This window comes from Aythya marila (assembly GCF_965140915.1).
Source record: "Aythya marila genome assembly, chromosome: 8".
NCBI classification, from domain to species: Eukaryota; Metazoa; Chordata; class Aves; order Anseriformes; family Anatidae; genus Aythya; species Aythya marila.
Window position 1 is genome coordinate 17,850,272 of NC_139049.1, and position 135,676 is coordinate 17,985,947.

Genomic DNA, 135,676 nt, shown 5'->3' on the forward strand with positions numbered 1-135,676 from the left:
TGGTTTGTCTTTGCAAGCAGATAAACAGCTGTATTACAAACTGTTGGAGCCACTGGGGTGCCTCGTCTGGCCCATTCAAAATAGGGTCTGGGGGTAACAAAGATGTGGGTGGCTGGAGTAGTGTCTGCATACGCAAGAGATCAGTCGCTCGGCGGGCTGGAGATAATGCACGCTGCCATTAGCTGGCAGGTGTGGCCGATAGAATTTCATGAGACTCCTGTTTCAGTCCATTTGGATGTCAGCAAGGCAGACGCTTTCAATAACAAGAGTGCTCAAAGATTTTATTGGGTCATTCAGCTGCGTCCGGTTCCCAGCTGTCATCAGCTCCACTTTACTCGTATGATTTTCGCTTTGTCCCCCTGCCTGTGACAGATCTTGAGAGAAGAAAGATACTGATTTGCTAGGCTTTAATGGAAAGAGGACTCACGCCTGTTTCCAGACACTTTTATTCACATGAATGAATCCCACTGAAGTAAAGTTAAGTGCATCTTTGCACAGTTACATCCTAAGTTAAAGATTAACTTTCAGTTCAGGTACACCTGAGGACAGCTTACATGCTAGGAGAGATGGAATTTTCCAAAATCACACTAGAGCAGTTCAAAACCAGCCACTGAGCCCATGTAGAAATGGAAGCCTGTGTAATTAGGAAAGCACAAACACTTAAAGGTGTTTGCTGAGGCAAAGCTGATCTCTGAAGCTGCCAGGGGTGTTGTAGAAGTTCTCAGTCTTTTATTAGGAGCTATTTATTTGTATTATGTCATCTTTCGGACATATCAGTGCCCAAATATTGCCACCTACGTGTCAGCTTCTTCACCAGGGACATCCTACTCACCAGTGTGGTTTCTTTCCAACTTGAAATCGACCTTTTTGCTTGTGCAATCATTTACAATTCTTATGTCCTCAACTCACAAAAGATTAAGTAATTAATTGGCAAAATCTTGGTCTGGTGATGGAGAAAAAAAAAAAAAAAAAAAAAAAGCTTGTAAAAACATTTCTTATGTACAGGAAAATACTGCTTGCTATTTGTTTAAAGTCATACTGTATTTAACCAGTCCTAAATATTTGTCAGTCTCCTAGTAAGTCTCTTCTATTCCCGTTCTGTTGAAGTCACTTCTGCATTTTGTGGAAGGCCTGGTAACGCAAATCACATTCTGCACTGTGTGCTTTGCAGCTCCTGAACAAAACAGGCTGAGCTGAAAACAAAAGCTCAGCTTTGATTCTTACTCCACTGGCTCAAGTTAGTTCCAGCCAGATCCTTAATGTTATTTTATCTGCAGGTTTTTTTTTTTTTTTTTTTTTTCTTTCTGTGATCAATGCCAACTCTGTTGGGCAAATACAGGATGCATAGGGATTTAAAAAAAAAAAAAATCCATCTGCCAACAAGAAAAAGTGCTTTGTAACCACAGTTTGGAATGGAAACAGTTTTCTAAGATACGGATCAAACTGTGTTTATAGACTCAACTATTGGCAGCTTTTCACCGAGCCATTTCCTGTGTGCCTACTGCAGAGAGGAATCATTTAAATGCTTAAACTAACATTTAAGACCATAGAGAACACGAGGAAAACTCTGTGTGAAGCAGCACAGAAAACACAATATTGAATTTTCTTTTGTTTCCATAGGTAATACTTATGGGAGAATGCAGTGCTGCAAATCAAACATGGGTAGTCCACTTCTTTATGGGATTTGGTCCTTACTCTGGCTAGTAGGTACTTTCTAATATTATTCTAATTGCTAAAGGAAAGTATCCAAGTTACAAAAACTTCCCAAAAATGGCATCTGAAGAGGGACTTTTAGAGGAACTAGCAACGTACAGCTAGTTGCCATGCAGTAAGTTGTTACTCATTAGGGAGCTGATTTAGACAGCCTAACGCACGGGTAGGCAGGCAGGAAGCTGATTTGCTGTGAGAGCAGGTGGGGAATCTGCAGGTATGAAGGTCACAGTGGAGGGAGGTTAGGACTTAGTATGTTTGCTCCACTTGAAGTGGTTGCATTCACTTTTTCTCTCAGAAAAAGCATAGTTAACCTACAAGATATTTTGAATCCTTTCAGCGTTCTCCTCCAGCCATCAAATGCCTGCCCTTTGTGTTAGGCACACATCTGCTGGTGGCACAGCTGACCTGATAGCATCAGCAAGGTCAGTGCTGTGGTGCCTGTGCAGGGTTTTACCCAGGAAATCACTGTTGTTCTGCTTGGCTGGAGCTCCTTGTATCCGAGCCATGCCTTGGCCAGGGAGGGCAGCAGCACAGATGTGAGGGGAAATTTGGGGTCAAGGGAGTGACTGAGGTTGGCTGAGGCCTCTGCAGCTCTTCCACATCATGTGTGTACGGGTCTTACTGGCCTATTGCGATTGGTGTTTTACATATTAAGACTTAAAATTTGAATCTAATGTTGTTCTTCAGAAAGATTCAGCTTTAAAGGTTATTAAATTCCCCTCAGAACTTAGTAAGCAAGAAAATCTGCGAATGCACACTACGCTCACGAGCTGTGGTGGTTTTCTCCAGAAACTAGGGAGCAGTTTCTGCAGCCCAGTATTTGGCCGTTTGTAGGGTACGGCACATGGATACTGTCCTGGAGTTATCTGTAATGCAATGAAGGGCATGAGGTGTAAGCCTGTGTGGATGTTAATTAACAAAAGCCATCTGAGGATTTTATCTTGGTAGCAAATCGGAGGTGTACCTTTTCCCAAGGTTGGTGGGGAAGGGATGCACACTCACTAATGGAACTGGTCTGAGGTGTGTGAGCAACATACACACCAAACCAAAGATGTGCCCAGTGAAGCAGCCTCAGTATGTTATTTTCGCTGTCCAAATGTCATTTGTCTTTTACCTCTATGGCATTTGGCTGGAATACCGAAGGCTCACTGGCATCACTGTGCCGAGGAGCTGCGGCCAGGGCCCAGACAACCACCTGAAGACTTTCTGGGGAGCAAGCACCACCGCGCGCACAGCCTGAGCCCGTGGGCAGCACTCATTTGCAGCCCACGGCTTTGTTTCTTTGGGGTGAGGGAAATGCTTAGCATCGAGGGAGAAGAGGCATTTAAAACGCGCAGCGAGCCCCCAGCCGCGCACGGGAAAGCTCGGGGCCGGAGGCGGCCCGGGCCCCCCTCACCTCAGGGGGCCGCGCGCCGCGGCGGGGAGCGGCCCCGGGGCGGGCGGGCAGGAGGGCGCGGGGCGGGGGCATGCGCAGTGCGGGCGGCCTCTCACCCCGCTCAGCTATGCCAAGTATGTGCGCGGCGGCAGCGCCGCGGCAGCCGGGGGCGCGGAGCCGGAGACACGCCGCCATGGGGCAGCGCGGCCGGGGGCCGTCGGCGCCGCTGCCGCTCCTCCCGGGGGCCGCCGGCAGCCGCACGCCGCCGGGCAGCGGGCGCTGAGGGCGGGCAGGCATGGCCGAGCCGCTCCGCAGGACCCTCTCCAAGCTCCGCGGCAGGAGGTCCCAGCGCGGGGCGGCGGGCGGCGGGCACCGCCACGGCGGGACCTGCGCCCCGCAGGGTAAGCGAGAAGCCGGGGAGGGGGGGGCGGGCTCGGGCTCCCGCAGCCGCTCCGTGCCGCCTGCTGGGGGTACTGCCCGCGGCTCGCAGCTGGCAGCAGCCGCAGCACGGGGAGCTCCGGCCGCCGCCGGCTCGCCCGGCCCCAAAGCTGCCTGATCGGCACCGCGCCGTGTCGGCTCCTGTAACCGCAGGCAAACCAAAACAGCCCTGAAGCCGAGGGGGGTTAAACTGGAGCTGGCAGCACCCGGGGGGATGGAGAAGTGAGTTATTTACTGCAGCTCGGAAGCGTCTGTTGTGCTTGCAGACCTTGGGAAAGCTCCAGCTCTGTCCAGAGCAGAGGTAATCCACTTCGGCACGTCCAAGTTCGGGTCTTGAACCAGTCCTCAGCGATAGCATCTTCACGTCAGGCGTTCTTCATCTCAGGAGTAAAATTTCTTTGTAATAATTGGTTCTTGAGTGCAGCCTGCCGTTCTGTGTGGGTCCCCACACACTTTCTTATCATATGACTGTTTGCTGTTCTCTGGCTTGTGGCTGTTTGTCATTCTTTGGCTTTTGTTGTCTCCATTTTTTTTATATTACACAATGCGTTTGAAAGCTAACAAATAAAACTTTAGTCTCACTGCTGTACCATTTAAATCCATAATAACTTTGTGCTGTGGTTTTACTGAGAGGTTCGGGGAGGAGAGCACGTTCCTGTGGCTGTTGCTCCAAGCCGAGGGGCTGCAGGTTGTCCTGACCTGTGTATGGGGAGGCTGGGACCAGCCGCTCCCAGCGCGTTACAGCCTAAAAAGCAACCCAAAAAGCCCAGCATCGTGCCGAAATGTTTCATGTGTGCACGTAATAGGCAGAGCATTTATCCTGACCTCAGCTGAGCTGAAACGCCGCGGCTCTAGTTCTGAAAGTGTGGTGGAGTTACCATAATGCTTGAGCTTTAACTAGTGACTTATTTAATCTTCTGCAGAAATTGTGGAAGGTGAATTGAACCTCCAACTCCTACTTATTTATGTATTTTCAGTGCCATGTCAAAGCCTTTGGGGAGGAGCTGTTGTCTTGTTCTGTATTTGTACTGGGTTGGCCTGCTCAGCTTTTGGGATGCCCTACAGCCTGGGAGCAGAGCTCTATCACAGGGCAGGTGGTGTCCCTCCAAATGAAGGTTTGCTCTGGAGCAAAAAGTGTATTCCTCGCTTGCATAGCTCCGAAAGCTTCCTATTTATGTGAATTTGTCTCGTTACTACAACAGCTCGTGATGTTTAGAGCTCACTCTGTTCCATGGAACCGCTGGTTGTGCAGATACTTGCATGCGAAACAGTTTGTTACTAAAATAAATAGGCATAAGGGCTTTCAGGATCAGGGCCAAGCTTGAATAAAGGGAAAGCAGTACTTGCAAACACAGCTATTGGTTGCGAGAGCTGCTCTTGGAAGACTTAAATGCAAGTGTATCATTTGGATGGGATTCAGTGAACATTTGCAATCGATGTCTCTTGGCAGCGCGCGGGCTGGTTGGGAGATGCGAGTGGGTAGCTGTGTGCAGGCGCGATACGCAGCGTGCCTCTGCAAGCAGGAGGGTTACGTGAGTGCTCCAAAGCTGCCGGCTTATTAACAAGTCTGCAGTGAGTTGTGCAGGTAGCTTCTTCCCGAAATGCCCAGGTTCGCATTGAGAACAGCTGCGGTGGAGCGCGCTGCCGAGCTCGCTCTGCGTGCCTGCTGCTCCTAGCACAGGGGACAGCACGTGGCTCCAGCTGTGCCGTCGGTGCGTACTTGGGCACGCGTGCTCTTTTTAAGGGTGCCGTAAGAAGCGCAGGCTTTCTGGTTTAGAGAATTGCAGGCTTGCTTAGCCCGTGCAGAAGGGCCTGCATTTCCCTGGAAGAGCAGGAAGTGGCAGATATTTTTGTTTGTGGGAACACAGTTCTTGCACGCTGCGCCTATTTGTATTGCCTGCAGAGTTCCTTGGGCTTTTTGGGGAAGGTGAGGGCCTTGAAGTAGTCATCAGGGGCAGGGAGGAGCCTGCCCAGTGGTGCACTATTAAAAGCTTACCCACTGTTTTAATGCAGCTGTGTCAAGTTGGGAGTTGTGAATGGACTTTGATCGGTTATTAGATGAAAATTTACTTGTAAAATGGCTTATTTAAAAACTTTTCTAGATTTCTCTTTTCACCTTTGATTCTTTTGCGATTGTGTGTTTCATGTTCCCCACAAATCAGAGGATGCTCCTGTCTTCTGTGTAGCCTGCAGCTGGTAAGGACAGTCCTTTCTGGAGGGTTCTGCACAGCAGAGGTCTTCACCTTCGTTTTGTACTTATATGTAGCAGTGAATCTACATGGTTTTGGTAGCTAGTTGAGCAGTACATTATACCAAAAGCATGGGCTGCTCTTCAGTGGCAGAAACAGACTGTAGAACTAGTAGGTAGCAGCTTGTCAAACCCCCTGTACCTGAACTTACCAGAGCAAAAGGCAGCCGTTTCTGTCTAAGTATGCGTGACCTTTCCACAGAGCTGTCTCTCTGCCATTTATCTAAATTACATGGTGTTAAAAATACAGCCCGACTAGTCTGACTTTTTATTAATTATACGAGCATTCTGTTTTGGCAGGCTGAGGTATAATTTTATGATGGTATCAACTTGTCTTTTGCCCTCTTGGATGGGGTCTACGGCAAATGTAGCATGACGGGTTATGTCTTTGTCCTGTTAAAAACAAAATGATATTCTAAGTCTTCCATTCTTTCTGCCTTTCTTTCTGACAGCAGATTTAATTGAAAATGTTTACATAGCTCCACGGAGCAGAAAAGAACCCAAGTCTCCGAAGGCAAGCGAGGTCCCTGAGCACCGGCCACAGATGAACAGCATTACTGTTTCCAAGAAACGCAACTGGCTGCACCAGAGCACCCACAGAGCCCCTTGCCCGGAGGGAGAAAGCACATGTAAGAAAATGCAGGGAGCTGTCACCCAGGTACCCAAGTCTCCCAGCCCGCAGCCTACACCTAAAACTCAGAAGGCTCCTGCCAAGTCCCCGGGAGGGCAGGAGCACCCTGTACCTGGCTGCAGTGCTGTGAGCGCCCTTCCAAGCACCGCGGGCTCCACTGTGCTGAGACGCTGTCCCTTTGACTTCGGTGAGGATAATGATGCAGACGATGAAGGAGAAATATGGTACAATCCCATCCCTGAAGACGACGAGCCAGACATCGTGCGGATCCTCCGTCCTGCTGCGAATCACCCTGTCACCACGGACTGCCCCTCGGGCTGCTGCAAAAGCGTGCCCAGCAGGGACTTAGGGCGGGAGCTGGGGCCCCGCGCTGGCCCCCCAGGCTCCCCAGAGCGTGCAGGAGACGCTCAGCCTGGCGAGCTGGGTCCAGCCGATGCTGTGCACCCTGCGGAGCAGCTGCAGCAGCAGCGGCAGAGGTTTGCCAGCAAGACCCAGGGCGTGCCGGCAGCAGAAGACAATCCTGCGTTCAGGTGCCTTTCAACAGGTAAGAGGGTTCAGGAAGACAAAAGTGTTGTATCTTCTCTTCTCTTCTAAAGGAATAATGAGGCTTTCTTATGTCTCTTTTCTCTTTCTCTCTCTTTTGCATGTATTGAGCAAATTTCCAGTGGAAGTGCATGTTAAGTTCATTTGAAGGAAAAAAAAAGACTCAAGTAGTGATATTGATACCTACTAAATGTAGAGCTGCACAGTGATTTTTCAGTCAGTTTGCTCACCTGGTATGCCTGGATGTGGTTTTCCTCTGCCCTGCTTGCCAGCCCTCTGCAACCAGCTCTGAACTCAAAACAGTCCTTGTTCGTTTTGGCTCCCACCTGGCTGAAAACAAAGGTTTTATAAAGAGAGCTTACTTAAGCCTGTTAATGAGAAGACACACTTGGTTTCCTTTCTGTTAGCTAGTGTCTGATTCAGGTCTTGGGTTCCAGCCTTGAAACTGCTTAATATCTTCAGAAGTTGCTAGGATTTTTAATAAAAACTTTTTGGAAGACTATAAATGCCATTCATCATGTCACTTTCTGTAATTGCTTTCTTGTTGAATCTCTCAGGTTAATCTAATAGACTGGAGAGGAATGGTTTTAACTGGCTTGTTACTTCTGGCTGAGGGTTTGATAGTCTCATTTTAATAATTCCATTGGTATATGAGTTCAGCATCTTATTAAAGACTTTTTCCCAGTCTATTTAAAAAAAAAAAAAAAAGAAAAACAAACAAAACCCAAACAGAAATAACTGAACAAAAGGAAGCAAAAAAAAAAAATCCAAAAAGGTATTTTTTTTTAATTACGGACATTTCTTATATTTTGATCTTAACTCCAGTATCCTGTTGAGAGAGTTACAGTCTTAGCATAAAAATCAGGAGACAGGCAATTCCAGGCTCCACTCCTGGCACCAATTTGGTTTCTTGACAGAGCAGCTCATCTGCCAGCACTCTCTGTATTTCATGTACAAAGCAGATGCATTAGTAATCATCTGCTTCATGTGGATATACAATATTTTTATAATCAAAAGCTGAGAGGGTTCATGTTACACCATGTAGACACCTGGATGCCTGAATTTTGAAGACTGTTCCCCTTGGCTTGCTTTGCAGGCAGTGGAGAGATGTGAGATGATCTGCTTTGTGTATTTTGGGGTTGGTTTAAATGCCTACTTGCACTGAGAGGCAGGTCACTGGCGTCTCTTCCTGGGCCAGCAGAGGACCTGAATCTTGGGTACCAGGCTCCTGTTCTGCATTATCCTCTGGAGGAGCCCTGTCCCTGTGGTGCTCACTCCTGGAAAATTTGCCCCAAATCTGTAAATGCCAGAAGTTATTTTGCCTGGATTTCCAGCGCAGAGATGGCTTCTGGGAATGGGAGATGTTTTCAGAGGCACCAAAGCAACTTCTGTAAACAGCGGAAGAAAAAGCACTCTGTCCTCTCTTTTGGGAGCTCACATTTTGTTCTTTTTGTGGAAATACTGAGATCTGAATGTACTTTAGTCACAAAGTATACTGAGAACATTTATTTAGAAATAGTTCACTTTATAGCCTGCATTGAATACTTAGACCAATTATATTTGCTTGCAAGATAGGGGAAATAGGATATTTTTTCATGGTGAAAGTTTAAGGCACTTTGGAGTGGTCATTATTAAGCATGGTTATTGAGGAAGGGCATGAGCACATCCTACAGGCTGTTTGACCCCCTTTGATTAATTTGGTGATTAATCTCTTGATGTATGACTTTTTAAAAAATAAAACTCTTTATGAAAGAAGGAAAACTTTTTTTTCCATGCAGAAGAAACAATTATTCATAAGAGCACAATTGCCCATTTAAAGAGTCCTTCATTAAACCAGGAAAAAAGTGTTACGAATTTGTCCTGATTGGTTTGGTGTGCACTGAGTTAATTAAGCTATTTTAAATGCAGCTATGCTTTTGCATGCTTTCAATAGTGATCAGGCTGAATAGATTAGTTGGTGATGAAGAGAATCCCTGCTGCTCAGTAATTGGCTTTATCATGGAGAAGTGGTTTCATTCTCCTTTTCAGTCCAGTTAAGGTGTCTACAGTTATTTTCAGTCAAATTTAAAATGACAGCTCATCCATACACAATTACTGCATGAAGGGCAACATGGCCAATTTAACTTTATTTGTGTTGGAACCTTGTTTGAATTGCACTCACAATTGCTACGAAATAGATGTCTATATTCTGAGAGAGCTGCGTACATCATCAAGCAGTAACTCCTGAGAAATACACAGTTACTGCTTTGGGGAAGAGTCTGCTTAACTTTCTTATGAATATAATTTCATATATGTCAGTTTTGGTTAGTGCTAGAACCAAAACCATTAGGTTAGTGCTAGAACCATTTTGAGAAGCAAAGGAAGAAAAAAGTGGTATACTCTTAAAGCCAACAAAATCTTTATTTTGTTTATAATTCGTTGTTTTCTTCTTTGGACAGTTTAACCTTTACAGCTTCAAACAATGCTGCCTTGTTTGGATTTCAAACTTTTGTACAGAGAATGTGGTCATGTATTTTCTTTTTATTATTTTTTGGAAAAGTTTATATTGAAATATAAGGAAAAAATCTAAAAGAATTAATTTATTTGAGGTCTTCCCCAAAAAAGTAGCAAACATATGTCCTGTAAATGTTATTTTTAAATGGGACGTAATTGTAGGGGTGCTAATTTGACCATAGTCATAACTTACATCATGAGTTCCTGGTGTTGTTCAGGTTACTTTCTTCAGTAAATGCCATTTATGTTAATAGGATTTGTCAGGTAATTCCTCATTTAATAATTTTAGCCATGCTGGTTTTTAGAAAGGAAACTGACTAAAAATAAATTGACCCTGTAGCAGAGCTTGAGAAAACACTTAATGTATTTTGTTTATGACAAACACAAAGGGCAGCAGTAAGAAACTAATTTGGTTCTGAGTCAGTAGTGTAGAAACATGGCATCATCTCATGCTTTTAGGTCCCTGGGAGAATTTAGCTGGAAATGTAAGCGGACTGTGGAGCTCGTTTTTAGTTCAGTGTGTACTTGCACAGGCAAAATGGTCGTGGTTGGAAGTAAAGGACATTTTCTTACTCAGTGAACTTCTCATATTGTAGTTAGTTTTTCATATATGCAAAATTTCAAGGTAAATTTTCTTTACAACTGTTTAAGATTGTACTCGGTATGTTTTGCTAGATGTGTGTATCACTTGCAAAATGTTGAACAATAGCACCCCTTTGTAGTGTCTGCTCTTGTGAAAGGTTTACATTGTGGAGCTCCAAATAGGACTTTTTGGAGAATTTGTAATGTTTTAGTTTTTGGGAAGGTTTATTGTTGGGATTAGTGTCCAACTAATTGGGAATCATTTCATGTGTGTCTGTATCTCAGAGGCGTTCTGGTAGGACTTGCTCAGTGTAGCTTGTGAGGACCTTGGCAGGAACCAAAGGTTGGTACTGTGCATTACAGCTCCAGTTGGTGTGTGTTGGGGTTGATTTAAATCAAATTAAAACTACAGTGCTCTTTTTTTCGCTTATGCCATGACCGCTATCCTGCCTTACAAATGCATCTTTTGGGGCCAGTGAGGGCAAATATTTCTCATGCTTGCATGTTGCAAATGAGCTTCCAGCAGTATACATAGATCATTCTGGGCAGCAGATCACGTTTGCTGACTTCCATATGTTGCAAATCCTCTTTGCTTAAATTTTTTCAGATGAAGACATTTTGTGATTTTACTATTTTTCAAGTGCAAGGAGCTGTGGTTACATAAGGCAAAAAAGCATTCACGTGGAATATTTGTGTCACGTCTGTGGTACCAGAAGGATGTGGTATACAGAGGAGAGGTCAGTGACAAAATGTCACCACGTGCAACGAAGCTGCCGTGCGAGGTCATGGGGCAGCGCATCCTGAGCTCCGGCTGGGCTGGTGCTGGAGCCTCGGGCAGGGTGGGTGAGGGCTGCGCTATGCTGACTGCTGCAGGCCGAGGGGGCTCCTGCCTGTGTGGGGCCGCAGCAGTGGGCCAGTAGGGCACCACATGCGCGTCTCGGGCTGAGGCCTCCTCACGGGCATGTCTCTGATCCATCCAGCAACCGTACCTTAAGGACCTGCTGGTGAAAGAGGCAAAGAGGCAAGGGGATGTAGCCACCAAGGACTAAAAGCACTTAATTTAAAGTTGTTATAGCCCTTCTCAGCTCCAGATTTGTACTGAATAACTGATTTTATCCTCTTACTGGGGAAATAGAGCCAAAGCTGCTTTTTGTGCCATGAAAGAAACCTTGAAGGGAGGAGAACTTGGTGCAAGTGGCCCAAATGAGTCGTGCCTGGTACTGAGGCCAGTGGAGTTTGGTCCAATGCCAGCATTCGAATGAAGCCTGCTGTGCTCTGGGTGACATGGAGAATCATTAACATTTAGAATATTTGCAAGGAATTCATTCTTGTTTGCAGATGCTGAACTCTTAAGCCTGGTCAGTGATGCAGAGTGCTGTTAAACGTGTTTGTTCTCCCCTGGGATGGGGTGGCCTCGCAGAGGATGCTCTGAGGCCCGCTGTGGTGCAGAGCAGGCGGCGGTCGGCCTGTTGGCCTCTGCTGCTTTGTAGTCACGTCCTGCTGCCATCAGTGGTCTGTTCAAAGTAGTTCAGCATTTCTGTTCCAGAAAACGTGATCCCAGAGCTGGGTTTGTCACAGCCTAGTTAACATCAGTATACGTTTGACAGGAAGAAAATAAGATACCATTACAGAGTTCTTAGAGATTTTTTTTAATACTTCTAATAATTTCGCCATTGTTTGACCTTGAAGCCTTGAAGCATTATGTGGGTTTGCACACAGGACTGAATTTGTCAAAACAGTAGTTTTCATAGAGTTTAAAAAAAAATTTTTTTTTTGCAGGTTAAAAGAGTGCCTTGGTGTGTACCTCAGCGCATTGCTGGCCTTAGTGGGCCAGTGTGTGGTGTGACCCTGCTGGGAATACTGACCCACACAGCCCTGTATTTCATGTTAACTGTCTGGCGCTGCAGGCAGCAGAAGTTGGACCCAAAGAAGTCACAATGTCAATTGGCTTTTCAGCTATAATGAGATGGAGGGAAGTTCAACTTGCTGGCCTGCTTTTCTAAGCCTGTGCTAGAGATGTGGCAGAAAGGGAAGGTGAATGCCAGCGGGCTGGAGTGTGCCACCAACTGCTACGGGGTGCCTCAGGCCAGCCCACCAGCGCGGCCAGGATGCGAGTCGCAGCACAAGCAGGGCTTTGTCCAGCTTTATCAAACAGCACGTTCCTAACTAGCTGCTTGCCAGAAAAGCACAGCAGACGTGCTGGAAATGGCCCGTGCCCTCCGAGGGCACACCTTTGTGAGATGCAGGGCTAGGTGCGTCTTACTCTGTTGCGCTGGAGAACCCATTCTAAGGTGTTATTCTTCTTAAATGAAACTTTCTGTTACAGAGGTGCTCTTTTAAGCAATTACCTGCAAAAGTTATTAAAGCCAAACTTCTGGTGGGAAACTAGTCTTTGTAGGTGTTTTTTGAGGGGAAAAAGAAAAGGCATCGCATCAGTTTGATCAAAGGCTAGATTGCCTGTTACGCTATTTAAGCTAAGTGAAGTATTAAAAAGTTGTAGTTAAATGGTGAAAACATAATTTGGATGAGCAGGAGAATTGTAAATATCACTAGTAGTATGGTGATTTGGACTTAGTTATTAGGCTTTATACAGTAAGTGTTAGGAAAAACTGTAGAAGCAACTGCTGTAAAGTATCATTTCCTGAGTATCTCAAAGAAGTCTCTTCTTTCTTTCCTTCTACATGCCGTGAATAGATTCTGCCTTCCCCTGGTTAGCAGGGGGGATGGATAGCTGGTAGGTACAGCCATGTGGTCTCCAGCTGCACAAGCAGGGATTAGCCTGCCTGGGGGCTCCCTGGTGCTTCAGCCTTTTGCTCACAGCTACACAAGTCTGGCTGGAGCTACTAGAGTTTGCCAAGGGATGAGTGGATGGGGTGAATATTGCTATCAGGAACCACTATCAGTTTCTTGATGGATAGAAAAGTGGCTCTAGATGAATGCACTTCAGAAATTTTATTTGTATCTATCATTCTGGCCTCAATTCTCCTCTTGCATGCTCCAGCAATTCATGTAAATACCATTGCCTTTCCTGCAGTCATCACTGCCTCATGCTGGTGACAGTGAGAAAGGCTTGAATTGTAACTTAGTTTTTGTATTTCCTTGAAAAAATGAGTGATTTGCCACAAAGATGTCACTTGGGAACTGTATAACTAAGCCCTGTTGTGGGATGGTTGTGCCAGGAAAGGGAAAATTGCTGGCATGCGGCACTGCACGATGCAGCTTTCAGAAGAAAGAAATCCTTGTGTTCCTCTTCCTCCTTCCTGCAGCAGAAAAGGGTAGCTGAAAGCAATGGCAGAAGAGGTGTGAGACACTGCCTGCATCTACAGGGGGAGGGATTTAGTGCACTTTTTTTTAGGGCTGTGCAAAAGAAGTAGTGTTTTTTACCAGGGATGAGCCTGCTTCCTTTAGACTTGAGAGGGCAATGCTAATGTGTTGTCTTCATAACTAACTTCTTTGCAGACAGGAGTGCATGTCATAATCCAGTGTTTTCCCCTTTGATACTGGCCTCGTTGCACCTGTGCCCCAGGAATGCAGTTGTCTGCTTGGATGAAGGGGGATATAACACAAATGGGCCGAGCTGAATGCAGTGGTGAAATAGCTCATTTGTTTATCTGTAGTTTCTGGCCCTTTCATCTCCATAAAGCAGAACAGATCAGGGCTCTGACTATGAACTGCCAAATTTGGCTGAACAAGTCAGCAGAATACAGCTTTCTGTATGCTTGTGAACATTTGATCATCTGACTGATGATTGTCTGAATTGCATTTATAAAGTTAGGACAAATCAACTTATTTTCCCCTAGTTCTATATTTTATTTCCATAGCTGTAAACTGCGATTACCAAATGGTTCAAAACTATATATATGTTCTTTTTTTCCTAAAGGGTCTGGAGTTATACCTGCACACAAGGCTGATATACCATCAACAGAAATTTCTCCTCCAAGTCCCAGTCCCTTGAAAAAAAGTGGATCCATCAACTGGCCCTTCCCTGATAGAATTAAATCTCCCAGAACTGTGAGGAAACTTTCCATGAAAATGAAAAAGCTGCCAGAGCTCAGCAGGAAGCTGAGTGTCAAGGGAACTTCAAGCCATAATAGTTCAGATAATCCTTCTTCCCTGTTGAAAGGGAACTGTCGGGATACAAGCCATACAACCTCTTTGCCATCTTCTGGAAACTCGACTGCAGCTGCCAGCAGGAACGTGATAAGTCGTTACCATCTTGACAGCAGCGTGTCGTCGCAGCACACCTACAAAAAGAAAAGCTCGAGGAGTTCCAAGTCCTCCAGCAAAGGTGGTTACCTCAGCGATGGTGACTCTCCTGAACTCATAACGAAATCAGGTAAACACGGACCTGAAACTAAGTGTGGGAAAGGAAAGGAGAGCCTTCCGAGTAACAGTGGTAAAACTGAGATAGATATTGATGCTTTCAGGCACTACAACTTTTCTGATCAACCCAAGTGTTCTCAGTACATCTCCGGACTCATGAGCATTCACTTTTATGGTGCCGAAGACTTGAAACCACCAAGAATAGACTCTAAAGATGTCTTTTGTGCAATACAGGTTGATTCGGTAAACAAAGCAAGAACAGCCCTGCTTACCTGCAGGACAGCGTTTCTAGATATGGACCACACATTCAACATAGAAATTGAAAATGCTCAGCACTTAAAGCTAGTGGTGTTCAGCTGGGAACCCACCCCGCGGAAAAACCGTGTGTGTTGTCACGGCACTGTGGCTCTTCCCACTCTCTTTCGAGTGACAAAGACACATCAGCTGGCTGTCAGACTGGAGCCAAGGGGACTTATTTACGTCAAGCTGTCGCTTATGGAACAGTGGGAGAACTCCCTCGATGGTCTGGATGCAGATCGGGAGCCAGTGATGTTCGGCGTAGATGCTCGAAAAGTTGTGGAGAAGGAGAACACGGGCTTGATGGTACCACTTCTAATTCAGAAATGCATTATGGAGATTGAAAAGAGAGGCTGTCAGGTACTGTGCATATTTACATCTGTTTTGTGCTGTTAATATTGCTGTGCCAGGATCTCTGCTGTTACAGATCTTTGCATTGTTACTTCAGGAGCATAAGCAGTGAGTGGAAAAGGGGTAATTAAAAAAAAACTTTCCGTGTTTAAATTTTAATTTTTTTTTGCTGCTCCTATTGTTTGTTGAACACTTGTCATTGTATTGTGGGAACAATAACAGGACTGTGATATCAATGCTTCCAACTTGGCCTTTGTAAAGAAATACACTCGCTTGCAGTAGTGTTCTAGGACTGGGCGTAGTTAAATGAACCTGCAGCCTAGCATGTAGGGTCACTGTCAAAATAAGGCACGGCCTTATTAATAAGCCTTTATTAATAAGTCACAGCACTACTAATAAATGAATGTCTTATTAAATAAGAGATTGGGATTTGGCAATGTCTTGTTCTAGAGGCACAGATCATTCAATGAAGACGTAAGTCAAGACAGACAAATCTGTTAGACAGGAAGATGCACAGTCCTAAGGATGGATGATTCCCCTTGGCAACTCACCTGAAATTGGTGAGAGGACTTCAGCACACTGCTCCGTAGCACGTGTGAGCCCTTGGTTTCTTTTACACATGTTCCTGCTCAGGTGAAATTGAGAAGTGATCACACCTACCACTGTTGCTATTCTAAATTGCTGGCAGTTTGGCTGTAAGTCCAGGTGTAGCCAGGTAACGTGGCTACTTAGGTCATGCAATACAGACAGTAATAGTATTTCTATGTAATTACTTATTGAAAGTAATTGCTGATAACAACTGTGATTTTCATTGTGAGTGCTTCTCCTAACATGCAAATCAGTGAAAGAAAGAAGTTGTATTCTTTACAGTATATGTGTCCCATGGTTTCAGCATTTTATTCTGGGCTTATTAGAACCTAGTCATGCAAATGATATTGGGTAATCAAGGCATCACTGGTAATGAGACGACTGGGATCTGAGCTGTCTGCATGCACCTGGTGCTTTTGAGCATGAAATCTGATTTGTGCATTTGCACAGGGAGTACCAAAAATGCAAAATATACTGTTAACTTCTTGTTCTAACCGTGTGCCCGTCTGACGTTTTTCATTTTCTTATAGGCTGCAGACTGCTGTCATGGTATGTCATTTCCACCTGAATTTCAGACATGGCATTAGGAAACTTCAGAGTTAAAAGAAATTCTCTTCGGCAAATACTAGGTCATTCAGTCTTGGGAAAGAGGGAGTACAAATTCCATGAGTAACTTTCCACTTATTTAAACAGGAATTAATATATGGCCAGACAAATACTCTTCTTTGCAAACCTGGATATGTGTGTTCTAAGTCTGTGCGGTCTGCATTAGGTTTTGGGGCTTTTTGTTTGCCAAAGTCCACAGCAGTTCTGGTCTAGCCATTTACAGCTCAGTACACCTGCCTGCAGAGTCCATAAAAATAATGTATTTAAGATTTATTTCCTTTCACTCATGGAAGTGCTTTGTACAAATGATGTTGATGAAAAGTACAGTAATGATAAAATGCAAAATTTGTGTGAAAGCATGTTAAATTAGTAACTCAGTCCAGGTGTGTTGTGGACTTCAGTCCTGTCACCTTGAACATCTGAAGTAACCCCTGCTTTGCATAAAACTTACCATGTAATTTGAAACATGCAAGTCAACATCTTGTCATCTTTCAAAAAGCATCTTGTGGATGTCATAACGGAGCATTCATAGTTCTCTTGAAATTCTTTTTACTGGCATCAAATATAGTTTAGTTTTAGTTATGTCTAGCTTATTCATGCGGAAAAATGTTAAGGATTTTTAAAAGAGGATTTATAGCATTTCTTGGTGTTAGTAGGTAGTCAGTAGTGTGGCTACTTTTTTTCTGCTAATGATGAATAACTATTTTGGTATAGTGTACTTTGGTGTATTTAAAGTTCAAAATGCTCTCTGTCCTCATTTATTTCTGCTGAAGGTCCAGTTTTACGTTGTATAACTAAACAGTTACACCAGGAAAAACAGTGGTGACCTGAATGAATAGGATAAAGGGAGAATCAATGTTTCATCTGTATTTCTATTTACTAAGTTTTGTGTAAAAGTACTAAATGATCTTGAATTACTTGATGGCGTGCTTCTGACTTAAAACTTCGCTTCTGTCAGTGAAGTACTGCTCAGGATGTCTGCTGTTACGGAAAACTAACGTTATTCCCTTACGGATCAACAGTGCCTTGTGTGATGAGTGCTAACTGATGTGGGGCTGTTGTTTTTGCCTCTAGGTTGTAGGTCTGTATCGGTTGTGTGGCTCAGCAGCAGTTAAGAAAGAGCTTCGAGAGGCATTTGAGAGGGACAGCAAGGCAGTTACCCTTTCTGAAAGCCAGTACCCAGACATTAATGTGATAACAGGTAAGACATTTACTTTACTTGTAATATATAATCTGGACATGTGCATAATGTGTTTTCAAAAAGGTGCAATTGGGCTCTGAACTAGTTTTCTGTTGTCATTTAACAAGCTATTAATTACTTCCCTGTATTGCTAAAAGTCAAGTGAAAATGTGTGTTGGAGATGTACAAACCTAGGAGATGTACAAATACCAGGTAGCTGGGCTTGGGAGGGAGGAGGACGTGGAATTCAGCTAACACAGCATTTGGTGCAGGAAGGTAACGGTGCGCAAGGCTGGGGGCTTTCACAGCAAGATCCTGGCAAGCGTAGGAAGGACTGGGAGTGGAGGAACAGAAGGTCTTACAAACCTTATCTTCGTTTGCACCAGTTTTTTAAGTGAGCCTTTTCACAGGAGCTGCACAGTACAATTGAAGTTGTTGAGGTGTTTTTTTGTCATTGTTGAAAGGTGGAACAATTCTAAAACTGTTGATGATATTTGTTATGTAAACAAAAGTTGATCTAATTTAAGGGATCACAGAGTAAACTAACTGCTCCAGGCAGTCAGGCAATAACATTCATTTCCTATGCATCCAGTGATGGAAAAGCATCACGTAACAGTAGTGGATATAAATTTTCTGTGCCAGAGCACTTTGGGACATTCAGACATATTGGAAGGTTCTGTCCTGTTGACTTCTGATTTCATTCCAGCATGTTGGGAATTCATTTTGTGTTCAGTACATTTCATAATTATGCGAAGTAGTGTCAGGAGATATTACTTTGTGACATTTACTTTGTTTAATAGACCTTTTGGTAAAGAACATCCAGCTAGTCAGTTCACCTGACTCACCTTGGCTGGCTTTGCTGTTGGATTTGATGTTGCTCTCGAGCACAAGCATTTGCAGCAGTGGAATCTTGTGTTTATGCTTCACTCTGGTATGAGACATCCTTTTTTAAGAGAAGGTGTATGGTAAAAGTAAATAATACAGACAATCTTATGACTTAATATTTTCTTCTCTTTACATATAAGTTCATGAAAAAGGGCAGCAATGGTTTCTAAAATCATGTTGTTATTATTGAAAACCTCTTTCTTCCCCATTCTAGTAAATCAACTCAGAAGGGGGAGAAACAATCTTTGCCAAACAGAAGAAGCTGTCTGGTGTTGACTTGTAAGCAGATGTCATGTATTTGCCAATGTCAGGCAGATATTTGGTTGATGCAGATTTTTGGCTGATGTGAAATTTGACGCATTTAATTTTGCAATAATAAAAACGTCATTGCACTCCCATGGTCCAAGAAATGATCTGCAATAAAACTGTTTGCAGAATTGATTCAGAATTTTTCTGGGAAAGGTTATAGGAGTTTCCTCCTATCTGTATACAAAAGAACTTGTAATATTTTGTGAACATTTTATATCCCTGACCACATTGTGCACTCAAAAACCACCATAATTGGTTGAAACTGAAGTTTGTACTGCAGGAGTGCTCAGTACAGATACAGAGCCCTGGAAGGGCAGCAGCACTGGTCTGACTGTTGTTTTGTCATGAGCCTAGGATGTGATGGTTAAATTGCAAAGTGCGCTTTAGGGTCACAGTACCATTGCTGAAAGCCTCGTTGATGCTGGTGAGCTTGTGGTGACTGTGCAGGACATCCTGGACAATGAGTCCTCCTTTTGCTACATCCTGCTGTAGTGTAATTTTTTTATATCCAGAGTTAGGGTCATATGAGTGAAAAGCCTTGATGTCTTTCTTACACAAAGCCTACTGGCTATGCTTTTTGTATGCTACATTGCAAGAATGTACCTACCTGATGCTTTACCTATGAGGAAAATTGTTTTAAGAAATGACTTCTTAAAAACGATTCCCCCTGGAAGCCCTGCATCTGTGCCATGTAATGGCCTGTAGTGCCCGTGTTGGTGTTGTATTGAGAAGCCTCGACGCGGTGATGCTGTGCATGTTGCAGGGAGCAGGCAGGGCAGGGCCAAAATATGAGCTGTCCTCTGGTTAGCTGCGAGCACTGGGGGCTGGACATAAAGGTGAGCGTGCGACTTCTGCTGACAGACCTGAGGTACCTGCTGTGCTTAGCACTAGGAATGAAAATGCCCACAGTACAAAATCTCACGTATGCCTGCAGAGTCTGGCTGATGGGGGTGTTTGCCCTGGTGCTTTGCGGCTGCACTTGCAGTGCCGAGGCTGGTGCACGTGATTCATGCTTCTCTAAGCCAAAACATGTGCTCCGTGCAGTGCAGATTCTCAGAGTAACTCCTGGCAGGTTTGAAGAGGCGTGCTTTCTTGTGTCCTGTTTGAAATTTGAGTAGCACTGTTTTTCTATAAGATTATAAAGATATTTTTTTGACAGCTATCCAGAGACCAAAGAATGAACATTTAATGATTAAATCTCGACTGAAAACTGCTTCTGGGATTGGCAGAGGCTTACACACAATTAAGTGTGCTCATGGCCCAAAATGAAGCAGGCTGCCAATTTTAGGAACTGACTGGTAGCAGTGTTTTTGCATCATGTCTGTTCTCATCCGTGTGAACTCATAGCTCTGAGTAAAGCGTGTATTACTGTTAACAGCTCAGTGGGTCAGAAAAATGAGGAATTAATGAAGTGGATGGCAATTTCAGCTTGCCATCTAAATTTGTTCTGTGGGGTGAGGGGTTGTGTCAAGGAGAATGTGCTAGGGGGTTGGCAGCCAGCAGTGGGAAGCGTAGGTTCCTGGAAAATAACAGCAGCCTCCTACAGGGCTAATTTGGCAGAGTGAATAGCAGAAAGATTTCGAAAGGTCAGGGGGCATTTGTGGCTCCCAAATGAGCCTCCTATCCGTGGTTAAACGGGAAAAACTCTTCCAGCAGGTAGAAGTCCTGTGGTTGTGGATGCGTTTGCAGGAATTCCTCCTAGGTTATTGGTAAGAGACGGCTACAAATGTTGCATCAGTGTAAGCTGATGTGATTAAGCCATACCTTTTTACTCATTTCCTGCTGTAAGCTGATTCTGATGTCAGCCTCCTCAGCCTCCCCTGCCAAATCCTGATAAAGTCAGCACCTCTTGCTAGTGTTCTGCCTACGGAAAGGGGAAAAGCACCCCAACCTATGACACGCTGCTCCAGCTCCTGCCACATTTGTCTCAGACATATTTTGACCAGTTAACCCACATGTGGGACATGGGCCTCTAAAATGAGAGGAAGAAATAAAATTTGGTGGAGGAATGTGAGTTACTAAACAGAAACTTAAGAATCTGCCACTTCTGTAACTGCTATCCATTTAAACAAAGCCATCATCAAAAAAAAAAAAAAAAAAAAGCAAACAAAGGCCCAGAAGAATATGTTTTCAGGAAAATACAGATGGTTATTCCGGGTTTTTATGTTCCTGCTGGAATGTTCCTGTTTTAAGCTCAGGGCGGGCTGCTGTGTGCTGGGTGTTGCTCTGCAGAGATGCAAGTTTTGTTTGGCTGCCCCACTCCTCAAACTGCAGGGAAGGATGGTCTGACCGCTCCAGTGCAGCCCAGTTAGCCACTGCTCATGCAGTGCGACATGGATGTCTGCATTGATAGAGGTGCAGCCTTTCTTCATTTTGGGAGTAAAAACATTTATACAGAGAGAAGCCAACTTTTACTTGTATTCTGCATGTAAACGTGGCTGTGAAGGGGAAGGTGTTAACTCCTTCCCTGTATTTCTTTTTTAGAAACAGGCTCATGAGAAAGCCCGCTGCGATACAGTTCAGTTTGCAGCTAAGTTATAAAGACTGAGCTCATCCAAACTTGTGCTTTGTTAAATATCAGAATGTGGTAGTGTTTGCTGCCTCTGATAGCATCATGTTCATGTGTGTTCCAGGGCCTGCTGCTGGTTGGAGTCTTGTGTTGGGTTTTCTTCGTACAGTTGCTGAAACCCCACAGACACTGAAGTACCGCCCAGCCTTTAAAACCAACTTACAGAAGTGCAAATGTTCAGTTCTCAGCATCCCCCTAGCTGTGGCCAGTGCCTGTGCTAGTCCCTCACAGCTGTTCCCCTGTCCCTTTCTCCCAGATTTGTCATGAGCATGGAGGATTTTCTCATGAGATGGGTGAATTTTGTATGCCTTAGTGCTCCCAGCCAATTCTGATCGGTGAACATGCAGCTTGCTAACAGCAGCTATCATTGTGTCTTTTCTGAAGGCGTCCTAAAGGATTACCTGCGAGAGCTACCCTCGCCCCTCATAACTAAGCAGCTCTATGAAGCAGTGGTGGATGGCATGGTAAAAAATCCCCTGAAAATGGCAGCGAATGGTTGTGAAAATGACCCAAGTGACTCTGAGCACACAGTGGCCCTTCTAGATTGCCTGCCAGATGTTGAGAAGGTGAGTGGTATTAACAAGGTCAAGTGATGGTAAATGACTTGCTCCAGAAAATAAAGTAGCATTTTCACTCTGTATTTAGAACATGTCAAAAAGCGTACATCAGTTTTCTGACTTAACAGTCCACATCGACTTTTGATGCTCCAAGTCTTTGAAAATGCTTCCTTTGGTAAAGATACATGAGAGCTTTACAGCTGAAAGTGAAGGTACCTGGACGTAACTTTAATTAAAATGTACCTTTGTGAATTGTCTCTGCAAGCTAAGCAGTTAAAATTACACTGCTTTATGGATTTCACGTAAGGCATTCCCATTTACAGCAGGAGGGGGTTGCCAGACAGTTAGCAACAGGTCATTTTTTATTAAAGCAAGTAGACTTCTGGAAGCTTGTTCTGATGCTGAAGTCTTATTGAGGGTTTCTTTATTTTCTAATGTATCTGGATTGCCTGTAATGCTTCTGCAGTCTCTCCCTGCCGTCACACCCTCTCTCCACTGTGAGAAAACTCATCCACATAAAACTGAGATCAGGTAAAAAGCGAGATGAATTTTACCTGAAATTTGCTCTTAACTAGGAGACTTAATACAATTTTTTAATTCAGCACTTAGGTGTGCCACTGAGGGGTGTTGGTAGCAAATCCTCAGCTTTGAGTCTTGGTCTTATCCCTCTAGAGCAATGATGTTAGGATGTCAGCACTGCCTCATCTAATATTTTGTTCTTTCAGGCTACCCTGAGGATGCTGTTGGATCACCTGAAACTGGTGGCTTCTTACCACGAAGTGAATAAGATGACGTGCCAGAACTTAGCTGTGTGTTTTGGGCCAGTTTTACTGAGCCAGAAGCAGGAGACCACCAACCATAACAACAGAGTCTTCACAGACTCAGAGGAGCTTGCTAGTGCCCTGGACTTCAAAAAACACATAGAAGTTCTTCACTATTTACTCCAGCTATGGCCAGGTACTGTTTCATGAGCCTGATCAGAGGAAAATGTCAAGTCACTGCTGTATGTTTTTACTGTGTGTCAATGTAGATTAAGTCGCGGGATAATTAAGCGGCATCAGGATTCTTAAAATATAAGGTACTGTGGCATCACCTATAAACGTAAAGAAATCATGACAAGTATATAATCTACTCTTTGTGCTCAGTCACTTCGCTTAATGGGAAGTTTGTTGTTTTAATTACTTTCTAACCAAATGGGAGTGTTTGAGTGTAACATAAGAAGCAGTGAAAAGTGCTTTATGTAAGTCAGGGCACCAGAGAAAGCAGACCCAGTAATAATAATGTCTCCGCATCTGAATTACAGTGTTTTTCTTTCTTTCCGTTGCTTTTATGCTTCTACTATTCAGGATTCTGAGTGTATGGGATTCATTAGTTGTTTCAATGGTTTGCTTTATTTCTGCATTTGTAATTTGGCAGAGTTGCTCCTTACAGTAGGAGCTATGCAGGTTCTGGTAGTTTCTCCAGAGCTTTGCATAAGGAAGAATGTTGCGTGTGGTGATTTCTGTTGTTTGTTTTGTTTGCTTTTTTTGTCTTTTTGTTTTATTTATAAAAAGGTAAGTACCTTTTATCTCCCCCTTCAAACTTAAGAGGTCGTATGGTTTTGCCCAATTTGGGGTGTGTTCCCAATAAGAAAGGAAATGAAATTCCAGTCTTAATTAACTACTGAAGTTCCAGTGAAGGCAATTATTTCTGCTAAGATCTTCCTTTCAAATGGGCAATGACTATTCAGTGTTCAAATTTCCCTGACGATTAGGGGAGACATAAGTGGAAATGCAGTGGCATCAGTGAGCCTTGTATTTCAGCCCACAGTGAATTCCTTAGCATTTCTTCTGTTGTTGAATCGCACTAAACACTGCTCCAAGGCAAGAGCAGATGAAGGTATTGGAGCTTCTCAGTTAAGTTTGAGGGTAACGCTGTGAAACAACTCAACATTAGATCCAATGGGCTTAATTTTGTTTTCAGATACTCATTGGCCAAATAGTTGTTGAAAGTTTCCTTTCTATACAGATGATGGATCTGTTGATCTGTGCTGTAGTAGCTTCCTTTTTCACAGTGGTTTCACTGATGGTGTGGAGAACTGGTGGCTTGGTTTTTTTTGTTTGTTTGTTTGTTTTTTGTTTTGTGTGTGTGTGTGGTTTTTTTTTTGGTACTCTGAGTATTTTAACATTTGTTTCTCAAACATGAACAGTGTAAACCCTTAAATGCTTGAGACTAAGAGAAGATGCATCTCGTCTTAGCAGCTTCTTAATTGTTCCCTTTTAGAACGTAGTAACTGCTCTTAGGAAACTGCTGATTTTCTGCACCAATGAAACAATTACAGTTAATCTAAAGGAATAATGTGTCTGATGCTATGTGTTCTTAAACTTATTTTTACATGAGGAGGAGGAGGTCTGCTTGTTAGTACCTTCTGGGTGAGACGATAACTGCAGCTATCATGATCTTTGTTCCTATTACGAACAGTCTGCATGCTGGGTGCATCACAGGGCTCCATCCCCTGCCGAAAACCTCTTGCCAAGAGTGCCAGCAGCAGTTGGCTGGCTGGAAGCACCTGCTTCTGCCTCCATTTCTTAGCAATGGGAGAGATGAGTTTGGCAAAAAAGTCAGTGTGGATAGTAAATGCCCTGAGGGAAGAACAAATACTGTCTCCATTGTGTGTTGTTTTTTTTTTTTCTTCCTCCCCCTGGAAGTCTGATTTCCTAATGGACTGCTTCCATTAGAAAGCAGCTTGGAGACAAAGTAAATGGCAGTGCTTTTGTACTTCTTTCTTCACACTCTGCTGACCTGACAGTGACTGTGTCCTGGAGTTGCCTTGGGTGAAAGCTCACCGGGCAGCTGTGCCAAGCATGCACCAACCATGTTCTGGGTCAAAACCTCTGGGAAGCTGCCTGGTGTCTGGTCTTCTCAGTGCAGCCCCACAGAAACCTGCCTCTGGCTGAAAAAAGAGCCAGAGGAAGCTGGCTCTATGTATGTGCCCTTGTCAGCAGTGGCTGGCAGCCCCAGAGCCACCGGGCACCAGTTTTCAGTCACATCCATGAGGCAGTGCAAGAGAGGTGGGAAATGTGGCTGGAAAAAGGGATAAAGAGCTGCTTAGGCAGCAAATACTGCACAGAAACTCATCGTGACACTTTGGGGATAGTTCATGGCATGGCTGCTGTGGGGAACAAAGGCACATAGATGCAGCTTTGTCTGTAGGAGTACGCACTACTGTCGAGGAGGTGAGAGTAAGGTAAGTAGTAGAGCTCTTCACCTTGAAGAAAAGGCTGAATCCTATGGCTTGAAAGAAAAAGGTGTGCAGGACACTGTGCTAAAATTGAGGTAAATACGACTGCAGAGATGTGAGTGAGCAAACACCTGGTGTGATGTGAACAGAGCACCTGGACCTGAGGGAGAGATTGCAGTCTGGTCTCTTCCATTTAATCTCCAGGAGCTTGGGACAGCTTGATAACCAACATGTTGTGCAATACTTCAATTTCCGTATTTTTCCAACCGAAAACAAGTAAGTCCTTGTTTGGTTAGAACATGCAATACTGGCAAGTTATTGTTAACCCATGCCCCTTCGTCTTAATGGAGCATAGCCTAAACAGAAGGGCTTTTGTTACGGGAGAGGCAGGAAAAAAAAAAAAAAAAAAGCAGTGATAGTTATTGCACGTTACCATGCAAGACGTAAAGCAAGGCTAAAGTCTCCCTAAGAAACCTGTAGTGTGGCCCAGAGAGAAACATTTGGCAGGTCTCGGGGCTGAGGCTGTGCCTGTGAGGAGTCTGAGGGAAAATGGGTCAGATGCTGAACGAGGTGTGTTTGTGCACGCTGTGTGTTCAGCAGTGAGCACACGTAGGGAGTCTCTGCATTTAATGACAGGAGGCAGTGGTCTGTTTAAAACCAAAAAAAAAAAAAAAAAAAAAGAAGTTTTGCAGCTCAGACATTTAATAGGCACAGGCCAGTAAAAATATTTGTGCTGTTTACTGTAGGAGGCCGGTAACAGTGGAGGAGACTGTTAGTAACTTGTGCTGTGTAATTATGAGCTCAGGTAATGCTGCCAGCAAACCTGCCTGAGTGTGCCTCTGATTGTGGCTGCTTAGAAAAATTAATGCAAATGAGCTTCTATTAATAGTGCAAAACATTAGGGCAAGAGAGAAACACCAGAGTTCAGCTCTAGTGCATCTCTAGCTTCTCTAGGTGTTTCTCAGTGTTGGTATTTTTGTTGTGTTTTAACCTCTTCTGCTGTGCCTGCTTTCTGTTACTTCTTTTAGCCTGGATGAAGCGTGTGAGCTGAGCTGTTTGCTTTTCTTTGACCCGTAGCTGAATGGTGTTTGACTAATGCAGTGAATTTAATTAGTGCTCCTCTGGGAGTTTCTCCTAAAGAGGGTTTCTCTGTTGCAGTTTGATTCTGGCATGACCCTTCAAAACAGCTTTTACAGTAGTTTTCCTATAGTATTTTGTATCAAGGGGTGGCAGAAGACGTGACAGTGCTGGCTGTGAGTGAGCACGTGTCCCTGCATGCTGTCAGCCTGCACTGCAAAGGGGAGCCTGGGCACTCTGCGATGCACTCTGTGTTGCAGCGTGAATTCAGCCACATCTGGTTTAACTTATCCTTTTTTCCAGTACATCACTCAGCTGCCCAAGAACCGGCACATCCGAACATGCTTCCAGAGCACCCCTCGTCCCTGAACTACCTGAGGCTCAGGAGGCCCCGGCCTCAAATGCTGAATCTGAGCGGTGCTGACATGGCTGGGGTGCTCAGGCTGAGGCCAGCCGGCCTGGACAGCCCATCGAGCAACCGCTACGCCGGCGACTGGAGCAGTTGTGGGGAGAGCTACTTCTCAGACCCAAAAGACTGTCTGGGTGAAGCAGACTATGATTACGTCCCCTCGGAAGATGCAGAAAGCGGGGATGACAGTGGCAGGGTGGATGACTTGGACGGGCTCACGACGTGCTCGCAGCCTGTCCCTGGGGAGCATGCGTTTCAGAGCTACCTGACAATGCAAGCGATAGATTCGGCAGTGGACCAAAGAGCAAACCTCAAAGACCTACAGGAAAGTATTGATACCCTGATAGGAAACCTGGAAAGGGAACTCAACAAAAACAAACTAAACATGAGTTTCTAAGCCCTGGCCTGCATGATGCCGCCTCACAGTGCCTCTGCCCCTTGCTGGGATCTCCCTGCAGTGCTGAGAGGGGTGCCGGTGCCCTTGGACGAGCTGCCACGAGACTGTGGCCCACCTTGTGTTAATGAGTCTGTTTCAAGGCATTCCGTTATATTTCTGCCTTCTCGGTAGAATGTGTTGGCCTGATCCTGGTGTTTAAGGCTTGGAAACCGTCAAGTGATTCCATGTAGTGGCATTTCTCCCTGAAAATGCTATGCACTTAGGCGGTTTGGGCAATGTCTGACAGAGGAGAAATCAACATTTCTGCTGTCTGTAACAGCAGGAATCTTGTTCCTGAAACTTTAGCTCTGGTACAGAAGTTCCTCTTGGAAGAGGATTTATGCTGCTTCGCCTGAGTTTTGCAGCATGAACTTTAGATAGACTCATTTTACTATATATGCAATGGCTGCTATGAAAAATGCTTTATATATATATATATATATATATATATATAATATTTATATATAAAGTTTTAATTGTACAAATATTAATGTATTCATGTATTAACACTTTTCAATAATTATTTAAACAAGCTATAATTAAATATTTTTCTAACCTTGTATACATCTGTGTATAAACATGCATGTCTCTGTAGCAGCCTTTTGAAAGGAAAGGTCTCCGAATTTTGAAACAGCCCTGTTTCTGAGATGACTTGTTCAGTGAAGCCGAGATGAAGCTACCCCTGGAGTAGCACAGCATGATGAAACTACCCCTGGAGTAGCACAGCATTTGATTTATGCACAGAAACGTGTTCAGAGAGAAGGCACGGTGAATGATTAATATCAATGACTTTGTGTTGCAGGGCATTGATTTGCAGGTGTTGACTGTTAACCTCTCCTCCCCCCAAATCTCCAAATCAAAACCCTACAACCCTTTCAGATTAATTTTAAGGATTTTTTAGGATTTCTGGCAGTGAACTTTTCTACTGTCTTTAAGGGTGACCAGCATGCACAGCAAGGAGATTAAGGCATGATTATTTATTTTTTGTTCTTCAGATTTTTCTGTATTTTTTTTCATGTAAAGAAGGTCTGAAAGGTGCTGACTTTAAAATAGAAAGACTTTTGGTTTGTCCCTCTAACCTCTTCCCATATTCTTGATGCTTTGACACTTCTTTTTGCTCCAGAGTTTCCTGTGTCTTTGTTGAGCTACCACTGTCTGTCTGCTGGTAGCAGTGTTTAAGCCCTTTGGAGATGCGAGCACAGCAGCAGTTATTTTTTCGGAGCCTTTAGTTAATCTCCCCCAGATGGAAACCTGGGCTGTCCTACAGGGCCGAGTGGGCAGAGTGGTGTTACTCCCGGGGAACTGCAGAGGGATCGCAGTTCGCTGCGTTAGATTCAGCTGTCAGCGTGCTGTCAGAGCAACTTTTATCCTTAGTCATTGGTGTGTGGTGAGTAATTAAATATTTGATGGTAACCAAACACAATCTTTGTTTAATTAAGAATAATTACCAAATTACATACAGTTACTGTGATAGCCCCTCTAACAAACAGGAGACAAACAGGTGTCAATCCTTGTCCTTTACAGGTCACCCTTGGTGAGGAGTGGGGGATTTGGGGAAGAGGTGTGAAGTGGTTATTTGTTCTGAGATGTCAAGTCTTTGTCAACTGGCAGGTTAGAATTATTTTCATGTTTTCGGTACAATGTTGGCATTCCGCCATGGCTTTCTAATCTCCGTGTGGGTAAGTGCTTTTCTGCCAACCCATACTTCCTTATATTGCTTAGCTGAAGAGTTATTTATTTACAACAGCAAGGAATTAAGGATTGTTATGACAAACTTTATCCCTCTTTTCTAAGGAGTTATTTTAAAATGGTTTCAAATGGTTTATTCAATCTCATTAATTTATTTTTTGTAAGTGTTAAAAGATGCAAAACAATTATTGCAATATGATGATAATGTATGAAAATGTAAATTTAACCTGAAGCATTTATCAATAAATCAATGTATTTTTTTAAACTTTTATACCTACAGAATGTGCATACATTTTAAACTACAAATTTTAATTCCAAATAAAATTTGAATTAAGAACAAAATTTGACTATGCATGGTTACTGATTATTTGAATCTGCCTAAGGTGATACCATACCTTTGTGCTAGCTGCAGATATGAATTACTTCCATAAAGACATTTAACTTTGTGGAAGTATTTTTTGTCTTCTCTAGGTTGATCAGCATTTCAGTTACACAATTTAAAAAAAAAAAGAAAAAAAAAAAAAGAGAGAGAGAGAGAAAGAAAATGTTCTTAAATCCAGAAGGAATAATATTCCGAAGAAGTCACCAAACTAGTATTTTAGCAGCAGTTCTGTCTTTATATGTTTTATTGCAGGATGCTGCAGCTTTTGATTGTACCCTGTCTTGCACTGGGTATGTAAATTTATTAGCACTAGTTAAAAGGTGTTTGTGTTTTTTAAAGCTATTTGATAAATGGTACATTCATTTTTAATTGTTTTTAGTAATCAAGATGATGCAAATGAGTGCCTTTGAATATATCAGAGCTTTTCCTGCAGGAAGACGTCACTCGGTACAGCACTGTGCTGTTCTGTCAACTTTTAATACGGTAATCTTGCAATGGGAAATAATGACCTGATAAAACTGTATTACCATTAATCTAATGAGATAATTAAAATATAGTCAAGCAAAGACAATTTAGTATTGGTATTATTGAAATGAAACATTTGATTTGTTATTTGTTCTAGTTATAGCAACTTGTACAACACACTTTGTATCCTAGAAACCCCTCTTTTAATGAGATTTCCTGAGTGGTATTTTTGTTTTATGTTGTACTTTATATGAGGTATATGCACTCTTAGATACTATTATATTTATATAGTTGCTTATATAATCTTATATAAGTCAGGTTGCATCCTTTTTAGGATTGTTGCAGATTCTTAAGGAACAAGATTAGTGTGGGAATTACCCTAATCTAGAAACACCAAGTGAGGAAATTAAAATAATTTGCTTCTACCAAGATAGTAACAAGCATTGTGTATAGAAAAGGACAGCCTTGGGCTGTTGGGCTTTGCAGGGCAGAGCTTCTACTGAACCCTGTGGGCATGGGCAGAAATTTTTCACTACTAATGGTTGTTGTTGACTCCTTGGTGTAACTTGGTTTGACATCAAAGAGCAGCTTCTGTTCTGCAGGGGTTCCTACTGCGACTGGAAGAGGTTAAGTGCAGTGGGCAGAGCCTGCAGCTGAGTTCAGAGCTGATGTCCTTGGGGCGCGTGGACTTCCTTCAGGTGCAAGCTCCCAGGTGAAGAGAATGAACGCAGGTGTTCTCACAGAAACAGTTCCAAGATTTGCACCTAAATCACAGAGACAAATTGTTATACACAGGTAGTGTTTTTTCTGGTGTTTTTGGGTCTGGCCAGTGATGTACATGTGCTGGCCTGGGTGGCAGCCAAGAATCTTAGTTTGTAGGATTTGGCTAAGATAGTAAGTTTGTAAGGTTTCCCCAGGGAAAAGAGGAAATGGGTCTGTAGGTCTGTGCAACTCTGTTGCCAAATGTTAAAGATATAATACACTTAACACAGGTTCAGATATACTAGGGTAACTCATAGTATTTTAATCCATTGCTGTTTGTTTAAACAGGATTGTCCAAATGCTGCTTGACAGTTAGGGAAGACTTCACATCTGTGACTGGAGAAGGCTGTGAGGCTGTAACAGGAAAAGGACTTGCTGGACTTAACTGCTCTTCTACTATTTCCCTCCAACCACAGTTACTGGCTGCTCCTGGGGAGTTGTTGGTAAGCTAGATGGATCTTCGTGACTGTCTGTGGTCGTCAGTACTTGTTGTAATGCCCAGAAAATGGTTTATAATTGATTACGTGGTTTAGCCTCCCTGCTAGGTCTCTAACATGCCAATTTCTGCAGTGCTGTGCTGCAGCAGCCCTGGCCCTGTGGTACAGCCGAGTCCCGTGTGCCGGTGCTGTAAAGGGTGTGCAGGGCTGTGTGGCTGCTCCAGCTGGCACCGAATCGCTTCTCCAACCTTTTCCAGCTTCCCAAACTGGCTTCTTACGGGAGTGGGCAAGGGATGGGTACAGGTTGTATGGGATGTCAAGGGGGTGGCAGTGTAGCCTGGGGTTGGCTTCAATCAGGGGTTCAGGTCTTCAATCTGTTTTTCCCAGATGCATAATGCATATGGGTTTTTATTAATGCACAGGCAAGAAACATAGCTGCAGTTATTCAGACATGTTCTAAAAATAAAGGGGAACATCCCTAGCAGAAGTAGGTATTCAGGGATTTTACAGAATAAATCTATAAATCTGATAAGCCAGAGACACATCTGCTATTTCTGTTGCCAGGTCTTAACCCCCTCACCCTCTTCCCAGTTTGAAGGTACAGGGTTTTCTTAACAATGAGACCGTCTTTTGGAATAAGAAGTCTTTATCTAGGTCCATGGAGCTAGAAACAGTTGAAAGGTGGTTATTTGGTGTGTGGGACATCTTACTTTTAATTGTAACTAGAATGTATTGGTTTCACTGCATTGTGCAGAATGACATTTAAACTGTTTTCACTTTTTTGGCTTTTTCAGAGCCATGCAGGAAATCTTGTATATTGTCACAACAACAGCATTGGCTAGGCAGAATTTGTCTGTGTAACAGCCTCCACAAGATAATGCAAAGCATACCCTACAGATATTTTTATCCTTTTATCCTCTCTAATGTAATCCTGGATGTTCAAAGATCACGATGGGATGTTTAATCTCATGTCTCTCGTATTATTTGCTAGCATAGATTAGGAGGAAAATGCCTCTCCGGGAAGCTGCTCGATTTCCGTTGTGGGGTTGATCTGCTACCTCCTTTTTGCTGCCTCCTTTATCTCATTGTTAGGAAAACTCAGCTGAAATGTGGCTGTCTTCCAACTTGCAAAACAAGGCTTTATTTTGCTGTGTTCATTTAACTTTTGCTGGGTTTTGCACTGAAGTCTGGCTGGCCATGGTAGTGCTTCAGGTTGTCCACGGACTGTAGTTAATGCTGGGAGTGAGGGAGCCACCTGGGCTGCCAGCCAGTGCCTGGGTGTAGTCCTGAAGGGAATAAGCCTGAGCCTCGCTTGACGACCTCAGGGTTGCATGCCCAGAACAGGGCCTGAGGGTCTTGGGTTCTTTTAGAATAACTGCAAGACTCTTAACATTCAGGAGTACCTGATAATCAAAACTGTAAAGAGGGCACCTGTGCCAGGTTAATGCTGTGGTGCTGTTTAACAAAGTACCTCTTTCTGCACCTTTTTTTTTTTTTTTTTTAATGTAAAATGTGTGAAGGGCAGTGAGACTTGGTTGTTCCTGCCCAGCTCCCACAGAGGTTAATTAGGATTGCACTCTCAGCTGGTGTGAGCAGGTTTGGGATATCTCTTGTCTGGAAACATGGGAAAATGTTTCCAGACAAGAGATATGCACTTACAGCAGCCTCTTCTGAAATCTGGGAGGGCTGGGTGCAACGTGCTGGCCATGGCCAGCCTGTGCTGATAACAGGGCGGTGGAAGGCAGCTCAGGTGACAAGGAAGACAGGTTTTGCTCTTCTTGCACGGGAGGAATAGGGACGCGCTGAGGCTGCTGTGTGTAAGTGGCAGTTACAGAGCTGTGAAGGAGTGGAGACAACTGGGGCTTTCCAGGCAAGTCAAGGCCATATGGCTGACTTTAATGTATATGCAGTTGGCAGCCCTGTTAATCAAAAACCTGTGAAAGATGATCCGCGGAGGTGTTCTAGAGAAATCCCGATCTTATAACCAAGAGCAGAGCTTTGTGATTAGTCAGCTGTGGGATATTTACATGTCTGTATGAATCAGATTGTTAGTTAAATATTGGTTTAGCAGGGGAACTGTGCTCTCTTCCTGTTTGAACTCCGACTACAAACACTGTTGCAGGTGTTAGGGACAGGCTTGTTGAATTTTCTTTGGTTTTAATTTACAGGTAGTTTAATATGAGGGGCAAGATATATTATTATAATATTTAAACGTCAAATTAACAAAAGACTATTTTTCAAACCAAATCCAATCCATTGGCTCCAAATCTACCTTAAATCTGACTGAAGTTCCAAGTGAGAAAAGTATTGTGGGAGAGAAAGCCTGGCCTTTAGGAAATTCAGGGGGGACGTTTTTAACACTACCTAAAACCAATCTGCAGAGTTGATTTTGGGACACAAGAGGCTCACAGTGCTCCTGTTCTGTGACTGGCCACGTTTTGCTCTGATGAAGCACAGCACTGGATCTGGTGATTGCTTGTCAGCTGCTGTTCCTCTCTGCAAATCCCTTGTGTGTCAGTTTTCTTTTGTGCTTTGGTTTCTGCTTTGACCATATGGATGTTTGTTTGACAGGAGTCTTTGACCCTCAAACAGTTGGGTGAGTCATGGAAAGAGTGAATTTGCCCGTATAGAGTTTAATCTGTCCTCCTCTGATGGATTTAATTTCCACTTGACAGGCTGTACTAAGTTACGTGCTGTCTGACCTGGCTATTGGATACCAAACAGCAACCAGAGCACTGTGTGTGGAAAGAGTCAGCTCTGTGGATGGTGGACGAACATCAATATTAATGAGCAGTTACTCATTTACACTGGTAAGTAACAAAACTGCTCTATAACACAGTTCAGTCTCCCTCAAGAATAATTCTTTTGACGGAAGTACAAGCACACAACAGCTGCAGCGTGCTTAGTAAAAGCTGTTCTAAACTGTACTGATTCCAGTCACATAACAATGTATTTTATAGTTTTGGTTTTCTGTTTTTGAAGTATTACCCAGGCTTAAATAGCATTCATTTTGTAATTCAATGATAGTGAGTAAAAGTGGTTCAGGCCGCAAAATTTGTCATGCTTATGACAGCATGTTCAGATCACAGAATCACAGAATGGCTGACCTGACCTGGCAGGGACCTCTGGAGATCATCCAGTCCAACTCCCCTGCTGAGCAGCATCACCTAGAGCACATTGCGCAGGATGGCATCCAGGTAGGTTTTGAGTATCTGTCACTGTATCTCCAGAGCAGGTGATGTCCTGGACACCTCAGAAAACTACTGCTTGTATGTAATTATCCAAGAGGAGTACTTTGGGGATGAGGGAGATCCTTGGGGGAGGAGAGTAGCAGAATTTGGATGGCCTATGTGTGTGTAACTACTGAAACAGAATCAATTCCCTTCTGACGGGAGCAAGTGGATATTGGATTGCAGGGGTGAATACTGGCATGTTGATTTGATCAGTTAACTTGTTTAAGATTACTATAGTTTATTGAGTCCTGATGGACACAGAACTTAAACAAACAAAAACCCTACTACTTAAACAGATGGAATATTCATAATAACTATTTTAATGAAGATAGTGGAAGAATTATGCCCAGAGCAGTTGCTCTCTAACCACTTTGTGAGTAAAAAATTAATGGAACAATAACCTCCAAGTGTGAGATGCTTTATTTCTGAAGCTAAAAATGTTCTACTGAAACAAAGAGGCCTTGAAATAAAAAGGTTACTATTTTTCAAATTGATAATGAGCATTAAGCATCTTGTGAGTAAGGTATTTCTGGTTCATTTACTCTTCCTAAATCCATTAGTATCTGCTTCTCCAGCTCCAGAAACACCTTATCTGCATTTTCTTGCTCCTCCGTCTATTTTAGTTTTCTGTTTAGTAGCCACACTCTGAAGGAAGAACAGAAACAAGGCAATAATTCACTGTTCAGCTTTGAAATACAAAAGCAAACACTCCATTGCCTTCCAGTGGATAGTATTAAATGCAATCACAAATTACTGGACAGGGCTATGTTAACTGAATTGTCGTTTTCTTGGTTTGTTAGCTGGTACTATAAAACCATCTACCAAAGAATGCATAGGCAAAATCCTTATTGGAAGAAAAAAAAAAAGTGAACCAGGACTGTCTATTCTAATCCTAACCATGACAAATAAGAAATAAGGAGCTGCTAAATCATTCTGAATATATACATCCTGATTTTTGAAAATACTGTGGGAAATAGCCTAGGCAAAAGAGGTGCATTTTAAAGATCTAAGGAAACAAAGGAAGTTTTCTTAATTCCAAATATAACATACTGTTTTCTCCATCTGTGTCTGTTCCTTTTCTGTTCTTTCTTTGGCTTGAAACTCTTGGTATTTTTCGTAATTCTTCAGGTATTTGACTTCTCTCTCAAAATAATCAAGTACGTTGGCCTGCTATTAACACAATGACAAACAAGTCTTGTTACAAACCTAAAGACTTGGAATTACTGCTGATGATCTGCATGGCATTAACAAATTATCTATTTTAGGAATATAGATCTCTATTCATCCAAATGATTTGTTGCAAAATAATGTGAAGATATGGATAGAAACCAGTTAATTTTGGATACAAATAGGCATAGGGTTAAGTGATTTTTATTACACTGAATTAACTTTATTTACACTGAATTTTATTACACAGAATTCATAATTCTGTGGCCTAAGTTGTGTAGATCCAAAACACTCATAATTTGGGCAGAAGCAATGTTTTTCAGTAGTTATAGCATGTAGCCCACTCCTACTTTACTTTGGAAAGGTTCTACTAAAATTTGGCGGCTCACCTGGTTTTACATTGCAACATACTGTAGCTCTGTACACAGCAAACTGTTGTGGGCTGCTTATAAACTACTTCAACATCTATATGGAAGATTTAGAACTGGGATAAGATGAGCTGAAAGTTTTGTGTATAAAAATAACAGACTTGGTAGCAGGTAAGACTGATAGACTAGGTAATACAAAGACCCTAGCTTGCTCTAGGGCTGGGAAGATTAAAGAAAGAGAAACTCAGTATATTTGTATTACTATGCACCACATAACATTACTTTAATGTATGAAAGCAGGTGTCATTTTATGCACAAAGCATTTGTCACCGTGTTTTCATGTAGGCAGGTTGGAGCTGTGGAATTCTGCCAGCTGTCACCTGGGTTTCCTTTAGGTGTCTCTTAAGGGACCTGTGCAGTCAGCTTTGTTATGAATGATCCTTGGAGAATATGGCCTACTTATCTCAAACTAATCATGACACGTTTGAAGGCAAGATTTTTCAGCCAGGCCTGTTTCTGTTTTGGAATTTTCAGGATAAGTTGTCACAGAGATAAATTAAAATCATTACCAACCTCATTGCTGGAAGACTGGCTTAATATCGGACAGATTTCTAAAACATGCAGTACTCCAGAATCATCAGAAACAGCAAGAAATTGCTGCTTTGCTGAAAGATATTTAACAAAAACATAATCTGAATTCCAACAGTAATACATACCTCCACCTAACCATGAAATGTCTAGTTTTTAATATGAGAACTGATGTCTCCTAATATGGATAGTGCAAAGAACTACAAAGAATTATTTTGTGGTCTTCTTGGTTTATTGGTCACTGAGGCAAAAGCACAGCTTTATTGCTCTTAATTTGTTAACAAATTAAATTCCCTTTAAAGCTTATACTTTTTCAAATTATTTTGTTGTTGTTGATTTTTTTTAATTAAAATTTTTAGTTGCTTTATGCCTTCCTAATACACTTAATATGCTTAAAATGTGGTGTATGCACTTCTGTGTACAGTGCAGCATACAACTAGTGGAAGTATGTACTTATCTGCTGTATAGGATGTAGCAAGAGTAATGTGCTTTGGAGTAATGGGCCATTTTACATACATAAAACAAAGCACAATAAAGTGTGATCAACACCAACATACGTGAGGCAATCCAGGGGCTGATGCAGGTGATTGTTGATTCAGAGATGTTCTGGAAATGAGATGGCTCATGAGTTTTCTTCAGTAAGTCCCAGATATCTATATTTCCATCATCTCTGCCAATGAAGAAAACTCCTGGTCTTGTTAAGGACCAGTGTCCTGTAGTGTATCTTTGTGTCATGCAGCTTGACTCGAGAATAGGTCCATCCTTAATTTTTTTCAAAACAAAGATGAGACCCAGCAATCAAACAATACTGTCCATTCACTACCTTAAATTTCCTATAATTTGAGAACATTCATAATTTAAATGATCCTATTACAAAATAATACAGGTGGCAAAATCTGTATCACCTGTGATTAGGAGAAATATGGGGGATTAAAAAAAACACCTGGTATCTCACTTTGTCTATTAAGATAATTTGTCTATCTGCTGTTAAAGTCTGTGGTCTTGAGATTTTGCCAAGTGCAGATAACCTGGATCCCCTACACAACAAAAACAAACAAAAAAGCCCATGTTTTTATGTTTTCAGCTGACGAAAAGACTGCATCCTAAATAAGTGCTCTTCAGACTTGCTTAGCATACCTTGCCTATATTCTTTGATTTTCTAGCAGCAGAAATAATTTGTCGAGAAGCTATGGCTTTTACGAAGTTAGTATTAAAGGTCACTCCATTCTGTCTGTAAATGTCAAGATTACAAAGCTATTTCTAAAACAGCTTTTCTGATGTGAAGAAAAGGGAAAAGCTTTTCTTATACCTAATTTATTTCTAAGCTATCAAGCTTTGTGATATACAAACAGTTCTGAAAGTGGTCTGTGAAGCTATTATTATAGGTATCTTTTGTACCTCTATCAATTACGTTACAGACATTTTAAAGTAACTTACTGTAACACCTTCTTTCCAAATGGCAAAATTCCAGCCTCCAACACTTAGAACAATGTCTTTAAAAAAGGGAGATATCTGGACGGTGTTCACAGCTTCGTCATGGATGAAGTATTTATGAGAGGGCTTCTTACCTAACAGAATGAAAAAGATATTTGCTTATAACTAGTGCTTTCCATGATTGTCAACACAACGAGAGTTAAGTGGGGGGGATATGGAGATGTAGCATTCAGCACAGGCCTCAAAGATACTAGCCTTGTTTCTTTTGCTTACATGGTATAGAAATTGGAATTGCAGCAAATCTAGTTACTGTGAAGTAAGACTTCCCTGATTTGTGCCAGTAGGTACATAGCAACACACCTATGACACTGGAGAGAGTTTTCGCTATTCTGTTGCGACAACTAAACTGCATGCAGTCTTGAGCATGTCCTGCTGAACCCTGGTGTCGTCACTGAGACCACCTCAGTAGAACGGAAGAATGAGCAAGAACCTTAAGAAGACAGCGTATATGGGCAAAGACTTTAAATTTAGCAGTATATTAAGGTTTAAACAGGTGTTGAGAAACATGAACTTACTAACTGGTTTTCCTGAGTTGCTATCGATTTTTATTTTCCAGTCAGAATAGATCATTTCTCCATCCTGTAATGCCAGAAAAATCAAGTAAATACTAACTTTAGAGCTTGATGTCATAGAGCAAAATGGTTTGTTTTTAAGCTGTGACTTAATTATAGCCATTATTAAATATGTTCTTGGTAAGTTAAAACAAAAAGTTGCAGCCAATGAGTGAAAAAACGCTAAACTTTTGGATCACCATTTCTCACTTTTGTGTTACCAAAACAGCTTTACTTATGATGTATGTAGGCAGTCCTTCCTGCAGAACTGGGCACCCAAGTATTTGGGGAAATGGTGGTGGAAACAAGAAGGGTAGGTGAAAGATTAATGTTTGTTTCCACATGAACTTAAAAGTGGGATAAATTTTTGGAATTTTAGATAGATAGGGTAGGTACAGAGCTATGAGTAGCTAGGGCTTCCTAGAATAAAATTTAAGTTCTGGAGGAAATTGTAGTATTGTTTCTATCAGATATTTGAGGAAACACTAGAAAAAGTATTACTAATCTGGGTTTTGGAATAAGGAAGTACTGTTTGGTTCTTGATGTCAGGTAGTTAAATTCAATGCACTCTGGAAATGTCTTCTAACTCTGCCCTTGAAGTAAGGGTTCACAGTCTAGCAAACACGGGCTTTTATTATTGTTTTAATCATGTCCCTAAATGTATTAAAGTGAGAGTTAAATATGGCATGTCCAGAACGATCTTTTTAGTTAACACCTGAAGAAAACATGTAGGTATGTACATTTCTGTAAGCCCTGAAAGACTGAAAAACTAAACAACAGAGATCTTTTATTAACATTTTCTTAGTAACTTACTACTTTCACTTACTTTAGTTCCAACAAAAAAGTTGTTGGAGATACTCTCTAGTGCTTTCAGAGGTTTCTTTGAAGGAACACTCATCTTTGCATATGGTTTCTCTTTGGCAAATGCCTTTTGTTTGTTCGTAGATTGTGCCTTATCTGGGAAACAATATAGATACATTTATTTATTTTACCGGAAAAGTTACCAGATCAAACAATTCCTTTGTCTTATAAAGGTAGTTTATAGATAAGGGGAGTTCCAGGAGCAGAGAGAAAGAACAACTGCCAAGTAAAGCAGCAGTCCTGCAGGCTAGCTGCTTCCCTGGAAAATCTTTCCCTGATACTGGGGCTGCAGCTGATGGGAATGCTAGAATAGCTCAGTTCTCTCTGTCAGAGCAGGACTTGTGGTCTAATCCTGCCATGCCGGTACTTTAAGCGTGACCCTTTCTGCAGTGACAATTTCCAGCAGGAGGTTAGACACCCATTGGGCAGGAGCAGATGGTCTCTCAATTCCTTTGCACAGGGAAACAGGAGGTCTGTGCTTCCAGTAGTGAGACAAGTACTTAGGATAGTACTTCTGTTCTTCATCATCAGTGTTAATCAGCTTCTCTGATACCCCTGCACCTTCCCTTGTCAGCTCCTGTTTGCAGCAGCCATCTCTGACTGGTGCCAGCTGCCTCCAGCACTCCGTGGGTAGCGGCACACACTGAGCACTGAACCTCCAGGAAGGTTTGTTAAAACCTCTGGCATGGTTTGCAGTCTGTGTTTTAGCTGGGCAGCCTCTCATGCTGTGTGTCAGCAAGCCAGCTTTACAGTGGGATCAGGAGTGTGTCCTTACTGCAAAGTAACACAGTGAGAACTGATCTATTACAGAATGTGAAGTGCTAGGATACCTCTATCCAAATGCATACAATATATGCTGTTACTTCAGGAATTTGTTTCCTAAAGGTACTTTTCTGCATGGACTGAAAAGGACGTACTATTTCAAGAGTTAAGAGACTGGAAGACTTGCATGGGCTATTGAGCAAAATGCAGCAGTTACTGTGGATACAGAACTGCTCTTATGTAGTCAATATGTGGATATGTTTTCATAGTCAATATATGTATATTCCACTTTGAATACCAGTATATTTAAGAAACCTTTTTCTCCAGATGCTGTAGAAGATTTTGTTGCTTTGCTTTCATTATATACATACTGAAATACAAGTTTATTAAAATCATTTTTTCCAATAAGGTGTAATAAAAATATTACCTAAGATTTTGTAATGATGATGCTGTTCCAGTAGACAAATTTTGATGGGACTGTATTCCATTCTGGTATCACTCTTGCACAGGTTTATCTGTTCAGAAAAAAAGTATTTGATAATTTGTTTTGTCAGATGGTTTGTACCTACAGGACTAAATTACTTTCTGCCATAATGAAAGAGGTCTTTTCAGTCTGTGGTATGTTTGTAATACTGCACAAACAGCATTTGTTGCCTCACTTGCAAGTGCATACAACTGCAAATTTGCAGTTTCTCTTGTGTTAGCTTTTCCTTATAAGACTTCTGCTATGTTTCTAAGAAACAAACAAAAAATGGTTCTAGTGGTCCTGCTTTTTCAGTGACTGTACTAGCTGCAGCTATTCGGAGCAGAACAGGTCATCAGTTTCTCTTTTTTTCCTTTTTGTTTTTAAATGTTATTATTTTCATCCTTCATTTACTTTCCCACACAAACTGCTATGACCACTTTCATCAGACTTTGATTGTTGGGTTACCAGTAATTAAGATCCTGTTGATCATGACATGTTTCACAGTTTGTGACCCCCGCGATAGTGGTTGAAAGGGCTGACAACAACATGCGATGTTACTACAACTGCTTTTGCATTAACACAGTTTTTAAGACATCATCATGCTAACGTTACAGAACACTTTGTATTGAAGTTTCAGAGGAACTTTGAAGCCTTTCATCATTAGAAGGAAATCCAGAGGAACCTTGCAATGTTGTGGAAAACATAAAGGGTTGGGAAGCAAAATAATACATTCCTATGGAGTACTGGCTATATCTACAGTTTGGTTTGGTCCTACTGTTCTATATTAGTGTACACTACCTTTAGGAGAGGTTTCCAGCTGAGAGCTAGGTGCTTAAAGGTATCTGGAACTCCAGGAGGCATATCAAAAATTTTCTTCTCTTTTGCTTTTTCAAACAAAGGCTTGCCGGGAATTTTGGTGACTCGAATATCCCAAAACAATATTAAGCTGCAAAATGACTGTATAGTATTATATTCTGTTTCTGTTTTAAAGTCAGGGGTAACTTTCAATGCATTTTTAAAATGTTTTTTTTTTACCCTTTCATCTTCAAACTTAGCAATAGAGACCCTGAAATGCTGGCAAATGCTAAATACTTAAGCCATCGTTTAAAAAAAAAGGTAATTATTCATTTATTCAACATTTTATCAGTTGTAACTCTACCAGGGCAGCCAAATGGCATTCATACAGTTTGCTTATGAAAAGTTACTGGGTGAAGTTAATGGCATTACCTAGGTGAAATTCTTATCTGTTGACCAGTGTGATTACTTGGGCTCTCCACAGTTAGTTAAAAGAATGGTTAGGAAGCTGAAATCCATTCCTGGTCGAGATCATGAGGCTGTTACACAACTGTGATGGGCCTAGTTTGCTGTAATAGCAGGCACATGCTAATATAGCCTAAAAATACAGATATCATATTTGCTGATCAAAATCAATATTCTGTCTCTGACTGGGCCAGTACTGGAGGCTCAGAGGAATGGGCAGAACCCTCTATCAGGTAATACAGTAATGCAGATCAAACCTCATCACCAATTATTGTATGTGCCAGTTTATTTGCTGATATTTAAGACAAATGGCCCTACTTGCTTGAATGTACCATACCATTGGAGTTTTCAGCCCTGTAATTGTTCCTTCTGTTCTCCTCTGGGCATTGACTCACTGAATTGGCATAGATGATAATTTGCCTCATCACTGATACCTTTGCTTTGCTTACAGAAGTTGCCCAGGGACCCATGCTCTTCAAGGACCATATTACAGTGACTCCCCTGCTCTTTAGGTGCATACTATTAATGTGGAGACCTGTTACGTGAGTAGTTTACAATTATTTCTTCCACATGCACTACCAGCATTGCATTACAGTGCAAGCTTATGGACAGTTGTATTTGCAATCATTCTTCCAACTTAATTCTTTGAAGCCTTTTCTGATTTTGATTAGGAAAAATAACTCCTATTATTAGCAAATTTTGCTGTCTTTTTACAGATCCTCCTTTTGATATAACTAGCAAATACTTGATTGAGCCTAGCTGTAAGCCTTTCACCATCATGAAAGCTATACACGTATTTCCACTTCTTGCTTTCTGTCCCCCTGCCTTTCACATAAGGTAATATTTGCTCATAACCTTCATGATTATGTCGTTGACAAAAGAGGAGTTTCATTCCAAATAATTTTGCCAGTTGAGTCTCCATCTTTAAATATAGTTTACGCTATTTATGTGGCCTCAAAATCTTTGACAGTTTTTTGTGCAAGATTCCCAATCTTATGTGACTCATACGTACAAAATATATAAATGTGGTGATTTGGCTCTCCGGGCATGTGCAGCCAGCACCTGGTAAGCACAGAATATAGAGGTGTACATGTGAGGTTGTTCAGTTAATGAACCCTTAATACCATCACTGAAAAGGGCTTAAACTTGGTGTGTTTGTGTACCACTATGTTTTAACTATTTAGGACAGGCTGACAGGAATCCAGAATTGTGCTAGTATCATGGAGTATGTTCCATAAAGCTTTCCAAAGGAATTTGGAAGACATCTGGTAAAGAAAGTAGGCATTGCATATACCAATCAGGGGAGCAGGTCACAAGCTGGACGCAAATTTCAGCTCTGTTTTCAAAAGTGATGCCCATTCGGTTGACCTAAAAGCAATAATAATAATTACAGGGGAGAAGAAGGTGAGCTATGAAAGTCATACTCTGCTAAGGATATAGTTCAATACATAAAATGGTCTTCTAGGAATTAAGTCACTGTTTCAGCTTGGTTGAAGTTTGGAAATCAGGGCTCAGTAACCTGTAGTTTTAAAATAATAGTCAAGGTATTTTTACAAATGTACTTCAGGTGAAATGATGTCAGCTTTGCCTCCTAGACGCCTAAATTTCGAAGAAATCAACAGGATAAAAACTTGCTGCAACCATTGAGAGTCAGGCCCTCCTTATATTACCATGTTTGTAACTTTTCATCCAGCTTAACCAAAGAGCAAATTTATCTCAAGTGTTGGGAACCCCGTTCACACCGTGGTCATCTCTCTTAAGTTATCACTACATATGTGGGATACTGCAGGTTTTGTAGTAATTATGTACTGAGTAGTCATTGTTTTATACAGAAGAACGGTTGGAGAGGGAACAACTGATGACAGGCCCTAATCAAACACGATCTTCAGTGTAGGCAAAAAAAACATTTATTTCTGGCTTAAACTCTACTTATCAACTGTGCAGCAAAGTTTCAGCTATGTTTTTTTGGTTGGTTGGTTGGTTTTTAGGCCTATTTCTACTGTTGTTTTCATTCATGAGGGCCAACCTGGAGTTTAAGTGGTAGTCTTATAACCATGCAAAGATGGATTATGTTCTGCATATAATCTTGATTTTTTTTTTTTATATGTACTAACAAACTGCAGATTTTAGGAACTGCAGTGCTGTGGAAAGGCTGACATACATCTCAAATTTGTTTATGTAATAAGAAGTATGGTCCACTGTATACGCCTACATAATGACAAAGAAAGGGATTTCTTTATAACTATTATTTATAAAGCCCAGTTTTCCTGCATCTGTTATCCCAGATGAACTTGAAAACAGCTTTCTGAGTCTAAACTTTGGCAAAACAAACAAACAAAAGTAAAATAAAACTAGCATTCTTATATTCAATCCCTTTCTTCATGTTTTATATCCGGTACCATTTAGAACCCATGGGTACTGCTGTATCATTGTTTAATTGTATCAGCTTTCTTTTTGTGATATATGTGCACTGTTTTCCTCTCTGGACATGTTGTGAAGGACTGTAGTATCTACTAAGTCTTAAATATTTGGTCACAAAAAATGTTGATAGATTAATTTGCATAAACCCTTCAAAGATGTCAGTTTTCTTCCTCTTGACCTGCTTTTCCACTGCCATTTTGCATTTGATTACTTTTGCTTTTCAAGTTAATTTGTACAACAAATTGCAGAACTCTGATAGCAAATGAACATCTGATACTCCTGTAATAGACTTGGACCCTTTAACTACATTGAGCCTGTGTACCATGGAGCTTTAAAAAATCACAGAAAATACAAGAGTTGAGTACACAGCAGCTAGAGAAACTAAGTTAACTACTATAGCAATCTTTTTAGGTGCCTAAGTACTTAGGTAATTGAAATTACTTTTCTGAATTCTTGGTGGCAGACTGGGATTACCCATAGTAGAAATTCAGCACGTTTTAGGTACAGAAAGCTTACAGTTAGCCTTGTAATTCTGAATTGCATTTTTTGTAAAACTACAGGTTTTTTTTCCAGTACTGACAGAATCATATCAGCGTGAAAACACAGCACAGTTGTAAAACACAATGATCAGGACAAGCAGCAACAGATTATTTAGCATTTTAAAATGCACCCAGAAGTAATGAGAGTTGTTACAAATAATTGAACCTTTAATATTTCATCTTGAGCTTACACTATGAAGATCTGAAGTAAGTAGGAAAACAGTAAAAAGTGGAAAAATAAGTATTTAAACTCACCTCAAAATGATCTGGCAGCCAATGTATATCTGTAATCACTGTTTTATGGCTACACTCTATGGAAGAGCATGCGCAGTATCTTACTAAAGGTGGCTCTGTATCATTCTCATCGTCTTCCATATATGATGGCTAGAAATGTTTTAAAAAGAGTTATCTTAGTGTATTTCCAAAATAAAATTGTAAACCTGTCAGAGAAAAAACTTACTTTACATACAGATTAATGGTTCTTCACACATTTCAAAACTGTCTAAAATTTTCTTGGGGTCTAATGTACAACCATCTAAAAATGGAAAGCCTTGAAACAGGCATTTGAATATGAAGCTCTGAAGAGAATTCCAGTGTGGCTCTACAGGCACATATCCAGTAAGGTATTAGATTTTCCTCTGCTTTTAGGTCTTTCCCCTTTATAGTTTTATTCCACTGAAATGTGTTTGTCATCTTCCAAGCTACCTTTTGTTTTCTGTCCATACATTTTCATTTTCAGTGAAATACTGAGTCATTTTCAGTATTATATAAAGCAATAAATGCTATACATATTTGATGGACTTCATATGGTAAGGGTTGAGTATATGTTGATGCGCGATAAAGAGCAGTCTTAGTGAAGCCAAAGGCTGCACAAAACATAGTGAAGCTATTAAGCTGCACTAATCAGGTGGAAATGATATTGTGATATTGGGTTTATTTCGTGAACCCATCAGGTTTCTTATCCTGCTTAGTATCCCATTGCAAAGATTATCTACTCCCTTATTTTGAGCCAGGACACCTTCACCCATTTTTCCTACGAACTTGTATTCTAAGTTTCATTGTCTTCACCTCAGATGTATCGTTGTTCTCCGATGGATTTACAACGGAAGCACTGTCCATATTAACAACTGACTTTTTGACTCCAACAGTAATGCTTTTTGCATTTTGCAGCCTTTCTTCATTTTTAGAAGTATCCCACAGTACAAGCTATAATGAGAAATGAGTGTATTATGATTTTTTTCATTCTTTGTATTAATATGCATTTTCCAAATACATTTTTTTTTTTTGGGGGGGGGCGAGGGGAGTGGAATGAGAAATTTACTGTGTACTAGAATTTAAGTCTTCTGAAGTATTGCCTCTTCAGTGTGATGCAATCAGTTGAAAGGCCACACTTACATCAAAAAAAAAGTCTTCACAGTTTGACCTATACCTGATTTTTATCCTTTTTTACTGATGAACTGCAAAGAACCATTTTGAAGTAATGGCTGAACTTTGGAATAATCAGACAACTTAACAGAATTCAGTACAGGATTAAATAATTTCTTTAATTCATTTCACAGTGAAAATAATAAGATAAATAATGTGATGGAATTTTGGCTTACAGTATTTTAATTCTGTAAGAAAATACAGAGATATCTAACTTTATTCTTATACAGAGAATTAATACCTGTCCATTGAAGCAGCCACCAGCAATGATATTTGGATCACTTGGACTGAACTGAAAGCAGTAAATGTCATGAGGACATTCTAATATTAACTAAAAAGCAGAAGAAAACAGTAGTTGAGAAATACAGCATTTATTGTTCTCTTGTTATTTGAACACTTGGAATTTTTGAAAGTCCTGATTAAATACCTGAGGGCGGGTAGGGTCAGAAAAGCTCCAAAAAATAATGACTGAATCCTGTAACAATAATTTGTCAGAAGGGTTAATTCTTTCTTCATCAGAATACCTCTGTGTTGCTGACTCTGCTATTATCCCTGATTGAGAGAAAACAAATTTTCTCAGAAGAGACAAATCAAAAATCAAATTTCAACATTCTATTAATTATGCTAAGTGACTTATATTTATCCCTTGCCAATACAGTGGTAAATAAAAAAGTGCATATATTTATATTTTTCTTTTTATAGATTGACTTTGAAGAAATTACTTCTGTTAGAATTATCTATCAATGTGTTGTGGAAGCTCAGGATCAGGATAAAACTCAACTTTTCTGCTACTAATCTGTGATCATGTAATGCTGAACCTGAAATGATAAGACAGGCATGTAGACCTGGCTACCCATCATGAAATCAAATCTTTCATAGTTTAATTAATTTCCTATGCAGGCAGCAATGTTTGCTGTTAGTATGCTGTGCAAGTAAGACATTCATATGAAAATTAATAGTGCTTTCAAACATGGCTTTTTAGAGTAGTAATACCAAGTAGGGAGCAGGAGGAGACATTTAATATGGCTCGTGATGCTCCCTGGCACTCGGTAGAGCCACATGCTAGGGTAGCTGTAACATTCCTCAAAAATATTAGGTATGCTACGAGACCCAGCCATGGGGAGAACAGTGAATACAGAGAACTGTGCCACAAGTACCTGGCACAGTTGCAGCCCTGCTTAAATGAGCCTCATAAGGGAGAAATTTCCCCCTCCTATAAAGTCCAGTTCTATGCTAGTGTGATAGGCTTTGCATGACCTATCTGACCTACATAAACAATGTCTGTATTATTTTTCACTTTATCTTAAATGGCAATTTAGACATACAAAATTGTGTTTATTATTATTTTTTTAATTTAAAGGTCAATGGCTACGAAAGATGCACATTTTACATTTTATAGCAGTCATGCAATACATGTCATTCGAGATTCAGATCATTACCATGGATGGTCGGATGCCAACGGACGCAGCTAATACTTCTGTCCTTGAGATAATGTGGATCTGTGAATGATTGGTATGCTTGAAGATAGACATCTGACTTGTCACCAGAACTGCTTTCATCTTCTGCTAGGGCCTTCCAGTCATCAAAAAAGGCATTCATAATTTCATTCTGCTGCAATGCAATTTCCATTCTGTTTTGTAAAAAGAACAGTTAATACTTTGAAGAATCCAGATAGGACTACTCAGTAGTAGAATCACAAATATGTCTGTAAAGAGACAGCTTTTGTTTTACACAAAATTATGACCATATTATTAAGAAGAAAAATTCCTCAGTGATACATCTCAACTGTAAGGAGACTATTCCCCGTTTAAAAAATAATTATACCAAGAATTTGACTCCAGTTGTGTGCGCATCAAGTACTGTGCAGTTGTCCAATTCTTGTGCAAAAAGCGTTAGTAAGTGGGACTTGTCCCATGACTTGGGCCTGTAGAACAGCACCTTGTCTCTTCTGCATAACTCTCTGCTTGAGTGAGCAGTGTTTGAAAGATAAGCTTTGCAGCTTGTTTGAAAAGATGTATTGCTATCAACTGTAACAGGTGTAATTCCAATTTAAGCTATAATTCAAATTAATGTGGTATAGATTTCATGTTCATTTTAATTAGGCACAAATATCAAGTTAGTATTTGTTAATATTAAAATAATAAGCAAGAGAAAGAATAAAAGCAAGATGATAAGAAAGAACAAGCAAGAGAAAAAAAAACACTTCAGTGTTTGACTAGATTGATGGTCCACTCAGCCAAGAGTTCTGACTCCACTCACTTTGATTTTACATGTATATCATTTCATGCAGCCTTTAAAGTATATCACTGCAGTAACTTTACCTTAAATGTACTGATGTGACAAATTCTTTCAGTTTTTCAGATGACAGACTCTCTTCCAGCTCTTCATTTGACAGCTGTCTAGGAGAATACTGCATGGCTGCATTTTTTGGATAGGTCCTAACCAATTGAAATAAATTTGAAAATGAGTATGCATATAAACAACTTCAAAGGCAGAAACCCATGTAATATGTAATATGTAAAACTAAAAGCTAAAAAATAAATATGTAAAACTAAAAGCTTCTTTTTTTTCTAGAATCTCTTTGGAAAGGAGTGCAAGAAGATACAGACAGAGCATCCAATTCTCTTCTCTTAATTTGTAACAGAGCATGTCCAGAAGAGTTGAGTTAACCTGCATAACATTAGGGGAGATCAGAAACGGTTCATAGCTTAGTAAACAAGCTGAAAAATATATCTCACACTTACCATTTTGTCTGAGTACTAGCTTCTTTTACTTTTGGAACCATTTGTACACCCACATCTCTTTCAAGCAGTTTAATGCTGAAAGTTTTGTCTTGGTAGGAAGTGCATTCAACATAACTGTCTTTCACATGTGAAGCATTCCTATCAGTAAATCTAATTGGTGCACCAAACTTCCCGCGTGCTCGAGAAAACATGTACTTAATCTGCAAAAAATATTTCTGAAGTTAGCAAAGGAGAGAGTTCTTGGAAGGTCCATTCTGTAAAATGGCAGTACTCATAATAGTAGAACTAGTTCTGTTGATGGTTGAATTTACTTATATTTCTGCATTGTGAAATTTCCAAGTGTTTATATAAATCAGCTATGTACAAGTGCCTCCGTACCTGGAGGTGTTCAACACCAGGTTAGATGAGACCCTTAAAAGGAAAAGAGTCATAAAAAATAGTTTCTGCAGCACTTTGTTTTTGGTGACAGTTGATGGTTCTCTTTTTTGTGTGTTTTGTGTTTTTTGTTTTTGAAAGACTCCAAGCAAAAACTAGGATTGCAAGCTTCAATTTCCAACTTTTTCTTTTTAAGGAACTTATAAATTTGTTTTTGTGATATTTGATTGTTACATTTGTTATTTCTGACCTTTGTAACACAGCCTTTAACAGATTCTTCTTCAACTTCCTTTTCGCTGCCAAGGGAAACCCATGGTTTGTGGACAGAACGCTTATAGGCATGGACTTCCAGAGTCCTTTCTTTTTCTTCTTCACTTTTTTCTTCTTTTTCTTCTGCAGTGTCTGGAGGCTGTGACATCAAGCAGTGAAAAATAACGTTTTTTTGAAAGTGTGTTTCTGAAAGATAAGTATGATCTAGATACCTGAAATTCAGTTTTCATTCGCACATTCTTTTGTCTCAGTGCAATAAATCTGGCTATGCTGTGCCCCTGCATTCAATTGGGTTAGGTCCCATTTATCCATTTGTGCATTAGAATTTTCCAATAAATGTTACATATTTAATATTTAAATACTAAGGAGTGTTATGTTATATTCAAGAGTTGTCTTGAAAGCAAATCACTGTTACATAAAAAGAATTTATAGTGATTTTCTACATTAGGCCTTCCTGTCTGGAATTGCAATTTGCTTTTCTGTTAATTGTTACTTCTAATGCTGGGTGAGAAACTCATGTTGAAAAATTATATAATCTGACCATAAACCTTCTCCTGTGATGTAAAGCACAAGGGGAAATCTATATATCTTCTGCTATTATTTGACTTGCCCGGGCGATCGGCTCCGGGCAGACGTGTTCTGCAGCGGAGCGGGGAATCGGACAGGCAGGGCAAATTTTTTCCAGCACCGAGCCCACTTGAGGGAGCTGCCAGGACCTGGCAGCCCTCACGAGGGAGCGCGAGCGACCAGGAGTGCAGCAAACAGGATGGGCAGTTAGGGCGTGGCGCGGCAGTTCGCACAGGCAGAGCAGAGCAATTCCCCCCGCCTATACGAAAACCTCCTCTAACGGCGATCTACCGCTAGCTCTTGCACAATGGTGTACACCACGCACAGCATGGGTAACAAACAGGAGGCGCTGGAAGCCATCGTGGGGCAGGCAGGGTTTGACTTGGTTGCCATCACGGAAATGTGGTGGGACCACTCTCATGACTGGAGTGCTGCAATGTCTGGCTATAGGCTCTTCAGAAGGGACAGGCAGCATGGAAGGGGTGGTGGTGTGGCTCTCTATATCAGAGAGGGTTTTGATGTTGCAGAACTTGAGGCTGGGAATGATAAGGTTGAGTCCTTATGGGTTAGGATCAGCGGGAAGGCCAACAAGGCAAGCATCCTGGTGGGAGTCTGTTACAGACCGCCGGATCAGGATGAGGAGACGGATGAGGAGTTCTACAGGCAGCTGACAAAAGTTGCGAAATTGTCAGCGCTTGTTCTCGTGGGGGACTTCAACTTCCCAGACATCCTGGAAGCACAACACAGCCCAGAGAAAGCAGTCTAGGAGGTTTCTGGAGAGCGTGGAAGATAGCTTCCTGACGCAGCTGGTTAGTGAGCCTACCAGGGGAGGTGCCTCACTAGACCTTCTCTTCACAAACAGAGAAGGACTGGTGGGAGATGCGGTGGTTGGAAACTGTCTTGGGCAGAGTGACCATGAAATGGTAGAGTTCTCCATTCTTGGAGAAGCCAGGAAGGGGACCAGTAAAACCGCTGTATTGGACTTCTGGAGGGCTGACTTTGAACTGTTCAGGACACTGGTTGGTAGAGTCCCTTGGGAGGCGGTTCTGAAGGGCAGAGGAGTCCAGGAAGGCTGGGCGCTCTTCAAGAAAGAAATCTTAATGGTGCAGGAGCGGTCTGTCCCCACGTGCCCAAAGACGAGCTGGCAGGGAAGAAGACCAGCCTGGCTCAACAGAGAGTTGTGGCTTGAGCTTAGGAGGAAAAAGAGGGTTTACAATCTTTGGAAAAGAGGGCGGGCCACTCAGGAGGACTATAAGGATGTTGCGAGGCAGTGCAGGGACAAAATTAGAAAGGCCAAAGCTCATCTGGAGCTCAATCTGGTGACTGCCGTCAAAGACAACAAAAAATGTTTCTACAAATACATTAAAGCAAAATGGAGGACTAAGGAGAACCTTCAGCCTTTACTAGATGCCGCAGGAACTTAGTTACAAGAGATGAGGAAAAGGCGGAGGTGCTTAATGCCTTCTTTGCCTCATTCTTTAGCAGCAAAACCAGTTGCTCTCTGGATACCTAGTACCTTGAACTGGTGGAAGGGGATGCGGAGCAGGATGTGACCCTCACTATCCATGAGGAAATGGTTGGCAACCTGCTACAGCACTTGGATGTATGCAAGTTGATGGGGCTGGATGGGATCCACCTGAGGATACTGAGAGAACTGGCAGAGGAGCTGGCCAAGCCACTTTCTATCATTTATCAACAGTCCTGGCTATCGGGGGAGGTCCCAGTCAACTGGCAGCTAGCAAACATGACGCCCATCTACAAGAAGGGCAGGAGGGCAGACTCGGGAAACTATAGGCCTGTCAGTTTGACCTCAGTGCCAGGGAAACTCATGGAGCAGATTATCTTGAGTGTCATCACGCAGCACTTAAAGGGCAACCAGGTGATCAGGCCCAGTCAGCATGGGTTTATGAAAGGCGGGTCCTGCTTGATGAAGCTGATCTCCTTCTATGACAAAGTGATGCACTTGGTGGATGAGGGAAAGGCAATGGATGTGGTCTACCTTGACTTCAGCAAGGCTTTTGACACCGTTTCCCACAGCATTCTCCTCAAGAAACTGTCTGCTTGTGGCCTGGACTGGTGTACGCTTCGTTGGGTTAAAAACTGGCTGGATAGCCGGGCCCAAAGAGTCGTGGTGAATGGAGTCAAATCCAGTTAGAGGCCGGTCAGCAGTGGCGTTCCCCAGGGCTCGGTACTGGGGCCGGTCCTCTTTAATATCTTCATCGATGATCTGGATGAGGGGATCGAGTGCACCCTCAGGAAGTTCACAGATGACACCAAGTTAGGTGCGTGTGTCGATCTGCTTGAGGGTAGGAAGGCTCTGCAGGAGGATCTGGATAGGCTGCACCGATGGGCTGAGGTCAACTGTATGAAGTTCAACAAGGCCAAGTGCCGGGTCCTGCACCTGGGGTGCAATAACCCCAAGCAGAGCTACAGGCTGGGAAATGAGTGGTTGGAAAGCTGCCAGGCAGAGAAGGACCTGGGAGTATTGGTGGATAGTCGGCTGGATATGAGCCAGCAGTGTGCTCAGGTGGCCAAGAAGGCCAACAGCATCCTGGCTTGCATAAGAAGCAGTGTGGCCAGCAGGTCTAGGGAAGTGATCATCCCCCTGTACTCAGCTCTGGTGAGGCCGTACCTCAAGTACTGTGTTCAGTTTTGGGCCCCTTGCTACAAGAAGGACATGGAGGTGCTTGAGCGAGTCCAGAGAAGGGCGATGAAGCTGGTGAGGGGTCTGGAGAACAAGTCTTACGAGGAGCGGCTGAGGGAGCTGGGCTTGTTCAGCCTGGAGAAAAGGAGGCTCAGGGGCGACCTTATCGCTCTGTATAAGTACCTTAAAGGAGGCTGTAGCGAGGTGGGGGTTAGTCTGTTCTCCCACGTGCCTGGTGACAGGATGAGGGGGAATGGGCTAAAGTTGCTCCAGGGGTGTTTTAGGTTGGATATTAGGAAAAACTTCTTTACTGAGAGGGTTGTGAGGCATTGGAGTGGGCTGCCCAGGGAAGTGGTGGAGTCACCATCCCTGGAGGTCTTTAAAAGACATTTAGATGTTGAACTTTAGCGATATGGTTTAGTGTTAGGTCAGAGGTTGGACTTGATGATCTTGAGGTCTCTTCCAACCTAGACAATTCTGTGATTCTATGATCTGTTACTCTGTGATTTAGAGCTACAGAACATTCGAAGTATTATTTGAAGACTATATATGTATATTGTGAAAAATAAATACAATACTTACTTGAAGGTACCAAATATATTATTATAATCTTTTAATTGTATGTCTTGTAAACCTGGGTCTTGGCAGAGGAAATTAACACATGATAAAAATTCAGCACTCAGTTATGCTAGCCATCTGAAGTCAAATACAAAGTCTGCAGAAGGTATATTCACAGTGATACATCTATTTTTCATGATCAGATTAACCTTCGGAGAAACATTCTGGATTACCAAGCATATCAGATGTTTATGAATACAACATCAATCCTGAAGTATATATTTCAGACAAGATTCTGAATTACTGATAGATAGAGCAATGCTGTGGTATATTTCCTTACCTTCAGAAAGTTTTCCTTGGCTTCCTCAGAAGCAACAAGGTAAAAGTTTTGTCCATACTGGAAATTTGCATCAAAAACTACCAGAAGTTCCTCCCCTGGATATTCCTATTTTAATTAAAACAAACATTGGAGAAGTGAAAACAAATAGCATGCAAAAAGACGTAAGACTATGACTGCTAAAACTACCATTAATGAGATTATGTAAACTCAGAATCTTTGGTTAATCTTGTGATTTTAACACAGAATTTCACGTGTCAAATTAAACAACAAACTGTTTCAATAGTTTTCAGTAAGTAGGCTATGAATCAGAGAAAGCCAAAATATGTTCAGCTCTATTCACAGAATCAAAATTAGTATGACTTACTTTACTTTTAGCCTATTTTCAATCTAAAATTGTTGTTGTTGTTGTTATTTAGTGCATGGTGGTTTAACCCGGCTGGCAGCTAAACACCACGCAGCCGTTCGCTCACCCTCCCCCCTCCCTCTCTGGGACGGGGGAGAGAAATGGAAAGTGAAGCCCGTGAGTTGAGATAAAGACAGTTTAATAAGACAGGAAAATAATAATAATAATAATAATAATGATGATACAATGGTGATAATACGAAAGTAATAATAGTATGTACAAACAAGTGATGCACAATGCAATTGCTCACCACCCGCTGACCGATGCCCAGCCTAACCCCGAGCAGTCCGGCCCCCTCCCCCCGGCTAGCCACCCCTATATATTGTTTAGCATGACGTCAGATGGTATGGAATACCCCTTTGGCTAGTTTGGGTCACCTGTCCTGGGTCTGTCCCCTCCCAGCTCTTACTGCACCCCCCAGCCTGCCCGTTGGCAGGACAGAGCAAAGGCTGAGATGTCCTTGGCTTAGTATAAGCACTGCTCTGCAACAATTAAAGCATCGGGGTGTTATCAGCACTCTTCTCATTCTAAGCCAAAACACAGCATTCCACCAGCTACTAGGAAGAAAATTAATTCTGTGCTAACTGAAACCAGGACATCTATCCACCCCTTATTCCATACCATTTATGTCATGCTCAGGTTACACTCTTTTCCATACATTCTAATTAGTCACCTATAGTAATCATGGTAGTGATAATATACAGTATAATATACTATTTAACATGGTGCAATTCAGTTCATGGGCTATTCTCACCCAGTATTAAATCTCCTTGAGGTACACACCGGACCTCTCCGTTCTTTTGCATTACCCACCAAGTATATCCAGGTCCCTGAGCGAAAACAATTCCACGAATAGGTTTGCCTTTTCCTGAGGCAGGAGTAGCCCAGACTGTTTTACCCAGCATATTTTTTACATGCACTACAGGAACTTTATCCCCATCTACAGTACGTAACAGGTTTGATTGGGCAGGTCCAGCTCGGTTGGTAGATCCCCTAGTATTGACTAACCAGGTGGCCTTTGCCAAATGCGTATCCCAGTTTTTGAACGTCCCAGCGCCCATTGCTTTCAAGGTAGTCTTTAACAGGCCATTGTATCGTTCAACTTTCCCGGAGGCTGGTGCATGATAGGGGATGTGATACACCCATTCAATACCATGTTCTTTGGCCCAAGTGTCTATAAGGTTGTTTCGGAAGTGAGTCCCATTGTCTGATTCTATTCTTTCTGGGGTGCCATGTCGCCATAGGACTTGCTTTTCAAGGCCCAGGATGGTGTTCCGGGCGGTAGCATGAGGCACAGGATATGTTTCCAGCCATCCGGTGGTTGCTTCCACCATTGTAAGTACGTGGCGCTTGCCATTGCGAGTTTGAGGGAGTGTGATGTAATCGATCTGCCAGGCCTCTCCATATTTATATTTCAGCCATCGTCCTCCATACCAAAGAGGCTTTGACCGTTTGGCTTGCTTGATTGCAGCACATGTTTCACAGTCATGAATAACCTGTGCTATAGCGTCCATGGTCAAGTCCACCCCTCGATCACGAGCCCATCTGTATGTTGCATCTCTACCTTGATGGCCTGAGGTGTCATGGGCCCATCGGGCTATAAATAATTCACCTTTATGCTGCCAATCCAGGTCCACCTGAGCTACTTCAATCTTAGCAGCCTGATCCACCTGCTGGTTGTTTTGATGTTCTTCAGTAGCCCGATTCTTGGGCACATGAGCATCTACGTGGCGTACTTTCACAGCCAGGTTCTCTACCCGAGCAGCAATATCTTGCCACAATGCAGCAGCCCAGATAGGTTTGCCCCTACGCTGCCAGTTGTTTTGCTTCCATTGCTGTAACCATCCCCACAGGGCATTTGCTACCATCCATGAATCGGTGTAGAGATAGAGAACTGGCCATTTTTCTCGTTCAGCAATGTCTAAAGCCAGCTGAATGGCTTTCACTTCTGCAAACTGACTCGATTCACCTTCTCCCTCAGCAGCTTCTGCAACTCGTCGCGTAGGACTCCATACAGCAGCCTTCCATCTCCGATGCTTCCCCACAATACGACAGGACCCATCAGTGAACAGGGCATATTTCTTTTCATTCTCTGGCAACTGGTTGTACAGTGGGGCTTCTTCAGCACGACCCACCTCCTCCTCTGATGATATCCCAAAGTATTTGCCTTCTGGCCAGTCCATGATCACTTCCAATATTCCTGGGCGACTGGGGTTTCCTATTCGAGCCCGCTGAGTAATCAGTGCAACCCACTTGCTCCATGTAGCATCAGTTGCATGATGCGTAGAGGGGACCCTTCCCTTGAACATCCAGCCTAGTACCGGTAATCGGGGTGCTAGGAGGAGCTGCGCTTCAGTACCAACCACCTCCGAAACAGATCGAACTCCTTCATATGCTGCCAATATCTCCTTTTCAGTTGGAGTATAGCGGGCCTCAGATCCTCTGTATCCCCGACTCCAAAACCCCAGAGGCCGACCTCGAGTTTCCCCAGGTTCTTTCTGCCAGAGGCTCCAGGTGGGGCCGTTCTCCCCGGCTGCAGTGTAGAGCACATTCTTTACATCTGGTCCTGTTCGAACTGGCCCAAGGGCTACTGCATGGACTATTTCCTGCTTGATTTGTTCAAAGGCTTGTCGTTGTTCAGGGCCCCATTCAAACTCATTCTTCTTACGAGTTACTTGGTAGAGTGGGTTTACAATCAGACTGTAATTTGGGATGTGCATTCTCCAAAACCCCACAACACCTAGGAAAGTCTGTGTTTCTTTTTTGTTAGTTGGTGGAGACATAGCTGTTATTTTGTTGATCACATCCATTGGGATTTGACGACGTCCATCTTGCCATTTTATTCCTAAAAACTGGATCTCCCGTGCAGGTCCTTTGACTTTATTTTGTTTTATGGCAAAACCGGCTTTCAGAAGGATTTGGACTATTTTCTTCCCTTTCTCGGAAACTTCCTCTGCTGTGTCACCCCACACAATAATGTCATCGATGTACTGCAGGTGTTCAGGAGCTTCCCCCTGCTCTAGTGCAGACTGGATCAGCCCATGGCAAATGGTAGGGCTGTGTTTCCACCCCTGGGGCAGCCTATTCCAGGTATATTGGACTCCCCTCCAAGTGAAGGCAAATTGTGGCCTGCACTCTGCTGCTAGAGGGATGGAGAAAAATGCATTAGCGATATCAATTGTGGCGTACCACTTGGCTGCCTTCGATTCAAGTTCATACTGAAGTTCCAGCATGTCCGGCACTGCAGCACTCAGTGGTGGCGTGACTTCGTTCAGGCCGCGATAGTCCACTGTTAGTCTCCACTCGCCATTAGACTTTCGCACTGGCCATATGGGACTATTGAAAGGTGAATGAGTCTTGCTGATCACTCCTTGGCTCTCCAATTGACGAATTAGCTTATGGATGGGAATCAGGGAGTCTCGGTTGGTGCGATATTGCCGCCGGTGCACAGTTGTGGTAGCAATTGGCACTTGCTGTTCTTCGACCCTCAGCAACCCCACAACAGAAGGGTCCTCTGAGAGACCAGGCAAGGTAGATAATTGTTTAATGCCCTCTGTCTCTAAGGCAGCAATACCAAAAGCCCACCGGAACCCTTTTGGGTCCTTGCAGTATCCTCTTCTAAGATAGTCTATGCCAAGGATACATGGAGCATCCGGACCAGTCACAATGCGGTGCTTTTCCCACTCATTCCCAGTCAGACTCACTTCAGCCTCCAATACAGTCAACTGCTGAGATCCCCCTGTCACTCCACAAATATAGATGGGCTCTGGTCCTTTATAGCTCGATGGCATTATAGTACATTGTGCACCGGTGTCTACTAAAGCCTTATACTTCTGTGCGCGTGATGTGCCAGGCCATCGAATCCACACAGTCCAATAAACTCGATTGTCCCTTTCCTCCCCCTGGCTGGAGGCAGGGCCCCCCTAATCCTGGTCAGAATCTTCCTCGTTTCTGTGTTTGAAGGACTGTCTGCTGGAAGTTGGAGCAGCAAACTTTTCGGAGAATCCCTTTTTCCTGATTGTTTTCTTTTGCAACTCACGTACCCGTGCCTCTAGGGTCGCGGTAGATTTTCCATCCCACTTTCTCATGTCCTCTCCATGGTCTCGTAAGTAAAACCACAGGGTGGCACGGGGTGAGTACCCACCATATCGTCTTCCTTGTGTGGGTGAACGCCTACCCCTGACAGCTGAGACACTGCTTTGTACAGGTGCGAAGGAGAATAATCTCTCTTCAAGTTGGTGAACCTTTTCAGAAAGTTTCTCCCAAGTGTTCTCCTTTGGTCGGTGGGCACTGGTTGGTTCAGGTGGGGAGGACAATAGATTCTCTTCAAGTTGGTGAACCTTTTCAGAAAGTTTCTCCACAGCTGAGACGCAGGCCTGTAAGGAAGAGGAGAGACTTTCTTCGTACTGCCGGAGTTGTTTAGCCGCTTCACCCACTGTGGGTTCCTCATCCTCTTTCCAGGCCATTATTGCCAATGAGCTGGCATATGATGATGGTGCACTCCGTACAAACTTCCGCCACATGGGTCGTGTACACTTGACTTCATCTGGATCTGTGGATGTTTGTTTGAGGTCTGGATCCTCATAAATCACTTCCCGTACGGCTAATTCCCTCAGGTACTGGATTCCCTTCTCCATAGTGGTCCACTTGCCTGGTAGACATAAAATATCTTCCTTGAAGGGATACCTTTCCCTCACAGCTGAGAGGAGACGCCTCCAGAGGCTGGTGGGTCGTGCTCCATCTGCAATTGCTTTGTCAATGCCGGCGTCTCGAGCAAGGGATCCCAGCCGCTTGGCTTCCCTGCCGTCTAATTCCACACAATTGGCTCCAGAGTCCCAGCACCGGAGCAGCCAGGTGACAAGCTGCTCACCTATACAGCGACCAAAATCTTTTCGCACATCTCGTAGCTCGCGCTCGTTTAGGCTTCGGGTAGTTACTGTTGCTCTTTCGGCATCCTCATCTTCCTCCTCCTGAATCCTTGACGGCCCAGCGTCGTCATCATCTTCGTCATCTCTATACTTAGTTTTGGCAGAAGCCTTACCTGGATTGGCAGAAGACTCTCTGCGTTCTAAACGACTTGAATTTCTATACCATATTTTCACCTTCTCTACAGGGGCAGCTTGCACTGCTACTGCTCGTTTCTCTGACTTTGTTACAGGGTCTGCCACAGGGGTTGGAATGCCCTCTGCAGGGTCAACTTGCACTGCTACAGCTCGTTTCTCTGACACGGCCACAGGAGCTGGAGCGGCTACAGGAGCTGGAGCAGTTGCAGGAACCGGAGCTGTAGCGGCTACAGGAGCTGGAGTTGGAGCTGGAGCAGTTGCAGGAGCTGGGACTGGAGCAGCAGTAGGAGCTGGAGCTGGAGCGGCTTCAGGAGCTGGAGCTGGAGCGACTTCAGGAGCTGGGACTGGAGCAGTTGCAGGAACTGGGACTGGAGTAGCGGCCGGAGCTGGAACTGGAGCGACTGCAGGAACTGGGACTGGAGCAGCTGCAGGAGCTGGAGCTGGAGCGGCTTCAGGAGCTGGAGCTGGAGCAGCTTCAGGAGCTGGGACTGGAGCAGTTGCAGGAACTGGGACTGGAGTAGCGGCCGGAGCTGGAACTGGAGCGACTGCAGGAACTGGGACTGGGGCGGCTTCAGGAGCTGGGACTGGGGCGGCTTCAGGAACTGGGACTGGAGCGGCTGCAGGAGCTGGGACTGGAGCGGCTGCAGGAGCTGGGACTGGAGTGGCTGCAGGAGCTGGGACTGGAGCATCTGCAGAAGCTGGGACTGGAGCATCTGCAGAAGCTGGGACTGGAGCGGCTGCAGAGTCCACCGTAGGGGTCACAGTGGCTGTTGGATCTGTCACGGGACTTGGAGTGGCCGCAGGGTCTGTCACTAAGTTGATAGCAGTATCCATGGCAGCTCGATAGGCGTAAGCCAGGCCCCAGCATGTTACAATGATTTGTGTTACTTTGGAACTTCCCGAATCGCGACACCTTTTATTCAAGCATTCTGCCAGTTTTTGAGGATTTTGCACTTGTTCAGGGGTGAATTTCCAAAACACTGGGGGTGCCAACTGGTCTAGATGCCTGCCCATATCCTCCCATACTCCCTGCCACCCACAACTATACTGCCTCCGGGCAGATCTCCGGATGAGCTTCCTAAGTAGTTGTTTAACTTTAAGCAGAACCTGAAGTGCATTCAGGAGGCAGAACAACAGGACTATGCTGGTCTGAGTATCCCAAGGATATTCAATATCTTGGAGAGCTATTGTAATAAACTCGGAGGATAAGAGGGTGGTGAAGGAGGAAGGGAGAGTGATCAAGGAGGGTACAGGGGTGGTGAAGGAGAAAGGGAGAGTGATCAAGTAAGAAAAATTATCTTCCCCTTTCCCCTCCACAGATTGACTCCCTAATGAAAAAAGGCAACAGATACAATTGCTAATAGTTTCCAAAATACAGTTTCCAAAGTATAGAATCGAAGATGTTACTGAGTACAAATACCAGGTTAGAGTCATGGCCAGATATTTCATCATCTCATAAGCCACTGATACAACACACAGTACCATAATGGTCTGAAACCAGGGCCCGGAGAGGATAAACAACATGACAGAGAGCACATACGGAAAATAACGTGCTATAATACTCAATTTGGAAAACAGGCGCAGCACAGTTGAGATTAAAGCAATCAGCATTATGACAAGTGACTATTAAGCAGGTCTAATACTTATACCAATTTTAGTTTAACACACTCTGGTCAGATCTGCCGTTATCTCAACCTTTCGTGCCCCACGTTGGGCGCCAAAAAGACTGTCGTGGTTTAACCCGGCTGGCAGCTAAACACCACGCAGCCGTTCGCTCACCCTCCCCCCTCCCTCTCTGGGACGGGGGAGAGAAATGGAAAGTGAAGCCCGTGAGTTGAGATAAAGACAGTTTAATAAGACAGGAAAATAATAATAATAATAATAATAATGATGATACAATGGTGATAATACGAAAGTAATAATAGTATGTACAAACAAGTGATGCACAATGCAATTGCTCACCACCCGCTGACCGATGCCCAGCCTAACCCCGAGCAGTCCGGCCCCCTCCCCCCGGCTAGCCACCCCTATATATTGTTTAGCATGACGTCAGATGGTATGGAATACCCCTTTGGCTAGTTTGGGTCACCTGTCCTGGGTCTGTCCCCTCCCAGCTCTTACTGCACCCCCCAGCCTGCCCGTTGGCAGGACAGAGCAAAGGCTGAGATGTCCTTGGCTTAGTATAAGCACTGCTCTGCAACAATTAAAGCATCGGGGTGTTATCAGCACTCTTCTCATTCTAAGCCAAAACACAGCATTCCACCAGCTACTAGGAAGAAAATTAATTCTGTGCTAACTGAAACCAGGACAGTTTTCAGTAAGTAGGCTATGAATCAGAGAAAGCCAAAATATGTTCAGCTCTATTCACAGAATCAAAATTAGTATGACTTACTTTACTTTTAGCCTATTTTCAATCTAAAATTGTTGTTGTTGTTGTTATTTAGTGCATGGTGGGCCATGACAAACTTCTAGAGTTGACAGTGGTCCATGACCTTTGGATATAAGTGTTAATGTTTTTACAGAGTCAAACAAGGACAGAACTTATCATTAAAAGAATATATGCTCTGAGAGTTTGAAGTGGGAATGAAATAAGCTACATACTAGAATAACTCTTTTGACAGGGTGGAAATCGGAAATAGCAGCTCTTGTTTTCAGGTCCTGAATTATGTCTTCTTTTTTAATAAGTTTGAAACAATTTTCTTCTGTGACATCCTCATCAACTCGGCAATTAAAGATTTCTTGGGTTTTTGTAGTGAAGACTAAGGGAAAAATTTCTGGGTGGCCTATGAAGGAAAGCAAAATTGCATGATAAACAAATTTAGAGTGTTCTTTAAATGTAAACGTATCCATTAATAACTCCAGGTCTTTACTGTTTCCTAGCAGAATGCCTTTGAATCTTGCAGCTTAGTTTTTGGTATTTTTGAAGGTGTGGAATACAAATTATATTACATTTTGCTTATCTCGGAAATGACTGTACCTAACATTTTCTACTTAATGAATATGTGTTAGTCCTAGTATGAGTGTTTTTCTTTTGATCAACAGGTGGTTATGAATTTTATGAATATATATTAAGGACACAAGAGCGTTTGATTATATACTTTAGTCCTTCCCTGTAGAGCAACGCCATGTTAAGCCACTGTTCAATCTAAATACAGCTTCAATACCACCCCAAATAAGGACGCCTCTCTGATTTTGGATTTAGGCCTTCCTCTCATTCAGTTCTGACTGTCATTGAGTCTATTTTTGAGCTAGTAGGTGAGACTGAAGTGCAGTCACTAAGATTCAAACCAGGTACAAGAGGTTTTTTTTTTAAGCTTGGCTGGAGAATATATAGTATAGTACAGAATATATAGAAGGAGGCTCAGGGGAGATCTTATCTCTCTGTATAAGTACCTTAAAGGAGGCTGTAGCAAGGTGGGGGTTGGTCTATTCTCCCACATGCCTGGTGACAGGACGAGGGGAAACGGGCTAAAGTTGCACCAGGGGTGTTTTAGGTTGGATATTAGGAAGAACTTCTTTACTGAGAGGGTTGTGAGGCATTGGAATGGGCTGCCCAGGGAAGTGGTGGAGTCACCATCCCTGGAGGTCTTTAAAAGATGTTTAGATGTTGAACTTAGCGATATGGTTTAGTGGAGGACTTATTAGTGTTAGGTCAGAGGTTGGACTCAATGATCTTGAGGTCTCTTCCAACCTAGACAGTTCTGTGATTCTGTAATGAGGCCAAGATCTGGATTCTACTTTTGCTTATCAATTTTGGCAATGAGACCGGACTCAGAAAAAGTGCATAGTCTGTGTTGATTTAAAAAATTTCATCTTTTTAAGAAACTGCAAAAGTTGATCTAGAGGACTCCCAGGTCATCCTAACCAAAGACATGAGGCCTCATAAGGAAATGGACTGAAACCGAAGTACAAATTACAACAGAACAGATAGACTTTACATTTTGATATATTGGAGCCATAAATTAAATCTCGTTTTGCAAACTGCGTTTCTTAAAGCATATCTGATAAATTAGTAAAAAGGGGTGCAGAAAAAAAATAATGCAAAGACAAAACACAAAAACAGTACTGGGAGGTGAAACAGTCCCCTCTTGCTTACAGTGGGAAACCTTCCATCTGAAAGTATGAATAAGAAGGTATGACTATCCCTTTGCTGTGCTCTTGACATAAGCCAGGAGGATAGAAACCTAGAGTTGCCTACAAAAAAGAATGCAATTTCCATCTCTGCCATACACAACTGGCTCACAGGACGGTATGGACAGGAAAGGCTATGGAAGAGCAGATTTGTATGTATCACAGTCTTCAGAGTTGGTTATGTGGCTAGTGCAATTTAGAGGAGTAGAAATTAAAAATTTAGAAGCATAATTTGTTGATTGTTTTGTGAATTTCTAGTAGAAGATTATTCCCATGGCTCGAAGTATATTAAAGTAAAATCGAACAATTAAATTTTTGATACATAAAAAAAAGTTAAGTAGACATAACTTTTTTTCATGAAGCTTGTATGATGACTTTTTTTTTAATGCTGAATCAGATGCAAACAGTCTTGTCCACAAACACTAAAGTTAAAATCTTCTCAAAGAGATGGAGGTTTCAATGTCAAGAGAAACAATACAAGCATGCATTAAAGTTAAAAGTTAAAGTTAAGCAAAATACAATAGACATCATTATGAGAGAGAGCAGAGTAGGACAGATAGTCTAAGTGGTGTTTTTTCACTGTTCAACTGCTGTAGGTTCAAGTTAAAAACAAAGCAGGCATCAGATTTAAAATGTGAATATCTTTTAGTCAAAAGTACTAATATTCTGTATTATAGAATTGTACTGTACAACATTCTATATTATAGGTCACATGTTACAGATTCTTGGGATCTATATGTAGATCTATATTGTAGATTCATAAGGAGCTGTTATTGGAATTCTTACCAGTATGAACATTTTTATTGAATGCTGTTTTCCAGTAAAAAGTATGTAGCATATATACTTCATATTTTATTCCAATAGTAAATTGTATTCATGTACTTTGAAAAGACCATAGCTCTTTGTGGTGTCAGCACTTCACAAAGGGCCAAAAACTCTACAAGAAGTAAAGAACATTTGGAGGTCTTGCACTAAGGAGATACGGTGGATACAGTTTAAATCCTGCACAGACAGTGACTAAAGAGCATCATTTTTTCATTTCTACTGTCAGATTAGGTATTACAGATCTAACCTTATTTGCCACTAGGTGGAGCTAACATTCTCTCAGTGACAAAACAAAGAATCTCCAGGAACACCATGATTTTAATTTTAAAAGTACCACTTTCATGATCTGAGCAATCACTTGTCCATTTTCTTTAATTGCAGATTACCCATTTTGGTGAAGTTAGTCAGAGTGCACTTTTCACTTTCACCTACATTTGGATTTCACCTACATATAGGATTGTGTACGAAGGCAAGTGATATACGAAGTCTTTAATAATTACCAGGTTTGTATATTCCTAGCTTGTCATGTAATATTAAATAATCAGACTTAATAATGATTTGACAAAATCAAAGATTAAAAAATGATTAAAATGCCTTTTTTTCTTACAATTACTACCTATTATTAAATGCAAACATTTTGTATCCCATAATTCTGTTGCAATGCTCTTTATTTCCCCTGATCACAGCTCCTCTCAATCCAAGATAAAAACATCTACAGACCCTTATCTGCTTCTTTTCTCACTGCGCTAGTGCTACTCAGAGAATGGTACTGTTTGTAATCACTATTGTAATAGACATGCTTCTTCACAGTTTCTATTTTTTCCCATTCATATATTATTTTTTTCCTTTTCATTCCATGGCATTAGTAACACTGAAACTTCAAAATGCTGAAAATATTCCAAAACTATTACTTTAAAGCCCAGTCATCATAGCACTTACCTATTCCTTCCATAGAAAGATCAACTTCATCTTTTTTATCTGAAATACAACGACATGATGTTATCAGTAATTTTTCTTCCTTAAAAAACAAAACAAAACAAACAAAAAAAAAAACACACAAACATGAATAACAGTCTTTTCCTTGTTTGGACAATGTTTATAATCTTAAAATTGTGGGGCAATCATCATGCAAATCGTGTCATGTGAGGAGGTGATAAACAGACAAGGCTGGCTAATGTGGTACAGTAGCAGAACTGGCAGGTGTGCGGGTAGGAGTAGATGTTCCTCCTCCTAACAGTGGAGAAGTCAGGCTTGCTCTGAGTGGCAGGGTACTGCAGGAGTTGGACATTCATCAGCTCCTGAGAGAGAACCTACAAACTCCATGGAGGGGTAGGATAGGAGGAGATTACCACTGATGAGCAGAATATTCTCTGCAGCACAACAGCTATTAATCAAATGGTGGCAAAAAGGTGATTAGAAGGGAAAACCAACTTATGGAAGTTGGCTGTTGTGGCCAAAAAAAACAACGAACTACCAACAAGAGATTTGTATTTAGCAAGGCCTTTTTCTAGCCTTATGCTTCCTTAACTGCACTGTAAATGACACAAGTGGTGTAGTCTCTCATCGCATCTCAGAAAAATACAATAAAATGCACTGCAATTAAATTGCGAGTCTTTGGTTTATTTTCAAAGTGGTGTTGTTGATCACTTTAGCGTGTGATTCTGAGCATCTAAACTCCAGCTGTGGGGGCACCTTTCTCCGCCATGTGTTCTGTACCTGGACTAAGTTAGCTCTTGTAAATTTCCACCCTTAAATGTATGAAGTCTCCCCATTTCCCATTCAATACTGGTTTTATGATGCAACAAGCTATTACATCTAAACTACGAAGTGTAAATAGACACAAAGTGTACAAAGTGTAATAGACACAAAGACAAAGTGTAAATATTGTAATGTGGCTTTATGTTCCATATTTTGGTTACAAAGACATTATCTGTAATCATAGATCGTTCAGTTGTTTATAAAAATAGTATATTCTAATTTATCTCATGTTTACTTAAATGCCTGGGCCCAAAATAATTAAGGTAGCTGTTACGCAAAATCAGATAACTGCTTTCTTTATATCTGCAGTACCTTACATACCAAGCTGTTTTTGTTTTCCTTTTGAGGACCGCTTAGCTTTGTCACCTTTCTGTTTCTTTGGTGAGGTTTTTGGACTTTTCGAGGTGGTCTTGCTGGATCTGAGATTTCCTGACATGTTTTCAGATTTTCTAGAGAAAAATATGTATCATCAATAAACAGTAGACAGGCAGTGGCATGCACTGTGTATGAGTGAAAATTTGGCCCTTTATGTAGTTTATTATTATAATTGAAATTTTAGCCACAGCCAAAGGTATGCTCCAGAATTTTAAATCATAATCTTTATTTTTATATGATATGTGATAGTTGGAAATACTCCTTCTGTCCAGGGTCATTAAGGATGGAAACTGATTTTCCAAAACAGTAGGAAGTTAAAATAGAATAGGCATTGCCCTTAAAGAAAGCTAAAGAACCTGAGCCACAGTGTGAAAAATATAGGTGAAAATTCTACAGCTGCACATATTTGTCCCGGTGTCCTCAAGTATAAAATCATTGCACAGCTGCACAAACTATTTTTGTGCTTCTGCATTTCCATTTCATTTTTCAGTGTAAGTCTGTGGAAGACAAACTTGGAAAGAAATTGTATGCATGAGTACATGCAGCAATCACACAGCTGGAGACTATACTGCATAGAAAGTTACTTTTATTTCATTTACTCCCCTTCTTCCAAGTATCTAGAATAAGCATAAGAACAACAGTGCGGAAAAGACTCCATTCCATTGCAAAGAAGAAAACGAAACATAGCCTGCCCACACCCTACAGACTGGACAACACACCACCAAAAAATAGAGCTCCAGCACCATCATGTGGAAGATGTACTTGTAGCATCTGGTAAAGCTACACCAGAATGCTCCAGAATTTGTTATGAAAAGTATTGAAAATTGATACTGTTGCTGAACAGCTGGAGGTATTCACCTGGGATAAGGACAATGGGACTCCCAGTTTTTGTGCTCCAACTATCCCTGGTGACAGGAAAGAAATTTGAACCCTCTCCCCACTCCCATGTCCCCACTTTTTCTTAATACTGTAAACTGACAGGCAGAGGAACTGTTTCTTAATATATACAGAGCAAATACAGTATTTGGGTGCTACTATCATTCTGGGTTGGTCATTCACTCCCAGACTGTGAAACATGGTGTTTATCTGTTTTATAACACAGCTCTCAAATCCTTGAGAAGCTAGCAATATAATTTTAGCTTCCAAATTATTTTTTTTTAGTTTGAAAATAACCACTGAGGGCAAGATGGAGGTCACAGATTATAGCCTGGTGGTATAGCCTGTATTTGGGACCTATGTTAACTTCACATGAATTCAGGATAAGTTTTGCTACTGACTTTAATGGCAGCAAGATTTAAACTCTTATTACAGTTATGCATTTTTATCCTGCTCCAATTAAAATAGAAAAATACTTTCTAAATCCCTGTGCTCCTTTCTCTGGATCTTGCAGATCACAGGTGATAAGTTGCAGGCATTTCTCTGTTGTCTATTTATTAACACAAATACAATCTCCTTGCTTACTCCATCTGAAGACCTGTAGCAATTTAATCTTCTGTTTTTGCCAAAAAAGCAAGATAATAACAACACAACAAGTTATTGCTTCAGAATTCTGAAACTTTTGACTTGCAGTAGCTGATGGTTTTGGAAGTTTTTTTTTAAAAAAAAGTATGTACTGTAAGGAGAAACTTAGGAGGTTTTTTCTGCCCTCATTCTTACAGTCTTTTTGTCAAGTACAGGATTACAAACATTGACAGTATATTTGTTATGTTCAACATTCAATATATTTTCTCAGTTATAACCTTTTAAAGGTGCTTCTACACTGGACAATGCCTAGTTTACAGTTCGGAAACACTTGGGGCTGCCTAACTTAGAGGGCATGCTACTTCAGATGGTTAAGAGAGGCTAATTTTCTCATTTAATGAAAAAAAAGGGTATTTTCTATCCATTTCTTTGTATATTTTAAGTAAAATCTGTTACACATTTTACAGAGGGATTTTGTGTCTATTCTAACTTGAAACCAACCTTGGTACTTCTGAATAAAAGAGACAGTGGCCTCCAGGATAGGAGAGGACAGTTGTTTTAGAAATTATTTGAAGGGCACTACGAACCATCTCATATGCATTACAGTCACAGCGTCTTACTTTCCTGTTTCCTGATTATACTCTGAAACAAAGCCACTTTGGAAAATTTGAGTTCTTCTGAGTAACCTAAACCCTAAGTCACATGCATGGAGGAAACATTGAAAGGGCAGAGATAAATCACATGGCTATTTTTAGTAGAATAACTTGCAAGTAAAAACAACCCTTTTCCTTTGAATTACTTCAAGAATATTATACCTAGAAAAACAGTTAAAATTTTTGGAAGTTGTCTCCAAGTAATGCAGTTCTTCTTCCTTTAACTGAAAGAATCAGCTGTATTATGGAGATATGGGGACCGTTGGTGAAGGCAGGGAGGGTGACCGTGTATCTATCCTATATGTTAACGGCTGCAAACGAATACAGCAATCAATAAGGACTGCTTATGGTTCCATCTGTGGTGACAGAACCTCACCAACTGGAAAGCAGATATATCCAAAACAGTTAGAAAAATACAAGTAAGTAAAATACAAAGTAATTATCTCTTTTTACAATATCCCTAATAACACATTGCATCTGCCTGTTTGTCATCTTGTGGGCATATGATTATGGTTAGGAAACATTTACAGTCTCCAATGAAAGCCAAAGCAGAACTTCTGAAAATTTCTCTGGAAGATTATCTAGGCTATATCCATTTACAAACTGTACATGCACATTTTTTAAACTTTTTTTTTTTTAAGTTAAAAAGCAAACAGACAAAACCAAGAATTATGCTACTAATCAATAGGTGCTCCCTGTGGGAAACTGGCACCAGCAGAGAACTGTAAAATATGAGCTGACCAGCAATCTTCTACTCCCCAGCTCTTCCAAAAAGAGTGAGCACATGGGGAACCCGCGGCCAGGTGCTACAGCAGACCATGCTGCCAGGCAGGGCTGGGCCTCGGTAATTTTTTGCATCAGCACACCAGGCACTGGCACCGTTGCTCCTATTCAATGTTGTGTTTTACTTCATGGGAAAAAAAACGTGTTTGGAAAAAAAGCACTTGCATACAATGTGCTGATTTACCTCTTGTTAAGTGTTTAGACTGTGAGACACGAGAAAATCAGTTGTTTGGCTGGTGGAAATCTTACAATCTATATTGATTTCATACAATATAAGGTCTTAAATGTGAAGAGAATTTTTTAAATCCGTGGTTAGCTCCTATCCTGTTAGGGATATTGCTGTGTTGCTTCTTTAGAAAGAACTCTATAATACAAATATTTATCCACAAACAGGCAAGAAAACATTATACTTTCGATTAATGCTTACATAAATCTATGATGCTGTGATTGAAAGTGAGGTTAGAAACAGCGTTTACATTAACAAATTTTGAAAAATTTAAAAGTGCAAAAACTACTAAAAATAAACCTTGAAAATCAGTTGTCATGTACACTACCCTATATTTTATTTTTTTAAGGTAACGTGTTATTAAAATGCTTCATTAAATATGTTCAAACTAATTTTTCAGTAAATTTTCAGTGGAACACGGTGTCACACTTTAATTGGTAATGCCCAATTAAAGCTGCAAATGTTTGACAACATCCTTTGACATTTTGTAGCCTCATTTATTTTTCGTTGGATTTCATATCCTGATCTGCAGGGTCAAGAGAAACAGCCGGCTCAGAATGTTCTCTGGTGTGTAATGGGCTGAGACAGTCACAGTTACAAAACAGGTCCACAAAGTTGCTAGGTACGGCAAAAGGGGAAAGTTAATTAGCTACCGGTAACACAAAAGCTGCTGTCAGAATTGAGGTTGGAGTGATTCATTGCTTGCCTAATTGGATGATTTAAGATCCAGCTTGTGTGCATTACTAATTTAGGCCTGTAATTTGCTACGGTTTGGAAATGACAAAACGTGAGTCCATTTGACAAAAGCACTGCGAGGAAATTATTAAAAACATGCTCTATTTTTGTGGCTTTATGGGGGGTTCTTTAGATTGTGGGACTGTCAAGCTAAAAACCACGCTTCTGTCTGTCAACATTTGGGAACCCGTTAAAAATACCATCTTATGATCCAGTCTCCACGTAGGTTCTTGTACAGAATACATACGCAGCCTGGTCTCTACAGCAGTTCACGTTCAGTACACGCAGCGCAGCACACGGCGCTGTGCCAGTTGTCGGGAGGCACACCGCGTTCTGCTCTGCCCTACGGCGCTAACGCTACATTGACTGAACGCCTGAAGCTTGCGTTACGCAGCGCTCGTACATATTTGGACACGACTTCTGTGTGGGTGTTGAGGGGAGCAGAGCCGGCGTTTGGGTCTCTGGTTTAGTTACGTCCTGTACACACGCACAGCGGGGCCCCGCACCGCCCCGCGCCCCCTCACAGGGCGCCTCAGCCCCTCGCCCGCCCCGCTCGCCGCTACCTGCGCGGCCCGGCCCCGCCGCGTCCCTGGCGTCCCGCGGTTGTCACGGCAACGGGGCGGGTCAAGATTGACGCACCCAGCGGCCAATCAGTGCTCCGCCTCCGCGGGAGGAAGGCGCTATTGGTTATTCCGCGCGGCCGGCTAGAAAAACTACGCGTCCCACCATGCCGTGCGCGCAACGGCTTGCTGCCGGCGGGGCGAGCGGGGAGCAGAGCATCATGGGGGCTGTAGTAGGCGACCGCTCCGCGCTGCGGGCTCCGCGGACAGGGCGCTGCCGTGCCGGTCCCCGCTGCCCGTGCCGCCGAGGCGCGGCCGTAGCGGGGCGCCCGGCCGCCCGCCGCCATTAGGGCGCTGCAGCGCTGGGACCGGCTGCGTGCAGTGAGGTGACGGCAGCCCCCGAGCCGCATCCCTGGGCGGGGGGACGGAGGCGGGAGCGGGGGTGGCTGCGCTCGGAGCCGGTGCGTGCCCCTCGGGGGTGCCGAGCGGCGGGAGGCTCTCGGGGCGTGCCGGGGGGACGCGTGTGCTGTGACAGTGCTCGGGGGCAGCGGGGGCAGCCGTGCCTTGGGGGTTTACCGGGTGGTGATTTCTGTTTGAGTTACGTAGGAAACTTTTATTAAGCAAATTGAAGAAACAAGCCTAATCTGGCACGTCTGTAAGTCCATTCGTGACCTGGGCTGCCTGCTCTGTGCCTACTGCCAGCAGCCTTCCTCTCCGCGAAGCGGCCCCGGCTGCCTACTGACAGAGCCGGCAGCATCTGTCAAACGCTTGGGACGCAGGGAACCGTGCTCCTGAGGGGCTCTGCCCACCGCTGCCTCAGAGCTCGTCCAGCCCTGCCTCTGCCCCGCCGGTGCTCGCCGCCCCAAGGTGCCATGGTGCCCGTGCCCGACAGCGGCGGGCTCGGGGCCGGGGAGGAGGCACCGCCGGGGCAGATCGGTCTCCAGGGAGTGCTGCCGGAGGCCTCGGTGCTCTGCCGGGCAGAAGGAAGAGAGTCAGGGCGCCCTGCGTGCGTGGTGTTGGTGCTGGGCAGCGAGAGGGGAAGAGGTTTTCCACAAGTGACTTTATAATTCCCCGGGGCAGAAATTCCATTGCTAAATAGGTGCTCTGAGCTCCGGGCTGTGAGGCTGCCGATATGGGCTCTGTAGAACACTGCACCGTGACGGGTTGGGTCCCCCGTTCAGGGTGACGTGCAGGTACCTTCACAGAAGACAAACACCTCGGAACCCAGGTGCTCAGTGCAGACCAGCCTGATGCTGCTGTATTCCTGCTTGCACCTTTTCCAACTGCTGTGCACCTTTGTCATTTCAGAAATGGAAAATCCTGAAGTGGCCATAAGCAGCTGCATTGCTTATGATGATGAAGGGCTCTGCAGTTACAAACAACACCCGTCAGCATCACAGGAGCTGCTGGTGGAAGACCAGCTCAGAAGGAAGTTGAAGTTCTTCTTTATGAACCCGTGTGAAAAATTCTGGGCTCGGGGCAGGAAGCCTTGGAAATTTGGGATTCAGCTACTCAAAATAGCAATGGTTACTATTCAGGTGAGTAAGTATGGAAGCAGGGACTCTTCTTAGTCCAGGGGAATTCAAAAGGGGGGTGTAGATGACAGATGCTTTTCTTGGTCTGGTGTGGAGACTGGGAGAGGATAAACTGCAAAACTGTCTTAGTTACATACATGTAGCTTACGTCTCAGGATCTCATTAGGCATAGTTTTTTTCTCAAACTGTTGACTGAAAAAGCTTTACTGAGAGTGGATATGAAAGGAACCATCTTCAAGGGCTTTCTTTTTCCCCTTTTCCACTTCCTCTCCTTTTTTGAAGGATGGCATCCTTACGTGTCTATTACCCCCAGTACCATTTTCACTCTGTGTGTGTGTGTGGCTAGGAGAAGGAACAGTGGCATGCATTACAATAGTGATAGGAACTGTAATTGATACCTGTTTTGTGTCCATAGCTTGTGCCTTGCATACAAACGCTTGTATCCAATAAAGCAAAAATTCTGCCCCATTCTTCTTCTCACCCAGCCTTGCACAGCAGATTTCTTGTAACAAAGTTATCTGTTCCTGAGATGCAATGGTTTTCTCAGAGCAACGTGGGTAGAGAGTTAGGAAGTTTTCCATGTAACATTTCTAATGCCTTGGGTGATCATCCTTCAGGGTTGCCCACGTGATTTACACTCATGGTGGTGTTAGTATGAAAATACAAGTATGGAGAAGAATGCTTTCCACAGTTACCTGAAAGATGGGAAAAAGTATAGGAACATTAGTTTTTTTACTACTCATCTAGAAGTATGTTTGTATTCCCCACTTTGTGCTTTAGTTTCAAATATATCCTCATCCTCTGATGGTCATTTGTCCCATTTTGCAATTAGAAATAAAATTTGATGGTTCAAGAACCTAAGTAAGAAAGAAACTAGTGGTAATTTACCCTAGACTTTTCAGAGAAAATCTGCCAATAGTTAATTAAATCTTAGTGCTGTTGATTAGCCAATGTATTTGTCTGTGCCTTGAATACCAAGCTTGCTCACAGACTATTTTAGTATCTCTGTAACTGAGTTATCCTTATCAAAAAGTATACATACAGTTTGCATCATGGCCATAAAGCTAATCTATAGACTGTTGATTCAGACTTATCTCTGATGAGTTTCTTCACAATAGTCCCAACACTAGATATGAAACAATAGTCACTGAAGAGAATTGTGAGGTCCTGCAAACAATAGAGCATGTTTTTTCGGAAACCTTTCCCAGCCTGGATGTTAGCTAGCAGGGTTTTATGCTAACTCTTCATGAACTGATGCAGTATCATTTTTTGACGGCTTTGAAGGTTATCCTATTACAAACACAGTTTTCATCAATTACTGTCAAAGCACCTTCTACCCAAACCTGAGGGAGAGATGTTTGCTTTCTTTTGACTTGTCCTCAGTTTGCCTTTTCTGCCCTGGAGTCAGGACTTCCAAGGTGGGTCTGGTTACGTCCAGTCCTGCCTTTTGGCTGAGGAACACTGATATTCCTCAAGGCAAGTTATATTAATGTCAGACTGAACTAAGAAATCACACATAATAGTATAGGGGTAGCTTGAATTTGGGTTGGTGTACTGTTCTTTGTGAAAATGTGAGTCCTTAGCCAAGACACTGGTAACCATGTTAAAAGAACACTCTTGAAAGCCATTATTTCCTTATAGTCAGACTTGACCAGCTGCAAAATGGAGTAGCCTGCATGTAAGTGCTGTGTTTACCAGCATGATGAGAGTAGCTGTTTGTAGGACAGGATTTATCTACTAGTCCAGAAGCCAAATTTGCCTTTAAACAGGAAATACGAATGTCTTTTCAGCTTGTGCTTTTTGGACTAAGCAATCAAATGGTGGTTGCCTTCAAAGAAGAGAACACTGTTGCATTCAAACATCTCTTCTTGAAAGGGTACATGGACAGAACAGATGACACCTATGCTGTTTACACACAGACAGATGTCTATGACCAGATATTCTTTGCAATTAACCAGGTAAGGGTTGTTACTGCAATGTATACAATATACATGCTTTTTACCTGTCTGCCTTTTCTCCCTCCTCCTTCCCTTGTCTGAGATTTCATGTGTGCACCTGTTACTTAGCACTCAAATATTGACTTGTTCAGGGTTTTTTTGAAAGAGGAGAAGGTTTGTGTCCCATCTATCAAATGCAAATTAAGATGTGACATACACATGGTAAAGTGTTTTGAGTTAATGTTGCCCTGGAAACCTACTTTTCACGGAAAGATGAGGACCCAAACACAGCTCTTCCTCTGTTTACAGGCGCTTTATGATGAGGTAACAAATTTTAATTGCTGAATATCAAAGGTTTTTTATTGGGTGGCAGACTCCCCTGCTAGATTTCCCTAAATACTTTGCCTTAAATCTGCCACTTCTTTCCTAATGGATTCAATAACTGCTTTTTGAAAAAAAAAAATATATTGTAGGCACACATTTTTTTATTGTTTGGAGAAATATCTGCTTTCCAGCTATCACTGAATGTGAGGCAAACTCAAAAGACTGGTTTCAGTCTGGAAACCTGCAAAGCAGTTGGGATGGGATGATTGCTTTTCTGCTTTCCCTGCCCTGTGGGCATGATTGCTGCATGGGGGACTGAAGCCTCCAGATTGGGATTAAGCTAACAAGGAGTTAAATGAAACTGGATTAATGGAAGACTAGGAAAAAACTGAAGAAACTTTGATCTCACTGCTCTTCCTATATTAGACGTCTTTAAGAAATCAACTGGTACAATATTAGTTGAATATAGTTAACACTGTGAGTAAGCCATTTCTGGAATGAACTGGTGGAGAAATCCATTGATTTGTCAAGAAGAGAAACAGACTCATCAGTATACTAATTCTGCACTCGATGCACTCCTTGGGTTTGAGCCAGAATGCTTTGCAAACAGTGAATTAAATTTTCTAATAAGGACTGTAAGGAGAAAACAATACGAAGCAAAAAGGCATTTAGACCCAAATTCTACACTTCTTGCTTTTGTCAGATTCCTTCAGGTATTTGAGGACTGAGCTGTAGTGTGGTGTACATTGCCAAGTTCTTTAGGTAACCTTTTAAATACGAAGATGGGTTATGGCACAGATCCAAACATTTGTTTGTGATTTTTGCTTGTTTCATTGTTTTTTTGTTTGTTTTTGTTGTTTTTGTTTGTTTGTTTGTTTTTGTTGTTTTTTTTGTTTGTTTCTTTTTTTGTTTGTTTCTTTTTTGTTTCTTTTGTTGTTGTTTCTTTTTCTTTGTTTGTTTAAGAGACCAATAGTTTTGGTGCAATCTGACTTGTTTTGTCTGTTCTGAACTTTAGTACTTACAGCTGCCCAATATCTCTGTTGGAAACCACGCTTATGAGAAGAGGGGAGCAGAAGAGACAGCCCTAGCTGTATGTCAGCAGTTCTACAAGCGAGGAACCATCTGTCCTGGAAATGACACCTTTGATATAGACCCAGAGATTGTGACTGGTAATGGATCTCATCTATTGTATTGTTTCTCTGGGAGGAGGGACCCTATATTTACATGGTAAATTCTTAATGAACATCCAGTACTATGTTGTCTATTCAAATGATGTGTACTGAAGTTAGTACCAGCCAAAACCCACAAGAAAAATACTGTGTAACTAATCTCACTTCCAGAAAAACTGTCCTTTATAACTATTGACACAAAAAAAGGGGTGCTGTTATGATGACCATCTAATACAGTTATTTGAGGCTAATTTCAGGAGCCTTCCCAATGAATTCATGCTCAATGTCTTGGCTGGTGTTCAGCAAGCCAACATATTTGTATCCTAGCCTCCAAAACAACTCATCACTTAAGCATGCTATCTTGGCTACTGTAGCCAGCTGCTCTTTACAGCCTTCGGAATGGGAAAGGCAGATTACAGCTAAAGAGCATGATAACCCATGAGATTTTTTTGTGAGTACTTATCCATTGCAGACTGCTTGTACATTGAGCCGATGATGCCTTTAGACAACAGAACAGTGGGAAAGCACAATTTGAATTTCACTCTGGATTTCCACAGGTGAGGAGGAGTAAGTACTTCCCACATTGGTGTATTTGTGTGTTTCCCCTGCAAAAAGTTAATGTGAGACTCTGTTCCAGGCTAGTGGCAGTGCAGCTCATGTTCAATCTGAAGGCAATCAACCTCCAGACTGTTCGTCACCACGAGCTCCCTGACTGTTATGATTTCACTCTGACGGTACGTGGGAGCCTGCCATGCATCTTTCAGTTTGAAATGAGAATCCATTCTTGCTGATTTACTATACACAGTCAGCACAGATATTTCTGAGCTGTGTTGGGCACCATTCAGTGGTCCCCACCAGTGTCTGGATTACTCTGCCTTGAGTTGGTACCCTGTAAACCACCATCAGGTGTGATTGTAGAAGGTTAAGCTTTGAGTACTCCTGATGCAGTCCTCACACACTTGTTCAGTTTTCTGCTTTTTGTAATCTAATCCATCTGAAGTATGGGGAAAGCACAAATCTCTCCTCTTTAGAGAGGTGCTTCTAGCAATGTGTTTTTTTTTCCTATTTTGGAAATAGGGGGCTATAGTTTAAAAGAATTTCACCTATATTTCAGTATCTAGTTGATCAACCAATTTGTGGCAGATATTTGCTTCTTTCATTTTGACCATGTTTATTTGAATAAACAAAAATTACTGTAAGATTAAACAAGTTTAATAACTTCTGCCCTAGCAGAATTATTCTGCATCATTGTGCAATCTTAGCAGTACAGTATGCTGTATATTTATGGTTTTACTTTAAGAAGACATGTGCTTTTAATTAATTTATTTTGTTAATACAGATACTGTTCGATAATAAAGCACATAGTGGAAGAATTAAAATAAGTCTAGACAACGACATAGAGATCAGGGAATGTAAAGACTGGCATGTTTCTGGATCAAGTAAGTGACATAAATGTGATCTAATTTTCATGCTAAACTTTCATCGTACTAACGTAATGTTCATTAATCTTTTAATGTATTTAAAGATGATGCACTATGGACATACATTATCTAGGGGATACACTTGAAATTCTGATTTTTTTCCTAAAGAATTGTTCTTCTTAAACTCTTGAAGTGAAGTCTTGGAACCTAGCCACATCATTACTTTTCTTAACAGCTCTCAAACCTTGTACCACTGATGCAAACTTTTTCCATCCTTCTTGTTTTGGCTACTGAGCTTAAGCCACTCGCTGGTTAAGGCAGGGTTTTGCAGTATTGCTGTAGCACTGGGCAACAGAAGGACATGTGATAGTGGTGGAAAGTTGAAACTGATTCACTCTTATTTCAGGACTTAACACCAGGCAGATAAGGAAGCATTGTTGCTAAGGGCTGCTAGAGTGCGAGGGCTAGAAATGCTTCTGATTGCTGTTTAAATGATCTTTGGTGTGTATTTGAGTGTAACTGAGATGCATGGTATGGTTAAATATCTGTTTTAGATAGTTACTGACAAGAACACCCTTCGTTGTCACCTACTGTCTCCAGTCCAAATTTTGCCTGAGATCTTTTAAGATTTGAGGAAGTAATCTCTTTGAATGCCAGAAGCTTTCCAGGACTCCAAATTCCACTTGGTTTTCATTTTTTTGCTGATGTAAGCAATATGATGAAAGAAGTCCGTTTTTATATTTGGCGTTTTCTCTTATGCTGTGCCTACATTAGGAAATTCCATTATGAACAGCTAATAGTAAGAAATGAGTGTTTTGTTTGCTTTTTAAGATCCAGACTGGAATTAATTTTGCTAATTTATTGAAATGCATCACAGAGGACAAGACATACCACTTAAGCAAACACACATTCTGCTAAACAGTCTTTATCAACTGGCTTCACTAGATGCCGTGTTACAAATGCACACCAGATGGCATACTACTGCAAACAGATTGCCTGTGCAGCAGTAGAAGGTTCTGATACCAGGCTTCTACAATAATCCAAATTTCACATTTATGTAGATTGCCTATGTTACAGTTTTCAAAACCATCTCCAGAAGTACCCTATATTAATTTTTGATAGTCAAGGAAAAATACAAAGGCAGCAATGGCAAATGGATAATAACAAGCTGCTGCTGTTCTGGACTAGACTGTAAAACCAACTTAAATGGCACCAGTACCTGTGTTAGTGGCTTTTGTATAAGTAAGAGGTAGGTAAGCTTTTTCTGGGTAGTTCTGCAGTTATCTTTGTAAAGCCAACTAGAACTTCAGCATTCCATTTTGGAGACTTGCTGCCTATTCTCAAAGCATTAGCATTAATTTGCTGCTTTTTTTTTCTTCCTCAAACAGTAATAGTTTCAGCATTAAAAATCTAATCCTTATACTAACTTGATCTATTTTCTTCTGTATGATAAGGATAGAAAGGAAAAAGATGCCTAATGGTAGTTCTGGTACAAAATTTGACCTTATTTGAACTGATAAAGAATGAGATTTTTAGTAATAAAAGAGATGGAGATCTCATGTCCAGCTCAATGTTGGTCTTAGCTATGTGAGCAGCAGTGCAAATTATCTACATGGCTGTAGGACAGAAAACCCATCTAACAGTCAAATACTGTTCTGGAAGAGAAGTTAAATATTTTGTAAATATTTAACTAAGATATTTTTTTAGTCAAATGTTGTGGCTCCAGTGCTTGTAAAATGGACAACCCCCACTTTTGCAGCATTGTAAGATGCATTCACACTCTGATACGATATTTTTGATATGGCATCAACTTTCTTAAATTAACTGGTGCTATCAGCAGTGCAGATATACTTGTGTCTCTCTTGAAAATGTTAGGCAAGCTTTTGTGGGGAAAATACTGAGTTTTTTTGTAATTGTCATGTAAATGTAAACATCAAAACTTGATCCTTACTTCAATATTCAAGATGAAATGCATATGATTATAAACACATGCATTTTTGTTCCTGCAGTACAAAAGAATACTCATTACATGATGATCTTCGATGCTTTTGTCATATTGACTTGTCTCACCTCATTGATCCTTTGCACACGATCAGTGGTTAAAGGAATTCAACTCCAAAGGGTGGGTATAACTCTTCCTTTGGAAAATATTCACGTCTTGTGTACATCTAATTATCTTTTTCTGTTCCACTAGGAATTTGTAAGCTTTTTCCTATATTATTATAAGAAAGAAGTATCTTTCAATGCTCAGATGGAATTTGTCAATGGGTGGTACATCCTGATTATAGTTAGTGATGTCCTAACTATTGTTGGATCAACTCTCAAGATGGAAATACAAGCCAAGGTAAGATATTTGCGCTGTTAGGTGGAAGCAATGCTTTTTATTTCTATCCCAACTAGGTTTCAATCTCTGAGGGCTCTAGGCTGGCTATCAGTTCTGACTGGTATGGAATTTTAAAACTTTGTCATCTCTTCCACATTTATAACTGAGGTGTGTTGTTTCCAAATATCACTAGATATTATAATTCTATTTCTCTTTGCTCCTTTTGGATATCTGCAAGGAATAAAGTTAATTTCACCTCTGAAAGCTTAAGACTGTTGTCTTCCTCTCTTTACCATTTAGGACCAGTTACACTTTTTTTTTTTTTTTGCTTTGTTTTGTTTTTATTTTGTTTTAGATTTAGCATTTAACTTTCTGTTCCCCATTTAACAAGTGCTTAAGTGGCGTAGGGACTCTCCTTAAGCATCACATTGCTGCTTTCCCATCTTCTGCTTTCCAGCATGTACATAACAGTCACAGCCTGGTTTTAGGCCTTCAATTTCTAAAATAACCTTGCTGTAGAAAAAATATATATTTGATAATACATTTTTTTTTAACATCGGGGAACAAAAATTGCAATATGCTGTCCTGAAACACATTAATATTCAGATAATGTTGTTCTTCACTGAATCGGTAGCAGACTTTTGAAACATCATTGCAACACAACAGACTTTGGACAGTAGTGATAAAAGAACAGTGCTGAAATCCATCTGGTGACAGCTTCACTGTCATAAACACCCTGCACAAATTGCTTTGTCTTACCTTTGGAGACGTATACTTCTTTTTTAGAAGTAGAAAGAAGCTAAGGGGAGTTAGTTACGATAAAAGAGAGGTCTATCCCACTTGGGGAAAAGCAAAGACAGGAACAAGACTGAAGTAAGATCCTGTGTTTAGCATTCTTGTATCTCATAAGTATAAATACATATATTTATATATGTATATTTTCTAAGGCAATATTTTACTTAAACTGTTATCTACAGGTACATTTCACTTTCTTTTACAAGCTGTGTGGGTCACGATAACAAGATCTTTTTCCATGTTACTGCGTGAAAGTTAATGGCTGAATAAGAAACAAGTTTACATTAAAGTAGTCCATATTTGCTTTTTATCAAGCTGTAAGTGAGTTATGCAAATATGCAAGATTAGTCAGCTGTAAGAGGAATAAAAACAGAAAATAGTGGAAGCTTCTTATTCAAGTAAACTGTCCAGATGTGAGCATTCCAGAGAAGAGCTGCAGTTCAGGGAACAGAGTATCAGCTCACTTGGATGAAAATGAGCCAGTATGTATAGGTGGAAAGAAAAACAGCCAAGTGCCAATAAAATATAAATGAAGCTCTGGTTAGAATTAATGTAAAGCTAATTATTCTTCTCACTGTAACTTTCTGCACCTTGCAGGTCCTTGCTATATATCAAAATCCTCCTTATTATTTATCTAAACTCTGCTGACAAGTCATGATATTTTTTTTTTTTTTAAATGCTTTGCCAGCGTGCTGGAAGAACTGTTTTTGCTCTGCAGTTCTAAAATCAGGTCTATACTGTATGTTGAGATGTGGCTGAGAGATTCCCAAGCTGGTGCAGGGAATCTGCCAATGCAGTTGGCATTGGAGAGCCGGGCATTGGTAAGGGGGTCTCTGCATCTGCAGTCCAGCTGTGCTTTTGGCCTTGCAAAAGAAACTTAGCTCATTGTCAGAATTTGTTTTGTAAACAGTCATATGTAAAGGCATGTGAAATGAATAACACTTGAAAGTTCCCTTGATCTTTGGTGGCACTTCTGCTCTCTGCTGTATATTGCCCCAAACAAACTTCTAATGGGAGAGATTTCCAAGGAAAACAATGCTCCTTATCAGATCTTTGTAGTAATGAGAGTCACAATTTAGAGCCTGTCAGTTGTTATAATATTTTATTCTGTTTTGTTTTATTTTTGTTGATGTTGTTTTTTTCCTTTAGAGTCTGACAAGTTACGATGTGTGTAGCATACTCCTAGGAACATCCACTATGCTTGTGTGGCTTGGAGTCATTCGCTACCTAGGTTTCTTTCAGAAGTATAATGTAAGGATCTCCTGAGATCTTCATGCTGTTGGTATTTATTCTGTTTGTTGCTATAAGACAACTGGGAGAAATAGCTGGTTGAATTCTTACTGTTTGTATTGCTTTCTGCAGCTTCTCATTCTAACACTGCGAGCAGCATTACCCAACGTAATGAGGTTCTGCTGTTGTGCTGCTATGATCTATCTGGGCTATTGCTTCTGTGGATGGATTGTACTGGGGCCGTACCATGTGAAGGTAACATACTCCATGTGAAAAAGACAACTTGAGTAATAGAATGGATTCCATATAAATGAGAGTTTACTACTGTTCTAAGTTTCCATGTCAAGGCTTTTCTAATATAAGAATAGTGCATGTGTCAATAGTCAACATGATACTGCTCTGCTTGAGGAGCCTGGCTGTCATGACACAGTCAGACTTTCCTCTGGTTGTGAAAGCTCTGAGTCAGGAGTGGAAGCTGCTCTGACTCCCAGTCATATGCTGGGAGTCCTGCCTGGTGTTCTGAGAAACAGTTTTCATCTTGCAGAACTCTGATGTCAGACTAAAGCTTTGGAGATGTTATCCCTTTTAAAAGTGAAATTGCCTTATCAACTCTAGAAAGTGTTCACAGGAGAATGAATCGAGTCTGCATGGGTATAGGAGGTGACAAACTTTGCTCATTCCTGTGATGTTTTACTGTTAGCACTGCGTGTTGTCATACTGTGGGCATACAAAGAGATCAGAGGAGCCAGTCAACAGTTATATATCTCCTTCATGGTATGTACAGGCTTTGGCCCCAAACAAAGTGGCAATGGATGTCCTTGTCTTTTTCCCTCCTCTCTAGTTCCGTTCTCTGAACACAGTTTCTGAATGCCTTTTTTCATTGATAAATGGAGATGACATGTTTGCCACCTTTGCAAAAATGCAGCAGAAAAGCTACTTGGTTTGGTTATTCAGTAGGATCTACCTCTATTCCTTCATCAGTCTGTTCATCTACATGGTTTTAAGTCTTTTCATTGCGCTCATTACAGATACGTATGAAACTATAAAGGTAAGCACGAACTCCTACTCTTTGTTTGGAATAAAAAGGCAAGATTGGTGTTATGTAGGCTCTCATTTCCCTTGATATTTTGACTTGCAGTGCATGACATTTTTAGGAATTAATATAATGGCTAATTTTGAGGGCATAGGGTGATTACAAGAGACTTATTTTTCTGTACTCTGGTTTACTTACCTACAAGCTATTGCATGTTTTATTGTGTTTTTGTTGTTCTGCTTTAGGCTATTGTATGTTTTAGCCTTGTTAAAGTATTAACTAAATATCAATTTTTAGCACTACCAACAAGATGGCTTTCCAGAGACAGAACTTCAGCGTTTTATATCGCAGTGCAAAGACTTACCAAACTCTGGCAGGTACAGGTTAGAAGAGGAGAGTTCTGCGTCTCTATTTTGTTGTTGCAACAGTAAGTACCTAACTTAAAATTATACATTAATGTATGTGCAAAAGCAACACACCACAAAAGATCCCTGATATAATGTTCATGAAGTGTAATTAATTTCTGGGGAGCAAGGGGAAAAAAACAAACACAAAAATCAGAAACTATTTGTTATGCTGTATGGAACATTTGAATGAAATGTCTGCATCCACTAAACTTTCTTAGGAGAGGTGAGGAAAATTTTAAATTAAGAATCTCTTATACAAAAAATGGTACAAAAAGTTAGATAAAACAGGGTTCCCAAGTTACTGTGTGTATGTATCATGTGCAAGCATTAACTCTTCCTGTACCTGGTGCAATAGTTGGGACTTACTGAAATCATTCCTGGTCTTCTTATCCACTTTTTAATGATACCTTATGCAGCAAGGTGTCTTAATTTAAATGTTAGCAGTTCTGAAACTTTTTGAAAAAATTAGCTTGCAAAGGGTTTAAGATAGCATGCACTTTGAGGTACTATCATAGCACTAGGAAAAGGATTGCCTAACTTCTATGGAGAGCGTAATGCTTCAGTTAAAGTTTTGTTTCTTTAGGAGTACAGACTGCAGGATATGTGGTTTATATTTAACCTGGCTGGCGGCAGCTCTGCATCTTGCTTGCTGAAGGGTCCCTTGGTGCAGGAGCCGTAAATACTTGCAGCTCGCTAAAAAGATCAAAGAAATTTAAAGCTCCTTGATATGGGCTTTTCTGGTGCAATATATTGTTAATTGTCACTTATTTATGAAGGAGAGGAGATGGGAGCATATTTTGGAGCCAGGACAGAACAGAGCCTGCAGTGAGGCTGTCTAGAGCTGAGAGCCCTTGTTCCAACTGATTGCTTGACTTGAGATGAAAGTGTGGGATGGAGCAGAGCAGGCCATCTTGCTCCTGGGGAAAGGGTGCTGGTGTTAATGTTTCCTTTCCTGCACACACCTCTCAGTTTAATCAAGTAAGAAACCCAATATGAGGCAGGACACGGTGGGGACATGGTACTTTTCCCACTGAGTTGGAGGACTCTAGAAAAGCATTTGCAAATAAAAACCTTGTTGCTCTCAAGCAACTTATTCTTCAGGAGTATTGGGCAGTCCACAGAGCCCTGAATGTGAACGGAGTTGTGGCCACTGAAGTGCCTGGTTTTGCAGCCCTGTTTCCTAAACTGATTCTTTAATTATTTTTCATGGTGGCAAATGTTGTGATCCACATGTGCTCCTCATGCCATGCATGTTAGTGTTCCAAAACATTTTTTATCTGGAGGTGTTGTGGTTTAACCCTGGCGGGCAGCTCAGCACCACCCAGCCACTTGCTCACTCTGCCCAGCTGGTATATGGGAGAGAATCAGTAAATGTGAAAGTGTGAGAACTGATGGGTTGAGATAAAGACAGTTTACTAGACAAAACAAAAGCTTTGCACGCAAGCCAAGCAAACCCAGGAATTCCTTCACTACTTCCCGTCGGCAGGCAGGTGTCAGCCACTCCCAGGAAAGCAGGGCTCATCACGTGTAATGGTATCTTGAGAAGACAAATGTCATTGCTCCAAATGGACATTGCTCCTTCAGCTCAGTACTGTGGCCTTCTGGTTTTAATTGGAAACAAACGGTCCGTAGGAATAAACAAGTATCTCAGGTGGTAAAGGTTATATAGCTTATGTTCCTTAAATAGTCACATGGTCCTACACAACGTACGAAGCTCCTCTTAATTCTTTCACATGTTCAAAATGTTTTTGTTGTGGTTCATGGTAGTTTCTTATCAGTATATGTCAAATAACTAATTAGCTAGTTCAGATGCCATTTTAAGGCTCCTTGTACAGTGAAATTATAATTTTGATGCCTGCAGCTGACAACATTTTATTCGCCTCTCCTGTATAGGTCCCAGGGAATGTATCTGATGGTTTGTGGGAGCTTATCTTGGAGGCTTTGAAGCAGCACATGTTGCAAGAACTGAATAGTGGAGTCAGCAGAAAATGTTACACCTTAAGTCTGAGTGCTTTTCTCCATAAACAGCATGAGCCTGTGGCAGAAGCTTGTGGTAAACTTAACAGTCTTTCTGATTAGGCACTCTCACTTCTAGTTCAGGTTTGTTTGTTTGTTTTTTAGCTTTGTTCTATTTGTTTCCTCAGTAAATAGTGCTGGACTGCAAAGGGCATTATCAAGCTGTCTATGGTCAGACACTTGGCTAGATTGTACAAGGGTCTAGGAAGGCAGGAACTTTAAACTGCAAGAAATGGTGCTGGACAACTGTGACTTTGAACACCGAGCTGGCCCTCAGTACTGCAGGCATTCTCTCTCACTCACTGAATGAACTAAGGCAGACTAGTGCCCTCAGCATTTTTGTTTATCTGCAGTCATAGTGAAAATAAACTCCACCTATGAAATTTGGTGGAACTTGTTTCTGGAGACGTTATAGTGAATTGGTGCATAAGCCATTCAAATACGGCTGTGAGCACAAACCAAATACTTGTCTACAGAGAAGCGCCACACAATGTCAGTGGCAGCCTCTTCTCAGGGAGGATACGACTGAAGTCAGAGGACAAGGGGAGAGGAGGGATGTAGACCATCTACATCCAGCTCCAGTAAGGGTCAGTTGCGGTCTTCAGCTTAGCAGTCTGCTTACCTTATGTTTTTAAAGGAAAATTCTGACAGAAGCACTTTCAAAGCATCTATTTTCTTAAGATGAGAACTTCCCTTGGTACACTGGTCTGCAAACCTGGAGTATAAACTAAAGTGAACACACAGACTCTGAGAGTCATCTCACCACACTATACAAACTGATGTTTCCTATCAACCTAATAACCTGGTACTGTCTGTGGCTGTCTAAAATATTAGATCTTATAGAATTTCAATTCTGGCAACTTGGATGATGTACTTTGCTCATTGTGATATCACTTAATGGATGCCTTATTTTCTATAGTCTATTCACTCTGGGAGCACAGGAGAAAAACAAAGGGAAGCATATTTTAGATAATTTACATTTGTAAGCAACAATTTAGTAGGTGTGTGTGCAAATATGTAATGAAATTCTGTATGCTGTGCACCAATATGAAGGACACTAAACATATTTTGTCTCAATGTTTACATATTGTAAATGTGCTACAATAAACACTTGTGGTTGCAGTAAGTATTGGTTGTATTACTATTCATTTCAAGAGTAAAAATTTAATGTTTTGCTGGGTTAGCATAGGAGCTTTTTTGCTTATTTTTTTTTTTTTTTTTTTTTAGTAACAATGTGTAACTTCTGGCATGCAGCAATACATAGTGTGTGCAAACTTGTATTTCCTGCAGTCAGGCTAGTTCTTGTGGATCAGGGTGAGCAGCTGGTCTCAGTTTGATCCTGATAACAGCTTTGCCTGTTTGTCATAAAAACAAATAAGCAACTGTTAAACCTTATACTAAGAATGCTTTTGTGTATTACATGAAGTTCAAATTCAGCAAAGGCAAACCAAATGCCATGCGGAGGCAGAACAGATTATTCAAGGTATCTAAAAGATTCCTGTACTGAGATACTTGCCCTCTAACAGCCACCTAAGACTGCAGACTCTTGAAGCAGTTTAAGGAAGTTAAAGGCATCCTTGCCTTGAAAAGCAAATATTAAGCAACTGTGTGTTCTGGTGACACATTAAACTCCTTATGGATCTTTGAAAACACACAACATAATAATGTGCACATCGCTATTTTGTAAAGCAGTTTATGTAAGGAATTCTGCATTTTAAAACCACTGAAATGCGGAAGGCTGGCTTCTTAGCAAGGCTTTTTCATACCAAGTTAAGAGAAAGCTAAATTTTAATAGAAAATGTGAGGCTTGCATTGAGAACAACACTCATTCAAAGTTTGTACCCAAAACAAAGCTGTCCCAATAGTTGTTTGTTTGTTTATTTGTTTTTTCTCCCTGAATTAATAACTTGCTCAAAATGCAGATGCATTTTGTAAACCAATATGGAATACTTTGTTTTCCATTACATTTATAAGGGAAGTAGTAGTCTAATTTCATTTAGAAGCAAGGCAGAATGTATGCCTCATCTCTGTTAATTTACAAAGTTGGCAACAGATTTCAGCAGAATTTGACAGCTTTGAAGTATCAAATTCTTGCAAAGTTTCATAGAAGTAGGGAGAGATCACGTTAATAGAACCCTGCAGCATGAGAATAAGGCATAGAAAACTATAGTGAATGACACAAAAGCAGGACAAGATACTGTATACAGATTATTTTAATTCCTAGGAGGAGAAATCTTCTACTCGATTAGTTTCTGTTGTCTAAAGAGTAAACCTCATGGTGAAGTTTGTTCCACAGCAAGATTCCAGTTACAGCCTTTAAGTACAACCCTGTACTTGTGCTGCAGCTAAATGGCAATCATTTGAGACACAGGGCACCGCTGCAACACCAGGCTGTGTTAGTGCTGCTTCTAATCTAGCACTGCTGATAGCTGTGTGGGTTGGGGGAGGCAAGACGCAATGCAACTTCCATTTAGACAATGATGGGAAGGGCCACAGTGTGAAGCCAGAAAAGAAGGGTTATCTGAAATTAGGAGACAGCTATGTGAAGCAGTGGGTAGGCTGGGGTGGGAGGAAAAGGAGGGACAAACTGCTCAGAAGGTTAGCAGAGCAACACTTGCATATTTCTGGCTAGGGGTACAGGCTAGCATATGAGAGAAAGAGCAGTACTTTGAAGGGTTACTGGCTGACACCTGCTCAAATTGTCCAGTTGTGGCTACAAACAAATGCTCTTTGTATTACATATCTGTTTATTTATTTATTAAGAGAAAGATGCTCAAATGTTTATTTTTCTCTGTGGTGGTGGTGCTGCCAATCCAAGTGTTTGCTGTCCAGATTTATGACCTGCTCAGTTGCTGGTGTTCAGGACCCTCCTGTGCCAGAGCACTTGGCTCACCTGAGAAGCAGCCAGGCGGTTCCATGCTTTCTGGTCTGCTGGCTGCAACCAAGACAAAGGGCAGCTCTGCCAGGAGCCCCACAGCTGCTGCCGTTGCATGTGATGAGGCTTTTTACTCTTATTTCTTGTCAACATATGATGTGCTGACTATAGCCTTGTAGAGACAACGATCTCAGTTAAAAAAAAAAAGTCTTGACCTCAGTATCAGTGACCTCAACATCAGCAACACTAGTGACACATGTAAAGCTGCATCCTGGAGACATCGCTATCTTCATGCCGATACAGCCACCAGGCAGGCACAGATAGCACTGTGAAGTGTAGGTGGTGAGAGCAAATAAGCAAATTAAGCACCAGACGAAATCATTGTGCTCAGAAATGCCCTCTGAAAGAAAACGGGGCTCTAAGCACTGTCCACGAAGGTTTGGAGGGGTAAGAGTTGCTTAGTGGAGGTTTTTGCAGTCGGTATTCCCTCATGAAAACAAGCAGCAGGGTGCCAAACGTGGTAACAGCAGTGCTGACCCTGAAGCTCGTCTCAGTACCGTGGTTTTGCATATGGCTGGGCAGCAAAAACTTCTTGTTTTTAGCAGAGCTCCTGGGTATTCACAAAATGAAGTTAGACTGAGGGGAATAGGGGCTTCTGGACACTGCTGCCCATGCCATACATCCCTGAGGGAAGGGGTAGGTGTGCATGCAAAGAGGGGAAAATCACTCCCCGTTAGGCTCACACCTTCCCAATTAAAAACCGGTGCATAAGCCGTGCAGGCGGCTGAGGGGCTCGCGGCTGCACTGGTGAAGTCCCCGCCAGCCCTCCCCGTTTGGAGGGGCACAAAACGCCGCTTCTCCAGCACTGAGGTGCCGCCGGGCCGGCCTCTGCTTGGGGGTACCGGGGCCGGGCTGGCACCGCTGGGCCTGGGGCCCCGTCCGGTGCCGTCCCGTCCCGCCGGGCCTCGGGCACGTGCCCGCCCTCCTCCGCCCGCGCCCCTTAAAGCCAGCGGGGCCGCGGCCCGGCGGGACGGCGCTGCGCAGCCCCGGCCGCTCGGGAGGCGGCGCCGGCTCCCTCCCCGCCGCGGGCTGCCCATGGAGATCTCCCTCAAGTACCTGCCCGGCGGCCGGGCCGCCGCCAGCGGGTGAGCGGGGCGGGGAGGGGAGGCGGCGGGGCTGGGGCTGGGGCTGGGGCGGCAGCCCCCGGTGTTCCCCCGAGCTGGGCTGCGGGAGGTCGGTCCCCGCCGCGGGGCAGGTAACGCCGCGGTGCCGGCTCCCCTGGGCGCAGCCCGCTCGTGTCGGTGCCCCCGGGGCCGGGACCGTGCCGGGATGGAGCCGTGCCCCGAGCTGGGGGCTCGGAGCCGCGCGATGATCACAACATGCGGTCCCCCGCTGGTCTCTCAGAGTGCTCTAACCACCGCTTTTCACGTTTATTTCCTAATATTTTAGTTGGAAGTTGCAGTTCTGCAGTTTAACGCCGCTTATTTGAATGGTACTTTGCATCTATTCTAGAAATTAACGGGTTAGCAAGCAGTTGCTGCGTATTACCTGTTGCTGAGGGCATTATTTCTGAAATATCACACCAGAGCACTCCTGCCTGTTGGCTGCTGGAAGCAGAAGTCTAGCAGTGATGCAGGCTTGAGTCTCACCTCTTCTTCTGTAAGTCAGAACGTGCGCTGCTTTCCGTGGCCGAGTTTTCTTCCGAGAGTTTCTGCAGCTGGTTAGCGAAGGAAGCCGAAGGCATCATTGAAGATGATCCCTCGCAGCGCAGATAAGCGAGGGCTAGGTAGAAGTGAAAGTACTGCTATTAGTCAGCTCTGAGCTGCTAGAGTAGCTGTACAGGCTTGAGAGGCAGCTTCGGGGGGAAAAACAAAACGAAAACGAAAAAAAACACCGTGATTTCCATGGTATGTACTCGAATATCTGAGGAAATAGTCTTTCTCAGAAAGCTTGCTGTTCGGTTTAACATCTGCCCTTTCAGATATGATTTACTTGTAATTTAAGGGAGGATTTTGCTTATATCTTGGGGTTCTTTTTGTCATGCTTCTATGCTTTACATATCAATCAGATCCAGCTTAAACCTGCTCAGTTTCCTCTTTCTTTCCCTGCTCCTGTTCGATTCAGTCTGGGGCAGGTCTTGTTCATTGTGTACCACACAGGTGCTTCTGCCTGTTCGTGGGCAGCTGGGACAGGAGAAGCTCTTTCCTGGGGTGTCAGTGCTGGGTTGAAATGCACACATATCTCCTTCCTTAGAGACTACTCACAGTTATAATTATTATATGTTTTTCTTCCTTTTTTTTTTTTTTTCTTTCAAGTTTGTATTTCATACTGGGCTAATTTTAATGGCACTTGTTTTTTCTTAAAAATCCAAATAGAAATGTATTTTACAAGTTTTCATTTTAAAGCCATTCCTGTGTTTTCCTTATCTCAAAACCAAAATCCCCCCCCCCCCCCCCCCCCCCACTTTGTGAATGATTGATTTAATGTGTAATAAAGATAACCTTTGAGATTCTGATGCTGAAATAGATTTTCACTTCCTCTTATGGAGGAATGGTACTGCGCTGCCTTTGCGTTTAGCTCTCGCTTCTCATGTTTGCCTGCTCTAGCAAGCCAAATGCACCTCATGGTCTACAGTTCGGGCAGGAATACCTGTACTCCTCAGACAGGTGGGGACAGAAGAACTAAGACTGTATCTGAGAACTTGGAATTGGTGGTTTTGGGTTTGACCTTGATAGAAAATTTCCTTTATAAAATTCAGAAGGTGGGAGCAGTTTTGTGGATGGTTAACGGGACAGATAATCAGCTGATGTAGCCCTTTCAGATGTGCTTGCTCTGCCTTAACAACTGGAGGGGGGGGAAAAATTACATGCTTGGTTCTGACCTTTGTCTGAGGCAGGGAAACTCTGACAACTGCAGAACCGGAGAACGAGGTTAGAAAGACTGAGAGAAGGGGAAAGCTTTCAATACCATGTTCAGCTGAGAGGAAGAAACTTCCAGTGGTTTAAGACATCTACAACAGCAGTCCTCTGTGCTTGTTCTTCTATTTTTTTTAATGTATTTTATTTCTTTTTTCCTCAATTATTTAAATATGTATGACTTTAGCCCTTAAAGAGGTGTGCTCATGACGGCAGTGTGCTCTGAAGCCTGCTTGGGTAGTTTAGTCTTAAAAACACCTTTTTCTGGTGGTGGAATGTGGGTTGTTCAGTGAAGCGTGAACAGTGGCCTCTTCTTGTTTCAGAGCTTCAGTTTTAAGAGAGAGATAAAACTAGACTCCTAATTGCTATTACAGGTCCTATTTAACAAATGCTTCCTGAGAAATAGCTGTTTAATTATGTTATGGTTGAATGATTTTAATTATGTGATTGTATGTTAATATTTCTTAAATCTTACAGTTTAAAAAGGAACTGCAGACCTTTTAAGATCTGAGGTGAAACTGCAATATGAGGGAATCATTTGCTGAAGTGTTCTGTTGGGTTCTAATTAACATTATTTGTATGGCAGAAATATGATGGCTCAGTCAGATTTAGACCTAAAAGAGACGGCTCTAAAAGAGGATTTGAAATTTTACTTCATGAACCCATGTGAAAAATACAGAGCAAGACATCAGATACCATGGAAACTGGCTTTGCAGATTTTGAAGATCCTTATGGTGACTACACAGGTAACCTTTCTTCTGTTTTTACTCATAGAAAAGCAATGATATGCAGGAGAAGGAGGTATGTGGTCTTGCTCTCTGCAATCTCTGAGTATTCTTCTTTGGCTTTGACTTCCTGCTTCAGTCCAGAAAGAAAAAAAAGATTCTATGAAAGCTGTATGTTGAAGGGGAAGAATAACAAACTAAATTACAAAAGCCTCCTAGAGGTTTTGCAGCAGTGTTTGACCTAATAACTTGCTGTTTCTAAGATAGCAAATTACTCATCCCTTCCTCTAAATCCAACACCATCTTAAGAAGTGCTTGTGTCACAGTGCTGCTGCATGTTCTGCTTCCTGCTGCATTCAAATATCACTGCTTCACTAGGTCATGTCAAAAGTGGTCCTCAAAATCCAGTCAGTAACTTCAAATGTATGTGTTCAGTGTGAAAACACTAGGCAGTCTGTCTGGGGATGATCGGGCTGTGGGAATCAGGCGTGCCCCTCGCTTCTGTCACTGAGTGATGCATTTCAAACCGGCTGTGGAGAGCTGGACAGGTAGGGGCAGAGAAGAGGAGGCTGTTAAACACACTGCTGCATGGTGTGGTTGGTTACCTTACTATCCACTGGCAAATGCTGACTGGCAAGTCCCTCCACAGCCCTCTGTGAGCAGAAGGGTGCTCTGCTGCTTTGCTTTCTAAGGCCATAAGATTTCCTGGATCAATTCCTAAGACTTCTTTCAGGTTGACCTTCGGCCTTGCTCTGACACCTGTCAGGTAGTCAGCAAGGGAAGGAAAACAAACTGTGAAGGATCAGGACAGTCTTGAATAGGAGATAATATCAGGTAGACAGATTCTCGTAGGTGTCTGTATGTTTCACAGATCCCAAATGATGTTCTGGAAGTTGTTAAGCCTTCTTGTAGCTGCTTCTGCCTCATGTCAGCCTATCACCAAGGCTCCTGTTGCAGCTCCTTAGGTGTGGCATAGCAGCTGGACATCTATGCCTTACTGAAAAGCAGAAGAGGCATCTGTCCCAGCGTGGGGAGTAAGTTTTACTCCAACTCTGTGCAGAAATCCCCTAGACAGTTCCCTGAGGAAATCCTGCTCTTTGATTTCTCTGTATTGCAGTTGGAAGACCCCTGTGGATTTGTTTTTGTTTGTTTTTGTTTTTATTCTTCTGGAGTTCCTAACTAGAGTGCCGCAGATTCATTTGTAGCACAGTTAACAATTTTGTAGCCAACTGAAGATGTAATTGATTTAGAACTTGGCTAGAAGCATGAATATCTTTAATCAAAAGATAGTGCATAACAGGCACAGCTGGCATCTCCTTTTTCTTTGTTCTGGCTGCAGTTCTGCTGTGCAACCAAAACGTCTTTCTCTAAATAGTACTGCTGCATGCATCCTTTTAGCCTAGCCCAGATCGAAGCAATTACTGCCTAGGACAAACAAAGTGCCCCAGTGAAGGGGAAAAAATAGGTGTGCTTTTCAGCTTCCATTGTTTTCAGTGAAGACACCTGAATGTTGGGGAGCCTGCCTGCTTGCTTTGGGGGACTTCTAAGTCTGTGGTTCCCCTGCAGTTTCTCCCTCCGTCTAGTTCCCTGCTTCTACCAGTTTCTTGCAGGGCTTGGAAACTTGATGCAGTAATGAGACAGTTTCACATTTACTATTAGTAAACAATGGAAGCCTGGGATGAAGGGTTAGCCATTTGGGGCCTGGGATATGCTCCAGCTACAATGTTCATGAAGAAACTCCTGCTGCTTGATTTCAGCATCTAGGGGCATCCATACAGGTGGTTAGCACAAATCCTGGGAAATAACTCTGTCTTCTGCTGCTGCTTGTTATAGCCTCCTTAAGCAGCACCTGTGGCCCCAGGTGATGCTTTTTGTTGCCCTGGGGTCCCACATATCTTTGCTGTAGCTCTGTGCCATGCCAAGGATCTGCTGGAATTTGTCCCATAGCAAAGCAGGATGTTTCTGGGGTAGTAGTCTGTGCTGTTAGGTGAGCTCTTCTGCCCCTTGCACCCTCTACAAAATTTTTGGCAAACTTCAGTTAGAGCTGCTGGTTTTGGGTGTGTAAAAGGCAGCAGTGACCTAGCTCTCAGTGTAGTTGTTGCACTGTAAGTTTTGGAATCAGTAGCAAACTTTGATTTGCTGTTTCTTTTGCCATGCATGTGGTAACCTTGACTTTAGTACTCTTGTGGTGTTCATTAGCATTGTAAAGAGGCAGATACTCTGCTCCTATTGTAGCAGGATCACAGTAACAGGCACCTTTCTATTTTGTATTTATTGTGCTTCAGAGCTGTTCCCAAAATGTTGCTGCTTGAACAGTACTCAAAACTCTGTTTCTCTTGTCAGCTTATCTTCTTTGGTTTGAGTAACCAATTGGTGGTTTCATTCAAAGAGGAAAACACTGTCGCTTTTAAACACCTCTTCCTGAAAGGCTATTCTGGTGTGGATGAAGATGACTACAGCTGCAGCATATACACACAGCAGGATGCTTACGATAGTATTTTTTATGTTATTAATCAGGTAAGTGCATTTCTTCATAATGAAGAGTGTTGAAGCTGAATATAGAGCTAGTAGACTTCTGCTAAGCCTCTATTTTTCTGTCTCTATTTGAATTTCAACTTTGTTTTAGTGAATCCACTTAGGTGGGATGTTCTGAAGCTTGTGTGTAGATTTCTGCATTTTTGTCTCCTGGACATAAATCTAAGACAAATTTTATTCTGTTAGTGGATAGTACTGAAATCCAGAAAACCTGAAAAATCAGTCATCTCGCATGAACTGGAACCTTTGTTTAGGTCTTGCTTTGAAGAGCCATGGGCCTGAGTATACCTATGTGTGGTATTCAAAAAATTTTGTGCTTACAGCTATACTGAATTGCAGCTTTGTAGTGAGTGCCAGAGGCCTCAAAATGGGGAATACGGTACTCCCAGGAATGTAGGGGCACTGGCCCTGGCTAAGGATGGCATTTTATGGAACCTCCCCTTTATAACTGAGGGAGGAGGGTGAATAAATCTAGAATGAAAATTCAGTACGTATTTTTATGTTTAATTTTAATACATTCAGAAGTCATGAGATGAAAGAGGATGTGTGTGTGTAAAGTGGGATGTGTTGTCTGTGTTCAAGAATGGCAATAGGCTCGGGAACAGTTCAGGTGGGATGAACAGCAAGTGGCTTTAAACCACCTCCCTTCCTGGACCTCAGGACGTTAGCTCTGACACAGTCAGAGCAGTGCTGCCCACTGTCAGCTGTGCCCAGCAGCATCTGGGGATGCTGTGGTGTGAGGCCATGCCTCCTCTTTAAATGTGTGTTTGTTCTAGGGCTTGCTGCTTCTCAGACATCTCCTCTACACTACAGCAGAGCCCTCTGCAGATCAAACACACTTCTACTGTGCAGGGCAAGGTCAAGAGTCTGGCTGTTAAAATAAGTGCTGAGATAGTTTTCTCTGTCTTCCTGCTGAGTTCTCAATATTGCTACTATTTCTGCTCCAAAACGTCCTTTTTTCTTCCTTGCTTGCTTTCTCTCTTTCCTTCTTTTGTAGGCACTAATGCTGAGGTGAAGTCCAGATAGAAGACAGTAGAGAAATAGTAGCTCATATTCTCAAGAATGAGCCGATGTGTGATACAGGCATCAGGAAAAGGTCTCTTCATAAAATGTCTGTGTTGTATAAATGTAGACATATTGTTTAAGAAGGATAAATTTGTGTAATCTGGGTGCTGGTGCTGAGCTGGGCTGGCACACAGGCTTGTCACTGAGCTGCTCTGCTGCTGGGCAGCCGAGAGGCATAGCAGGAGCTGTGCCCCAGGTGCCAGCATCACCAATGCACATCTGCAAGGTGTGACTCCACGGTCAGAGCATGTACCTGGCTTCCAGCCCTGGGGCTGTGTGGGCGGCAGGTCAGGATAGGATCAGCCTTGAAACTGAGCTTTTCAGTGGATCCATGTGTGGAGAATGCTTGACTTGACATTCATTATCAGCTTGCATTTCTAGCCCTTGTTTTTAAGCACATATGAAGAGGCTAGCACAGTGATGCTTTCCAGGTGACTTGCAGTGTATTTAATGTAAGTGGAAACTAAAGTACCTTCTTCACAGGCACACTCTGAGTTGCCTCTGTGCTTGTGTAAAGCAGACAGGTTAAATTACTTTTGGATGCTGCCCAAGCTGTGTGTGTGCTCCTTGGTTGCTAGCTGTAGATATGTGGCTTCACTCTTCTGTAGTCACAGGGAGCAGCATTGATTTTGGGGTAGGCTTTACAGACGAACATAAAACCTGTGACTTGGACTGTATGTACTTCCAACCTAAACCTCTTCATGGAGGCAGTAATAATCTGGGTACACTTATCTTCTGCCTGCTGTGAGATGACTACTTTAGGGGAGGGATTGCTGTAGAAAACTAGTAGAACTTTGCGAATCACTTACTAATGTTTCCAGGCCTAACACTAAACCCAAAACAGCTCATGCAAGTCCTAAGCTTTCCTAGTATTGTGCTTTTAACCGTTTCAACCAACATCTCAGTTCAAGACAGAGTTTAATTTATACAGCCCAGGATTTTTTAAAATTGTGCTGAATTTTAAACCAAAGATCTTAATGTTTCAAGTGGTTTGAAAATGAACACCTTCATGAGTTAAATACATAAGATGTCCCCAGAGTGTGTGTGGTTAGTAGCAGGACTGCATTGACGTCCCTGCCATGCATCTCATTAAAACTTGTCTGCTGGCTTGCTGAACAGCACATGGGTAATCATTTGCTGGCAGCCCAGTAGGTATGGGGCACCTAGTCACTGTGTAACCAGGATGTCAAGCACTGCTCATTAGTGGCCAGCACCCTGCTTACCCTGCTTAGCTTTCCGTGAGATGCCCCAAAATCTTTACTTTCACATAGTCTGCAAGTTGAGAGTTTTTTTTTTTTTTTAATGCAAAAGTTGTATTGACGCAAGTAATTCTGAGACAGCAAGTTACTGTCTCTTGCAGAAAGAGGAGTGTCTGTTAACTTCTAGTTCTGTTTTGCTTTTAAACTAGTACAAACAATTAAAGAACATCTCCTTGGGGACACTTGGTTATGAACATGATGGATCAGGTTTAAAAATTTGTAAACAACAATACAAGAAAGGTGCAATGCTTCCTTCCAATGACACACTGAACATAGACATTTCTACTGAAACAGGTATGGTACTGTTGCACTAAAAAGTATCTTGAACTGTGGAGTATTTAAATTCTAATGCTGAATCAGTAAAGTTTAAAACTAAGGGCTTTTTTTCTGTGGTGCTCATGTTCTTTGCTTCTTTCCCTCTTGCTGACCTACCTAAAAATGACAACTGTGTAGACTATAGGAAACTATTCAGCTGTTGTCATTAGTGGGTTGTGGTTTTGTGTGTGTGTGGTTTGTTTTTTTTTTTTTTTTTTTTTTTTTCTTCTCCATTCCATGCAGATTTCTGAATGCTGATAAGGCTGGAACTTCAGTAGGTGGGTGTCCTTACCACCTCTCAGAGCAGAGAGCTGGCTGCAGCTTCTCCTCAGCTGCTTACATAATACCCTAGCTGGGGCTCTGTATGAATATTTGCTTGATTAGGACTTATGATTGAAGCCAATTATCTGAATTTTATGCTGCTTTCTATGTGAAATTTTTAGCATTACATCTTTTCCTCTTCTCTTTGCAGAATGTATCGTTTTAAAGCCACAGGAGCTGGCCAGTAAAAAGGCTGAACTGAAGCTGAACTCTTCATTCTTCAATCTTGAGTTTTATAGGTAAAGTAGTGTGGGATTTGGTTTTGCATTTTTTTTCACTTTCATATGGTTATGATGGATTTGGATTTGTACAGTTTCTATGCTTTTTATATGCATGTATTTGTGTATATTTATACACTTTTTAAAACATTCAGGCTTATACAGGTTGAAATCTCCTTCAAGCTGAAAGGCATTGCCCTACAAACAATCCATGCCCGTGAATTGCCCGACTGCTATGCATTTCAAAATACTGTAAGTGACTATGGGGTATGGCACTTCCAACACTGTACATATAATAAGAGCTTAAGGGCCCACAGTCATCATCCTTGTATCTAGACTGGAAGGGAAAAGCAGTTGAGTCCTGTCCCTTACCCCTTCTTGCCAAAGGTTCCTGAAACTCTTTCCATGGGCCAATGTTGTTTCCAGCTGTTAACTTCATAGCCTGAGAAGGAGGTAAGTAATCGTTAGTCTACTAAAGGTTAAACTTGAAGTTTGGCTTCTTGGAATACTGCCTTTAATGCTATAAGATATGTGTTCTCAAACTATTTCTGTACCACTGTTTATGGTAACAGCTTTCTTAAAACTTACCTAAATAACAAATACTGACTCATATTATGTCAAAGCAGTTACCAAAATTTGTTTTAGAAATAAATTTTTGCTGGTCTTGCTTCTGATATACTTTTGTGTTTCCAGATCACTTTCAATAACAGAGCTCACAGTGGAAAAATCAAAATCTATTTTGATAGTGATACTGATATTCAAGAATGCAAGGACTGGCACATACTTGGTTCTGGTAAGTATAGCACACACTTCTATAGCACAATGGCAGTATTACACGTCTCCTCCTGTCATTTCACCTGCTCTGTAAGAGTCTGTCTAACAAGACTTTCCCTGTCCTGTTCATCCTACCCACTCCCTGCTCTGACAACAAAAAGCTTTGCCTGATGCAACTCATTACCTCTTTGTAATTAGGTGTTTGGGAAATAATCCCCTTTCTCAGAAGAGATTGAGATAACACGGGCATCTCTGTACAGTGGTGTGTGTTAGCAGTAGGCTCTATCTGAAAGGAGAGTGGATTTTTCTCTTAGAGATTTTAATTGTTCTATTGATCTGAGATTTCTCAAACAATTCCAGTTCATGTACTAACAATGGGATATTCCTGACTCAATCCTTTTTACAGCTTTCAAAAGTGTTTATGAGCAGCTGAAGCATGTTATTTCTGGAAGAGTTTAGAGTTGTTTTTTCCTTTAATTTTTTTCCCCCACTGATAAATTTCACGATGTGCATGAACAAGGGATGGTATTTACTTTTTTTTTCCTATTGTTAAGGCTTAATCTAATGGTTGAGGATTGTGTACTAAAGACTTCTTCGCAGGAATAGTCACTGTACTGAACAGTATGTGACTACCTCTGTATGTCGACTTACTGTAAAGGACTATGTCAGAGTAATAATAGTTTTGTGTCCTACATAGGATCTCAATTAATGATTATGTTAAATAGCCTGTCTTTGGCCAAAGCCAACTTTTCTCTGATAATAGCATGTGGTACTGTTATTAAGGAGGTATTACAGTGTGTTCTGGCTTGCATCTATTTACAATAATTTCTTGGTGGCTGTCTTTCAGCTAGCTGTTCTTGAGTAGTTTATTTACATGTAATGACCAACTGAGGGACCACATGTAATTTTGCAATAAAGCTGAAGTGCTGTTTACAATGGTAAAGAGTGTTTTACTATATTTCATATAGTTAAATACATGTTGTGAAACTATGTGTTGTGATAGGGACAACTGATAAAACATCTGTTTTAGGTTTACAGAAATGCTTCTAAATCTGTGCATGAAAAGAGTACAATGCAAAAGTCAGACAAGTTTCTGATTGCAGGTCAGGGAATGAGAAATGAGGTGTGATTTTTGTTGGTTGGTTGGTTTTAAAGTTGATAGAGATGTTGACTCATATCAACATCACTTCTTTTACGCTATGTAGTTCTAGCACTGTTGGAGCACAGATGTAGATGGAGAGATGAACTTAGTGGGAAAAAGGGGACACCTGTATTAATATTCCCACTCTTGTTTTAATTTTGAAAAACTCAAGCATGCTTAGAACTCTTGATACCCATATAATTCTCTGGTCAATTGTACTTAAGACATACTTACTCAAAAATGAGTAGTTTCATACCTTCTTTCTTCATGGGGTAAGAGTTTAAATGCAATATGTCTGACCATTTTGTAACAATATGTGCTCAAAGAGATGTGAAGACTAACTCTTTCTTTTCCTTGGCTTTTTACAGTTCTCCAGAAAAACAGTCAGTATATTCTAGTTTTTGATGGATTTGTCATCTTAAGTTGCTTAGCATCTCTCATCCTCTGCACACGATCCATTGTTCTTGCCTTGAGGCTACAAAAAGTAAGCACAGTACTCATAATCTCAATGTTTATTTTGTCTCTATCATGTTTTATGCTGGTTTTGTGACATGGGATGTCTTGAAATATTGGCTGGCAAATCACTTGCAAGGATGTTGCTTTTCTCTTACATCCTTTCTAGCAAGAGATACAGTGTAAGTGTCTGTGATGAACAGTTGCTGGCAGAAATGGGTTCTAGTTCTCGTTGTGTTGTACTGTAACATGAAATATTTCATTTTATCTCTTGAGGGTGCTAAGAGGGCACATTTTTGGGTGCGCGTCCAGGACTTAATGTTGTTCAGGTTCTTATACAAAATAAAAACAAACAAAACCATCAAAACCTCCACAAACAAAATAATACTTCTGAGTCTTTGAGCTGCTAACAGCCAACACATCTTACACCTTAAAAGTATGAACTCTCTTTCACTGACTTCAGAGCAGAAGTCCCATACAGATCATATTGTAAATTAATACTTTAATGAACATCCCTCGAAGCCAACAGTAGCTGGAGAACAGAAAGCATAGCATATATTTTAATTCTAGCTGTTTGTTGGTCTTTCTGAGACTGGAACAGATCTTTTCAGCTCCTCCTTCTCCCTCTATTATCCCTGGTCAGCCCACTGTCAGATTGCTCTTGCTTACCCTCCTTTGCAGACTCTGAGACTGACTTCATCTTGAGCTGCTTGTAGAGCCTTGTGTAAGCAGACTTGGCTCTTCTGGGCCAAAGGCAGATACAGAGACACAAGCTGGGCCCTGAGGTGTAACAATTAATTGGCACAGACTACGTAAGCATATGGCTTACGGGAGCTGGAAAATAAATGCAGGTTATGTATGATATGAAAGCACAGATACTTGTTTATCTTATTCAGTATATCCTTTTTGTAGTTTGTTGTCCTCACTCTTGTGTGGTTTACAAAATTCAGCAAAGGTGTTATGAAACTGCTGCCAGGAGTATGGACACTGTCATTTGTTTATGAGCAAAAAGAACAAGTGAGAGCAGATAGGCCACGTTGGCTCTGTCAGAAGTGAGAGCTCTTGCCTTACAGCCATGTTTGAGTTGTAGTTATCAATTATTCTTGTCTCATTCCTGTTGGGGGTGGATAGGAACCTCCTGTGAAGGCGGTTGACAAGGGGATAACAAGCCATGGCTAGGTTAGTGGGGATCAGTTAGGAAGTCAGCTGTTCTGTGGAAAGTTGGTTTTCACTGGTCTAAACTTTTTTTTCTTTCAATTTATTTCTCTTGCTATTGCCAATGACTTTTAGGCTATTATTCCAGCAAATACAATGGGAAAAGTGGGTATGTGAATCTTGAGCGTTACTACAGTACTGGGGCATCCATACATATTTTTCATCTAAGGTGACCTGTAACTAAACATCTAAATGCTTGTCAATAGAGATTTGTGAACTTCTTCTTGGAGAAATATAAACGTCATGTCTGTCATGCTGATCGCCTGGAGTTCATAAATGGATGGTATGTCCTAGTAATTATCAGTGATGTGATGACAATCATTGGGTCAATCCTAAAAATGGAAATAAAAGCCAAGGTGAGAGTTTATTTTTTTCAGGTTAAATACGTGTCTTGATTACAATCAGGTGTAATGTGTTTTTAACTTGGAGACAAATGAAAGTGAGCTACAATAGTTAAGTTATCTTGTTTGCTTCTTGCTAGTTCTTATTTCTCTTATGTCATTGTCCTCTGTACTGGAACACAGGCAGTTGCCTGAGAAATTGTGCATTTGTTCATCATTGAGGCTTATTTTGTATATCACATCAAACTCTTGGGCTTGCTCTTCCATATGAGCAGTGCTCAGAAAGGTGGTGGTGGGATTCTTGCATCCATCAAAAAGGACATGCATGCATCATCTATTAAAATGAAGGCTGTGCTGGACTATTCTTACTAATTGCTTTCAGTTCCCTTTCCCCAGTGTCGTTCAATAAAACCTTGCAAGCTGTTTAAACATCTAGTTTCCACAGTGCTAAATCCCCTAATCCCTGGTTTAGAACCTGTGGGTAGACGGTTCCTAACTAAAATCCCTGGGTTATGTTATTCCTGTAAGCAGTGGTAGTGCATGTTGCACAGGAAAGTCAGGAGTCATCCCCTTGGATAAAACAGGGGCCTCTGGCTCCAGGGGCTGGAAAAATAGCTATTAAATAGCTGTTGCTGTCCCAGCCTGCCCAAACTGCAGGCACAATCAGTGTCGGCTGCTAGTCCTTGACCTCCTCGTCTGGGCTTGCTGAAATCAATGTGTCTTGTCCAGCTGGCAGCTCTTAGTGGTGTGGTTTTTTTTTTTTTGTTTTTTTTTTTTTTTTTTAATTTCAATAGAGCTGTGTGTCAACAATTTGTATGTTCACAAAACTTTGTATTCTGGGAAAAGCAGAATAGGTGGTGTGCTGCTGCTGTTTCATGTGTACTAATGCTCAAAGAGCAAATGCCCAGGGTGGCTTTCAGAGGAAGCACTTACCAATGTCCAGTTGTATGGTGAGGCTGGGGGGAGATGTGGGTGGGAAATTGTGAACTAAATGAGTATCTCACACTTACTGTCACCAGTTCTAGCCATCTGCTCAAGCAGAATGCAAGTAGAATTGGTTACAAATGTCCTGGTAGTGAAAATTGTGTTCTACTTCAAACAACTGGCAACCTCTTCAAAGCTGTTAATGCTTGTAGTACAGACAAGGCTGTGGTCCTGAGGCTAACTTGTCATTTAAATGATGGCTCACATTATACTAAATAGTGAATGAAAGCTTGTTGGCCTAACAACAGCATATGTTAACTTTCTCATTTTAAAAAACAAAAACAAAAACTTGTAAGATCAAATTGAATATATCTTCAACTATATAGTAACTAAAGTAAGGGCCTTAGTTCTTCCAGGCTGTGTGAAAAACTTCAGGAATGTCCATGTAGATATGCTTCCATTTGCAGCACTAGTGCATTTGTGTCATCTTGCTAAATAAGTGCAGCACAGCATGGTCTGATTTTTGTGATGTAGCAATATCCTTTGGATATCAGACTGTCCTGCTTTGTTTGTTTGACCTGCTGAAACTTGATCAGCTCTCAAGCTGACATACTTCTTGCTTGGTAACCTGACCACTTGCTCTCTTTGGATCCCTCAGAATCTTACAAGTTACGATGTCTGCAGCATTTTACTTGGAACATCAACTTTATTTGTGTGGGTCGGAGTCATCAGATACCTGGGATATTTTCAAACCTACAATGTAAGGCTGGAGTCAAATATTCAACAATTATATGTTTACATCTGTCACTCCTTTTCAGGTCTTTTTTAAATTTGTGACCTCTTTTCCTTTCCTCCATGCTTTTTGTAGGTGCTCATTTTAACTATGCAAGCTTCATTGCCCAAAGTGCTAAGGTTTTGTTGTTGTGCCGGGATGATTTATCTTGGGTATACTTTCTGTGGCTGGATTGTATTGGGACCTTACCATGAAAAGGTATGTCAGCAGTGTTACTCCTTTTCTTGTCAACTGTGTAATGTCTGTATGTAGCTCCCAATTATAAATTTAGGGCTTGTTTCTGGTATTTATTTTTTTGTTTATTTAAAAGCTCCAACACAAAATAACATGGGAGCGTTTCTCCTTCCACATACACTTCTTGTCGCCTGCTTCTTCTAACAAAATAACTATTCTTGCTTTCGCTGTCTGAACTGTACTGACCTGTAATCTGAGTGTCTGTATTGTTTGGATGAGGTTAGAGTTGCTTTGCTCTGTTCTCTGTTGCCCTCTTCTGGCAATCCCGGTGCAACTGGAATGAAGTTCACTTAGCATTTGTGGGTATCACATCCACTGACTTTGTTTTCCAAATCTTTTCCGTGACATGTAACATCAACCACTAAACCTTGACTCAGATGGGAGGATGAGTGGTTGTCTTCTCTGTTTACTTTGCTTTGTCTGGGTGTGTTGTGGCTTCTTTTATTATGTTTTGTTTGTGGAAGCTTGATATCAAAATGTTTGCCTGGTGTGTTCCTCTTCTCAGAAACCTGTGTACAGAAGTAAAGCTTTATATATTGCAAAATGCACACGAAAACAACTCTAAATTTTGCTTTCTTTTCATAATGGATGCTGTATCTGACTTTTTGGGGGGGGGAGGGGGGAAGCAAGCAGGTTCCTGATGTTATGCATGAATGGACATTCAGAATTTATGACAAACATGGCTTCTTGTGCTTGATTTCTGATTACACACCCTATATACAGTAACAAAGATGCATGCTGAAGTGCTTGTTTTAGCTTTTGTTACCCCTAGGGTTTGGACTCAAACTCGTAACTCCCTCTGAAATGTAGGTGCTCAGTCTACTACATATGTTTTAAATTGAGGGTAGTTAATTTCTCTGAGATGCTGTATGCTGTGAGATCCTCTGCCATAATAGAAGCTAAATTCTTTTAAGAATCACAACATGAATACCGTTCCCTGAAATCTTCCCTGAAATCCTTGTAGCAAGTGCACTGATGAGCTGAGCAGAAGGAAATGTAGTCAACAACGTGCTTATCTATTTCCATATTAATTCATGCTAATATTACAGATTGATATCAGGGAAAACAACTGTAGTTCTGTAGGGGTTTTTGTCATTGTTGCTGTTTCTGAACACTTCCCCTGTGCCCCACTGGAAGGCAGTGTGTCGCTGTGCAGAGCACTCGGAGCCCAGTGCTGGGCTGGCAGCCTGCCCCCTGCGCTGGGAAAGGGAAGAGCCTTCCCTGCTGGGCAGGTACAGAGGAGAGAAGTCCTTATTCTCAGATATTTTGAAAAACCTTAGTTGGAAATCATAACTATGCTGTTTTTTTCCTTATTTTTTATTTTCCTGCAGGTTTAGAATAAGTTAAAATTTAAGAACTTAAATTTTATATGGTGGTCACTTATTAACAACACAAATGTAAGAAGATTTATGATCACAAAATAGACCTGTGATGCTCAACAGGCAAAAGAACCAATGTAAAATGCTCAGAAATGTGTAGAAATATAAGCATGGCTACTACTGATATGTATGTTTCAGTTTGAATGTGCAGAAAATAAGAAGGATGGTAGCGCTTCAGTTGGCTTTTTTTTTCTGCTGAGTTAAACTGTAAGGGGAAGAAATACTTGTCTTGTAGTTATGATTTCCATGTTCCCTTTAATATGGATGAGTGATTGAAATTCTAATAGTATTTGTACTCATTATTTTCTAGTTTGAAGATCTGAACACGGTGGCTGAGTGTTTGTTTTCTTTGGTCAACGGTGATGATATGTTCGCAACATTTGCTCAAATCCAGCAGAAAAGCACGTTGGTGTGGGTGTTCAGTCGGTTATATCTCTATTCCTTCATTAGTCTGTTTATATACATGATCCTCAGCCTTTTTATTGCACTCATCACTGACTCCTATGACACTATAAAGGTAAAACATTAGTCTTCCGTTGCACTTCTGACCAGTTTTATATTTACTCGTGTTCATCGCTCAGCGCCATAATATCTGGTACTCATTATGATGACTGATTAGAATATTAAAATATCGTATACTGAACTGGTGTTCTGGAGAGCATTTCCTCTGCCTGGCTGGGGCCTTTGGAATCCAGAATTGTTGTTCCTAATGAAAATGAACCTAGGGCAATCACAGTGAGCACAGTAGCTAACTGGAACAAGGGAGGATTGATGCAAGCATGATTCAAGACTGCTTGCTTGTTCTCACAGTCAGTCAACTAGATGTAAAAGAATCTGGACAATATGAATTTTATGTCACTTTTAGTTTGCTCTGGTCCCACTGCGTGTATGGTGTGTCTGGGATGGGATTGTATTTTTTTTCTTATAGATATATTGAATGAATGAAAGAAATCATTAAATCAGTTTTTTAACTTTTGTACTCTAGAGGAGACTTGAAAAAACTTAATGCCCAGTAATTTCTGATGTGTTGTAATAACATGCTTTATTTTTCAGAAATACCAGCAAAGTGGGTTTCCAGTAACAGATCTACATGAATTTCTGAAAGACTGTGGCAATGTTTCTTACAGAAAAGAACAGGCTTCCATGCCATCCATTTGTTGCTGTAGAAGGTTAGTAGGGTGTTTCTGGTGAATGTTATTCTCAGAAGTACACCAGCTAGCTTCTCACTATGAAGTGGAGCTTCACAGATGTTGGAGCACCCAGAATTCTGCCCATGGACTACTTGGGCTCTGTTATCCCTCTCATGTTTTACTTGGTGTTAGATCTTCAGTCTGCTTGTGGTGAAGGGGAACTTTTCTAAGTTTAAACACACCTTAAGTGTTTTGCTCATGTAAAAGCTACCATGCAAAAACTGGTGGAAGTTGACAGAAGGATGGCAAAGTATAATGTGGAGCTGCCAAAAAGTCAGGAGAAGATTACGTCTCTGCAGCTTAGGGTTTAAGTCTTCTGTTTCTAAATAGCTTTTCCACTAGGCTGTGGGAAGTAAGAGACAGCAAGAGGATGTGATTCAGCAAGGGACCTGTGCTTAATTCCACAGCCATGTTGTATCTGTGAGGCAAACCAGTCCAATCTAATCTGTCACAATACCAGAAACACTTCTAAATGGGTGGTTGCCACTAAATTCAAAGCTTTGGAGATCCAAGCTGTGGTCCTTCTTAAGCTGGTCTTGGTGAGGTATGAAGATCTCATCTGGTGTTGATATGGTTTGGAATTCTAAGAACAGAATTCTGTTTCTGAGGAAACCTAATAAACCTCTGAGTGAGTGACTGAAGATAGGCAGCTTCTTGTCACTGTCACTAGGCAGTCCAGGAGAATTTGTGCTTGTGCACAGAATGATTGTGGGCACATGGTAGGGAAGCCAAGGCTATGGGAGAAGGAATAGTGCTGACTGTGAATTCCTTTTTAATCCCAATTGGTGTAATGAATCCTTGTTATATACTGAGGCTTTTGTGAAATGCAACCTTATACTTTTGATGTACTCTGGCAGAAAGAAACCCCTTTGCCAAAAAGGAGCAAGTGAGATGATGATGGCAGGTATCCCAGCAGTTGCTGTGGGCACTTGAGGGTTGACTAGTTCATGAGAAAGCCAGCCAGATACAGCTGCAGGTTTCACGTCTGACTTTCCATGCAAGCTAAGAGATTCTTGTCTGCTTGAGCATAATAGATATACTTTACTGTAATATGCTGCGGAGTGTGGTGAGGACAGAAGCTTAGTAGCTGGAATGCAAATCTGTAGGTCTTATTACTAAAACAGTTTCTGCTTGATTGTCCCAGTGCAGGTGTTGAAAGCTCTATCCTGAAATGGGAGAGCACAGGGCAGAATGATAAAAATTCATTGTAGTTTTGTATTGCTTCCTATTCCTTGCTGAATGAAAAATTGTAAATTTTCTTTTGCAGGCGACTGAGTGATGACAACTTAATACTCATTAACTGATGATTCTGCATTGAAATTCACCACTAATGTATGCAAAGAAAGCACAGTTGTATGGAGAATAATAATTCTCCAAATTGCAACAAAACCCACTATCTGGACCTGCTTCGTTGTGAACAGACTAATTGTACCTAATTAAGGTGTTGGGGAAGAAAAGCTGCTAATGTGACCGCAGCTGGCTGACCAGGAAGAGAGCCTAGCTTGGTCTGGAGAAGAGCTGTGAAGAACTGTGTTCTTGCCCCAGGTTTTGTCACGTTACAGAAGGCTGATCCTTGAGAACTGTCTATAGGAGCTCTGTTTGCTAATCACCTCCAGGAAGAAGAAAAGTGATGCTGAACCAGCAGTTCTTAATAAGAAATACATGAATGACATTTAAAAATAATTCCACAGTAAAAACAAAAACACATGTACACAAAAATAAATAAAAAGCAGAGTATTACAACTGTTGGCAAGGAAAAGGGAGGAGGCTTTCATTTCACTTCAAGTGATGCATTTAGCATTGAGACTAACTTCTACTTGGCACAATTCGTTTCCTTAGAATAAACTTATGTAAAACTACAGAGCTGCAAAAAAGTGCAAAATAATTACCGTTCTCCTTGTATATCAGTTTTAACATAAGCCATTTTTAGATCATTTTTCTGTTTGACAGCTTTACTAAAAACAAAAGCGATTTGTTATCCTTTTTTGGTTGTGAGTCTTCTCTATCATGCTCACAGTATTTGATGTATATATTCTGTCCAAATTAAACTTATTGCTTTACCTATAGATAAACACATTTTTCGCGTAGTTGGAAACTTCCATGGCAAGCATAATGTAAGGAATGATGAAAAGACTTTATTTTTTTTCTTTTACAGGCAATTTGAAATCCTGTCCTTGTATGAGTAAGGTGGGTGGCAGCTTAGTTTGGGGTAAAAAGGAAATGATGCTGGTAAAACTTGTACAAGATCCTGACTTACTGACAGCTGTTCTTACAGAAGACTCATCCTTGCAATACTGCATATACTTCCCCCTACAATCTGTCAGGAAGAAGAATCTCAGAGAGAACCAGGAATTGTTGGTAGCAGATAACTGTTGTGTGGGAAAATTGTGGTTAAGAATTAGAATCTGGCAAATTCATGCTCCAGTATTGCCTGGTTGTCAGGAGAAAAAAGTTCAACCTTTTGAAAAGGTAAAGCCTTACTAACAGTGTTGTCCAAAGCTCCTGCTCTTGTTAACAGCACTACTTGTTTACCTAAAGTAATTCATAGATATAAAAGCCTGACTTGCTGCCCTTGAGCAAAGGTATGAAAAGTTCAGTTACATTTCTCCAATACCTTTGGTAGCGCTTGGTAGTGGTACCTATTGCTTTGGTTGTGTTATCCTTCTTCTGTGCGTCTCTACTGACAGAACAACAAAAAGCATTTTACAGATGTTTATAAACGTCTTGTTGGGGATGGTTGTTGCCTGTCTCCAAGCTTATAGCTGTCCCAGGTCTCGGCCAGTGCTGGGTATCAACCAGCCATGCCCAGTGCCTGAGCTGTGGCGCAGGACCTCCAGCGCTCTCACCCGGGCTGCTTCTCACTGACTTGGTCGGGCATTGAGTGTGACCTGCTGGAGCCACAGCCCAGGTAAATAGTTGTTTGTGAGGGAATCCTCAGGGAATGAGGGTACGTATTATCAACTGAAGGAATATAGAAAATGCTTATTGTTCTTACTGTTGCTGCTCAGATTTAATTTCTATAATGGAATCACAAAGCTTTCTTGTCCTGTATTGATGTCTTTTTTAATCATATGAGCTGCTTGCTAGCTGGACCGCTGCTTCAGCCCTGCCTTATTAGAACAGGTCACTAATGTATTTTAGAAACCAATTTGTGTCTTCACCATCTGGTGGTTTTTCATTTTTAGTTTTTCTCTTGGAAGAAAGATAAGAGCCAGTTGCTGGAGCTCCTCATTGGCTTTCTGTTCCACCAAGGTTGAACTTAAGAGGAAATCTAGCATATGGTGGCCCTTTCTTCTGTGCATTAGTGCGGGCTTGAATGCAGTTGCTGATTGATAGGTGGTCCCTCCTCAGCTGTTAATGAAGCAATGCACTGTAATGGAAGCAAGACCTGAATATAAGCTTTTGCGAAGTGTCCTGAAAGCAAGCTGTTACTTTTGCTTGTCTTGTTCCCTGGGAATAAAAAACTAATTGCATGTAAGGCTCAACAGGAGAGAAATAGGCAGGAAGGCAGTGAGAAGGCTGCACTAAAGAAAAGGGCAGGAAGGAGTAGAAGGTAGCTTCTTGAGTCGTCTTCAAGGTGAGCATTCAGGGGAGGGAGGATGGTGTGGGATAAGACTCAGGGCTCTTAGTTTGGGGCTCCTTTATTCATGGATAAAATGGGGGAAAAGCTGTGGCAGCAGAGGTTGCATGCAGTTCTGCATGTGAAGTTAACATGTAAGGCTCCACCCAGTCTTGAACACTAGGATTTGTGTTGTACTTGTGACTGGGTTTTCTGCAGAGTGGGGCAGAGACTTTCTGCCGAGATTTTCTTCTGCCAGTTCTCCTCCAGCTGGGAGCAGACACATGAGTAGCTCTGCACAGCACACACTAGCCTGGCCTCGGTAACCTGTCCAGGTAGGTAGCACTGGACAGACCGAGCAGCTTGCAGTCCTCAGGTACATTTCATCTTGTAGCTTTGTAACTTTCACCTTCTGCACTTGAGCTTGGTTCGTCCTTTGTGGCAAAGCTGTGTGGGCCAGGTCCTGCCCTTGGGAGCTGACTGAGCCTCATGCTTTCTGTATTGCCGTACAGATACAGGGTGTTTCTGTTTGCCCGTTTGCCTAAATACGGGCACATGTGAGGCGGGGGGCAGCAGCCGTGCACCTGTCCCGGCCTACTCTGAGCTGCTTTCCTCTAGCTCCCCGCGGCCAGGGGCTGTCTCGACGCCCCCACAAGGGGCTCTTGGGGCTCCGCGTCCCTCAGCCGCCTCCCTGGGAGCCAACCCCGGCCAACCCTCGCTGTCCGCGCCTCAGCAGGGCCCCTCCAGGAGGGGGGGCCGGGCCGTGCCGGGCCGCGCGGGCAGCGCCGTACGGGTTAAGGCGGCGCGGGGCGGGCAGCGGGCGGGCCGGCTCGGGGCGGCGGGCGCGGCGCTCCGGAGGCTGCCGGTGGGTGAGTTTCGGCGGGGCTGCGGGCACGGGGGGCAGCGGCGGGGTGGCTCCGTCTCAGGCTGGACCGACGTCGTGATTTATGAACTTTTTATTTTTCATTTATTCGGTCAAAACCGCCCTGTCTGCAGCTTTATTAAACTCGCGCTTATGCCGCAGCCTCTCCTGTTTGCGAGCGTCCGCCCCGTGCCGCCGGGCAGGAGCCGGGGGCGCCCCGGTCCCCTCGGGTTACCGGAGGTGAAGCGGCCGGGGGCCGCCCGCTGCTGCTGCACACCCCCGGGGCTGCGCCTCTGCCCCGTGCCGCTGGCAGCAGGCACGCCGTGCGGGTGGTTCCTTAGCACCTGGTTTGTAAGGTAGGGTCCTAACCCGTGTGCAGCTCTGAAAAACGCGGAGACGCGACTTTGTGGTGTGTGTTCCGATCGCTTTTTCCTCAAGGAAAAAGAACGAGTGCCTTTATACCTCGGTGTCGCGCAGGTAGGTCTGTGCTGCCGCCCGCGATGCCGATCTGGAAACCAGCGCTTTTTGTTACGGGCTGGGAACGTGCGCTGCTGGAGCTCGTTTCGCCAGCCTACCAACGGTTTGTGGTTTCTTCCGTGCTTTTAAAGTCTTCTAAAAGCTTTAGCAGAAAGCACAACTCAAATCCAGTTATGTGGGGAAATATTTGAATTCGCGAAGTTGATCTGTGTGCTGAAAAGAGAAGAAGCTAATGTGCACAGTGGGAAAGGTCGTGGCTTTTATCAGCAGAAAAGCTGAAGGATGCATTTGGCTCTCTGCAGAATGCCGGGCTGTAGTTTTGGACGAGCTGAACTGGTTGTATCCTCCTCTGCTGCTATGACCACTTCAAAGCCCCCTCCGGCACAGTCCTTATGCTATCAGGGAATGAAATAAGGTCTCTGAAGGGTAAGACAGCATAAAGAATATATTCCATAAAAGTGATTTCTCAGGTAGTTGCTCTTCAAGGTTCTCATGCCTGGATTAATTCTACATTTTTATTTATTTATTTTTTTTAAGCAATTAAGTCAACTTTCATGTGCCTAGCAAAGTGTTTCTTGGAACCCACCGTTTCTTACCACTTCCACTGAAGTGAATGCTTGCAAACCACATCTCTGAATCTGTTAATAAATCAGATGCGGGCAGGTGGCTTTTTCTAATGAGCAGTGTTCTGAAAATGAGAAATGAAAGTCCACTTGCTTGTGAATGTGCTGAAGGGGTCTGTACTTCCAGTGTACGAGTTTTGTGAAAGACTGGTGATGTGTTGGGCTGCAGAAATAGATCTGTTGGTGATCAATGAGTTGATGGGAAGGTTCTGGAGAAACGACGAACTTAGTTTATAAGCAGAACAGGTATTTTCTTCCAGGCATGTTTCACAATGTAAAGGCTGTTTGAATGGCTTTGAAATACTTTAAATACTGTGTCTGTTTCCGCATTATAGGATGACCTGCCAGCTCCTTCCAGAACCACACTTAAAGGAGGCTCTAAATGAAAGCTTTGCAGTGAAGTTTTTAGTTTGGACTCCATATATAGATTTAGTAAACCATAATTTCAGAAAGTCTTAAATTACCAAAGTCTGAAGTCTAAACTTGTGGTAACTAGTGAGTTACTTAGTAGCTGCCCCAAACAACTTCTTGTAGTGGATGGGAGCTTTAAAAAGACCTCTGGTGCAGTGGGGTAGCTGTGCATTAAAAGGGATGCCAGGAGCTGGAGCCTGAGCCTTTTCAGGACTTGGTGTAGGTGACCCTGTGCTTTACAGCCAAGTTGCCCGCACTAGGCTGCCACGGCTCGCTGGGGACCAGCACTGTCACAGACTTGCACAGGGTGCCCCCATAACGATTTTTAAGCCTCTTGTCAGTCTTTATGTACAAGGCACTGTGGTCTGTGGAAGCAGGTACTGTTTCCTGACCTTACAATTTAAATATTTAGTTCAGAGCTCCTAAAATTTTGGAAGGTTTAATACTTTAAGACCCTTTGTCTGTACTCCCTATCCTGTGTACAGTACCAGGGCTATCTGATGAGTAATGAAGCCTTAGATGTTTCCACCACCAATATGTAGGAGTTGACAAATATAGAAGTAATTCAAAGAGATATGATTTATGCTTCTCAGAAATATAACATGCTTAGAGAATCATCTTGACTTCCCTCCTCCTGGCCCCTGCCTCTTTTATTCCAACCTATGCTGTCACTAAAATGGACTGTTACTGGAAGTGGCCAGAACCCTGGTGGAAGCCTGAGCATTTCCATCAAGTTAACGTTATGTGGATGAAGCTGGCTTGGAGTGGAAATGGATGTGGCACTCTGTTCTTATTCTAAAAAGAGCTGAAGACCAAGATAACAAGATAATGCTGCTTGTGCATACTTGATTTGAGTTCACAGTCAATTATCTAAAATGGGGGATACTTATGTTATGAAGAAAAATAAATATGGCCAACCACAGACAGAAATGGATTTCTGTAATAATAAATTCTCTGGATTCAAGAGCTTACTCATTAAGCCTTATACCTTTATTTATAATCTTTTATTATTATTATTACTATTATTATACTTTTAACACTGAATTAAAAAGAACTTTTAAAAAGTACATTCTTAGTGCCTGGAAAAGTGGGCCATGTAGCAGCTGTTCCAAGTACAAGCAGTGCCCACAGAATTTCCCTAATAAACCAAATGTAAAACAGTTACTTCTGAGATAATTTTTCTCCGTTAAACCTGCCAAATGAATGTTGGTTTCCATTGCATCCTCTAATGGTACCAGATAAAGTCTTTGATTTAGAGCCTGAGGACTCAGGAATAACATTGTTCTTTATGCAGCAGAAACTGAGGACTAAGAATGAGGATTTAGGGAAAAATTTCTTTTGTCTGTTTCTCTGAACTGACTTTTGTATAATACTAATTAACTACTGAAGACAATTCAAAGTGAACCTAAGAGCTTACCTCACCAAATTCCTTCTTACAGTTACATATTAACATTTTTGGCTTCGGCTCTGATACACACCCTTTTCAGCATTGGTATTTCTTTCTCTTTAAGCTGAGGCAACCTGAATGGGTTTCTTGGGTTACTGTGCAATCATTTGGCTGTGTTGTTTTCCTCCATGGCCATGCATGTGTTCAGGGTGTGGAGGGGAACAAGGAACCGATTCCCTTTCTGGACTGGTAAACTGGCACTACTGGTACGCGTAGCCTGGCTGCCAAGTGCTGGCCCCCTTCTGCTGCCATCGCTGCCTCTGTGGATCCAGGTGAGAAGGAGCTTCAGTGGCTCGGAAAGCAAGAGGGCAGGGACACTGGCTGTCCAGAACAGAGGAGGGGGCTGGAGGTGCCCTCATGGGCCCATGGGGCAGGCAGGAGTACAGCTAATGGGGTCATCTGTGAGTGTCCGGGCCCTCCTGGACTAGTGCTGCTGCACAGCCACCTGCTGCCAGTGGGACTTGTGTTTTAACGTGTCCTCAGCTGGATCTACAGTAGAGTGTTTCTCTGCAGTAACAGACCAGGTGCAGGACCCAGAGTGGGGGATTTCAAGCAGCTTGCCTCCTTGTTCCGCCAGAGGTGCTTGTGACAAGTCGGCCATACAACCCCTGCACCCTGCAGAGGTGCTGCGTGACAGGCCCGAGGTGCCTGGCAGAGGTCTGCCTGCTGCTGGGGCCAGGGTTGGGGCCAGGCTGCCCTGCCTGGTGCATGGCCCTCGCTGCCCACCCAGTCCTGGCCTGAAGCTGAAGTTCAGCTCCTGTCCTCTCCCCACAGCTCACATGCTCCCACCCTGGTGCATCCTGCAGCATCCGGCCAGCAGCCACTCTGAATCCCCCAAACCAATGCCAGCTTTGCAATAAGGTTGTGGCAAACACGTTGAAACAGCTTGGCTTTTAATGGACAGGAAAGGCAGTGAGGCAGTGGTGTGTGCTGTGAATCACGCTGTGGCTTGCAGGCTAAATGTTATAATGACCCTCTCATTAAAATCTCTCACTGAAATGCTATCTGAGTTTTCCCTTCAGAACAGGCTGCATTAATGATGAGAATCTCCTTGGGAGTGACCTACAGGCCGAGCTAGTTTTGAGTCAAAGTGATTTAAAAGGTGATTTTAATCACAGTTTGAATCGGCAAAATCATTGATTTAAATAACCGGTACTAATTTTTCTGTAAATATGCATGATTTTTGTAACTTTCTTGATGCAAACCCTTTTCTAATTGGATAATGACTCTTAAAGTGTGTTGATTGGCAACCAGCTGAAGCTTTTGTCTGAAGCTTCCACGTGATAGTTTATTTTAGTAACCCTTTGTTTAAGTAGCTAGCATGCTATAGTAGTAGAGACTCAGGCAAATTCTTGGGAACAGTGAAGGATATTTTCTGGCTCAGGGTGTCCCTGTCTCTGGCAGGGGGGTTGGAACTAAGCAGTCCTTAAGGGTCCCTTCCCACCCAAACCATTTTTTCATATGATAAAAGTTGTGTTCACATTTAAAAAAAAAAAAAAAAAAAAAAGTAAAATCAATTCAAATATGCAAGCTGTCTTGAAGACAAGAGAGCTGAAGGTGCACTGGAATGAGAAGCATGTATGCTTTTTCATTTGCAAGCTGTTTAACTGAACCAAATCCTTTGAGATTTTTTGAAGCAGACGACTTCTCTCCCTCACTACCTCTAGCACTTTGAGTAAGAATAGGAAGAAATAGTTCGTCAGCTCCTGGTATTTGTAGTCACAATTAGCTGAACTGAACTAATTAAATAGACTGACAGAAGGAAAAGAACCTTTATGACAAGGGCAAAAAGGCACTGGCATTGGCGAAGTTTTGATGTCTTCACTTGCGACTGACTTGGAACAAGCAAAGAGTGTAACCCACCTGTGGAATATAGGATAGATGGTTACTGTCACTGAGTTTTTGGAGATCTATATGGAGCTCTATAAAGCCACGAGTGGCACAGAGGTGGTGAGTGGAGGTAGTTTGTCCTCTCCCATAAAAGCAAGAAGTATCAAGCTGGTGAGAGCCACTTCAAAAATAAAAGGTCTAGCTGTTTTTCTACTACTTCAGTTTCTATTAATTTTATAACTTTGGCAAACTATATTATGCCTGATTTTTTCAAATATTTGTTTAAAAAACTTAATAAACAAATCTGAGCTTTGTTTTTCTTCTCAATTTTAAACCTGCTGTAAGGAAAAAGGTCTTCAATTTGACTGTGGAAGTGAAGACCTGGAGAGTAAAGTCTTGCAATGTGTTGATCTATGCCACGCTGGGAAATACGGGATCTCCTCTTGCACATTCGTTGTGCCTGGTGTGGATTGGTGCAGGGCTATTGAGGATACAGCTGCCCTGAGGCTGTGCCAGTTCTGCTGTAAGGATACAGATGTAAAATGAAGGTGTGAGATAGTCATGCTCTGGATGAGCCCTGGAGTGAGGAGTAGTGCTCGCTTTATGTAGGCCAGTACAGACAGTCCTGTGCTCTGCAGTACTGGGATGCAAGCTAGCTCCAGTTCAGCTACTGCTTGGATGCAGCCTCTGTCCGGACATCTCCAGAGTCGACCCTGTGACCTTCAGACCTTAGCCAAATGCTTTCCTACTCCCTTCCTGCCTTATCTCAGCATCACAAGACATCACTTTCAAAGTCATTTGCCGTTTGAGCTCTGCTGAGTGACAGTGTACTGTGATTATTTTGGAGGAGAATTACTGATAGGTGATTTTTATTCTTTTTGGGGGTACTATTTCAAATGAGTATGGCATTTCAGTAAACTGAAGTATTCAGAATAAGTTCACAGTTGATAATATTGATTTCTTTAAGCTTGTTGCCCAAATAAAGTGTAATAATGTGTCTGCAGATGTCTTTGCTCTCTTGTCACTGCAAGCAAGAGATTCATCTCTTGAGATGATTACACAGTAAGATACATGTTCAGAAAACCTTCCCTGTAATTTTCACAGATTTTTTTTCTTTTTCTCCTGCTACTCTTGCCCAAAATGCTACTTCTATATGCAGGCACTTGGGTTGTTCTTTAAAAGCTTCCTGCCAAGCTCAGCAAGTCCTTTACTGCCTCGGTGGGTAAGACCAGAGCTGCCTGGGCTGGGCAGGGTTCCCAGCTTGAGTAGCTGTCGTCCACAGCTGCTTAGGGACTTCTGGTTGCTTACAGATTTAATTGCATCGTGTTCTTCTGAATACTTTAAGTGAAAATGGGGAATTTACTGATTGCCCAACTTTACTGTGCTGCTTTGAGCTGGGAGAGGTAGGTACCAATCTCTAGTTGACTCCTGATGGTGGTTCTGAGTTCCTGAGGCTTCTTTATTTTTAGACAAAGGGATGCTCTGTAATACTTCAGTACAAGGGATGATTTACTTGTTTCCTTCCACTTCTTATCCTTAAACAGCTGTTCTTACTTCTGGCTATATACTTGAATTTGATGCTTTAAATAAGAGATTCTTGTATAAAAGAAGCAGTTGCCTAGGCTCTTGAGGGTAAAAAAAAAAAAAAAAAAAAAAGACATCAACATCAAGTAGCCTGCCCCTTCATGCTGATTACTAGATGTAGGGTGGAAACCAGGAAAGGCTAAAAAGCCAGTTCAGAAAAATGAAGTATGCAACAAATTTTCACTTAGCTGCAAATACTAATCACAGAATAGTATGAGTTGATCTGAAGTTAGATGATATGAATACTGTGTGAGGGAAATAACAACGGTAGCATAACGTAAATCACAGAAGACAAACCTTTTATCTTGAAGCTCAGAAAGAATCTTTAACATAAATGTGGATTTTTAGCCAGCCTGCTGGGGGTTGCTTAATTTGCTTCTCACTCTCCAGAGAGATGAGATACCACTGCTAGTCCATTATTAGCCTGTGGTTACCTAAGTGTACCTGATCTTTATCTGCGATCAGTCTTAGCTGTAGAGGTGAGAAGCGTATGGCTTTTCTTGCATGTGCCCATTTTCTGCCTGTGCCCATTGCATCTGTTCTTTCCATCCTTTCAGCCCCGCTCAGCCTGCTGCTCTGGCACTCACAGTGCCCTGAGACTGTGAGAAAGTTGCCAAAGCTGGCAGCCTTGTTCCTCCAACAGTACTGCATCCCCAGCCACCTCCTGTCCTCAGGCAGGCATGGATTTGATGCTCTGTGTGGTGTCTGCCATGCCTAGGGCCTTGCGCCATGGTTGGGATCCTGGGTTTGGCAAAAATTATACAGTATTTGTTTGCAAAGTCATGGTTAAAACACTTAGGTCCTGGCAGTGAATGTGAGGGGTCGTGGTGATCAAACACACACGCCTGCTACTGGGCTGTGAGACCCTGCACAGGGCCTGCTCTCCCTGAGCAGCTGCTGTCAGAGATTGCTGACGTTCTCCTTGTGGAGAAGCTGCAGTGTGCTGTCTTCTGGTCACCAGAGCTGCCCCTCTGTCATGTCTAATAGCCCCATGTCCACAGCAGTGCTGAGCAGATGTCAGAAAACAACCCTGTGCTGCTGCTCTTCCTGGGCCATTCTTTATCCTGTGGTTGGGTATGGAGCTGCGTTTTGGTTTTGAAGATAATTGGTGTGTGTGTGCTGCTCATAGCGCTCTGGGTTGAAAGCCCAATAAAACAATCTGTGGCTTCAGCGAAGACAAATATGCACAGTGTTTTTTTCACTCTTCAGCACATTTATTTGAATCCTGTAGCAGTAAATAATAGGCATGTGTTCAGAATATATATATCCTTAGCATTTTATATACATACGTTATTGCATTCATTAAAATATAATTTTTAAAAAAGCTTTTTTTTTTCCCCAGTAATAAGCTTTTCATTGCTTAGTCAGTAAAATGGAAGAGTTATGATTTATGCTCCGCTGTCCTGACTGGATGCACTGAGAAATGGAAATAATGATGGGGCTGTGGCTCAAACATGGGATTTCACAGTAAGAAAGGCCTGGCTGTAGCTCAGGCTTTCTTTGTGACCTCCACTTTTAACCTCATAACTTCCACATTGTTGCCTGCACAATATGACTGCTCGTGCAAATGGACTGCTGGCTGTTTGTAAGCGGGTAAGACTTGCAAAAAATCCTCATTCATGGAAGCATCATTAATTGCAGTCCTTTGGAGGACAGAATATCTCCTTCTGCACTAATAAATTGTACAATGTGAATTTTTACTTCCAAAAAGTTTCCAAATTCATGCCCCCCTCCACCACCCCCCTCCTCACCCCCAAGGGAAAAAAAATTACCCCAACATGTTAAGTATGGTAATCTGAGCAAGGACCAATAGTTAACTTTAATTCTTTCTCTTTTCCCCTTTCACCCTTCCTAGGATGCAGGGGTTGTAATCCAGGATGAACGAATGCTACTATGATAAGCGCATGGACTTTTTTTATAACAGGACAAATACTGACACAGCAGATGAGTGGACAGGGCCAACGCTTATTGTTGTTCTGTGTTTTGGGACATTTTTCTGCCTCTTCATTTTCATTTCAAACTCATTGGTCATAGCAGCTGTGGTCAAGAACAAGAGGTTTCATTTTCCATTTTATTATCTGCTGGCCAATTTGGCAGCTGCAGACTTTTTTGCTGGAATTGCTTATGTCTTCTTGATGTTCAACACTGGCCCAGTGTCTAAGACATTAACTGTAAATCGCTGGTTTCTGCGCCAGGGTCTTCTGGATACCAGCCTTACAGCTTCCCTGGTGAATCTCCTCGTCATAGCTGTTGAGCGGCACATGTCAATCATGCGGATGAAGATCCACAGTAATCTCACAAAGAAGAGAGTCACTTTTTTAATTATATCTATTTGGGCCATTGCTATTTTTATGGGCGCTGTTCCTTCCCTGGGTTGGAACTGCCTCTGTGACATTACTGCCTGCTCTTCCCTGGCACCTATTTACAGCAGAAGTTACTTGGTGTTCTGGAGTGTCCTAAACCTCGTTGTTTTCTTCATTATGGTGGTGGTTTACATAAGAATCTACATGTATGTCCAGCGGAAAACTAATGTTTTATCATCGCACACTAGTGGATCCATTAGCCGCAGGAGAACCCCTGTGAAGCTTATGAAGACCGTCATGACTCTCTTAGGTAAGAGGCTACCAACCATATGGAGCAAGGCTGGCAATGCCAATCAGTGTTTATTAAAAAATAAAACTCCCTAAACTTGTAAGTGGTGAAGTCACTTAACCTTCTGTCTAGCTTAAACAGTGAAATCAATGTTGTACGAAACAGAAATGCAAAGCAGAGGGCCAGTTGGCAGCATGTGGAAGAGATGTGTCTCTGGTAAATGCTCACACAGCTTGTTAAAAATGCGAGCTGTCCCTCGTTTGTTGCAGGGGACTGGGAGGTTACAGAATGGCTGTAGAAGACTTATGAAGGTTCACTGCTACCTAGTAAAACTCTTTCAAAATAATGTTCTTTAATATGTGCACAAGGCCCTGAATCCTGTGGCTGTATGTGAGTAGCTTTGTCTGTACTTCTTCCTCTTGTCTGTTTCCTGAATTTACTGAACATTTACCTTCACTGGGGAAAAGAAGGATGCCTGGTGGATCTGTAACGTTTTCCTGTGGATCTGTATCGTTTTGCTTTGTAGGAGGAGAATTTGCCTCTGTTTTGTAAAGATTGCATACTGCAAAGTACTTTCAGATGGTGATATGGTACAGCCTTAGATCTTTAGATCAGAAAATGAGATGTGACCTAGATTTCACCCTAAGGAAACTTCGGTTATCTGAGCAGCTCAGATCACTTCAGTTAGTTGTGATGTAGCTGCTTATTAAATAGAGGCGCACAGAGTGGATGGTTGATCGCTGGAAGAAAGCACTAGCTGGTGAATTTTCAGGCGGTATGGGCAGTGAACATCTCCTAGTGGAGTAGTGAGCACCTGTAGGATAAAGTCCAAGGACCAGAACAAAGCCCTTCTCCAGATGTAGTTACTTACACTTGTTTCTTGAGGCAGCATGAATCTGTTCCTGTTCCTCCTTAGGCATTGAGAAAAGAAATAAACCCAACTTCAAGTTTCATGTTCTTCCTTTCAAATCATTTCTTTCTTTTGGTGGGGACAGGGGCCTTTGGGCTGATCTAAAGATTGGGTTTTTAGCCACCAGATTAAACTATAATTCAGGCAAAGCATTTGATGATAATACTTCCTGGATCAGGCAAATTTAACTTAGTCTGGGTGCTGCTTTGGAGGTTATAATTTTGTATTTTTCTTTTGCCAGTCAGAAATAAAATCAGAACGGTCTGCTTTCATAGAAGTCGAATGAGTGCATATGTCAATGGGTACAAGATGTACCCCAAACTCCCATGTCAGATGAATTGTCTCTTGGCTTGTTTCTTCTCATCAATTTTACAGATATTGACTCTGTGAGGCTTTTTGTAAATATTTATTTATAGGAATGAAAATTTATTTCATAGAACAGCTTGAAATGTGTATTCCTGGCCTAGTCATTCAAGCGCAATATGCAAAAAGCATTAGAAACTGGATTGTCATGTTTTATGGCCTTCTTGATTACCAAAGGAACCCCCAAGTGACCACACTGGTGCTTACAAACTGCTCTTACATCCACTTATGCAACAGCCTATAGCTATATGCAGCAAGTGGGCATGGGGTTTTCAGCTCAAGGCAGTTACTTTCAGTGGCTTATTCTTAACCATCTGAAGATGCTTTGCAGTAAATGGCCAGTATGGTCTCAACTAAAAGCTATTACAGGAAGCGCTGTTGCTGGAGGAAGCACGATGAGAACGAGAGTGCTTGTTAACTTGCTGTATTGATGTCATGGTAGGTTCATAGTGTTGGCATACTGAGAGACAGCTTTGATGTGGATTTTTAAGGCATGGTGCCACCAAAGCATCAGTAGTATGTCCAGGTACGCAGGAAGCCATTAATTTTTAAGTAGAGATGATGTAATCTACAAGAAAATCCATGTTTGAAACTAGTGGTAAATCCTCAAATTGACCTTGAGGCTCTCTGATTCCTGATGTCCCATAATCTGGTGTGAAGTCTCAGTGCTGTTCTTCTGATTCATGTTGCAGCCAGGCTGTACTTCATGTCACTCACTGAATTGTAGAGTCCCAGAAATGAAATTATTTTTAAAGCATGGCACTTTATCAGAGAGAGGAGCTCCTACAGGATAATAAAAAGTCTGCAAAGAAGATTGCCGAAGGGCTGAGACAAAGGTTTATATTTATGTTTAACCATGGGTCCCTCTCAAAGTTCTGTGGTAAAAATAGCAAAATCCTAGAAAGACTGCAAGTCTGAGCCATGGCTTGCTTTCATCAGTGCCACACTGTGAGTAGGGTGTGAATTGCTTGGTGACAGCGAAATGTGTTTTGGATGGAGTTGAACAGCCCTGTGAACTGCAGCACTGCCCCCTCCTCATTGTTGCCTGTGGAGTGGGTGCAGCCTCCCAGCAGGGGAAACTAAAGGGTTCTGTGTGCAGTCCTCTGGGTGCCAGAGAGGCCTGCAGATGTTATCCCACCATACTTTTGCCTTTGCAACCTTGATAGGGCTCCCACAATGTCTCCTGAGAGTTCGTGGACTAATCCTGCTTGTGAGGTCAGGGTTTTGTTTGCAGGAAAGATTTCTTTGTGGTTTTTGTTAAATGTGGTTGTGGGGTCCCTTTCCTGTCCTGCTGACCTCCATGAAAGCCGTGTTGGACCTTGCATGCTTTGGTAGAATTAAAAACTAATAATATTAAAAAAGGCAGGTGATCAGAATGCTTTCTGTGCGTATTCTGAGGAGGGTTTGTTACCAGTTTAATTTCTGCATGGAGGTGGTATGTTGACAACTTTGTCAGTGACCTTTGGTGGCCGGCAAAAGCATCCTTTCCAAATTCTTGCTGAGGCACTCATGTAGACACAGCCATGTCTGGGTGGTCTGGTTCCAGCGCTTGTTACAGTGGGTGGGATTTGCCCTTGAACTCCAGGGCCATAAATCAGTAGGATGTTTTCTCCTGCAGCCTGTAGGAGGGAGCTGGTGTCACAACTGCTTACTCAGCGTGGTGGAGCCAAATCAGCGTGCAGCATAGCGCGGAGGCTGGCCAGGGAGAGCGTGTGCTGTGGTCGCAGCTTGCCACTCCTGGTGCCAGTGGGTATTGGAGGAATGTCACTGATGTTGACCATTAACTCAAAACTAACACCATGAAATTGGTACTTAGCATCACAGACATCTTGCTACAAAAGAAAATGTAAAAAATGCATTTCCTGAAGGAGGTGGTCTCTCACCTTTCCATTCTGTGTAATTCTTCCTGGAATGCAGTAAATGCATCAGTTGGATTTATTCTGGACTCCTTACGAAGCTCTTTGTAAAAGAGGCATCATTTTGCAACAAGGTCTGTGGGGTGTTGTACCAGATATGTTTCGCAGCAGCCAGTGTCACATTGATTTGTTTTGTATCCTGTTAGGGCCTGGGGTAGGTGGGCACCATGACCCCTGAGCTTCTTAGCAGGGGTAAGTGTGTGTGCCCCTGAACCTGGGCCAGGCACACACAGCCAAGGGGATGCCCGTGGTGCTGCCCAGCTGGTGTCCTGCTGCTAACCAAGCTCTCCCGCCGGGCTGGGCATGGCTTGGACATGGGAAAATCAGCGGCCTCAAGAAAAGGAGCACAACCAAAACTGTTGAACAGATACCAAGACTCCCAGGAGAGCTTTATAGCATGTAGCTGCTGCCATCCTTATGTGTTTGATTATTTTTCAAGCCCCAAAAAGGGGTGCTATGCTCCTGTAAATGATTGGAATTTGCTCAGTACGTTGTTTGAAATGTGACTGCTGCACAGAGTTGTAATTTTCTATTTCAGTACGTCAGGCAGCAATTGTGGCTTGTGCTAAGTTAGCATTATCGTGCGCTGGGCTGCATTCTCCATGGGCTCCCAGGCGAGGACTGAGAGGCTGGTGGTGCCACGGGGGGCAGCTGGGGCCGGGAACCTCCCAAACCCGGGGCTGTGATCGAACACCCCAGTGTTGTCCTCCCACCAGCCTCGCTCACACTCAAGGAGATGAGAGCCCTGTGGCTCTAGGGCTAGTCCTTTGTCTTATTCCCCAAACCACTACTTTCCTACTTCCTCATCTTTTTGTTTTTTCTTTTTATTATGCACTTTGCTGCATTTCTTTGCCCTGGCTGCCACAGCCTTGTTTTATCTTCACTGCCTCATCTTTTTCTTTCTCTGTTCTCCTTTACAAGCGGTGGCAGTGATGGCCACACAGTGATGCCACAAGGGTGGACATCCTCCCCTCCAGCATATGAGATACATGAAAAGAGGACATCTTCTCTGTTCAAAGTGCTAGCTGTGTGCTCCAGAGATCCTGTTTATTTACCAGAGTGGACAAATTGTTGTGAGGACTTTTCCCGACTTGTGTTTGAGGTGATGCTGACAGCAGCTGGATTCTCATTCCCTGCCTGCTTCTGAGGGCTTTGTGCTCTGGGCCTGGCAGAGAAGCTGTAGCAGACGCCATTTTGCTACTGTCACTAGTATTTTGTCCTCTCTGGCTTTCTTAATTTTTGAGTAATTTTTTGATGAACAAACTAGTAAGATGTTTAAAAATCAACAAAGCCAGAAGTCTGTTTTTTTAATTTTTTTTTTTTCTCCTTTTCTCTGTCTCCTTTGTTTCCAGGTGCCTTTGTTGTCTGCTGGACTCCTGGACTGGTCGTCTTACTGGTTGATGGTCTAAACTGCACCTACTGTGGGGTTCAGAATGTGAAAAGGTGGTTTCTTCTTCTGGCCCTGATGAACTCCGTCATGAATCCTGTAATTTATTCGTACAAAGATGATGAGATGTGGAGCACCATGAAAAAGATGCTTTGCTGCTCGTCTGATGATAAGAGCCAAGAGAGACGCTCGTCACGGATTCCCTCCACTGTGCTTGGCAGGAGCACGGACACCACAGGGCAGTACATTGAAGATGGTATTATTCAAGGGACGATTTGTGGGAAAGGAGATCTTAATGATAAAGGAAACTCCTGAGTAATTCAAGGGCCTGAGCTGGCTAAGAAAAGGAGGGGGAAGGGAGAAGTTTTGTAAGAGAAGATTGACTAGCAAAACTGGTAAACAATATATCCACTTCATTCCAGAGCCTCAACTCCAGTGTTAATAAAAGTTCTTATAAGTAATTGCCTAATGGAAAAACACTTTGTAATGAAGAAAACTTTCTGTGCTTCTTTTTCTTTTAAGTGCCTGAAATTATCTTTTTTGTGAATGGAACAAGTATATCTGAGAGACTTTCTGTGTGTGGAAACAAAACGTAAACAGCATAGTGAGGTCCTCCAGTGAATGGCATTTGTGCTTTGAACAGTTTCTTGAGGAGGATTGTAGGCTTGGTTAGATGGGATTGTGGCCTCTTCGCTTTCCCTGTTTACAAGTTCATACTTCTCTTGTCCTTCTCCTTCTCTTGCTTTCAGGATAAGTAGTTTTATGGTTTATTAAAGCTGTGCCAGAAACTCAGCTGTGATGGGAAGACCAAATACCAATGTGTGTGTATAAAATTCAGCCATAAATCGTCAGGATCTGACATTACAAAGTGTACAAAAGCCATTATTACAGGCCGATGAGTGCTGCAAGGAGACACGTTGCACACTTTGCTGCTGTCACGTAGGCAGCTGTGGAGGGTGGACTAAGAGCAAGGCAGTGCTTATTAAGCCTGTTTCTTACTTTCCCAGATAATATCAAATGGGTGGCTCATCCTTCTTTGTGACTGCTGTGCCGCTGAGCAAAATGATGCCTGAAACCATGTTGTAAGATAGCAAACTTATAAGGGGTATTTAAATGTACATATGATATATACAGGCTCAATTAATTAATTTAAAATATAAATTAATTAAAGAAAAAAGCCTGAAAACAACTTAAACTCCTACAAGAATACAATATGAATTGATCATCTGACCTCGTCTGGACCACATTTAACCTCTGATTTGCAAGCAAGTCTTAAGGGAAGATGCTTGAAGAGGCTATGAAACAGCAAGTGATGAAGGACTTTCAGCATTGTGACTGATCATGTGCAGTGTGCGTGCGGTCGCAGCCATCCAAAAAATGAAGTTTAGACTTATGGACTATGCTCTAATGGAGGATCCAGCAATTTAAAGCTCCAGGGTAATGTTTTTAAATCATAAACTTTTAATTTAAAAATTTGAATGTGGATTTCTCAGTGGTCTAAGAACCTATCTCTTGATGTCTGATTTCAACAGCAGTGAGCTCCCTGCTCCCCCTTCCTAAATTCAACAGGAGTTACCTGTGTTGTCCTACAGAAAACTTGATCCCTGGTACTAAATCAGGCAATCACATGCAGAGACCATGTGGAATTGTTGGAGAACATCAAGAGCATATTGTACAAGGCCAGAAGATAATCTGTGGTTTGGTTTGGGCAAATTCTTTTGGCACAATTTGCTTGCAGATCATCTGGATCATGCTGGTTGAAGTAGAACCAGTGCATGGCTTAAAGGCCAAGTTGCAGTTTTATAGAAGTCACTGGGGGATTTGGGAGCTGGCCTTGGTTTACGAGCACAGTAAGCCCAGAGAGTTCCCCTGTAACACAAGTTAGGTAGCATGGGTATGGCCTAACATTTCACAGTAAATGCTGTATTTATGAGTAATGCTGGAAAGGTTTACACATGTGGTATTGTTGTTGGTTTTGGTTTTGGCCATTATAATGCAATGTTCTTGTGCAATTACTACTTCATTAGTCTGGTGTCTTGAAAATTACGTAAAGTTGTGCTTTGTAAAGCCAGTGACATTGCAAAGGCATATCATGCAAATGTTTGTGTCCCTAGAGCTACCTGCAGTGCACAGTTTGTGTTAACCAGGCCAAAACTCAGTATACAAAGCCAACGGAAAATAAAATGCTACTTCAAAATAAAATACTTGTTTTGTTTCCTGTTTGGGTGGTGACTGAATGTTACCTGGCACCACAGCCAGCAGTAAATGGCTGCTGCTGCTCATACTTGTTTCCATGGAGCCACCAGAGCTGAGACTGATTGAGCTGCAAGTAAAAATAAAGATGGGAAAGCCTTGTTTTATGTTATCACAGAGGGATTTTTGTTTTAATAAAATTGCTATGTTTATTGGCAACACTAGCCGGTGTAATACTTGGTTGGTCAGGGTCTTGAAGACAACTTCCATGAAGGCCTGGGACACCTGCAGCAGTGGAGAAAGCACTAGATTTCTCCTGCAGTCCTTGGGATTTGAACTGCAAAACAGTAATGTGTGGACAGTTTCTCCAGATAAGCAGGAAAAGGTGAATCCCGTAAAAAGGTAAAGGACAGCATTGCTTGTAGTATTCCTTCGACAGTAGATTCGCATTCTGGGTGAAGTCCTGAGAGGTATTAACAACTGTTCTGTAAGTGAAAGGATTTGAGGTCTGCACTTCTAGTCTTCGTGTCGTCTCATTTAAAAACAAAACCAAACAACCAAAATATGCCCCCATGCTTCTCCCTGTGTGTGTGTGTGGGGGGGGGGGGGGGGGAAGCTCTGTAAACTGGTGTTCTGTGAATAGCACTTCTTGCACTGTGCCATGGCCTCTGTTCTGGCATGATGCTTCCCTTGGAGAGCTATCAAACTGTCTAAACATCCAGCTACTCATATAAGGGAATTTCTTTTTAACTCTGTAAATATTTATCATAAGAGTTTGTCTCAAGGAAAACATTATTTGTACTTGAGTTATATTAAAAGAAGATGGAAAAGGCATGTTCTATGGGGTTTCCCTGTTTCCCTTTTCAGTAATAACCCTAAAAAAGGTATGAGTATCCTCTGACTTTGCATGTGTCTGCTCCTACTTACATATGGCAGTGTACTGATGTATGAGATGAAACATGTTTTTGGGGAGGGCTTTAGACTGAACACGCACAGGAACTCTAGGAGGTTAATTCCTAGGAGAGCGAGGAAGGCAAGTGTAGAGTTGGCACAACATTGCGTAGCTACAAGACTTTGTGTGTTCCTGGTGATGCTGGAGGCCTTTCTGTCTCTGGGAGACCCTTGAGAGCTGCTGTATTGTTTTAAGTAGTGAGCAGGTATTTTTAATTCAATGTGTTCACAGAAATTATTGAGAATCTTTGTGATGTCTCCTCCTGTACCTTTCCCAGCTGCTTGTCTCCCAGACCAAAGTTGCTCTTCCAGTTGGTTAATAGGTGTAGGAAGAAACATTCCGTGGCTTTTCTCAGGCTGAAGAGAGGCTGGGAGAGTCCTCCATGGTTAGCTCTCCCATGAAGTCTGCGTGGTCATGCTCGTTATAGATCGTTATAGAGATGCCTTTCAGAGAATAGCAATCAAAAGCTCAAGCAATGTGGCTTTATTTTACATGGTAGATCTTTTGAATCTTTCTGCATAAGCAGCTAGACTGGTCATCGTTTACTAACTGTGCGTGGGAGAGATGTTTCTCTGCCAGGATCTGCACTGTCACTTTGACCGAGGTGGGGTGGGTGATGGGGCTGTCTGGGAGAGCAGCCAGACTGCTGCAGCCTGCGTGGCACTGCTTCTGCGGCTCTTTTACCATGGCTGTTTTTTCTTTCTTTGTACTTCTGTGGTTAATTTTTTTTTGGTTGTTTTATTTATTTATTGTAGTAATCATTGTGAAATGGTGAAATACAACAGAATTTGTATGTATGGCAGTTTGTGCATGTATTTGTGAACTGCAATAACTACTGCAGCTCTGTGAAGTTATGCTGCCCTTCCCTGATCATATACATACTATAAATAGTTATACATAGCTTTTTTAAAAAACAAACAAACAAACAAACAAAAAAACTCTTCTGAGTAGCAGTTAAAAATGTGAGCAATGACACTACTATGATTCTTCCATGGTTTTAGTGAACAAAACCGTTTGCTAAAACGGCTAGGTTTAGGTTTTAGGTCTAAACTGCAGGTTAATGGAAGCTGGTGGGGAAGGGTCAGTTTAGGCTTGCGGTATTTTTTACACTTCTTCCCTAGAGTTCTGGCTATTTTGGCTGCTATCCTAGAGAGGATGCAGTGTGGGGTAAGGCCCTGGTCTAGCCCAAAGCAACTGCTGCTTGCAAGACTAGACCCCAAAAGTGGAAATACTGAAAAGAAGAAGGCAGGTAAATTTTGTTTGTTAGTATGTAAGTCTAAAGAATACTTATAACTTACATGAAAGAAGTAATTTCACTTTCCCCCTTGCACCCACTCCCCACTTATGCTGGTGCAGCCATTTGTGAGGCCAGATGGCGAAGTGCAGCAGGTAACCAATCCAGCTGAAAAATAACTCTGATGTATGCTGGTAGTAACTAGAGAAGAGTTTCTGCTTGCCATTACCTAGCAGCTGAATTATTTCATTGGCCTGTTATATAGTCACACAGATGACTTGTTTTCTGGAATTCTTTTTAAAACAATCCTCCTTGAATTCTGTGTTTTGCAGCGAATATGCATGCTTGTCAGGAGAAAGGGGGAGAAAATCCCTCATGAAATAAGGAATTAGGTCATGTTAGGCTTCCTAACCCCCTCCCCACCAAGGCCTTTCAGAAGATAAGGAATTTAAACACCTCTGTGCTTTGAGCCGTTCTTCAAAACACCCTGCTTAGCTTTCAAGTAGTAATTGGTCCCTGTGCTTCTTTTATGCTTCTTTTTATATGATGAGGGTGCTTTTTCACTGCAGCAGGCAGAAGCATCTGCTTTCTCCCAACCTATTTAGAAGTGCTGTTTTACAGCCTGTAAATATGGTAGTTTGGATCATCTTCTGTAAGTATCTAAGTGCGTTTTTCTGTGTATATTGAAATAAATTATTTTCAAACTAACCAGTGCTATGTTTACCAGATAGTTATGTTAGAATTTTATTTTATTTTATTTTATTTTATTTTATTTTATTTTATTTTATTTTATTTTATTTTATTTTATTTTATTTTATTTTATTTTATTTTATTTTATTTTATTTTATTTTATTTTATTTTATTTTATTTTATTTTTTTCTGAACTAGACTTCACGCATTTCTCTACTTGTGCACTTAGGGCTTTGATGTAAAACACTCTCAGGAAATCAACATGCACAATAACAAAAGCACAAATCACTTATTAATCGGTTTACACTAATGTCTGTCTTTTAATTTAAACAGTAGCTTCACTGAAACCATGGATACAGTCTAACTTCTCCAAAAAATACTCCCCTGCATATCTGTAGGCCAGGAGTAAGTCAGCCTACTTAACTTCCCTGACCTTTTTAGTTTTGCTCGCTTGCTCTGATATATATATATGAAAATAAGGAGGTGATGTTTCTGAGCAAAAGTGGATTGCTTAGTGTTTCGGACGGTGATGATCTGGGCATGTACTTTTCATTTAGGGAGGTCCTTTCACTTTTCTCCTAAACTTCCTGTGGAGGAGATGAGACTGTGGCTTGGAAGAGCTGGTGCTCTCACCAAGTATTGCATTTTGTACATGTAATGGTTAAGAATATGTATCTACTATCTTCACCCCAAATGTTCTTCACCCAAGATTCTCCTGCATATGCTAGACTCTCACAGTACTGCAGAGTTAATTTTATCTCCATCTTCCATTTGTGTTTACACAAACAAACACTTTGGTGTGTTGGCTTTAATTAGGTCTCTATTAGAAATACGTTATGTTACTAATGGATGTCAAAATGCAGGGAAGTAAAAAGGCTTGACCTCCAGAGATGGAAATATTATTAATGCTTAAATGATTCTATTCAAATTGTGGTTAACGCATCAGTTGTTATGAATGTCAGTGTGTTTGTGCAGTGTACTTTGTGATACTGGACTGTGATTTTTCCCACAGGTATAAATGAGTTAATTTAATTAGAAATGCAAGGGTTTGTGCCTGTAGGGATAAAGGGCCCATAGACTGTGAATTCATAACTGCTCACACATGTGCTTAGCTGTAATTTTTGCACAGTTGTGTTGCTTCCAGGAGACCTTTCATGTGAAAGGAGCCAAGCATGTGTCAGCATTTGTGAGATCAAGACGTTTAATGTCTGGTTTGGGCTGTAAGTTTCTGCTATATGACAAACGTTCCCATTGCATTGTTACCAACAGGCGCAGCAGTAGAAGGCTGGATTGGCCCGTGCACTAATCCCACCCTCAGACACAACTGTTGACTTTAAGGAGGAAATATTTGGGCCCATAAAGCAGAAACTTGCAATGTTGGATTATGTCCAAAATTTGACCTACACTGTTTTGTCCCATTTTCTCCTGTATAATCTCTTTGCACAGTCTATGTAATTTTTTGTGTTCTGCTTTGTTCTTCAAAGCACAGATTAAACCACGCTTTTCTCTAAACAGATAAATTCCAGCAGTACTAGATCCTAAAGCAACCCTCCAATTTCACAGACCAGAGAGCCACAAGAAGAAATAGATATGGTTGAGCAGACATTTTCATCGTGTTTTTTTTTTTTGCAAGGTCAGAATACTGACAATAACAACAAAAAAGTAATGTTTGCGTACATTAGTTAGATGCTGGAGAACAATAAATACTTTGGCTAAACAAAAGTAGACCCCAGGCATATGATTGATTTCTACAATTAACACATTGGGAGTCTTAGGCTGTCAACCAGGGAGTTATCTGGAGAGGAGAACTGAAGAAATCTTTTTTCTGATCAACTTCTCTGAACCGCACTGTGACTGCAGTATGTATGCAGCCCCTCTTGGGCATGAGAACCCAGCGTGGGGCACAACATGCTGAGCCCTTGCCCTGGCGAAGCTCCCACCCACATCCATGGGCTCACAGGACCTCTGCTGAGTCCCAGGAATGGGGCAAAGCCTGGGGCCGGAGCTATGGTAGCTGGGCCCTGCAGGAGCTCCGACCAAAGGCTTTCTTGCAAGTGTTTGGTTATATACGTGAATTCTGAAAGCTCTGTGTCCAGCAGGAGAGATTTGAGTGAGCCAGTGATCACACCTTTGTTGACATGAGGGAACTGTAGGGACTGCAGCCAGTCACAGGAGATTCCCAGTACACAGGGCTACTCATCTTATTAACTAAACCTGATGCTATTGACTTTTCTTTGGGTTCTGCTGCTAAGCTGTTCAGCTGACAGTTGTAGTTTCCAGCTCTTTTTCTCTGAATGGGAGTGGAGTGGGCCAGCCCATGATGCTGGTGGGATTTCACAGCCTTGGGTGCCATGTCCAGGGGCAGCAGGACCAGGGCATTCAGTGCCCATGTACCAGGGTTGTAAGCAGGGCAAAAGAAGTCATGAATATTTATGTTAACAGATGGCCATCTATCTTAGTGACATCTACAGTTGTCTTCTTCACTGAGTTATCAAAGCACTTTATAACTCTGTCAATAACTGTCAGACAAGAATTAATTCCAGGTCCACTTCTTTTTATGTAGGAGGGAGGCTGGAGGTTCATCTTCCCTGGTATTCAGGTATGGTATTTAGGCTGGCATCCTCTTTGGTTCAAGCTCAAAGGAATAGTAAGACATGACATATCAATATCACAAGGGATTTAACCCAAACGACAGGCTGGGGGTTGCCAGACAGAAGTGTCTGATGGATGAGAACTCAATTCTCTGTCCCCTTTGCTCTTGCCCCCTGTCCGTTTGTGGCGACAGCAGTGCGAGCTTCAGGCTCGAGGCAGAGAGCTTTCAGGGAGCAAAGACGAATATTGATTAGAAGAGGTGCAGGGGTTGAGGTAACAATTGGATTTGGTATGAGCAGTTCTTACTTCCCTGCAGCATTCACACTGAATATTTTGACTTGCTACAATAATTTCCTGAGGGCTGATATCCACTGATGTGATACAAATGGTAGGAGCAGGCTCCATCAGGAACTGCCCTGAAGGGCTGTTGATTCACTTAATCCTACAATGAAGACTGAAGGAGTTATTATGTCAAAAGGCAAACTGGGTGCAAATATTTACATCGACATGCCAAAGATGACACACCCAGCCCAGCAGATTGGGTTTTTGCTAATGCTTTATTTGATCCCTATATTTGGCTGGGAGACAAGCAATGCTTTTGTGATGTGCTACTTTTATGAACAATAAACAAAAAACATTCTCTGTGAGGAGCTGGCACTGCTGTGTTTTGCACCTCTTTCTGTGCACCTGCCTTCTGCATAGGTTAAAGAGGGAGACATCGCTGTGAAAGTAAGGATCTTGGGGTTCCTCAGATGTGGCAGTGGTTGGGGCTGCCTGTGCACCAAATGCAGCTGGAAGCTTCTTACATTTCTTTATTTTTTTATTTTATTTTATTTTTTATTATTATTTTTTGGAAGGGAGGAGCAGAGCCGGGCAGGCAGCCTCGCTGACAGAGTCCTGGTGGTACCGCTCAGCCAGGGCACAGCAACAGCTTGCACCCCTGCTGGGGGTTCCTCAGGTTCTCCATCTCCATCCTCTCTGGAGAGCTCACTGGCACTTATATGTCTTCCAGGTATGAGGTTTAAAAGTTGTCCCAGTAGTTTTTAAGGACCGTTTTTGACATTGTCAAAGTTGAAGCAACTGGAGCTTTCTTTGATCCAGGAGCTGCAGTTGACTCAGCTCTGCTTTGCCCAGTTTTATTTAAAGCCCATGACTACCACTTCTGAAATGTTATTTGTGAATGCTATAGCATTACATTATCTGCTTTTCCATCTGTTAAATGCCATGCTTCCAGCAGCAAAAATACTACTGCCTGACAGTAGCAGCTGCGAAAGGTCTTATTTAGCAGTCTTCTTCAAAGAATAGTAAAACCCGATTGTCAGTAAAGATAAGCCAAGTTTTGTTACAATAGAGCTTTCTTGGGATGTGATTTTAGGAATGTTGCTATTTATAGCAGCTCTGGATTGTTGCTGATGCATGCTAGGGAGGCTGTACATATCTATGCTTGTAAACACAATTATTTGCTTATTCCTGATTTAAACAATGCTATGTTAGTGTTTACAACCCACGTACAAATATACACCCTCTGCATAAATCTGGCCTCGGCATCCCTCGTGCTTGTTCCCAGCCCTGGCCCACAGCACCTCGGACCAGGCCGCTTCACACGGGATGTATGAAAGCAGTGCCTGGGCCAAACCTGCCTCCTGAGCAACTTCATGGCACACCCGAAGCCAGACAACAAGCAGGGCTCGGGAGCCCGGTGCTGCCCTGAGCCACGTCCTGGGCAAGCTGTGGCCCAGCATGGCCTAGCCTGGCCTGCGGCCCTCCCCTGGCCATGGCATTGTTGGGCCTTTGGCAGGGGCAGGCGGGCGTGGGGAGATCTGGCTTTTGGTGAGGACTCTGGGCACCGAAATGCTGTCAGAGCTCATGGTGACCTGACCCAGCACCAAGGAGGATCAATGAGGAGCTGCCAGCTATGGCACTGGGCTTTGACAACCATAATCTTGGGGCAGAGGTGGAGGGTGGGAGAGTGAGGGGGGCAGAGGTTTGTTATGCGTATGGGAGAAAGTGCTACCGCATGGAGCAGCAGTTGTGAATCGAGGGTCAAAGGAGTGCATTAAAGCAGACCTGTGAAAGGCTAGTGATTCCTTTGTCTGGGCATGGTAGGAGACTTTTTTTAAAAAAACAAAACAAAACAAAACAAAAAACAAAACAAACAAACAAACAAACAAAAACACCTGAACTTGGATCTGGGAGAACAGCTTTTTTTTTTTTTTTTTTTTTCCAGTGTCTCATGGCAATCTGAGAGGAGTTTCTTTTTCTGAAGGCTGATGGTAAAGCATGTTTTCAGGCCATTTTCTATCCTATCCTTGTAAGAATTGAACACTAGTGCTGGGCTGTTGCAGACAGAAGAGAAATACCAGTGCCCTTCAGTGGGACATTACTGGGACTCTTGCACAAGCAGGACGGGAGGCAGTTTTCTGATGTGGCTTGGCAGTGGCAGGCTGCACGCAGGACACTGGGCTGAACTTTCCGGACAAACTGGGAAGTGTCTGGAGGACAGCAGCACAGCTGGTGGCTGTACAAAACCTGACCTCCCAGGAAGGCTGAGGAACCTTGCTGGACAGTAGACCTGCGTGATGAGGGAGGACAAACACCACTGATGGGTGGTTTGAGAGGAGAGGAGATGAGTGTGTGGGGGGGCCTCCAGGTAGGGATGGTCTGTCCATTTAGCAGCATCTTCCACTTCTTCCAGCATTGTGTTCTGGGGTTTGCCTGCATTAGTGCAGATACCTGGTCAGGGCTGTGAAACCTTCACTCTCCTTGCTTTGCAGGCTCCGGCAGAGGAAGCCAGTCTGGCAGCGGCAACACAAGTCTTCACAAACACCATTTCCAAACTCCACCTCTAGTTTTGCTTCTGGTCCTGAGCAGGTAACCTCTGCAGACAGTAAGGTGACGACTCCTGTCCCCCTCAAATGGATTAACAGCTAATTCTCTTTCCGGAAGCAGGCTGAGGCTTCCGTGAATGGGGCTGAAGATCTGCGAGGGATGGTATGTTGCTATTAAAAAAAGGCTACTTGAGGGATAAACTATCCTGGCCCACATGTAAATATTTGCAGTTACAGACAGGATCAAGACTAACTGGAGAAAAATGTGAAAGACTCATGAATTGATGTTGTCTGTTAGAGTTTGCTTTAGTGGGATGAAACAACTTTTAAAATAATTTCTATGGCAACTGCAGCACAACAAAACCAACTCAGTAACTGACCCGTGCTGTAAGGCAGGCTAGTGTTTGAGCCTCAGTTGCTGCAGGCATTTTTGCCAAAGTCCAGCTCTCCAGGAGCTGGTCCCAGCTCTTTCTTTGCCCAAGAATTAAAAAAATAGAAAGTTATGGAAATGAAAAAGTAGTTACAGCAGGAGGAATACAGAAATAACCTGTTTTATTATTAAAAGATATCTCTGAGCATTCAACCAGTTCTAGGCCACCCATCAATTAAAAATCACCTCAGGACCATGAAGCAAGCTGTGCACTACACACTCCCATTTCAGGCAGTGCAATCATCACAGAAAACAGCTTAAAACAGATATTAAAAATAGTGGGCATCTGGTTAATAACCATCAGGCTTGGGTACATCAGGAAATGAATGGTTTGCCTGTATATTTGCTATTTGTTGGCACAAGGAAGCAACACAGCTCATCAGCCCCTCCTTTTGGGGCTGCGGGTGCTGATCAGCGAATCTTGAGACTGAAGTGGGCCCAGGGGCTGCCTCCCTCCAGGGCAGGGCCACTCCAGCAGTCTGTTCCTGAGCACTTTGTTTGGTTTAATTTTAAATAACTCTGTCAGTGTGGCTGCCCCTGGGAGGCTCGGTTCATTAGGTCCATTAGTGCAATTAGGGATTTGACACAGCAGGCCACTTGAAAAACATTAGTCTAAAGGGCGCTTCGCTGGCAGCTGATGTGGCTCCTCCGTTACTTGCAGACTCCGCAGGGAAGGCTGCAAGAGCAAAATGGGGATGCTGGAAAATGTGCTGGAACCTGGAGGGATGACCTCCACCATGAGAAGACCAGGCCATGCTGGTAGGAGGGGAGGTGCTCCTGTGCTTACCTATTTTGAAAGCTGTCACGTCTCCCCGTGGCGTCAGGCTGAGCCATTGCACCATGGGGAAAGGTACAGTCTCCACACTGTCCAGAGAGTAACCTGCTGCTGCATCAGAGGGCAGTCGGTGCAGCGAGAGGGAAAATTGCTTCTAGGGGAAAGATTGATGGTGTACACTAAAGCTGTTATGGGAATGTTGACTGGCTTCGGACAACTAGTTTTTGCTTGATGATGTGGGAGATGATCATGATCCTCTTTTAAATTTCAGTATGCAATAATGTAAGACAGCATCTCTCGATGTCAGTGAGAAATGAGCCTATTTATGCTAGATAGAATTTGGGCGTGGAAAACCAGAATATCCATATGCTGCACAGTATTATGCCACACTCCCTACGTACTTTTCTAGTTAGCTCCTTATAATTCAATATGCTCCAAGCAGGGGCAGGCTGTGCTACATTTCTGGTGTTTGTGCAGACAGAAAATTCTGTTACAGGTATAAAGCTGCCAAAGCCATGACTTGCTCATCACACGTGCCACACCATCCATTGCTGCATGCTGGGGAGGCATGAGGTGTGCCAGGAGTGTTTTGGCAAAGTTCCCTGCAGGGGGCTTTTGGACACTGGGGAAGGGACAGGAGAGCCACATCCAGCTGCACCTGTGGGTTATTTTGGGGGCTAAGGTACCCCAGGTTGGGTTGGCAGTACCCAACAATGTGCTGTTGCCCTTGTGTCAGCCCTGCCAGGGCAGAGGGGAGTAGCTCAGCATCCCTGACTGCTGATTTGGGGCTTGCCACTGATGGCAAGAGGGTGACTCTAGCTGTCAGCCAGAATCAGAGGGAGCTACAAAAATACTGCATGATCTCAAAAAAGAAAAAAAAAAAAAAAAAAAAAAAAAGAGAGCTCTCTTGCCTGCAGGTGTGAGCCCCCTGGTTTGCAGCCAGTGCCTCATGAGCATGGCTGCTGCCCCTGCACACAGGCACCTGAAA

General features: G+C 42.4%; 5 protein-coding genes across 17 annotated transcripts; 4 read left to right on the forward strand and 1 right to left on the reverse strand.

The window, feature by feature from the left end:
* The first annotated feature begins 3,227 nt into the window (after window positions 1–3,227).
* Window positions 3,228–28,855, forward strand: SYDE2 (synapse defective Rho GTPase homolog 2). Of its 4 annotated transcripts, XM_082766643.1 has the most exons (8): window positions 3,228–3,489; window positions 6,227–6,949; window positions 13,904–15,003; window positions 17,263–17,389; window positions 21,516–21,697; window positions 22,414–22,645; window positions 25,655–25,713; window positions 26,289–26,375. In XM_082766643.1, exons 1-7 carry the CDS (start codon window positions 3,384–3,386, stop codon window positions 25,663–25,665), a joined length of 2,481 nt encoding a protein of 826 aa, XP_082622769.1. In that variant the 5' UTR covers window positions 3,228–3,383; the 3' UTR covers window positions 25,666–25,713; window positions 26,289–26,375. The 4 variants fall into 4 exon arrangements, with proteins under 4 accessions (XP_082622769.1, XP_082622766.1, XP_082622767.1 ...); XM_082766640.1 differs by lacking the exon at window positions 25,655–25,713 and having other exon boundaries at window positions 26,289–28,855; XM_082766641.1 differs by lacking the exon at window positions 25,655–25,713 and having other exon boundaries at window positions 6,230–6,949; window positions 26,289–28,855.
* Window positions 28,856–30,416: 1,561 nt separating this feature from the next.
* MCOLN2 (mucolipin TRP cation channel 2) lies at window positions 30,417–107,178 on the forward strand. 5 transcript variants are annotated; one of them, XM_082765766.1, is made up of 16 exons: window positions 30,417–30,571; window positions 33,241–33,375; window positions 33,648–33,762; window positions 90,738–90,897; window positions 93,220–93,393; window positions 95,885–96,029; window positions 96,523–96,610; window positions 96,745–96,841; window positions 97,283–97,382; window positions 98,873–98,988; window positions 100,379–100,528; window positions 102,096–102,197; window positions 102,306–102,428; window positions 104,154–104,360; window positions 104,897–105,012; window positions 106,301–107,173. In XM_082765766.1, the coding sequence occupies exons 3-16, from the start codon at window positions 33,752–33,754 to the stop codon at window positions 106,335–106,337; spliced, it is 1,626 nt and encodes a 541-aa protein (XP_082621892.1). In that variant the 5' UTR covers window positions 30,417–30,571; window positions 33,241–33,375; window positions 33,648–33,751; the 3' UTR covers window positions 106,338–107,173. The 5 variants fall into 5 exon arrangements, with proteins under 5 accessions (XP_082621892.1, XP_082621891.1, XP_082621893.1 ...); XM_082765765.1 differs by lacking the exons at window positions 30,417–30,571; window positions 33,241–33,375; window positions 33,648–33,762 and adding an exon at window positions 88,215–88,381; XM_082765767.1 differs by lacking the exons at window positions 30,417–30,571; window positions 33,241–33,375; window positions 33,648–33,762 and adding an exon at window positions 88,543–89,143.
* On the reverse strand, window positions 34,387–65,814 carry DNAI3 (dynein axonemal intermediate chain 3; the record flags this gene model as incomplete). Its single annotated transcript, XM_082766034.1, has 22 exons — window positions 34,387–34,443; window positions 34,849–34,968; window positions 35,907–35,998; window positions 36,479–36,683; window positions 37,359–37,489; window positions 37,931–37,994; window positions 38,793–38,923; window positions 40,017–40,104; window positions 40,854–41,001; window positions 42,610–42,683; window positions 44,531–44,659; window positions 45,344–45,481; window positions 45,942–46,031; window positions 46,128–46,252; window positions 47,140–47,330; window positions 48,022–48,138; window positions 48,445–48,644; window positions 49,070–49,228; window positions 53,199–53,303; window positions 61,266–61,447; window positions 64,560–64,598; window positions 65,700–65,814. The coding sequence occupies 22 exons, from the start codon at window positions 65,812–65,814 to the stop codon at window positions 34,387–34,389; spliced, it is 2,700 nt and encodes an 899-aa protein (XP_082622160.1).
* On the forward strand, window positions 70,453–85,507 carry MCOLN3 (mucolipin TRP cation channel 3). Of its 6 annotated transcripts, none has more exons than XM_082765947.1 (14): window positions 70,453–70,557; window positions 71,480–71,709; window positions 73,497–73,664; window positions 74,983–75,136; window positions 75,609–75,693; window positions 75,774–75,870; window positions 76,476–76,575; window positions 78,567–78,679; window positions 78,752–78,901; window positions 80,825–80,926; window positions 81,038–81,160; window positions 81,747–81,953; window positions 82,236–82,365; window positions 84,239–85,507. In XM_082765947.1, the coding sequence occupies exons 2-14, from the start codon at window positions 71,482–71,484 to the stop codon at window positions 84,256–84,258; spliced, it is 1,677 nt and encodes a 558-aa protein (XP_082622073.1). In that variant the 5' UTR covers window positions 70,453–70,557; window positions 71,480–71,481; the 3' UTR covers window positions 84,259–85,507. The 6 variants fall into 6 exon arrangements, with proteins under 6 accessions (XP_082622073.1, XP_082622075.1, XP_082622074.1 ...); XM_082765949.1 differs by lacking the exon at window positions 70,453–70,557 and adding an exon at window positions 71,280–71,364; XM_082765948.1 differs by lacking the exon at window positions 70,453–70,557 and adding an exon at window positions 71,283–71,399.
* Window positions 107,179–117,283: 10,105 nt separating the features above from the next.
* Window positions 117,284–123,309, forward strand: LPAR3 (lysophosphatidic acid receptor 3; the record flags this gene model as incomplete). The annotated part of the gene is made up of 3 exons (XM_082766591.1): window positions 117,284–117,419; window positions 117,682–118,439; window positions 122,960–123,309. Exons 2-3 carry the CDS (start codon window positions 117,704–117,706, stop codon window positions 123,307–123,309), a joined length of 1,086 nt encoding a protein of 361 aa, XP_082622717.1. The 5' UTR covers window positions 117,284–117,419; window positions 117,682–117,703.
* Between the last annotated feature and the right edge of the window lie 12,367 nt (window positions 123,310–135,676).

What these genes read in the sequence shown, in the direction of transcription:
- SYDE2 (XM_082766640.1), top strand. Translation starts at nt 3,384, where the DNA reads ATGGCCGAGCCGCTCCGCAGGACCCTCTCCAAGCTCCGCGGCAGGAGG. An exon ending in TTGAAAAGAGAGGCTGTCAG is followed by an intron (nt 15,004 to 17,262) that starts GTACTGTGCATA and finishes TTTTGCCTCTAG; the next exon opens with GTTGTAGGTCTGTATCGGTT. An exon ending in TTTACTCCAGCTATGGCCAG is followed by an intron (nt 22,646 to 26,288) that starts GTACTGTTTCAT and finishes CCTTTTTTCCAG; the next exon opens with TACATCACTCAGCTGCCCAA.
- MCOLN2 (XM_082765764.1), top strand. Translation starts at nt 89,826, where the DNA reads ATGTTTGCCTGCTCTAGCAAGCCAAATGCACCTCATGGTCTACAGTTC. An exon ending in TACCTGTACTCCTCAGACAG is followed by an intron (nt 89,903 to 90,737) that starts GTGGGGACAGAA and finishes TTTGTATGGCAG; the next exon opens with AAATATGATGGCTCAGTCAG. An exon ending in TTCAATCTTGAGTTTTATAG is followed by an intron (nt 96,611 to 96,744) that starts GTAAAGTAGTGT and finishes TAAAACATTCAG; the next exon opens with GCTTATACAGGTTGAAATCT.
- MCOLN3 (XM_082765945.1), top strand. Translation starts at nt 71,422, where the DNA reads ATGCTGCTGTATTCCTGCTTGCACCTTTTCCAACTGCTGTGCACCTTT. An exon ending in GTTATGATTTCACTCTGACG is followed by an intron (nt 75,871 to 76,475) that starts GTACGTGGGAGC and finishes TTGTTAATACAG; the next exon opens with ATACTGTTCGATAATAAAGC. An exon ending in AAGGAATTCAACTCCAAAGG is followed by an intron (nt 78,680 to 78,751) that starts GTGGGTATAACT and finishes CTGTTCCACTAG; the next exon opens with GAATTTGTAAGCTTTTTCCT.